This window comes from Triturus cristatus, chromosome 8 (genome assembly GCF_964204655.1).
Source record: "Triturus cristatus chromosome 8, aTriCri1.1, whole genome shotgun sequence".
Lineage (NCBI taxonomy): Eukaryota > Metazoa > Chordata > Amphibia > Caudata > Salamandridae > Triturus > Triturus cristatus.
In genome coordinates, this window is record NC_140591.1 from 668860822 (window position 1) to 669005000 (window position 144179).

General features: G+C 45.2%; 1 long non-coding RNA gene across 1 annotated transcript; it reads left to right on the forward strand.

The window, feature by feature from the left end:
• Positions 1 to 26608: 26608 nt before the first annotated feature.
• On the forward strand, positions 26609 to 85050 carry LOC146802529 (uncharacterized). Its single transcript, XR_014967408.1, has 4 exons — positions 26609 to 26642; positions 49655 to 49739; positions 58898 to 58939; positions 84773 to 85050. It is a non-coding gene; the product is annotated as an uncharacterized LOC146802529 (long non-coding RNA).
• The last annotated feature ends 59129 nt before the right edge of the window (positions 85051 to 144179 follow it).

A 144179-nucleotide genomic window follows, 5' to 3' on the forward strand; every position in this document is an offset into this window, starting at 1 on the left:
CCCATAATGTTATCCGGTGTATACGGGGCAAGCAAAAACGAACAGGGTGCAGAGAAACAATCAACCTGAAATACAAGGGGCTGCGAAAGAGGGCTGCGGGAGAGCGCACCGTCAAACCCTACCGATGTAACCATTGAGCCGGATGGGGGAGCCCCTGGAGCCAAGTACCTAGACAATGCACTACGTGTCGCTCCTGTATCCACTAGGAACTGATCAGTAGAACCTAAAACCTCAGCCGATACATAAGGACCCGTCTGATCGACCGGCACCTCAACTGCTTCAGACCCCCATCCAACGCATTCCTATGCATGCTGAGAATCATGATACCCCGAATGATCGGCGTCCGATACATGATACTGGTGCTGACGATCGAACACATTTGAGCTATCCCGGTGCTGCCCCGCAGTGTCGAAGCGGACATTATCATTAGGATTTCCTCTAAAGTTCGAGAAACCCCCTCTACCTCTCTGGCCACCCGGGGTGTGCCCCTGCCGTGAAGCATGCAACGCTGGGCACTCCCTGGCCCAATGGCCCAACTGCTTACAGTACGCACATTGGTTTCTATTCAAATCAGATCGGCCCGAAGGGGGACCATAAGATCCGCCCCTTCCCCTATTATTAGTATTACCCCGGCGGGGCGGGCCATATACTTGTGCTAACATTACTTTTGTTTTGAGATCTTTCGATTTCTTCTCCTCCTGGCCCTTCGCCTCTTGCTCCTGACGCTCATAATACTGGGCGATGGTCAGAAGGGCCGTCGGTGTCGCGGAGGACCAAGAACTCTCACTCGCTTTTAACCGGGCCGCAACTGCCGGCAGCAGATTAGCCACATATTTGTCCGCGAAAAGGTGGCGGCCTGTGTCGTCGGTAAGCGACTGACCACTAAAGTCATGGAACGTTTCTTCAAAGCGCGTGAAGAAATCCGCCACTGACTCATCAACCTTCTGCTTACATGCCGCCAACATATTCCAATCAATCTTTTTAGGGGGGATTATGGTTTTTAATTTAGCGACAATAGCAGCCGGAAGATCTAGAATATTCTGGGGTGGTTTCTGTGCGGGCTTCCGCTCCCTATCCTCATCCTCAAGGTCAGACCACCGGGCCTTAAAAGCAACTATATCATCCACCTTTCGGACAGATCGCCACGTGTCTGGTGGTAGAATAAGGCCAAAGAACAGATCTATATCCGCTAGGGTCATAATGCAAGAGTTCAAGGCCCCCTCAACTTCTTCATAGAAGGCCGCCGGATTCTTGCGGGGGTCAGGCAATGCATTCTTTAATGCCATAACATCGGCCCTATGCCAAGGGGTATAAACCCAGTTATACACAAAATATCCCTTAGCATCGGCGGAGTTAATATCGGAACTAGTCCCCGCTCCTTTAGGAGGAACGTACAAAGGCGCCGCTTCTCGCATTGGTTTAACATGCACAACAACATCCTTATCTGACTGGGAGGTGGATGAATGGCCCCCTGCTGCAACCGAATCCTGCTGCTCCTCCTCAGCTCGGTGACGTGCTTTCTCTCTAAGCGCCAGCACCTCGTCCCGTAAGGCGAACAGTCGTCGAGCCGCCTCTGGAGCCTTAGGGGGAGAAAAAACACCGTCATGTAATGCTTTAACCTCCGAGGTCACCTCTGCAGGCTCAAAAACACCGGAATATTTGTGGAAAGCAGCAATTACGTCGTCAGCAAAATGAGACAAAAAATACACCCTCTCTCTATCTTGCCATGACCCCCAAGTTTGAAATAAGTCCTCTATGGACATCCTGCCCTTGAATGCACGAAAGGAAAGTTTCCGAAGGTCAGCCATGTTCTCGGCCGATAGCATGGACCGCGTGTCTACCTTACCCGAGGCTGGGCCAGAATCCTGCGGCCGTGGAGCAGATGCGCCAACATAAGGGGGCGGAGAGCGATCTAGTAGATAAAAATCATCATCAGGATTATTAAGGACAGGATAAAGCGGCTGGCGAACGACATATTGACCCGAAACTTGGAGCCTACGCTCTTTCTCTTGTTTCTCCGCCTGCTCTTTGTCCTCCCGACTCTTCGCTTCTTCTGCTCGCACATGATCATTCTTTCGTTGCTCTTTATCAAACAGCGCTTTCTCACGTTTCTCTCGCTCACGCACTTCTTTCACCCATAACCGCACACACTCAAACATATCCTGACGAGCACGACGCTTACACAGACACTGTTCCACATACTCAATCTTACGCATATCAAACGATCCATACAACGGCCATCGCAACTCAGGATCCTTCCTGGTATATTTCCTCCACAATGTGCTGTACATTATGGAAGAAAGACCATGTTTCACATACATATCCCTATTAGGAGTCCCCTCTGGGGGGGCTGGAGCAGATTCCTCGAGGTTCAACCGGTTTCCAAAGCAGCAACACCACTTACGGAGTGCGCTAAAAGCAGGCATGCTAAAAATAATGCAAAATATGCAGTACTATCAAATAAAATGGCACTTAATCGTTGCGCCGTTCCAAGTTTACACAGCTCCGGAGAAATTTCTCCACATTACCTGCCTATATGTGTTGCAACGCATATATTTCACAAAGACAAATTCAAAATATGACTAGTCATCACAAATCAAACTCAAATAGCCAACCCAGGCTTCAAAACTCGGAGCAAGTACCGTACAACGGTTCTTACCAATCAAGAGTCCAGGTTCCAACTGCCAAGCTCCACAATCGCCCAAACGGCTCTCACGGCAGGACCGACAGAAGAGGTCTCAGTCGATGACCGGCGCCACCCAGACGGTCAGCTCGGAAGGGAAGGAAGAAAAACCTCGGGATGCCAGGGCTAAGACGCCGCTGGCAGTGATCACGTCCCCGGCCAAACTCCTCACCTTCGTCGCGACCAGTCCTTCGAGCATCCGAGTCGCCGATGAGCCCCACGTGACGGGCGCCAATTGATGAATACAAGCCCCAGCTAGGCCCGCAAGAGACAAGGGTTCGCTCTTCTGTAACGCAATCTACAAGGAAGTTGGCACGGAAACTGCAAAGTACAAAGGCAACGTTTATTAACCCTTAAGGGTGGTCCTACAATCCACACAACACTCTTCAGTATTGCAAGGAGTAGCACAAAAAACTTACATACACAGTCCCCTTATATATACAACAGAGGGGCTCATGAGTGGGTGGATAGCACATAAAGTCGAAGAATATTACCATTTAGGGTCATTCTCGATTCTAAATCAATACATGGGCGGAGCTAACACACTCCTTGAGCCCGCGAAAATACATGGTCAAGCAGAACTAATTATAACAGACGTAGTCAGTTCTGGGCATGCGCCAAATGAACAAGAAGACTATTTATAAACTGTTGCTAGGCAGATTACAAGAGCAACTAACACAGAGGTCGGACTCTCCTCATGGCGAACACGTGGCAGTACGTCAATACAAAATGGAGTCCAGACTTCGGCCAACATACTGAAGAGAACACGATAAAGGGAAACATTAATGTTTTCAGTGAATGCTTAATCACGATCTGCCTTAATTTACAACAGATAGAAATGGCTAATAAAATGTTATCCCCTTGCTAATACCCATATGTGTGCGTATTTATCTAGCAGAAGCAACACTCAGAGCGGTTTATACTCACTGAATAAAGCACAAGTCACAAATACATCACCAAAGCAACATATAACATGCAATATTCTAGTTTTCTACTATTAATATGCGTACCTAAGTTAGTTTACAATTAATATAGCCATGCAAGGTGCAATTCCCACATGTAATTCTTTTGTTAATATAGTTGGTGAGTTATCACTTCAAACAAATTAATAATATTACAATTAATTGATTATTCAGATTAATATAAACATGCAGAGGGGGGGGGTATACAACATTTTGTACTACCCACTCCAGCACTGGCATCGTGGGCCAAGGATGGATTTTGGGACGGGGTGGTGCGTCATGTAACTTAGGAGTGGTGCCCCAGATCATGGTGCAAGCAGCAGTGTCGATGTCAGCTCAGATCCGCATCGTTGGTGAGACCAGGGCTGCGGTGCAAAGTGAGATGCTGCTCTGTGTTCTCCAGGAACGGTGTCCACAGGTCACGGTGCCGGCAGTGGCGTCAGTGATGGTGTTTTGGCATATTTGGGGATACCACAGCAGCGGTGTGAAGCAAGGTGGTGCAGAGTGCGGTACCCACAGGTCACGGTGCAAGCACCAGCTCGTGGCGGTGGCAGGGCGTCGTTGTCTGTGAGACCAGTGTTGCAGTGCGAAGTGCAACAGTGCCCTCTGTGGTGCCTTCAGGGTACAGAGCCAGCAGCAGCGTAGTTGAGAGCATCGGGTTACCTTTTTCCTCTGTAGCAGCTGAAACATCCTGTTCTAGAAGCTGGTACCCAGAAGAAATTGAAGTCTTTGATTTCCCTGAGACTTCCAACAGGAAGCAGGCTCAATATCAAGCCCTTGGAGATACTTAGAATGCAGAAACAGCAGCCCAGTCCTTTCCCTGCCCAAGACAGAAGAAGCAACTGCAGGTCAACCCAGCAAAGCACACAGTAAAGTGGTGGACTCCCCTCACAGCTCCTTTAGCCCTTCTTCTTGGCAGATTCCTTAGTCCAGCAGTAATCTAAAGTTCTGGGTTCAGGTCTCCAAAATTGATAAAACATTTTCCTTTGACGTTGGTACAAACAAAGTTCCTCTGGCAGACATAAACCAGTTCAGCCTTCTTCGGGCCAGGTTCACCAAAGGAGGTGGAGATAGCTTTGTGAGAGGCAGCCACAGTCCATTCAGGTGCAAGCAACAATTCCTCCCACTACTCTAATTGCAGCTAGGTCTATTCAGCCTGGCTTTGAGTCACCCAGGAAAGGCAGAACATACCCCAATCCCCCTTATGTCTTTCTAATGTGAATGCACATGCCCTGCTCCTGTCATTCTACACCCAGACGGGGAATACACAGACAGGCAGAGGTACACAGGATGGTTAGACAATAAAATACCCACTTTCTAAAAGTGTGTTTTTCAAACCTATAATATAAAAATCATCTTTACTAAAAGATGTTTTTTTTAATCCTGAGTTCAGGCATGCTAAACTCTATTTCTCTATCTTGTCCCAATGGAGAGTTAGGCTTGTAAAATGTTACAAGGCAACTCCCATGTTAAGCCTATGGGACAGACAGCCTTTCAATAGTGAAAAACAAAATACACTTTTTTCACTATCAGGAGAAATTTACATTAATTAGGCTGCAGATACTAAAAGCCTGCTGACAAATTTGACGTTGAATAAAATGCTTGAAGTCTACTAACACTTCGTTTCTGCACTACTTTCTATCTCATTTTTTGGGAGTTTACCCATATTAATGAATAACAGGAACTGGGATCCTGCTTCCTGTATTATCTTTTTGAAGAAAAAACTGTCATGGGGACCCTTGGCATCTACAGATTGTACGTATATCTCCATAAGAGTGGCTTCATATTACGTGTGTATTTGAGGAAATGTCAACCCGCCCTGTTTAATGTCTAATTGAAGCACTGAGAGTTTGACTCTCAAGGCCAATATTCCAAATCTAATATTTATTTTAGCGAGCTTCTTCTGTGCTGCTGACAGTTCATTGGCGATCTCATTGATATACAATTAATTTTTAGGATGGTTCGCCATTAAACTCCACACTTTGGCAGAGTGCACAGTTTTTGCTGGATCAATACTCTAGGCGGAGCACGAAGTGGCAAAACTCCATGACCGGGGCGTGGGCGAGATGGTGAGCGGGTGAGACGTGTCCCGCTGCTCTCCCCATTCCCGTCAGCCGCCCGCTATCTTCCCAGCATTGTTGCAGAGCGTTGGACCCCTGGAGGTGCATCACAGATAAGCGAGAACCTCAAGGGGTGCATACCGACAAGCTGCGCCAGAGAGAAAGTCTCCAGCTGCTGAGCGGCTCGGATCCGGTGGCCCAAAATGGCGGTATGGGTGAGGTAGCGGAGGTGCGCACCACCCGGAAGAATCAGAGGCCTCTGAGTTGGGAAAACCGGCGCTTTTGGGCGCTTTCCGCGGTGGGCCTCCGAGGCTCATAGAAGAAGTGTAGTGCTTACCCCCAAGAGCGCGGGGGCGACGGTGAAAGCACAGTGCAGGAGGTTGGCAGCCCGAGCACAGCCTGGCCCACGCAACGCCTTGGCCCGTTCCTGCGCTCCAGACATCATCGCAGACGGCGGCCAGAGGGCCTCTGGGCACTGAAGGTGAGCGGCGCTGAAGGGGTTTTTCCCCATCTGCTCGTGGGGTCTGTTGGGCGGTAAACCTCGTCCCTATGTCGGCAGCCCTAATTGGACTACGGGGGCCCGGTGGCGGGTACAGCACTCTCAGGAACTGAGAGCACGCAGAGCAGCTGAGGCACCAGGAAGCCCCCAATAGTGGATCCACTGGGGGTAGGGAGGCGAGAGGGGGGCCCGGCAGGAACGGAAAGGCCGCAGAGCCTCGTGGTTGGATGGATCAAGCATTGCACGCCATCCCTTGCGGCCTATGCGGGCGATACTTTTGATCTTGGGCGAAGCTGCGAGATACCGCTGGTGGGCCCAGAAGCGATCGTTGACACTGGCGAGCCCCCTACTTGGACTTACTGCGCCCCCTCCACGGTGTCTACAGCGGTGCCTCCTGCGGCAGTGATACTGCTTGGAGGGACATTGGCTTCTGGGAGCCCTCGGCCACGCCACGTGTAGAGCAGTGCCATGGAATCGGCACTACCCTACGACTATTTATACTGCAGGCCAGCGCATCACCAGTATAGGGGTGCACCCAAGCCATTGAGGAGACCTCCAAGGGATATCATTGACGAGGCCTGAGTGCTTCGGAGCTGAGTGGGCTGACTGCCAACGCAGCGGAGGTCTAGACCGGTAGGCAGGCAAGTCAGGGGCCCCGCTTGACTGGAGCGTCAAATATGTCAGCCCTTCCACGAGCTGCTTCAGTTACAGAGTGGTAAACAGCTATACGTGGCTGCTCGGAGAGGGCCAGAAGGCTTGCCATTGAGGCGCTTTGCAGGAGGGCTGCAGCGGTTATAGAAGACAGGGCTGCAGGGACCTCTGCCTATGTACCACTGCCTGAAGCTCTACTTGCCGGCTCGGATCCTGGGGCATATCGCTGCTTCACTGCTTTCCATGCCAGGCCGCAAATCGGACATGTCCCAATCACGCGCCAAGAAAGATAGGACCATGAAAAACATGTTTTCGAAGATCTCAGAGGCGAGCGGAGGGGACGGCAGTGCTCCCCCACCTGCGGCGTGGGACCGCGCCGGATTCCATGGAGGAATCCGTTACATGAGCATTCCTGGCCCAATTATTTGCAACCCTGTGAGAAGATTTATAAGATCTCAGAAAGGAGTTCTCTAATGAGCTTAAGGAAGTAAGACGAGATATGGACGCAATCAGAGAGAGAGTGGCCTCAATGGAAGACATGGAGGACTCGAAGGAGGAGGAGATGGAGCACCTGAAGCAGGTGATGCGCCTTCAAGCCCAACAAATAGACATCCAAGCTCACGCTGAAGATTTGGAAAATCGTTCCCGTGAATGGCGTTCCCTCTAAAGGGAACCTATTCCACTATGTTTTGCAGGAATTGCAGGACTTTCCAATAAAAATTGATAGGGCGCATAGAGTCGGCTTGCAACGAAGGGCCCCGGCACCGCCACCCGATATACTGGCCTTCCTCCCAGACTTTCGACTCAAAGAACTAATTTTGAGGAAAGCCAGGGAAGCGCAAACACCCATCTATGGAGGTCATGACATCGCTGTGAGAAGTTGGCATGGTATATGCTGTCCACTAGTTATAGTGAGCACCCTGTACCAGTCCAAACAACCCCTTATTGGTTCTAGGTTAAAGACAACCTTTATTGAAAGCTGTCTTAGTGGTAGCTATGGAGAGCAGCCTTCAGGCTAAATCTTGAAGGAACGTAAGCATCTTGTTTTACCAGTCTATAATCTCTTGAGTGCCTAAAGGAAAGACAACCACAGCAGGTATATATATAAAATATATGTATTTATTACTAAACACCTGGCTTTTTAACCTTTAGGTTTCTTTTTCCCTTGTTGCCTTGTGCTTTGTCGTTTGTCTGTTGTGTTATTTTACACTGAGCTGCATGTGGAAAGCGCCGGGACACTCCTCGGAGTAGCCGTGCGCTATATAAACACACTATAACATAACATAACATAACATAACACACCCTCCTAGACTCTTTATGAGACTAGAGGTCAAAAACATATAAGTTATACTTCAAATATGACAATAAAATAGCACAAATATACGTCAGGCCCTAGGGGCGAGCCAAACCATATTCTAAAATAGTGGTATAAGAACCACGACTTAACTAGACACAAGGCCTAAAGCCTGTAGAATCGCTGGGACCCCAAGGAACCACTAAAGGTAGTGACACAGAGGACCCACGGGGGCCGTGTGCAGTGCGAGAACACAGCTGCGAGATCCCGTTTGCTTCTATGGGGAAAGTCGCGGTTAGATTTTTAAAGATTAGGGACACTTAGAATGAGTCAGGACAAAACCCTTTTGGGCTTAGGAAGTTCTAGGGCCAACACTCACGGGAGCACCGGAGTACTCTTGTTATCTCACCCAGGGAAGCCGGGTGCATAGGTGTCAAATGGTGCCGGATCGCGTTGTTGATTTCAATGGGAGCTGGCAAAGAAGTGCTGCTGCTGGGAAGATGCGAAGTGTCCTAAGAGATCTAAGTCTGGATCGAAGTCGAGAAGAACCTGAAAGCAGAGGGGACAGAGTCAGCCATCCTGGAGCGGAGACCAAGTACATAGTCCACTATGTCCTGTTTAGGGGGTTTGAGAGGTAACTCCCATCCCTCCTTCACCAGACACAAAGGACTCCTAACAGGATGGCCAAACAAAAGTTCAAAAGGGCTGTAACCAACCCCCTTTTGGGGCACCTCCCTTTAGGCAAACAAAAGGCAGGGAAAAAGGATGTCCCATCTGCGCCTAAGCTTTTCTGGGAGACCTTTGATCATGCCCTTTAAGGTTTTGTTGAATCTTTCAACTAAACTATTGCATTGTGGGTGATAGGGTGTGGTGAATTTGTAATTCCCTCCACACTCCTTCCACATAACAGTTAAGTAACTTGACATAAAGTTTGCATCTCTGTCAGATACTACCTCCTTAGGAAAGCCTACTCTGAGAATACACCCAAGAGAGCTCTTGCCACCATAGGTGCTGTAGTGGTCCTAAGTGGAATTGCCTCTGGGTACCTAGTGGCATGGTCCACCACCACCAGGATAAAACTGTGCCCAGATGCAGTTTGAGGATCCATGTGACCAACAATGTCAATCCCAAACCTCTCAAGGGGAACCCCCACCACAGGTAGTGATATCAGAGGGTTTTTTTCGGTTCCACCTGCCTTGCCAATGGCTTGGCAGGTCACACAGGAGCAACTAAACTCCTTAGTGTCTTCAGACATGTGGGGCCAGTGAAAGTGAGGGACAATCCTGTCCCAAGTCTTGTTCTGGCCCATGTGTCCTGCTAAAGTAATATCATGGGCTAGTGTCAATGGGAAGCCCCTAAACTTCAGAGGTATAACCAACCTCCTGGATTTCTGAGGGGTTCAAGAGAGGGGCAGGTTGTCTGCTCTTGGCTCAGATCAGAACTAGAAGGGCCCCCTGTCCCCAAGAACTCAACCTGGTCAGGTTCAAGCTCCTGGGACAGTTCCTTCTTCAGGCTCAAGATCATCTCCCTCAGAAGATTGATCTGCATTCTGAGTAAGGTGGGAAGGTACTGCCTTAACCCTACTGCTCCTCCTCTTGGGAGGCACCTGGTCCATTCTTTCAGAATCCAGGGCCTGTTCAGTTTTAGACGTTTTGGCCTGTGACCTAGTCACAGCAAAGACATGAGCAGGGATCCCTAACATTTCTGCATTTGTCCTGTGCTCCACTTCATCCCAACCTGAAGTTTCTAGATCATTGCCAAGCAATCACTGTACTGGTAGGTCTGCACTTACCACAACCTTCTTAAAGCCAGTTACCCCTCCCCAGGAGAAGTTAACAACTGCCAGAGAATGGTATTTTCTGACATTGTTAGCATTGGTCACTTGGTACATTTCACCAAGTATAATCTGCCCAGGATATACAAGATCTTTTGTCACCATTGTGACACTTGATCCTGTGTCCCTGAATGCCAAAGCCTCTTTTCCATTTATTAAAGGCTGTGTCTGTATTTTCCCAAGTTACTGGGACTCACAAAGGAGGACATATCCATGCCTCCATCACAGACTAGAACAGCCTGAGTTGGAAATCTGACTAGGCCAGAGTCCATCTCAGAACCCAGGGTCATCCCTACTACACCCTTATTCTGAACATTACCACCACCAATTGTAGCTGTACTAGGGGGAACAGTTGCCTTAGGGGCAATGGTGGCTGGAGTAGGTTCTTTGGACTTGGTGCAGTCACTGGTCCAGTGAGTTTTCTGCTTATAGATTTTGCACCATGGTTTCTTTTGGCCTTTTGCCTTGTTTGACTGTGACTCCCCACCTGAAGAAGATTTGTGGGGCCCTTGTGAAGACTTCTGGTCTTTACCTTTCTCCCCACCCTTATCAGAGTTTTTAGGATCTTGCTTCTTGGGTTCACCACCTTGGTTCTGTACCTTTTGCCTCACCCTGGTTCTGATCCACTTGTCTGCCTTCTTTCCCAATTCTTGGGGAGAGGTCGGATCTGAGTCCACCAGGTACTGGTGCAACAGCTGATTTTGACAGTTATTAAGGATCTGCTCATTCATAATTAAATGGTACAATCCTTGGAAGTCATGCACTTTGCTGCCAAGTAACCAACCCTCCAGAGCCTTAGTAGCACAATCTACAAAGTCTACCCAGTCTTGATTTTGTGCTTTTTAGGAATCCCTGAACTTTAACCTGTATTGTTCAGTGGTTAGGCCAAACCCTTCAATTAATGCATTAACATAACACACCCTCCTAGACTCTTTATGAGACTAGAGGTCAAAAACATATAAGTTATACTTCAAATATGACAATAAAATAGCACAAATATACGTCAGGCCCTAGGGGCGAGCCAAACCATATTCTAAAATAGTGGTATAAGAACCACGACTTAACTAGACACAAGGCCTAAAGCCTGTAGAATCGCTGGGACCCCAAGGAACCACTAAAGGTAGTGACACAGAGGACCCACGGGGGCCGTGTGCAGTGCGAGAACACAGCTGCGAGATCCCGTTTGCTTCTATGGGGAAAGTCGCGGTTAGATTTTTAAAGATTAGGGACACTTAGAATGAGTCAGGACAAAACCCTTTTGGGCTTAGGAAGTTCTAGGGCCAACACTCACGGGAGCACCGGAGTACTCTTGTTATCTCACCCAGGGAAGCCGGGTGCATAGGTGTCAAATGGTGCCGGATCGCGTTGTTGATTTCAATGGGAGCTGGCAAAGAAGTGCTGCTGCTGGGAAGATGCGAAGTGTCCTAAGAGATCTAAGTCTGGATCGAAGTCGAGAAGAACCTGAAAGCAGAGGGGACAGAGTCAGCCATCCTGGAGCGGAGACCAAGTACATAGTCCACTATGTCCTGTTTAGGGGGTTTGAGAGGTAACTCCCATCCCTCCTTCACCAGACACAAAGGACTCCTAACAGGATGGCCAAACAAAAGTTCAAAAGGGCTGTAACCAACCCCCTTTTGGGGCACCTCCCTTTAGGCAAACAAAAGGCAGGGAAAAAGGATGTCCCATCTGCGCCTAAGCTTTTCTGGGAGACCTTTGATCATGCCCTTTAAGGTTTTGTTGAATCTTTCAACTAAACTATTGCATTGTGGGTGATAGGGTGTGGTGAATTTGTAATTCCCTCCACACTCCTTCCACATAACAGTTAAGTAACTTGACATAAAGTTTGCATCTCTGTCAGATACTACCTCCTTAGGAAAGCCTACTCTGAGAATACACCCAAGAGAGCTCTTGCCACCATAGGTGCTGTAGTGGTCCTAAGTGGAATTGCCTCTGGGTACCTAGTGGCATGGTCCACCACCACCAGGATAAAACTGTGCCCAGATGCAGTTTGAGGATCCATGTGACCAACAATGTCAATCCCAAACCTCTCAAGGGGAACCCCCACCACAGGTAGTGATATCAGAGGGTTTTTTTCGGTTCCACCTGCCTTGCCAATGGCTTGGCAGGTCACACAGGAGCAACTAAACTCCTTAGTGTCTTCAGACATGTGGGGCCAGTGAAAGTGAGGGACAATCCTGTCCCAAGTCTTGTTCTGGCCCATGTGTCCTGCTAAAGTAATATCATGGGCTAGTGTCAATGGGAAGCCCCTAAACTTCAGAGGTATAACCAACCTCCTGGATTTCTGAGGGGTTCAAGAGAGGGGCAGGTTGTCTGCTCTTGGCTCAGATCAGAACTAGAAGGGCCCCCTGTCCCCAAGAACTCAACCTGGTCAGGTTCAAGCTCCTGGGACAGTTCCTTCTTCAGGCTCAAGATCATCTCCCTCAGAAGATTGATCTGCATTCTGAGTAAGGTGGGAAGGTACTGCCTTAACCCTACTGCTCCTCCTCTTGGGAGGCACCTGGTCCATTCTTTCAGAATCCAGGGCCTGTTCAGTTTTAGACGTTTTGGCCTGTGACCTAGTCACAGCAAAGACATGAGCAGGGATCCCTAACATTTCTGCATTTGTCCTGTGCTCCACTTCATCCCAACCTGAAGTTTCTAGATCATTGCCAAGCAATCACTGTACTGGTAGGTCTGCACTTACCACAACCTTCTTAAAGCCAGTTACCCCTCCCCAGGAGAAGTTAACAACTGCCAGAGAATGGTATTTTCTGACATTGTTAGCATTGGTCACTTGGTACATTTCACCAAGTATAATCTGCCCAGGATATACAAGATCTTTTGTCACCATTGTGACACTTGATCCTGTGTCCCTGAATGCCAAAGCCTCTTTTCCATTTATTAAAGGCTGTGTCTGTATTTTCCCAAGTTACTGGGACTCACAAAGGAGGACATATCCATGCCTCCATCACAGACTAGAACAGCCTGAGTTGGAAATCTGACTAGGCCAGAGTTCATCTCAGAACCCAGGGTCATCCCTACTACACCCTTATTCTGAACATTACCACCACCAATTGTAGCTGTACTAGGGGGAACAGTTGCCTTAGGGGCAATGGTGGCTGGAGTAGGTTCTTTGGACTTGGTGCAGTCACTGGTCCAGTGAGTTTTCTGCTTATAGATTTTGCACCATGGTTTCTTTTGGCCTTTTGCCTTGTTTGACTGTGACTCTCCACCTGAAGAAGATTTGTGGGGCCCTTGTGAAGACTTCTGGTCTTTACCTTTCTCCCCACCCTTATCAGAGTTTTTAGGATCTTGCTTCTTGGGTTCACCACCTTGGTTCTGTACCTTTTGCCTCACCCTGGTTCTGATCCACTTGTCTGCCTTCTTTCCCAATTCTTGGGGAGAGGTCGGATCTGAGTCCACCAGGTACTGGTGCAACAGCTGATTTTGACAGTTATTAAGGATCTGCTCATTCATAATTAAATGGTACAATCCTTGGAAGTCATGCACTTTGCTGCCAAGTAACCAACCCTCCAGAGCCTTAGTAGCACAATCTACAAAGTCTACCCAGTCTTGATTTTGTGCTTTTTAGGAATCCCTGAACTTTAACCTGTATTGTTCAGTGGTTAGGCCAAACCCTTCAATTAATGCACTTTTCAGACCGCTATAATCATTTGCCTCCTCCTCTCTAACAGTGAGGCGCTTATCTATACCGTTGTCTGTAAAGGAGAGCCATAAGATTGCTGCCTACTGCTCCTGGGGGTCCCTTTGAACTTTACAGGCCCTTTCCAGTGCAGTTATCCATTTGTGGATGTCATCCCCACTCTGGTAGGGTGGGACAATCTTATTTAGGTTTCTATGGTCATTAGACCTCTCCCTATCTCTAGGGATGTTGCTGCCACCATGGGACTCGAGTCCCAACTTTTTTCTAACTCTGTAGAGCTATAGGGCCTCCTTATCAAGGGCTACCTGCTTCTTTCTGATTTTGAGCTGAGCTTCCTCATTCTTAAGCAGTCTGTCCCTCCTCTCCTGAGAGGTTTCCCTCCTAGGAGAAGAGATGGAGGTCCCTATAGATGAACCAGAATGGTTAGACTCCACTGATGGAGATCTAGACCTTCTAGGCCCACCGCCAACTCTTCCTGGAAGGACAAAGAGGGGGCCAGTGTGGCCCTGCCCCTCATCTTCCAGGGGAACTGGGTTTTCCAGGTCAAGATCATTGTCATCTTCCTGGTCAGCATTAGAGATAAGGTCATGGGGTATTTCACCCCTAGGCCCCTCCTCATGTGCTGTTCCACCCACTCTGGCTACCCCTTCAGACCCTGTAGGTCTTCTGAGATCATCCAGCCTGAGTACCTCTATGAGATGCTGGGTGGTTGGACGTTTGCTTGTCCTCAGTTTCCTAGCTGTGCATAATGCTCTCAGTTCCATGAATGGGAGGTTATCATACTTGGAAACTAAAAGCCTTGAAGACATTACTAGTAAGGTGTGGTGTATTGCACTACCTACTCTAGTTTGGCCTACTAAACTCTCTTGAGTTGTAGAAAGGGTGTGCTGAGCCCTTAACACACAACTCTAAGTTCAGTAGAACTTACTGTATTCTAAAGTTAGTATTATCAGTCCCTAGGGTACCTTTAGTGATTTTCAGTTAGTCACTCAATTGAGATTATCTGGTAAAACAAAAGCAAGCTGGAATCCCACCGCTGCCACCAATGTGAGAAATTGGCCTAGTATGTGCTGTCCACTAGTTATAGTGGGCATCCTGTACCAGTCCAAACAACCTCTTATTTGTTATAGGTTAAAGACAACCTTTATTGAAAGTTATCCTAGTGGTAGCTATGGAGAGCAGCCTTCAGGCTAAGTCTTGAAGGAATGTAAAGCAGCTTGTTTTACCAGTCTATAATCTCTTGAGTGCCTAAATGAAAGACAACCACACCAGGTATATATATATTAAATGTATGTATTTATTACTAAACACATCCTCCTAGACTATTTATGAGAATAGAGGTCAAAAACACATAAGTTACACTTCAATTATGACAGTAAAATAGCACAAATACACGTCAGGCCCTAGGGGCAAGCCAAACCATATAATAAAATAGTGGTATAAGTACCACGACTTAACTAGAAACAAGGCATAGAGCCTGTAGAAGGAACCACCCAAGGTAGTGACACAGGAGACCAACTAGGGCCGTGTGCAGTGTGAGAACACAGCCGCAAGCTCCCGTTAGCTTCTATGGGGAAAGTCGCGGTTAGATTTTTAAAGATTAGGGACACCTAGAAATGAGTCAGGACCAAACCCTTTTGAACTTAGGAAGTTCTAGGGCCAACACCCACGGGAGCACCGGAGTACTCGTGTTACCTCACCCAGGGAAGCCGGGTGCATAGGTGTCAAATGGTGTCGGGTCGCGTCGTTGATTTCAATGGGAGCTGGCAAAGAAGTGCTGCTGCCGGGAAGATGCAAATTGTCCGAAGAGATCCAAGCCTGGATCAAAGTCAAGAAGAACCTGAAAGCAGAGAAGACAGAGTCTGGGTCACTTGCCAGTGACCAGGAAGGCGATTGGCAGATGCCCACAGATGTCGGGTGAGTTCAGGTGAAGAAGGTGAAGCTTGACTCTTCAGTCACGAGGACCAGGAGGTGTCGAGGACCTGCAGCACTCGACAAAGAATGTCGAGTGCTGCAGCATCAGTGCCTGGATTGGACACAACAAGCCTTGGCAACAGCAACCCATGCAGAAAGGAGAAATATGCTTTGGTGCAGACCAGCAAGGTCTAAGGGACTCATCACTTGGTAGGGAGTCAGGTCACATCTGGAGCAACCAGGGGGGCCCAAGGAAAGTCAAAGTTACCCCCTCAGGGACCCTCCAGTTGACGGACCAGGGATCGCAAAGGGACCTCAAGATGAAACACAAAATGGCGGCCCACGGGTCACTCGGGGTGACTAGACCAATCCTCTGTGCATTCTGTGCTCGAGGTAGGGGCTACAAGTCAGCCCAAGAACGACTTCAAGAGATGTCGAGAGGTTAATGCACTTGCAAAAGTGTACCGTGACCAGTAGTTCTTGTTCCACGCTACTCATGAGGGCTGTGGGTCTCCGCTTTGCTGGGGACTCGGGTCAGCCTCTGAGATGTCTGGAATTCCTCTTCCTGGGCTACAAATACTTTTGGGTCCGGCGGGAGCTTCAGAGATGCAGACAGGCAAAATGCTTTGTTGGTGCCTGCCAAGCAGGGGAGTCACTCCTTGACCCCAAGGGAGATTTCTTCAGTCCTCTAGTCTTGAGTAGAGCATCGAAGTTCCAGGATTCAGCTTCAGAGTTTCCTACAGGGATATCTAAAGTTCTGGTTACAGAGGTTCCTTACTTATACCTAAGGAAGTGGTTGGACTAGCTCTAGGGACCCACCTATGGGAAGGTTTGGAAAGAGGGGTGGCTCCATCCATTTCCTTTCTCCAGTTTTGCACCAGAGCAGGGTCTGAAAGCCCCTGAACCGGTTTTATCTGGACTATCCACAGGGACACCAAATGTGCCCCCAGTGCAGGACTTCAAAGCACATAGAGAGTGCTTCCACCCAGCCCCAATACACATAAGCCTGTCTGGGAGGTGGTTACACCTCCCTGTGACAGGAAACCTATTGTCCAGACCTCCCCTGCCGGAGTTTCGGTCAGCAGCAGGAGGCCAGACCCGTGTCTGCGGCTGCAGCATCTATTTTGTGATGCCAGGGCTCTATTTAATTTCTTCCGGGTATACCAGTACTGTCCTGTCTCTCCCTCTAGAAGGGTGGGATCATAACCTCACATCCAGAACTGATGTGGGGGTATGATTCCAGGGTGTTTGACACCAAACACGACGTGTTTCCGTACAGCCAGTCCAAATTTAGCATTAACCATTTTAGATATAATGCACTTAAGAGTATATGGTCAGGCTGCACCACTGACAAACCCAGAGAAGGGATTCAGAAGGCTTCAGAAGGGCTCGGCTCATGCCTGGGCACCCTCTCACATATAACCAAGCACCCTGCCTGCCATAGGGGTGACTGATAGGTTACCATGTGCAGTGATAGATGAGGTATAGTGAACTTATATCTCAGTAAGGGGTGCATGCACCACCTTACCCAGGCTGCAGTAGCAGAGCTGTGGTGTCATTTTGCACGGCTTTCCAGGGGTGGCATAACACATGCTTCAGCCCCTGGTTGACCTCTGGGGTACCTATGCCCTGGGTACATAGTATACCATATACTAGGGACTCCCAAGGGTACCCCAGAATCCAATATGGAGTGTACCTAAAGTACATGCAATCAATTTACAGAGGAAGCAGCTAGGCTGGGGCCCTGAATAGCAGAGTCCCAGCCAGACCAGCAAAAAGTGGGGGTAAACATGTGAAGCAGATCTACTCTCCTACAATCGCTGTATACCAAGACCTGGCGGCCATCACGCTGCAAAAGCGCAGAGCCTTCCGACCAGTTACAACACACCTGCGTTGTCAAGGTGTCCCTTACTCATGGGGGCACCCATTTCGCATTATCTTCAAGTGGGATGGCCGGCTGCGGCAAATCACGTCGCTACGGAAAGCCTGTGTGGTCCTGGGTATTGAGGTCCCTCAAGCAGACGAGGCCGACGATGGTGGAAAGAGAGATCAACGAGAGCGATGGCAGCGTGTTGGACATCGAGGGAGTCTGAAAGCCTCCTCTAGACAGGACTCTGTGATCATCGGTCAGGAGCGCCAGGCAGTGTTGGCCTCATTGACTGCTGAACTCACTCCCTGGGATGAACAGCAATCTACTTGTTGGGTCAGCTAAATGTTCTAAAGCTTGCTGGGGGTGGCGGGGGGCCGGGGACGGGGGGAAAGTTGATGGTCATAAGATGCTCCTAACAAACCAAGGAGACGCAGAGGTACACCGCGACTGCTGGACAGGTGTTTGGGGTTCCTATAGTTCTGTTTGTTGGGATTAGGGTGGGGAGGGAGGAGGGTCCGGTACACACAAAGCTTTCACCTAAGGGGTCCTTGACGCTCTGGGAAATACTTCATTTACACTCCTACGTAGATCTTATTCAATCAGCTTTAAGGGAGGGGGGCTTAGGCTTACTGGAAAGACCGATCCACTCTAAGGGCCGTAGCAAATCACCCCACGTCCATCTCTTATGGCCACGGAGGAGGTGAGGATACTCATGATTAATGTGAAAGGGCCTAACAACCCAGTTAAACGGAGGGCGATCCTTTCATACCTGGAAAATGCGGAGGTAGATATCTGGCTCCTGCAGGAGATGCACCTCCTTGCGACAGATTGCTACCGCATGAGATCAACGGCGTTACCACAGCAATATTTCTCCTCTGCAGGAGTGAAAAAGGTGGGAGTGGCCCTGCTCCTATCTAAACGCTGTAGGGGGGTGGTACAGGAGAAAGTAGCAGAATTGAAGGGAAGATTGCTGGCATATACCATACAATTTGGCTCCAGGTCCATAGTGATATGCTCCCTCTATGCCCCCCAACTCCGGGCAGGAACGCTTTCTTCGAACAGCCCTGACAGACGTTGTGGCCCCACAAAATTGCATGACCTTGGGGGGGACTTGAATTTGGTGATGGATGCGACCAGGGATCGCTCCCAGGCCTCCTCCTGGTACAAAGGAGAATTGTCCGGGGAAGGGAAGCAGTGGCTGCAGGAATTGGGTTTTGTGGACATATGGAGGGAGATGCACCCGACCTCGACCCAATACACTTTCTTCTCCCATGCACAAACGTCCTATGCCCGCATTGATTACTTTCTAGGGACAAGTTAGGTCACCAGGGCAGTCACGGCGGTGCATATAGATCCTATGGCCCTTTCAGATCCCGAGGCACTAACTGTACACGTATCATTGCCGTCCAACCCCCGCCCGGCTGGCTGTTGGAGACTTATAGAAAGTATGCTTCACAAGACTACAGTGGTCCGACAGCTAACCATAAGTATCCAGGAATACTTTGCCATCAACACTATGCCCGACGTATCATTAGTGACATTATGGGAAGCAATGAAGACAGTAGTGCAGGGGGAGCTTATAGCATTGTCAGCGGCCGAAAATAAGGAATTGAGAGCTAGTTTGGCAGCCCAAATGCACAAACGGGAAAGAGTACATAGCAGGACAGGCGTGCCCCGGTCTGAAAGCAGCTAAAAGCAGCCAGGGCGCAGCTGGCTGGAATAGACCTGGATAGGCCCAAGTATGCCGCAGTCAGGCTGAAGCACACTTACTACGTTGGGGGGATCGTACGGGCCGTCTCTTAGCCAATAGGTTGCGAGCCCAGAGACAGAAAACTAAGGTTTCTTCACTGAGAGAGACAGAACAGAGGGAGGTCACTGATGACCAGGAGCTTGCCCACACTTTTAGGAAATTCTACGAAAGCTTACACACAGCAGATACCACCTCAGAATCCGCTGCCTTGTACTATCTACAATCTATTACTTTGTCCACGCTCACCCCTGATCAGGCATCAGCTCTGTATGCTCCTCTCCGAGTTGAGGAGGTGATTACAGCAATTTCACGCCTTGAGCTGCTCAAGGCCCCCACCCCGGAAGGCTTCTCCCCGCTTTTCTACAAGAAATTTTGCCACATCTTAGCCCCGGTTCTGACAACGTTGTTCAACTTCTTTGGGAGTGCAAGCCCGATCCCCGCATCCATGCTGGCAGCGGCCATAGTGGTGTTGCCCAAGCCAGGTAAAGATAGACAATGCTGCTGTTTATATCGCCCCATATCTTTACTAAACGTTGACTTTAAACTTTTTACAGGAATCCTTGCTGCTCGACTGGGCACCTGTATGCTGAGCCTGATGGAGCCCGACCAGGCTGGATTTATTCAATCCCGTCAGAGCGTGGACAACACCAAGAGGGTACTCCATCTCATAGACAAGGCCCACCAGACGCACATGGAGACAATACTATTAACGGTCGATGCTGAAAAAGCATTTGACCAAGTGGATTGGGGGTTCAATGTCCAAGGTAGGCTTGGGTGAGAAATTCAGAGAGTGGGTAAGTTGTTGCTACACCCGCCCTATGGCCTCTATTTGAGTGAATGGTGTTTCTTCCCGCTCATTCGCCATTCAGAGGTGCACAAGGCATGGTTGTCCGCTGTCCCCCTTGCTCTTTGCCCTCTACATTGAGCCTTTGGCACAGAGGGTCAGGGATAACCCCAACATAAAGGAGATACCGTTTGGAGGTGCGACTCATCCTATTAGCCTCTATGCTGATGACGGTATCGCGGCATTGACGGAACACAGAGATCACCTCCCTGCTTTTTTAAAGGAGCTGCACGCATTCGGTCTTGTGTTGGGTTATCGGGTCAATGTGGGGAAATCCCTGATACTGAACTTGAATCCATCACCTCAGGCCCTCGACCCTGAGGAGGGATGGCTCTCAGGAATCTGGATGGTGGAGTCTATGCCTTACTTGGGTCTGAAACTGGCAGCGTCTGTGAGCCAAACAACTCACCTATACCACGCTAGGCTGACACAGCAAGTGAAAAAAGATCTGGACGCTTGGAGTAAACATTGCCTCTCGCTGCTGGGAAGAATAGCAGCAGTTAAAATGTCCCTTCTACCTAAAGTACTCTACTTGTACCAGACCTTGCCGGCGCTGCCTCACCCAGGGGTGATTGCTTCGCTTCAGCGAGAAATTAATCAGTTTGTCTGGGCCGGAAAGAAACCTAGGATGAGTAAAGGGCTGGGATATATGAGACCCGATGCAGGTGGGCTGGAAATACCAGATCTCCTTAGCTACTATAAAGCTGCGCAACTGTGGTATTTGGTTGAATGGGCAAGGCCATAATCGGAAAAAAGATGGCTCTTTCAAGACAAGGCATTGACGGGGATCCCTCTATGGAAGGTCCCCTTTTTAAAGAAAGCCCAATGACCTAGAGGCTTGATGGGGTCACCAATTATGAAATCGGTGATGTCAGTCTGGGATGGAGTGGCAACAGCAAAGAAGCTGACTACATTCCCATCTCCCCTGACACCTCTCTTTGGCAACCCCGAATTCTCCCCCGGGATATCTGATAAGGCCTTTTCAGCGTGGAGAGATACCTCATGCTGCACGGTGGGCCATCTTTTTGACTTAAAGGGCAAACTCCCTTTCACTCAACTGAAACTTGAATACGGGATTCCAGAATCAGAAAGAATGAGGTACTTGCAAATTAGGCGTTGGGTACTTCAAAAGGAGATCAAAGAACAGGGGTCCCGTTGATTGACCAAATACGAAAAATGGCTGATTACCTAAACCTCAGACAAAGGGCTAATAACCAACATGTATGATATGCTTCGACAGTGCCCGCAATCGCAGGCCACCCCGAGTCAAAGAAGGTGGGAGAGAGAGTTGGGCCGGGCACTCACGCAGAAAGACTGGGCAGGGATCTATTACAGGGCGAAGCATACAGCGCGTAACGTGGCCAGCATAGAAACCGCCATGAAAATAGTTACCTATTGGTATCTCACGCCAGCCCGTTTGCACAGAGGCAACCCACAAAGGAGCCCCAAATGCTGGAGAGGTTGCGATAATGAGGGCACACTGTTGCACATATTGTGGGACTGCCCGTTGCTGGCCGATTATTGGTCTAACATTTTGGATATCATAGATGAGCTGTTCGATAGGCAGATCCCAAGGCTCCCGGTTTATATTATCTTAGGCCTCCCCAACCCCATCACATTCCCACTTAAAAGTATGAGAGGCCGCCAAATGGGGCTAGCGTTGGGGGCAGCATTGCAAAATATACTGTCACACTGGGGTTCCTCCACTCTCCCCACACATCTAGGGTGGCTGCACAGGCTCTGGTATATTTTGGGGATGGAACGAATTTCAGCCACTCTACAAAACACCACAGATTCCTTCCAGAAAGTTTGACGACCTTTCCTAACACTGCTCTCGTCTGAGTTCAATTAAATAACCCAGCCCGAAGTGTTGCACCTTTCAGATCTAGGGAATGAACAAGCAATGTTCCTGGTTGCTTAATGTATGCTGTTACTACTATGGATTGTGGACTTATTGCTGGAGTCACAGAGTTCACCGGACCGGGGAGGGGTTTCTGTTTTTGGGTTGAAAAGAGGCAGAGTGTGTATTATGGACTTCCACTTTATGAAGAGCACTGGTTCGGCTTACAATATACGCTGTATGGTTAAGATACTTCCTGTGGATACCAGACTGCAGGTGGCCTGTACATTCTTTAGCAGTGCATTGCTCATGTCTCTGTGTTGAGTTCATATTTTTGAAAAAGCTAATAAGCACATTTAAACTTAAAACTCCATGACCTCCCCCAACAAAGCGAAGTTCACTTCCCACTTCTACTGGTTAGCAGTGGCGAAGTGTTCAGACTACGAAAGCAACAAAAATGGTTTCAGAAAAGAGGAGGGGGAAGGTAAAATGTTTGGGGATGACCCAGCAGAGAGGGTCAAGACCAACAGAAGCATTCCTATTTTTCTATGGAATGCTAAATCAGGATACAATATGCTGTGGTAGCAATAATTGTCTCAAAGGTATTTTGTTAGGTACTTCATTGAGGTTTCAGAACTGTTTGGGGAAGGCTCTCCATGTACAAACCTCGAGAGAAAAGTAATGAAGTGCGAAGAAACCCCTCTTTTCCTCATTGAAGGCCATCAGTCCCACATGTTGTTCAACCTGTTTATTACATGGCTGACACTGGTGGCCTTTGGTGTACAGTATTAACTATGTTCACATCCTCAACAACACATGTGAAGGGTGTTAGGACAAAATATCAAATAAAAAGTACCAGTAAACAAAGCCTTTGTGTCCTGAATATAGGGATGCCCAAAATATCATGGACAGAAATATCAGAGATAAGAATACCCTTTGAATTGTTATTTTTAATATCGCTGTGAAAAATATAACTTTTTAAATTATCGTTGTGCATAATATCATATTTATCGTTATTTTGTTATTTATTTTAATGATTTAATAAGCATTATATGCACATTTTTGCCTTCTATATTATTAATTGATTTAATTTAGTAATTTCTAATGTTTGTACATTTTATTATGCTGTAGGAGTGGGATGATGGGTTTATAAGCATGGGGAGATTTGTAAAATATGTTTGTTCAAATTCTTTTGTACAATTTACAGTATGAGTATATTTAATAACATTTCTATTAATTTAACTTAATTTGGAAATGTTATCTTTAGAATGTTATATTTTATGGGAAAATATTTGATGAAATGTTTTTAAGATTTTTGGTTTGTAATTTTGATTTCTTATTTTTGTATATGTTCATAATTTTGATAAACTTGATATATTAATTACTAAGGAGCTGCGTATGATTGCAGAAGTCCAAAGACCGACATACTTGCTGTGTCATACCAACCACAGCCACTTCGGCAGTCCGACCACCCAATTATGACCATGGCAGTCGGGACCACCACAAGACTGCCGCCATTGTCAGGATCCTAGATCCTGCTGTAGCAGAGGTGGGGAAAGCCCCGTGGATGTGAGGCGGTGCTGATACCTGCACCACCGTCCCAATAACGACCTGCCTTTTCTCTGACCTTTTCATAGCGGAGAACCCTCCATGAAAAGGTTGGCGGAAAGGCAATGAAGAGGCTCCAAACAGGAAACTATGGCGATTTTGCCCGTTGGGCAAAGTTCATGGGAGCACATGATGTGCCCCCCATTCATTGCACGGTTGTGCATGCACTGTGTGCCATGCACGACATAGTGCATGTTACGCAGTGCACCCGATGTGCAAGTGGCGCTGCCATGATGGCGGCATATGCTTCAGCCTCTCTATGAACCAAAGCATGCCGCCTCCGAGTTACTGCTGTCACAACAATGCCAGCCTAGGGGTGTAATCATAATACGGCAGTCAGTATGCCGCTGGCTTGGTAGCTTTCTCCCAACCTCAGCAACAGCAGTCTGGTGGTTATACCGCCAGACTCATAATCAGGCCATAAAATATTATTTTTCTTTACATTATGTTAACACTATTTTCAAAGTTCATTAAAACATTAGAATTGTACTGTGATTTTCTTTAGTATATTTCAGTTACATATTTTCATATATGGTTTAATGTTGCACTTTGTTTACTCATTTTATTATGTAGTAATTTATATATTTCTATATTTTAATATTTCCCTTTGGTTTTGGAAAGAATAGTTATAAAATAAATTGTTATTTATAACTTTCTATATTACGTATAGTCACATTGTAATTGTTTCATTAGATATTCAATTTTAATCCTAAAGTTTTTATATTTGATTTTAAATAGTGATGATTTTAAAGTTTCCTTGTTTCATTTTGTTAACAAGTGTGTTGTAGAAAATTCAAAGAATTATACATTCGGGGTAATATGATGGCGATCTTCCTGCAGCCGGTGGCAATTGAATCCAGCCCGCTCCTTGAGCCTGCCGGCAAGTCAGCACCGGCTTGTAATCCCAAAGGGCAGGCCTTTCCACCCATGGGATTACGATGCACGGTTTCTGCCATGGTTTCCATGCCAGCCTGTCTGACATGGAAACCATGTTGGAAAGCATGTTTAGGGGCCTCTAGCAGAGCCCACTTGGGTGCGCGTCCTCCGGTTGGGGGCCTGTTGATCCCTGCACCTCGTGACAGGCACCTTAAGGTGCCTGCCACGAGGGTGCAGAGATGAATGACACCTCCAATTTCCCTATGGGAGCCTGCATTATGGCCGGTTTAGGGCCGTAATGCATGCTCCCATAGGGAAATGTAGGAATGAGACCGAACAGTGTTTAGTTGCATCCTAATTGGGTGGTCGGGACCATCTCCAACAATCTGCACTCAGGCCTTGATTGCGAGTATGGCTGTCCCAAGACTGCCATATCAGATTTAGAGGTCCAACCGCTGCCTTCTCGCTGGTCTGACTGCCTGATTACTACAATGGCATTGTGGCTAGGGGCACATGTTGTCCTCCCCAATACCTGCACTGTCGTGCGTTCACTGTGTGCCATGTAACAATGTGCGCACGACAGTGCAGGTGCTGCAGTGAGCCAGCATTGCCTTCAGGCTCACTCTGTGGACCACCATTGCTTTTGTCCTCTTGTTTAATTGTATTGTGTGTTAGGCCTAGCTAGGGTTTAGTTGTAGTGATATTTTAGATAATTCATGTTATATTTTGCGTTTATGATAATTGTATTGGCATGTTTATGTTGTATTTGAAAATAGCATTTTGCAAGGGTTGGTATAGTATGCTTTCACAGGTTTATCGATCAGAAGTCATCTCATGGACCTATAGTTTTTATGTCTATTTTTTAAGGATATTAATTTGGTTTCTAGTAAGCCGATTTTATTATATTTAATATCCTTTGATTTTTTAGGTTTCCTGTAGCTGTTATCATTCACTTTGTCCGGTTTTTTTATGGTTCCTCATGTCTTTGGGTTACCTCGATGGATTACCTTGAACTGTTCCTTTTTGCATTTTTTTGTGTGTTTTTGGAGTTTATATTTGCTTCTTGGTGGGTTGTATTTTGACAACATGGGCATGGACAAAGATCTACAGCTACAGAACTGAGAGTTTAATGTTATCTATTCAGGGTGGGAATTGTTATCTTTTTTGCAATGTGTATCTGCTGTAAGTATAATGTGTTATGCTACATTTCTATGTGTTGGATTTACTTGGTTCAGTTTTGTGTTTAGTTCTAGTGCTGTGATTTGTGGTTGCTGATGTGCTGACCTTTAATGCTTTCTTAAAAGTAATTATTATTTCTATTTTATTTCTATGTTTTTGACTGATGTGTAAAAATATTTGTTTAATACTGAGCAAAATATTATTACGTTATGGTGGTGTTTAACTAGGCTTGTTGATTAGCATGAAGGGAGCTAGGTTTTTTATAAAAGGAATTTTGATGCTGATTCTAAGTAGTGTACTCCTTTTGTTGTTAATAACATTTCTAACTTTATATTGAAGTATGTTATTCATCCTACTGGTTTGTTTACTGATTTTAGGTATAATTTGGGTTAGTGATTGCTCAAATATTTGTTGTTGGTAGCTCTGTTATTTTTGCAGTGCTTTCATAAATTTGCAGACTGTAGGATTCATTCTCCCTAGTGTGGCTTGGAAGTCATTGTGCATTGTGCTGTTTGGGCTGGGCACGACGTCATTTAGCACGCAACGTGAAAATTTGACGTTAAAAAATGTTTTTGGATGAACTCATTTCAAGTCAATTAAGGTGTGCAACCCGCACAAATATGATGTTTATGAAAGATATGCCCGATCGTGTTAGCACCCACGAAGACCAGAGTAACAAAAGGAACAGTTTGAAATAAAGTGGCCATCCTCATGCAAGGCGGAACAACTACGTTCACAAAGCAAGTTTATTTTATGGTGTCAGAAGAATGTGGAAAATTGTAGTAATGAATATTGGACAGAGCGCATGTTTCATTTAAATTGTTAGCAGTTGTTTAAGGTTTACAGTGGCACAACATAACTTTATTGAGGAATGTCATCAACTAGTTTATCGATCTAGAACTTCTTAATACGACCAAAGAAAAGCATTATGGGTGTTGTAGTGTCTCTGGAAGTTTGGGTGTTTGAAAGGGACGCAGGTGATAATTACGTGGAGATTTGGGGGAGGGCTGCTGTAGAGGAGGGGCAAAAGTCGAATTTAAAAGCAAGGAGGTTGGAAAGGGTAAGGAAAGATTTTTCCTGTGATGGTGTAAGGAGGACGTCTGTTTGTTAGCAGGTATAAGATGAGGATTAAAGGGCGAAGGAGACTATGGGAGACGCTGAAATAAGGGGAAAGGGAATGGAAGTTTGATGTAGGAGGCGGGATGGATTGATGCCGGTCGGGGTTTGTGGATGGATAACAGGGTAGGTGAAGTAAGATATGGAAAGGGATGGGTGAGAAGGGAGGGTTTTGTTTGAATGTTGAGAAAAGAAGAGAGGAGAATATCGAGGGTTGAAGCAGTCGGGTTTAAAATAGAGTAATTATTCACCGAGTGAAAGGAAGTTTGAGGCATTAACGGCAGAGCGAGCTGTTTGTCAGAGACACCAGGGGCGATTCTGTTTAGTAATGTAAACAACGTAAGTAATGAATTGGTGAGACTAAGAAAAAAGTTTTTTTTAAACATGAGTTGTTCTAAACATGAGCTTTGTTTGTACATGTGATTTTCGTGTGCATATCTATGGATGGAACACTATAGTATGTTTAATTATGATTTACAGTTTTACCTGACGAAGGGCCCAAGAGGCCCGAAATGCATTGGACTTCAATAAACTGCTATTGATGAATTTGGCTTCAGTCATGTTTTTGAAGAGAGGTTCGGATGGCCCAGCAAAAGCATTAGAAACTTGGGAAATGGCATTTCCTTGCATGCGGATGTGAATTATCGCAAGCGAAAGCGTGTATTATTAATGGAGTGATAATTGACATGTTAAAAGTCTGAAAAAAGGAAATTGGTGAAAAAATGTCTGCACATGCAATCGGCTGTGCAAATGGTTAGGGGCAGAAAGTGGTCCCAATATGTTGTCACTCTTTCCTTATTTACCATACATCAATATTACAGGTGACTTCCCAAGATCCTCTTCGGGTCACACCATCTGGTCAGGCCACATCCTCATAGGTACTTTTCCACTGGAGAGCGATGCTCCTGAGCGATGGCGAGATGACCTTGATTCCCAGGCTCTCTTCGGTGAGAAATTAGAACAGTTCTCCATATCAGTATCAACGTTCAATGTATCCCCTTCTCTCTTTGCCTAACTCCCAAAATACATTATTCTGGCTAAAAGTGAATCTTTTTCCACCTGCAACATAAGTGTGAGAAAGAATAAGACCCAACGTTGACATGAAATGCAATTATTAACTCTAATTTGAGAGCTCCCAGGGAAAATGCATTTCAGGCCTACAAAATTCAGCCAACATAGGAGAAATAGAATATGAACATCTCAAAGTCATATAGAAATTGAGTCATATCCATTTAATAATTTCACCTACATATAAATGGCATGATTAATAAGCACATTCAATAATGAAATGATTGTCAGTTCTGCAACAGGAGCATTTCAGTTATTGTTCTCTGCAAGTTACTTTAATTTTCCATGTTACTTCTTCATGTATTCTATATTTTGGCCTAGGCTGTTCATATTCATGTTCTCACGTTATAAGATCCTAACACTTAGGTTAACTTGACAAATGGTTATATGCGCGTGCAGTCTACACATGCGATTATAATGCACCTCTACAATTAAAAAATGATTTTGCGCTACATCATTTGCATTGCAGCACGTTGTTCAACACAGTCAGATATAGTTGTAGTCATGTTCTAAAAAAGTGGACACCTGTTGAAGGTTAATTAAATGATTCCTAAAAATGACAAGCACCCCTTCTAAATTGTTTCTTTCCTTTGCAAGAATAGAGCACTGCCTGCATGTATATATATATCCTCACCGCTTCCTTCCTCAATAGCTGACAGTCAAGTGCTTAGAATTTTGCATTGTGCTTAGACTTTTTTAACATGTATGGCTCTCAGCCTGGTCGCCACATGCTTAATAGGTTTTTTTTACATTTTTAAAAAGAGGTACAAGAAATTGCTCATTAGCTACATGTATAAGAACTATTGTTAAATTGCATTGTTTTTGTATGGAATAGAAATCAAGCTAAGGCATACTAGAAGGAGCTATTAAAGTTGCCTTCTTAAATACAAACACACTCACAGGAACTTGGTCAACTATGTACTGCTATTAAGAAACCAACATCCAGTTTACAACAGGTTAAGTGCCAAGGACATAGCCACATACACACTCCTCATAAATGAGCCCCAATATTTCTCACTGAACCCACCTGATTGGGATTTGATCAGTACTAGTTGAAATCAGCAGTGTTGCGTCACGCAGCTCCAAATGATTTCACCTGCACATACCTCCATGCTTTTGTGGTCAGTCATTAGCAGCACTTCTTGTGCCTCATCGTTTCAGCGATGCTACTGCATCTTGTCTGGTGTCCCTAATTGTGTGGTGTGTCCTGGTTTAACTATCCACGACTGGCAGTTATATAGTAGTGGTTCAAGCGATGTCAGAAAAAAACACTATGTAAAATGTTGATCAGCAAGTGCCTATGATAGAGTATACTTGGCCCTTTTAATTGAAACTAGCAATGCAAGCTCCATGACCTTGTAGGACCTATAGCCAAATATGATTCTTTCATTCCATCACTTGTATCAAAACCAAGCAATGCATCAGAGTAAAATAAATTGCATTTCTGTGGGTGATAAAGATCACGAATGTTGCTACAAACCAAGGGGCATATTTATGGGCCCCTTTTCATCTCTCTTGGACTACGCAACGTGGTGTAGGCATGATACAACTTAAAATGAGATTTACGTAGCCTGCAAGGCCACCTTGGGTTGGCCCGAATGGCTTCATAAATCTCTAGGAATATAACGCTGCCCGAATTGCAGCTTTGCATTATTCTGGATCAGGGAGGTTATTTCATGGGTGTTGCGTGGGTGTTCCCAAGCTACCTACCAGTGGTAGACCTGGGAAAGTGCCAAAAACCTACGAGTCCCCAGGTGAGGCATAGCGAGAAGAAATACCTTCATTTCTCATCTGCAGCACACAAAGAAAGAGGAAAAATTCTCAGGGGACTGTTTTTGTGCAAGTACGTGCCCCTCTCTGGATAAAAACAATCCTCCTTACAACACAGCACCCAAGGGTGCTACTTTAGTGCTAGGCAGCCAAAAGGGTGCAAGCACAGGGTAAAAGGCGGGAGGTATGCACTATAATGACATAAATAGAGCACATTCCTGGTCTTTCCCTATCACGCTGGGCAGCTTAGCAAGGTGTCTTGCTTCTCTGCACGACGTGACTTGACCATAATTATGGCCCCAAGAGACTAGCCAGAAAAATAAATTACCCCCACTTAGCGAGTAAATTAAGCAATCCCAACCAATCCTATGAATCCATGTAAATTGCATTCCTGGGGAAAATTCACACAAAATTATGCAACATGATGCATATTTTAGCATGCTTTTAAGGGAATTTGGCAAAAAAACTACACATAAGCCAGTATTGAACTTTTGTTCTCATTCATTTTTTTCCTCCTTTCCTTCTTTGATCGTTCCTTCAATGCTTCTTTCATTCGTTTTTTCATCATCTTTTTTTGTGTTTTTTACTCTTTCTGTCCATATTTCTTTCCTTCTTACTATTTTTCTCTCATTCCATGTCCTTTTTAGATTTCTTTTCTCCTTAATCCCCCGTTATTTTTATCATGCTCCTTTCATTCCTTCGTACTTTCCCTGCTTCTTTTCTTTTGTTATTCCTTCCATTCGATTCTTTTTTATGTTCGATCCTTCAACTGTGCACTGTTTCATTTCACATTTGTTCTTTATTATTTCATTATATTTCTCAGCTTTGCTTCTTTCTCTGCTTCCACATTTTCTTTTCAATTTCTTTATTCTTTCACTTCTTTCCATCCTTAAATCTTTCTTTTTTTACCCTTCTTTCGCTTCTTTTACACCTTCCTTCCTTATTCTCCATGTTGTAGTATACCTTCTTTCCTTCATGCTTCCAATTTTCTTCTTTGTTTCTTTCATTCTTTGCATTGAACTTTCTTTCCTTTGTGCTGTCTCACTCCATTTGCCTCTAACTGTTTTATTTTTTTGGCCTTTTAATATTTTGTTTCTTTATTGTATTAGGCTGTTGTGAGTTTTCTTTGGGCCCACTCAACAGCTGTGTAGTTTAGGTATATTCAACCGGAATGTATTAATTTCTCATTCTGATGTGCAAAGACCTGCGAGATAGAGATGCAAGTTAAGAAGGGCCATTGAAAGTAAAGATGGGCCATAAAACAATGTAATCTGCTTCCATAGCACCCCTGTTTAAGTTGGCATAGGTTTACTACGTCGTTGCTACAAACATATCTATGTTGCTTTATTATCTGGAGTGAAGGCTAGCCAGAAATTCGTTCCTCTTCCAACATTTCAGGGTTCAGGGTAGTGCTGTTAAAGCACATTTCAATCAAACTGATTCCAGGAAATACCAACACAATGGCAGTCTCTGGAATGTGGTAGAAAGGCAATATTGCCAGGACTTTAGGACTAAAAACCAATAAAACGTCTCTAATATCCCAAATACATCATAAGACAAAAGGTTCATAGGATCCTTTAACTAAGACCCACACAAGAATAAAGTATAAAGAGCAGATCCAGACAGCAGAAAAGGATTATTGCATACTAGCAGAACTGGTGGCTGCTGAAAATGTTTTGCACACTAAGATTTAGAATGAGACCAAACAGCCAGGACAGCCCACTTGCTAATATCATCTGAATGTGTCATAAATCCCAAAGCCCTTCCTAGACCAAACCTTCTCCTCATTTATTAAATGAAAGTGAGCTGGCAACTCATCCCTTGCTGCAGTCCGAGCCCAAACATGCACCCACCAGGAACATGGCGCCACCCAGGGGAAATCAAGGCCCATGGGCTGATGAGTTGAAGGGTACGCAAGATCATCCCTAGTGAGGTTCTGGAAATAAATCACTGCCTTGTGGTTGAGGAAGTGTGAACAGAGGAGCTGACTGGACTGAGCTCCAACAGCATTTGTATGTGAATTTAGTGTGGAAAATAGCAAAAGACTGGGGTTGTCTGAAATCTTGAGGTACCCATCTCGAGTTGGTGGAGGTTTGAGGTGAGACATGATCGAGTGCAGGAGTGGTTTGAAACACAAGCTTATCAGTGTTTAATCATTGACTGTGTAGAATGCAGGATGACCAAAATCAGGAGGCAGGGCTGTTTTTGTAATGTATAAGGAAACTGTTACCTATTGAAGCTTAGACTTGTTGATCTGATCCGTCAGTTGGGTGGAGATTGCTTTCCCAATATTTTTTTAATGAATGGTAGAGGGTTGGTTATTGAGAGGATTACCTGAGTCTATCAAAGGTTGATTCAAAAGGGGGCGGGGGGGCTGTCTTCTTTCTGACCTCATCATTGAAGGTACCTTGTCTATCAAAGGCATTGACAATGTTGAGGAAGTATATAATGGCACTCCTATGATGATATTTCAATACAAAGGTTGGTAGAATGTCATCATCAAAGGAGGTGACTTTGAGAGAATGTCGGTAAGTTCATCCTTAAGAGAAAGTTAAAAGCTAGCCACATAGGAAGGAGTTGTGGAAGATTGGAGGCAAGTTTGATGTCTGCTTCAAGTATTTCTGCATTCATGTATGCAGCATTTATATAGCGCAAACCTAGCTATAAGGTAGTGGTGTGCTTTGCATTGTCCATTGCAATGACACGGTCATGGTGTGATTGGAGGATTACCTGTTTTCTAAGAATGAGAGCTGTTAATACATCACAATGAAGTCTCTTTAAAGAGATGTATTTTCATCTTGTCAGATCCTATTTTGTTCATTGTGTCAGTGAAGAAATGATTTATAGTCACACATTTGTTGAATAATTTAGAGATTGGATTGTCTGGTAACAGGTTGAAGCAATGTTTGACAGCCCTAAAGATTGCTTTACTTCTCATAGTTGGTTCCTTGATGGTAGACTTGTGAAAGGCAACTTTAACAGTGTGAATTTATGTTGTGAGTGTATTGAGCTGGGAGAGTCCCTTGGGTACCTTGATCAATCGTGAATGCTTTCTTTGCTTTTTTAAATAATTGTCTTGTAGCTTCTTCTCTAAAATATGTTAGGTGTGCCACAGTGCCAACGTTTTTATTTTTCAGGGTCATGTTTTCAGTGGAGCACTGTATTCTGTAATGTTCTTCATTGCTTTGTTGAATATGTATAAACGTGAGTTGAGATCTGATCTGGGATGATGGGAGTTTGAGAGTTTTCGGAGTTCATTTTGGCGGGCCTTCCTCAAATGTCTTTGAAGGAGTGGTGTCAGACCTGACAGTCCTTTGGTGATCCTGACCCAAAGGTTTTGCTTTCTCCCCTCCTATTCGCTGACATTCATTTTTGTTGGCTTTGGGACTCTGTGCCCTTTACCACTGCTAACAAGTGCTAAAGTGCTTTTGCACCCTCCTCTAAACATGGTAAAATTGGATTACACCAAATTTGATTTTTAATTTACTTAAACGTCCCTAATAAAGTGGTACAACATGTACCCAGGACCTATACATTAAACGCTACTAGTGGGCCTGCAGCACTTATTGTGCCACTCACTTAAGAAGCCCTTCAAAACCTGTCCCAGATCTACCATTGCAGTTTTGTGTGGCCAATTTGACCTGGCAAAATAAACCTTTTGCCAGGCCTAAACCTCCCTTTTAAATATATACAAGTCACCCCTAGGATAGGCCACATCTAGCCCAGAGGGCAGGATATATATATATTTTTTTAAGTGGGACATGTAATCAAGGTTTTACTTGTTCTGAACTACATTAGTCTTATACGATTTCAACGCCTATATCTCTATATGATACACCGGATTACGTTATTACATTTAATAAGTGAAGACTTTTGGTGGGAAAAGGTAGAAATTTCACATTCAGTTTAAAAATAATTGTATTTTGAAATTCTTTTTAATGGTAAAGTTGGATTTTACATCACAACTCGCATGACCGTGATTAGCATGGCAGTTGGCCTTTGTGTATTCCTCCCAGACTGTGAGACAAAGGGGGACTAGGGGTTGGCAGGATGTGCGGAACAGAGCTCTTCCCTGCCCCAATTACATTTCAAGGAAGCTGCTGTAGCACACTCACAAAGAACTTCACACAAGTCTTTGTCACCATAGACCTCTTGAAGCCTGGGCAGGAAGGTGGAAATTCCAGAAACATCTGTTGGGGGGGGGGGGGAGTTTCTTCCACTTTTAAGCTGGCAACAGGGATAAACATAGGACCCTTAGGCCTACTCTTCAGTTTATTCCTGGACCTGCAGAGGACTCCCAGAAGGACTATCTTGTACTTTAGGGGACTGCATTGCTGCTTAAGGCCTGCTTTGTACTCAGAGGACAGCCCAGCTGCCACCAGAAAACTACCCTGCTGCTTGAAGCCTGCCTCAAACCCTCGAAGGACTGTTCTGCTGCTTGAAGCCTGTCTTGCTGCTTGATGCAAGTAGTACCAGAGTGACTCCAAAGGCTAGATGGCAGGCCTCCTGCTCTGAGATACAGGGACATGAAATGCTCCAACAACTTGGAACATGCACATGGACCCTGTCTGAAGTTAGTCCCGCCCTTCAATGGTGTCCAGGTGTTAAGGATACCCAAACCACCAAAAGCCAAAACTTGGGACTTAAAATAATTTTCATCAAAACTGGGGCCTACCTGTTGGCCGATCAGCCCAGGGTGCTTTGTCGGGTAGCCTGACTTTGCGGTACTTCCCACTACATTCTTTATCACTTAAGGTTTAGACAAGTGTTCACATGAAACTCAAATGAAGGAATTAAAATCAGACAGTAAAAATAGCCGTTAAGATTCAATATATGAAGAAATGAGACCAGCATGTAGACCATACTTCAAATTCATCTGAATTCAATTTAAGTTTGAAAAATATTAAATATTTTCAGCCAAAGAGGGAAGATATTGTAACAAGTACGCAATACCACAAGTGCAAAAAAACAATAACTGAAAGCCATATCAAATATGTATTTCTAAAACGTACAATGACACTGTGGAAATAGCACAGTGTTATTTCAAACAATGGTCTATATGTAAGGACATTGACACCATTTCGATCCTATGGAAAGGTAAAAGGGTCTGATCAGGACTGTCGATGACCTCAAGAACTTATAGTAAGGAATAGAGTTAGCGCTGCAAATGAAACATATCATTCCAAAGTAGTGGAAAGGTCTAAAATACATACTGGCAACTGTGAGAGATAAGCAGAAAGCAGTTCCTGTCTGAAACAATTAGCAGCTGGTTAAGCGAAAGTGTATCTCAATGTGAACTCCTATGGCTAATTCAGGAAACATGGTAAGGAGATATTCAGGTAAGTGTGCTGGATGACTACATAGTGGAGGAGAAGTGCAGAAGGACTTACCAAGCTGAGCAGCGAGCAGTGTTCAGGAGCACCTGTGCTATTTATTAGAGACTGCGGGGCAGATTTACAAGCCCCTTGCGTCATTTTTGCATTGCCGTTGCGTCACTTTTTGTGACGCAGTAGCAGCGTAAAAATGAGGCCCATTTACAATGTGACGCATCTAGGGAGATGCGTCACGTTGTAAAGCCCTGCGCCACATTATACCTACGGCAGGTATAATGTATGCAGGGCGGGAGTTCCAACTCAAAAAAGCTGTGTAGAAGTGAAACAGAGAAATCTACAAGATTTCACTGTGCCAATTCTAGGATGCCACTGCGTCAAATTCTTACGCCTGCTTGAAGCAGGCATAAGGAGTGACGCAGCACAATGAGGATAGGCCTCCCCCTGCATTGCTGGAGTTGCGCCGTGCGTGCAACACAACTCCAGCAATGCGTGAATTTTGCGTCAACAGATGCGTCTGAATTCCGGACGCATCTGTCAATCCTTGCGCCATGGTGCGCGGTATTCTAAATACAGCGCATCCATAGTGGTGCAAGGGTTTCTCAGGGTGGCGCAGAGAAAGTGACGCATCTTTACAGATGCGTTACTTTCTAGTAAATCTGCCCCCGCAAGTATTTGAAATTTCAATCAAAAAGTGAGAAAGAAAACTCATGATGCTCACGGGGACTGTACCTGAAAATGTATGATGAATGGGCAAGTTAAGGAAAAAATAGTCCTAATTTGGGAAAATACAACATGACGGGTAGTACACAATTACCCAGGAGTAGAGCTACTACTCTACATGCATGGAGCCCCCAAGGGGAACAGATTTAGGAACTTCCAATAGAAGTTGGAAAGCGGCAAAGCAATGAGAACTGTGTGACAGGAGAGTCACTCGTAGTTAACCGTCAGTGTCTTCATGCTGCGAGACACTGTGTTCAGACTACAGATATGGCGGAGCCACCATAACGAGGCTTGGGTCATGCCACATCCTAGTGGAAAGGGGGCATGGTCACAGCATGAGAGGAGAGGCAGAGATTGTCTCAGGGGAGGCTCTGAGCAGTGCAAACGTGGGTAAAACCTGTCTAATGGAATTGCAGGAGTGAGACGGGAGTACCATGAGTAATACAGCGAGTCACAATAATACACAATACAATGTTTTAATAAACAGCAATGTCAGAAGGCCAACGCATTGTTGGAGAGGTAGAGAACATGATAACAGGATATAAGAATAGGGAATCAGTGAAAGAAGAGCAAAAATGAGACAAAAGACAGCCATAGTTGGTTACTGACCAGCAACGTTGAATACCAATGCTCTGTAGTGACATAGTGAGGGCTAATTAATTAAAAAACAAGGTGACAGAGATAAGATCAGTGATAAACACAGCAACAATGAGATTTACATGAAATACATAAATGATTGTATGCTCAATGAGGAGTTACATTCGGGCAAAGAAAAATAAAGATCAGCTGGAAGTCTCTTTAGGTAGGCAACATAGGCCAAACGATAGTTGTGTATTGTGTGGTGCTGTGGTACAAAGAAACCAGATCAGGGTAGATCTTTCGATTGCCTGGAGGTGGTAAAGACCACTCCACGGGGTGAAGCTGTAAGTAAATGAGTCTTAGGGGTTCAGGAATGAGTCATTAATTCATAAGTGAAAATATTTTGCGCCACTCCTCTATGGAGTTAAGTCAGTTTTTTATGGAATCACTTTTGCCAATCCATTTTCAATCCAGTGGTTGTAAGATATATGGTGTGTCCCCACCTCTTGGTGATGGTCGAGCCTTTTCAAAGACTTGCCATTTCACATTGCCAGCAGTGTGATGATGTTCCAAAACGTGTTGTACCAATGAGATGATTCCGTTGCCACATCAAGAGCAGATCCTATGTTGGCCAATCCTGCGGCCTCATTTATGAAAAGTGACGCATAGCAGCATGAAAACAGCGATGCGTCACTTTTCATTGTGCCCTCCTTGCGACATGCTGAATGCCTCATATTTACAGTATGATGCATCATGTCGCAAGGAGGTACAGATACGTCAGTATTTCTGACGTATCTTTAGGCGCATAAATGACGCATTGCTGGAGTGTGTCACAAAAGTGACGCAACTCCATCAATGGGTCATTTCACATGGGCAAGTCCCATTTAAAATGTACCTGCCTCACTCTTATGCCTGCTGTGTGGCAGGCGTAAGATATTGACGCATTTGCGTCCTAGAAGTGACGTCGTGAAATCTCATAGATTTCACTGCGTCACTTCCACGAGGCTTACTTGCGGCAAAACGCCCATCCTGCATATATTATACCTGACGCAGGTATAATGTGGCGCAGGGGTTTACAAAGTGACACAACTACCTAGATGCGTCACTTTGTAAATATGACGCAATATGGCGCACATTTTTACCCTGCTGGTGCGTCACCGGCGGCGTAAAAGTGATGCAAGGGCTCATAAATAAGCCCCCTGGCCTTTACTTATTAGGATATCTGTCCAATGTAAATCAAAAACAGGGGCACAGTTTGCAGAGGATTACATTACTAGAAGCACAAATAGTATAGTGCTGTAAGGAGATTTCTGTGTTGCCATGTCTGAGTGCTCTAGTGTTTTTAGTGAACTGACACACTGTGCAGTTGCCACATTTAAAATGAACCTTTTTGATTCTAGTCCCTAGGAAGATAGGGTAGTTTCTTTTGATTTTAGTGGATGAGAGTTGCATTGAACAAAATATGAAAATAATTGTAGCTCATTGAAGCCTTACATATTTTTGAGAATCGACCAGTGTTTCTTGATTACCTTGACACTTTTGTTGGTGTCAGGGCAGAACCTGGTAACACAGGCAGTTTTATCAATAAAAGATCTCTGTGTTGGTTGCAGAATGACTTATCTAGGGCTATAAAATGCCCTTTCCATGAATGTCTTAATCAAACATTACAGATACCCCCTTTCTGAGAGTTTTTGCTTAGTATAGAACCTTCTTTGAAGAAGTCTCGTTACACTGTACAGTTCCTATGGAGCTTCAGGAATTGGCCAATGGAAGGCCATCTCTGAGTGTTCATGGATGGAAATTTGTGTACTTTGAAAGAGGGTTATGCTCTGTTGATTTCCTGTTAAGGTAGATGATGATGTGGTTTCCTTTGTATTTAATTCTAAGATCTAGGAAGAGTAGGCTACTAGAGTCACTGTTTTACGTGCATTTGAAATGAGGCTGGGTTCTGTTGCTCAAATATGAATTTACCTTGAAAGAATAAAACACAAGAGGTGTTTGGCTAAACAAGAACAGTTGGTTTAATTAAACGCAGCGGCCGGGAGAGCATGCAACAGAGTCGGGATCCAAAGACTGTCTCAAAGCACATTGGTTTCAGCTGTCTTTTTATACGTTACATCAAGCGTCATAAAGCAATTAGTACAATCCTTTGAAAACAGAAATCTGGGCCTAGTCATGGGGCCATAAATATGGTAATTGATTAGAAGTGCAGATAGGTTTTGACCTTGCATAGACACAATGTGGGACCAATTGGTACGTGTCCAGATGACAAGCATGGGGAGCGGGTGATCACTGCGCGTAGTGTGCATGCTGTGTTCTGAATGGCTGAGTGTTCCTAACATTCTTGATGTGGCAACTAACTTTATGTTTTTTTGAGAATGTGTGCCCCTTTGGCCAAAAGTGTTTTATTGGGGCCAATCTTCTGAGACCATTGTGGTGTCGCTGCCTATCTGTGGGATCGATCTGGGTTTTACTGCCCGCCTGTTTTTCTAAGGTTTCATGTCACCCCACCTTTGATCTGTCAATCAGTTGCTTCAGGCCTAGGTCCCACGGCCTGCCTATTCACGTTTTTATGACTCAGGGATGATGGGGAGGTCATATCCGGTAGATTAGACAACAGCAATGCGAGTTTGTTTCTCTACGCACATACATCATGATATTTATCAACATTGTATTTATCAATATTAACAGTGCTACTTATGAAATGCTTCAAGATGTCAGTGCAACCTATTGAGATCATGAAGATATCATAGATGTATCTCTTCCAGAAATGCATGTTGCTGGAAAATGGATTACGATCAGAGGTGACAAATTCAGTTTTAAATTGGTTGACTTAATTTGAGTGCTGCATAAATACTTAACACATTGCATCTAAATTGAGCCTAATTGCTCTTTTGCCAAGCTACCAGAGGGGTAAGTGTAGGATAATTGAGTTACTCTTGTAGTTCACCCTGATGGTGCTGTGGTTTCTACTTGAGAAGGGTTAACACCCCTTTTAACCAAAAACCCAAATTCCTGCAAGTGGCAGGTTAATTCTCCTATCTGGTTGACATCTATCCATAGGTTTAAAATTGAAGCAGTGATACGATAATTGAAAAGGCATCTATTTAATGAAGTGATGTTGGATAAATGCTGTGGATTAAGGTGGGATGGGTATGTTGAACAGATTCAGGGGTTATAAGGTCCAAAATTTGTTCAGTGAAGTGTGTGTTGGTCTGTATGGATCAGATTACAGAAGGAGGACTGAAACACAGAAAGAGTGAGCAGGTTAAGAAGGTAAGAAACTTGAATTATCTGGGTACTAAATAGTCATAGAAGGTGCAGGCCATGTACATTTGTTGATTGTTATGTTTCCTTCTCCTGTCTTGTTTATGTGATCTGTGTGTTGGAAGCTGCAGGTCACATGTATGTGTGTGCACTCCCAGTGCACCCTGTTTCCTTGCAGATTAATGCAACAAAATGTTGTTGCGTGATGACGGGAGGGTTGTCTTGTAAATAAGATGGTCATGAAACTTTTATTAGCGAGCATTTGCTTGTGTAAGTGTGTGCATTTATGAATATCAGATGCTTTCAGTTTATCTTGAGGCGTGGAGTGAAAATAACATCTTCAAGTTGCAAACCATACAATTTAAAAAAACTACAGGGTTTATGTGAGACCTGGCACATTTTGGCATGTTTCCCCCTTTTTGCTCTTTGACCTCCTGGTTTTGACTCTGATTTTGCTAGTTTAGTGTCTCTAAGCACTTTCTCACTGTTGTTCATTGTTCAAGTGCAAGTACTCCCGTTGTAAATTGTGTTATGGATTGGTGTTTCCATGATTGGCATATTTGATTTTCTAGTAAGTCCCTAGTACCATGCACTGGGAGTGCCAGGGCCTGTAAATCAAACGATACTAGTGGGCCTGCAGCACTGATTGTGCCACCCACAGACATAGCCCTGTAAAGGTAACTCAGGCCTGCCACTGTAAAGTCTGCACGCAGTTTGTAACTGCCATGTCGACCTGGCAAGTGCACCCTTTGCCAGGCCCTAATCCTTCCTTTTCTTACATATACGTCACTCCTAAGGCAGGCCCAAGGTAGCCCTGTGGGCAGAGTGCTGTGTGTGTTTAAGGTAGGACGTATACTAAGGTGTGTGGCATGTCCTGGTAATGAATTAAAGTGTATTTCGTTTTTCACTATGGAACGGCTATCTGTCCCATTGGGTAAAATAGGACTTTCACTTATAACATCTTATAAGTATAAGTATAACTTCTCATTGGGACACGATAGGGAAATGGAGTTTAGTATACCTGGACACAGAATGTAAAAATGCATCTCTTAGTAAAGATGATTTTTTTTTCTGTTTGAAAATACCACTTTTAGAAAGTATGTATTTTCTTGCTTAGCCATCCTGTGTTTCTCTGCTGAGGTTGTGGATTGACTGTCTGGCTTTGGAGTAGTAAGGGCTGGGGATGTGCATTCTCTTCAGACAGCCACTGGGGAGGGTTGAGGTGTGTCCTGCCTTTCCTGGATGAGTCAGGGCTGGGCTGGATAGAAATGAAATGCATTTAGAGTAGTGGGAGGAGATTTCCTTGCAACTGATTGGGCCTGGTCTGCTGTAGACAATGCTGTCTCCACCTCCTGCTGGGAAGCTCGGCCAGAGAGGACCATACTGGTTTGGACTAAGCACAGACACTCTCTGCCTGAGATTACAAATGAATTTTGACTAGAAATATAAGGGCCCAGACACCAGAACTTTAGAACTCTTTTGGACCACGAAGACTGCCAAGAAGAAGAGCTGGAGAAGCTGTGAGGAGGAACTACCACTTTGCTGATTGCTTTGCTGTGCTGACCTGTAGTGGCAGTTTCTGTCTTGGGCAGTGAAAGGACTGGATTGAACTTTCTGCAACTTCTTTTTGTGAGTTTCTCCAAGGGCTTGAGGTAGAGCTTTCCCCCTGTTCAAGAAGTCTCAGGAACAGTAAACACTTCAAGTTCATCTGTTACCAGCACTGGGGACTGTGTATTTTGTGCTGCAACAGAAGAAAAAACAACCTGATGCCGTCAACGACACCGTTGCTGAAGCAGCACTTTCCACCCCAACCCTGTTCTTACCGATGACGCCACTCAACGTGGCCACCGAGCCGCTGCTTGCACCACGACCAGTGGGCACTGCACTCTGCACCACCTTGCTTCATGATGCCTCTGTGGCATCCCTGATGACACAGCTCCACGCCAACATCAAAGCCACTGCTTTCACCATGGTTCGAGGGCACCGCTCGTAAGTTACACAATGCACCGTCCTCACCGCACCCCAGCCTTGGCCTATCGACTGCAGTGCCATTGAATCCAGTTTGTCAGCTGACGACAGAGCTTCAGCAACAACGCCACAGCTGTATGTACTGTGACCCGCCAGCAAAGCGACGAGCACCGCATCACTTTGCACTGCAGCCCTTCTCTCACCGATGTTGCTGGACGACCGTCACCAAACTGCTGCCTGCACCGTGACCCAAAGGCACCGCACCCCACACTGCTGCACTTCGTACCACAGCCCTGGCGCCTGCTGATGCTGGCACTTCCGACTTCAACTGCAAGGAGTTTGATCTGCAATTTGTGTGACTTCAAGGGCCTGACGACTCCTGCACCGACCACCGGAAGTGACGCCTACGGATGCCAGCACTTCGGGGCTAATCGAGAGGTCGACAATGCCCTGAATTTATAAAAGGTTCTGTTTTGCGGGTCTTCCCGACACCATAGCTGTCCCGCAACACCATGGTCAGCCAGAACTGTATGGATTTGTTGTTCACGACGCCTTGATAACCCCAGACAGAGAATTGACTTCAAGGAACTGGGACCTTCTCAGAAGGCCACTGCATCTCGCACTACCCATTGCCAAGCCAGCGCAGCTAATGTCAATACCAACACAAGTAATAACCATCACCCTGCAACAAGTGTGACAAGTTAAACTATTAGAGGCCACCTAAATATATAGCAAAGACCTGAACAGCTGGTATTATCAGTTTTCAATGTATATTGAAATGTTAAAGAATGTTGATGTCCTCACCTTTCTTTCTTTAACTTTATTTCGCATTTCAAAATATAGAATGCATAAAAGTACATGTGACAAAATTAATTCCATACATATGAAACTTTAAAAGTTAGTGCAATATAATCCAAAACAGTAATCAGATCAATTACAATGTTATACAATTATATAAAAGGAGGGTTCATTATTAATAAAGACCATATAAGTCATAATATACCACTATTGCCATTTAAAAACATAGCTGCCAAATCATTTCAATTTAAAATCTGACACATAATTTATATTTTTATGTTCAGTGCGTGTTTACAGCATAGGGAGTCCTTTTAAAGCAGTCATCACACGCATCCCTTTTTCAGTTATTCGTATATTTGCGACTTCACGCAATTTTTAAAACTGCCAAAAGATAAGAGGCAATTGCATTCCATACAAATGGGGTTTCTAGATTTTGAAGAACCAGTAATGTCTCCTTAAAATATCGCAGATTAAATTTCCGGACCAACGGCATAATACATTTCTTCCGTTCAGCGGTTTAAAAAAAATGATGTGTGCAAAATAGTTTGTTTAGACTTCCCATCACAGGGGCAGAGGAAAAGATGGCTTATTGAGTATACGTTCAGAAGGATAACCCAGTATAAGCGGCATATAGTTCAGACAAAATCTCATCAAAATAAAATGATGCCGGGAATTCTCTACAAAGGAAAGGTATGGCAAATAGCCACGTTGTGCTCTTGGTAAGGCTTGATATATCAAAACTGTACTTTTCCCTTTATGACACCCCCATCTGTCCCTGTTACATTTCTCCATGAAGATTTCTTTCAACTTACTTTTAGGGAAGCTTTTGCTTAATGTTGGTGTTGTATACAGATCCCCCAAATCCTGCGAAATAAAAGATTCTTTAACATAAGATATCCATGGAATTTATTGGGAGGCAAGATAGCGACCGAGTGGTAGTCGGTCATAGGTGACCTCCTCTGTGATGGCGAGTCAAAGTAAAGTAAAGCCCAGATGCAGGATACCTAAATGGCGTACTACCAGACCGGAATTACTGTCACAAAGAATTCATTGGGGATGGAGCAGACAGTGCAGTACTTACCAGGGATTAGACGAGGGGCTTTGGTGCTGGCACGTATCGCGGAGCAGCTGATCACAGGCTTCCGCGGTCTGGAGCAGGAATTTGCGCGGATTCAGCGCTGGAGTGGCGGAGGTCGTCCGATCTTTGATAAGGACACGGTCGTCATGGCTCCAAAGACGGGTGCAAAGGACAAAGGAGGACCCGTGCAATCGGCCCCGGTCAAGCAACCACAGCAATCCCAGTAGCAACAGAGCCAGACAGATTTAGCACCGGCGCCCTCCATGGTGGCTCAGGGACGCCGGCCGCGAGTACGCCCGGAGAATGCTCTGGATGGGAAGGGGAGGGCTGTGGGCGCGCAGCCCCAGCCCCACCGGCCCACCTCAATTATCGACTTGTTCTGGGGCACAGGGAGCAGTTCAGCCTCCGGTCTTCCAAAGGAGCAGCTCATCGAGATTGTCTCGGCTAAGGAGGACGGACTCAATGAACTAAATGTGATGGGTAAGCCGCCGCTGGGCCATGGGGAAATACCTGAACCAGGGGAAATAGAGGCGCAGGTACAGGTACATGCTAATATGCTGGCTCCTACAGATAAAGAGAATATGCTGGAGTCAGGGCTAACTTGTGGCATAATGCATACTGACTCATTAGGTGAAATGGCAAGTGAAACGTCAAATCAACAAGAGGAAGGTTCTGGGCATCACCAAAGGCTACAAATCATAAGGGGGATTGAAAGTGATCTTAAAGGTCCCCTCAAGCCTCGCAGGGCACTGCAGGCGGGTAAGGAGAAGGATATTGATTCGGAAGCAAATGAAGCAAATTACTTTTTCTCACTCTCCGATGTCACTTGGTCCGGTTTAGGCTCAGGCCACGGGACAAATTCAGAGTCAAGCGAGGAAGATAGCATTTCGGGTACGGATGTTAGGGGTCGGACTACATCCATCAGGAAAACATACCCTCGGTCTGGGAGAGCGGGGAACTCCAAACAAACGGATCTTAGATGGGATTACTCTACGGGAGATCAATTGGTGGGGGTTAGTAATCAGCTCAATTCAGAAATAGCCCTAGAAGAGCCTCCGGCACCCTCTCCCACCCTAGAGTCCATACTGCAGTGTGTAATGGCACATAGGGAAGAAGCCCGATTAGAAAGCAAGCGCTCACAGAACGCTAACCGGAAACTTCAGTGTGCGGTTAGAAAAATTGCAAAAACCTGTAATGATATAAGTGCTCGGATGACGGAGTTGGAAACAAGGACGGCTGCACTGGAAGAAGATATAGCGGGCTCAAGAGGTCTAACTATAGCGCACGAGGAAAAACTTACTGACATTCAGTGGAAATTAGAGGAACGGGATAATCTACAAAGAAGGAATAATATACGCTTTCTTGGAATTCCGGAGGGGAAGGAAGGGCCTGATGCACGCCTCTTCATGGTCCAGCTTTTGGAGAAGTCTTTTCCTGAGCTGGCAGGATGGAACTCGGCACAAGAAGTGCAAAGAGCACATCGAGTCCCCTTTAATATTCGACAGCCAGCTTGCCCAGACGCCAAACCTCGGGCGCTTCTGGTGTATTTCGGGAACTTTTTGCTGAGACAGAATGTGTTTGAGAAGGCAAGACTAGAAGCACAGCGGGTGGCTGATGGATTTGCCTTTTTCACTAGGCCATATTTCTGCCACGTGACAGTGGAGCGACGATGGCGTCTACGGCAATTGATTTCCCAGTTCCAAGAGAAGGGGGCGCAGGCCTTTCTTCTCAACCCGGCTCGACTGAAAGTCATTTGGAAAGATCAAACCCGGTTTTTTATATCTGAAATTAAGGCTAAGGAATTCTTGAACACCGGGGGGTGAATTATTCTATTTGTCTGATTTTGTCTCTTCTCTCTCATAGCGAACATTAATGCCCAGAGTTTTGATTAAGCTATTTTTTTCTTCAAATGGTTTTAAGATTATCTGGATAATCATACAGATATAGCAACTTTATTAAGTTTGAAGAATCTGAGTAAAAATGTTTAGAAACTAGGGTAAAAGTACTGCTTTTTTGGTTTCTGAAAAGCTGATGGCTTGTCCCGGTCTAGGAAGGACACATAGATGAGATTAAAGTATAAAATGTTTTGGTATGCCGTCACGAGGGAATGGGTCACCGCTCATCACATACAGACCTAGAGAGGTCTGCTGCCATACATAGCAGGAAGGGGGGATGGGTGGGTAGGGAATAGGGTGCAGGGAGGGGGGCAGGGGTGGGTAAGTGGGGTAAAAAGCAGAAATTCCAGGAAAGCAAGGTAGGTAGACAGAAGACAAGATGTACCAGTGGCAGTGGCAGTAGTTACATTCGAAGGAGGCCAAAAGAGTGGCTGAAAGGGCACTACAGGTATCAAGGAAGTCGCAAAAGGAGGGAAAAGGAAAAACATAATAATATGGGTAGGCTGACTATATCCACAATTAATATTGGTGGATTAAATGATAGAGGTAAAAGAAATAGGGCTGGGGAGATGTTGCGAGTACTAGGGGCCCACATTATATGTCAGCAAGAGACTCACATTCCCTGGCAGAAAAGAGGGATTAATATTATACCGGGGTATTCTCAGGTTATTTGCTCATCTCAGTCCACCAATACGAGAGGAGTGACTATACATGTTTCTCAGCGACTTTTACCTATTGAACAAGTTAGGTTGGATAAATGGGGGTGGTGGGACATTGCCTTCATACCAAACCAATGTACTATCTGCACAGTGTATAGCTCCAATATCGACGATGCAGATTTATGGTCAAAGTTGGAGATTGAATTAGAGGCCTGGCCTACACCTTTAATTATATGTGGGGACTTGAATATTCATGTAGACACCGGGGGATGGGGAAAGGGAGGGTATACAGGGAGGAAACCTCAGGTTTTTAAAGCTTTAAATGCTCTTATTGACAGCCATGGGCTGTTAGATATGTGGTCTTGTAAAAAAATAGGGGACCCAGGTTTTACTTACTTTTCATACCCACACAGGAAATATGTCAGACTTGATTATTTTCTGGCCTCAGTCTCTCTCATCGAGGGAGCACATATCAAAAGACTCCCTAAAGTTCTGTCGGACCATAACCCACTAGTAATGAGTATTGAGGTCTCGGCATATACAAAGGGCTTTTCAAAGTGGATATTCGATAAAAAATTATTAGCTACAGAAGGATTCATAGAGCATATCAGGGTGTGGACCACACAGTTTTTCGATATCATTAGATATAGTCATCTAGAGAAATTTTTGGGACGCATATAAGGCAGGGCTTAGGGGTGAAATAACAAGCTTCGGGATATTTCATCTGAAACAACAGAGAGATTAAATACGTGCTCTTACAGAGGAATTGAGTTTGAATGAGAGACAACATATGGAAGCCATAGTACATAAACAGATAGAGGTACAAACTAGCCTAGAGTTATAGGTAATTAGGATTAAGGCCAAAATTAATGGAATTTACAATAAAAAAGGGGCGGAAAGATTTCAAACGGCAACACAGGATAATTATGAGTATGGGGAAATGATGGGGAAACACTTGGCACTGCGCATTAAACAAAGGGCGGCGGCAAACAATATTATACGATTAAGAGGGAAAGATGGAACGATGGCTACAGATATATCGGGGATATTAAAAGTTCTTACTGATTTTTATCAGGATCTTTACAGCTCCAGGGACCCGATACTAGATGGAATAGGGATAGCAACGGGGAATGAGGATTCCCAGCTGTTGGAGCTTGAGGTAGATAGTTTGTTGAATAAGGTCTTGGAGGCTTTAAGGATGATGGCCCCAGGCAAGGCATCGGGCCCGGATGGGATCCCAATGGAAATATATAGAGCTCTACAGACAGAGCTGACCCCTCTATTGTTGGATTTGTTCCTATCAGTACAACAGAAGGGGGTTCCACCACAATCTTGGCAGGAAACGAACATTGTGATATTTCTGAAGAAGAGAAAGAAGCCGGAAGACCCCGCCGCATACAGGCCAATATCTTTAATTAATACAGATGAGAAATTGTACTCCAAGATATTGGCTCTAAGATTGTCTAAGATAATTGGGACCCTAGTGAGTCCTTGGCAACACGGCTTCATTCCCGGCAGAAGTACCACGGACCATGTCCGAAGGGTTATTTCGTTATTTGACATTGCTGAAGCCACAGGGACACAGATGTCTTTGATATTGTTGGGTGTGCAAAAAGCATTTGACCAAGTAGAATGGGCATACCTGTGGCAAAATTTAAGATCTAAGGGATTTGGCCCACAAATATTAACTGCCATTCAGGCGATGTACTTTAATGCACATGCAAAAATACAGCTAATGGGAAAGGAGTCGGGTAGGGTTAAGATCACTCGGGGGACAAGGCAGGGCTGCCCGTGCTCCCCTATTCTATTTGCCCTCTACATAGACCCTCTTTTTAGATCTATATTGGATGATCATGCAATCAAACCAATAGTGACCCTGGATTATAATACTAAAGTACTATCCTATGCAGACGACATCGCGGTCGTTACCCCAGACCCGTTAGGTCCTATAAATAAGATTGAGAGGCTTGCAGTAGAATTTGGGAAACAATCAGGCTATAGCCTAAACACTGACAAAACACATATTGTATGTACAAGAAATACACAATTTCAGGATTTACGTCGGATAGAGTCAGCCACTTATTTAGGGATAGCTATCACAGCGGAGGTTGGTACAATATAGGAAATAAACTCGATGCCTCTTATTAAAAAAATGAAGGAGGATTTGAAGAGATTGGATAACCTACATTTATCTATTATTGGCAGAGCAAATGTCATCAAAATGACGATGTTTCCTAAGGTGTTTTATCTATTTCAGTGTATACCTTTGGAGCTGGAAAACATGATATTTAAACAGGCAGAGGGGATGTTTAGTCAATTTCTATGGGGATATGGGAAAATCAGAAGATCATTAAAATCTATGACTTTACCGCAACATCGGGGGGGGGGGGAGCTGGCAGTCCCTAATCTTGTATATTATTTCTGGGCAGTAATGCTGCAACATATGAGTATTTTATTCAGGCCACGGACTTGGGATCAGGCCAGGGTAGTGGAGGTTGATAATGATACTCTACCATCTATTTATGAACTAGCAATTGGCAAACTAGCATCAGGGTTAGCCTTAAGGCAGCTGGAAGGCAGCTACTATAAAAATCACGTTTTAAGATTATAAGAGCTGCCTGGAATATATGGCGGAAGATTGGTAAAAACATGGAAATACCCAGAATTCAAAGATATATATTGCTGTGGCGGTCCTCGGCCGTCCCGGCGCTATTTTATGACAATATAGGTAGAGCATGGGAAAAGGCAGGGATAAAAAATATAGGAGATATCACCGACCTGAATGGGATGGCCTCATTTGGGGATCTTCGGGAACGATATGGGATAGATTCTAGCACTATTTTTAAATACATACAAGTCAGGGAGATTATAATTAAATTGGCCTTGCAACCTATTAACCTGGCTCGAATCCCACTACTAGAATATTTAACAAAAAACAATATCGAGTACAGGATGTGTATACAATATTGATGGAGGCCACAACGGATGATATCTCTAAAGTAGAAAGTGCATGGGCGGTTAAATTAGACAATCCGGATGCAGACATCAGTAGATTACTTGAATTGTCTAAAAAAAACTTTTTGACTGCTAATCTTAAAGCCCAAACTTTTAAAACGGTGTTTAGACTCTATTTTACTCCGGCTAAACTCTGGGCATGGGGGAAAAGGGATAATAATAAGTGCCCCAGGTGTGATCAGGGCCCAGCCGATATAACTCATATGTTTGCTGATTGTTGTAAATTGGATGGTTTGAAGGAAGGTATCGAACGGTTTTTATGTAAAAATCTGGGGCGAGCAGTATCTTTAACTTCAACCATGTTGATACTTGGATTTGATGAAAGACTACAGATAGAACATCGGCAAGTTTACTTATGTTTTATGGTGACAGCTATCTATCGCATATTGATTGCCACTATGTGGAAGGATGTAGATCCGCCAACCTATCAGGCTTGGTACGCTAGACTTTACCATATATTTAATTTAGAGATGGCTTTGTATAAATGTAAAGGGAGGAGCGGAAGGGCAAGGGCCCGAAAGATTTGGGGGCCACTGATAGAATAGTAGCCTAATGTGAAGGGGAATTTGTGGATACTTATTCTGATTTCTGTCCGCTCTCAGTACATGCCCTCCTACCCTTGTTGCTGTGTTGCTTTCTCTTTCTTTTGTTTTTTTGTTTTTTTTTCCTGTCTTGAACGAAGCTTGATTTATTTGAAAATTGTATGCATTGGTATGTAAGATATAAAAATATGTAACCATTGCTTCATGGATAAATTTAAAAAAAAAAAAAAAGATATCCATGGAATTTTAAGAACATAATCTAACTTCATCACATCTTTTAAAATAATGTGGTTTAACGGTACTGTTTTGCGTTTCCAGATTGATAACCACAGTAAGAGCTGAGCCATTTTGATAGTGTCACAAATAAAAGGGAGATAAATTCTGAAGGTTGAACATGCCTCAGGTACGGACAGTAATCTTTTCACAAATGTATCTTCCATCTTTTGTAGTCCCCCCACAACTACTGTCCCCCAAATCGCTTGCCCCTTATGTACCTATCGATTTTGCTTTTGCAAGATAAACTTTAGCCATTTCTTGTATAGGTTTGGCTCCCAGTTTTTTAGAAAATCTGAACATTCCAGCTATACTCCTACCTAGATGGTTTATTCTGTCTTGATTCATCTCTTTCCATCACAATTTGGAATCGAAAAGTACGCCAAGATAACTGAAATGATCAACTTTTTCAATCTTATTCCCACCTAGATAGAAACTAGGCGGCTTATTTAGAGTTCCTCCTATGGTCAAAATTAAGGTTTTCTTTTTGTTAGCCTTCAGGTCTAAATTGGACATGAAGGTCGTATATTGTTCTATAAGTGATTGAAGAGCCAGTGGGGCGCGAACCAATAAAACAGCGTCATCCGCATATAATAGGATCGGAAGGGTGGTTTCCTGTACTTTTGGAACATCATTAATCTTTTCCATTAGGGCTTTGTTCAGATTGTTCGTATGAAGAGTGAATAAGAAAGGGGCCAGTACACACCCCTGTCTGAGTCCTTTCTCTATCTTAAAAGATTTAGTACACTCCCCTTCGATCCCATATCAAACTGAAGCTGTTGCATCGGTGTAGAGTTGTCTTATGAAATCTATCATCGATTTCTCTACACCCATCGTCTCCATAATTGACCACAATATGCTGTGTGAAACACAATCAAATGTGGCAGACAAGTCCATAAATGCCATGTTGAGATGGTGTGTCTTTGCAATTGTATATTTTGCCGCTATTAGGCTCAGGTTCAGATATGGGTCAAGGGTTCCCCTCTCCTTCCTAAAACCTTACTGAACTTCCGCCAAAGGTTTTGTTTCATCTGCCCGTTCTCAAGCCTATTTAGTAAAACCCAACCCATACGTTTTGCATTACTATCTATCAATGATATAGTATGGTAATTAGCCGGGTTAGAAGGACTGGGCCCGATTCACAGAACTAACTTAAGACAAAATCCTAAACTTACTACCATTTTGGTATTCACAGAAGGCACTTACTCATTTTGGTATTCACATAAGGCATTTACTCATTTAAGTATTCACAGAAGTTAGGAGTCCTAACTTTAGGACTCCTAAATGGCTTCTGTGAATACCGAAAGTCTTATAGTTAGGATTTTTCTCAGTTTAGGAGTAGTAAAGTTAGGAGTCCTAACTTATGAATTGGTTTTCATTTCATGTTTATATTGTCCTCACCCTTTTAGTTACAATTTCCATTTATTTGTCTATGACCTTTCATCCTTTATAGCTTATGTCTATTATTTACTACTATGTTTAAATTGTGTAAATTTCTATTTTGTATGTAAGGTAAGGAGATGTGCTATATTATGGTTAACATTGTACAGCTCTCCCCGTGCTTCCGTGCTCGTGACATGTCATCCATGTTATTGATGTCATCTGTTGCAGGATTCGATTAGGCGGCGGTTGGGATTTGAGTTTGCCTGACCTGCTGGTTGGTGAACTGTTTTGTCTCGCTTCAATAAAGCTACATGTATCCATTGAGCAGAGGATTGCTTCAGTACATTCACCACAGCCATCATCACTGCATAGGTAGCCAATGACATGGGGCCGAAAATAGCAACCTGCCAAATTAATATTCCTAGGCAGCTCATTTTGCCACCCCTCCCTTGAATAGGCATTTGTTGCATCGCATAATTACCAACAGGTGGACCCACTATTTGCGGCCTGTCTTGATTTTTCATTTCACATTGGCTACCTGCATGAACTCGGATGTTTTCTCATTCTCGTTAATGTCTTTGCGTGTCCTGAACCCACTTGAAAGGTCAAAGGTTTACCATTTTTTTACATTCCCTAATTTTAAAATGCATCAGCACTTCAACCCCCACATCTTTGAAACAATGTCCCTGCGTAACAAATGCTATTCTTAACTTTGTTCCTAAGATCAGATTTAAAAAAAAAACTACATAGCTCCAAGTGGAGTACAAGTAATTAACACGGAGTTTTTCTGGAAGGAAGAACATTAGCAATGGAGCTTCAGCGAGATTCTTTGAGTCCTGTCATAACAAATGCTCAAAAATACCTCCTCGCTGTAGACGGAAGCCTTTAAACCAAGGCCTAGTAATTCTGCCCTTCGTGGAGGCTGACGACACATTTGTAATTGCTTCCGCCGAGAGTTGTCTCGTCCAATGATTGAAGGTGACAGAAACGCACTGCCAGGAGAATGACGTGAAGATCAATGTGGCCAAATCAAAGATCAGCCCCTTTCACACATGCTGACTTCTCCCGCTCCCAATAAATGACTAATGCCATAATTGATGTGCCTGACAGCTGCGCATGCATCATTATTTCATTGAATGAGTCTGGGAACACTCCCACAGGCTAATAAAAGAAAACGTAGGATGATGAATGAATTGCCCTTGCTGGTCCAATTAGATGCGGCCTCATTTAGACATTTGTATCATCATCGCTGGGAATTGCCCAGTGGAATGATTCCACTAACATCCAGGCTTACATCCTCGGTAACAGATGAATACGGCCACATCTGAATGAATGTGTTGCACATATGCGTCTTTAGCACACGTGCAGGTGTCACGCTCTGCAGTGCAAGGACAACACCTTAGTATAATGCAATACATGTTGCCTGGGTCCATTTTCTAACGATAATGGAATATATACCAATCAAGGCTCAGCAGATTACCCAAGAGAGAGTTGGAAATCTTCCAAACCTTTCTCTGGGAAATAGTATCACTGCAGGCGTTCTGGCAGGGTATATTTTCTTTAAAAGCCAGGATAAGAATTATAAAGTTTACAAAGTGAAAATTGTTTGCATAACAGTTAGTAAAGCAATAAAACAGATTTTGGTAGCGTGAAGCCAGGGGCACAGACCAGAATATACAACGACACATGGGTAATCATGCTCCCATGATGGAAGTCTTGTAAAAAAATAGATGGACTGTCCTGACAAGGGGGTCATGACCTGATGAGCAAGCACTATAAATCCTGCTTTGAAACGGGTGGTGGGGTTGCGCTCTGATAGGGAGGCTCAATGCTCGGTATCTGAAGTTTATATACTGTTATCAACATTCTCTATAGCTTGGGTGCCTAGGAAATGTAGATTCGCCTTAAAGATGTGTAAGGAACATCACACAATGGCACATGTATGCCACGCATAATCATTATGCACTGCTCCTTAACGGTGGCACCTTGGTCAGATAACCAAGCAAGGGAGGAAACAGAAAAAAGAGAGAATAGCACGTGTCCACACTTTTGTGCAAATATATTTGAAGATGAAGAACTGCAGGCGCTCGAACTGCATTTGTAAAAGGATAAACACGCCAACCAGTAGCTAGCAAGTAGCAACCAGTAGACAGTGGGTTCCTACTACTAAGACCCGGTACAACTATTCATCAACTAGAGCGATTTCAAATTCACTGCTTTCCATCACTAAATAATGACCGACTCCAAATGATGCAGGCTAGGGGCCCCATTTACTGAGATTCGATGCAGTGCAGCCCACAGTTGCTGCACTGTGCTGCATCAAAGGGAAAGAGTGGCTCAATGCCATCTAAACAAAGATATTAAAGTCTCTCTCTCTCTCTCTCTCTCTCCCTGCGCTGGTGCACTTCTGGGTGCTTTGCACCATGCACACAGCCTTGCCCCATCATGCAACGGTGAGTGGAGGATTTCTTATGTTTGTGCCATAAGGGTGCCCCTTCAGTATAACATACTATGATTAGACATCATTTTAAAAAAAGTGTTTTAACTCTGTATGTGTGTCGTACATTTCAGCAGACATGCAAACTCAGAAACGGTTTGGTAAAAGAAACCATTTTTCACGTTATGGCTGCCTTGAAGCGGTGAAATGTTTGACATAAATCCTTGCCTATCTTTTTAGTAGGTAGGGATTTGTGTAAAAAATCGTGGGCAGGTGCATAGGAATGCTAATGTGCACCCAGCGGATGCCCCCTTATAGCAAAGTAGTGCAAGTTTAACACTGAAAAGTAAACACTAAAATAACCTTTATGTCCCTTTATGTCACTTTTGTGATGCAAACCCACTGCCAAGTATTAGTAAATATAGACTTAGATGTTCTAGGCCTTCTACAGTATGGGTATTTGCTCAGAGTACTCAGTTGGAAGAATTCACCTGAAAATCTAGATTATATAATGCCCTGCTACTTCGACATGGGCTGATGCATAATCAACACTAAGATATATAGCATCAGCACACATATATGCCACTGAATGCTGTGTGCCATTGTCACCACACTGGAGACCTTGAGTGTTCCCATGACAAACGATGAGTCTTCTAAACTTGGTATGCATGACAAGATGCAAGGAATAAGCCGACGGCAGGGTCAAAACTGATAACCTGCCGATCCCTTGCTGCAGACATCAGTGGCACCAGAGTGGCAATCAATAATATAGCAACCCTGCTGCACTGGCAGGAGCAGGCGAACTGAAAGGACACCCTGTAATTTTCAAAAGAGACACACCTGCTTCGTAGAATGTTCAGCAACCATCACCCTTCCTTGAATCACAATAATCCTTCGAAAAGGCCCACAGGGTGAAGGCAACCCCTCTCCAAACTCATCACACAATGGGGGATATTCGCAATACGTGTGATAATCATTGCAAAATTAGCTTACCGCAACTTTGCACATCGCAGTCCATCGCGGGAAAATAACACCGCAGTAACGTGGTATTCTCAACCCGGCAGTATAATGCAATAGGCTCACGATAACGCGGCAAATGTCCGCGATAAATTCAACGCGGCGCCGCAAAAATGCGAAACACGAACGCAAAAAAAGCTGCGATGAGGCCAATAGCGATACAAAACCCAGCGAAAACCAGCGACAAGCCTGCAATTCCCACCCGTCATGCGCAAAAATGCACTATAAAAGCAGAACAAGAAAAACACACCGAAAACAAGATCAACTACGTAGCAACATGGATGCACCGGGACCGAGTGCCCAGGTGTACACGAACCCCACAAGCCCCACAGACCACCAGCAAGGAACCTCGAGCTTGGGGAAGGCCAAGGAGAAGAGGAAGAGGAAGACGGGGTACAGTCCGCATGACAACCGGATCGTCGTCACGGAGGTGACAGAACACTAACGACAACTGTCCGTCACCTCCGCCGTGTCATTGGCAACACAGATGGAAAAATAGCATCCCATCGTGAATGCAGTCGGAGTGTCGATGAGGCCAAGATGCGCTGGCATGATGTGAAAAGTCAAACCAAACAGAAACCCGATGCCAACAGGAAGGCAGCTACGGCGAATGGAGGTGGGAGTCCTGCGCCACAGGAGGAGCTGGAGCAAATGGCGGCCACAGTCATCCGTGTTTAGACGGTGCAAGGAGTCTGGAGTTCGGACACAACTCGACATGACCTGACACAACATCAACAGGGTGACTAATGATCCAGCGAGTTACCAACCTCAGGTACTCAAACACCATATACTTACCCTGGGCCCATAAACACACATTCACATAGGCTAGTAAATACCGCTGGGGGTCAATTTTTATTAATGCTTTTATAAGGTTACTTAATGTCAGATTTAACCAATCTTTCACTGATCAAAAAGTTATGTCCTCTGGTCAATGGACCTATTAGTTGGAACTAGTTGATGGTGAAATGACATAGAATTTATATTTCTTACTATTTTGAAATAACCACTGACTCAGGAGAAGTTTTTAAATGTTTATCTAGTTAATTTACGTGAGCCAAAACAAGAATACCGTACGAACTCCGTCTCTCCAAGGAGGAAAAGTCAATGAATAAACTCATCAGTCACCTATATTAGAATGACGTATCACAATGATAGTACTTCAGAAAGGAGAGGATAGAGAGAGCAGTACATTGACATACTACCAGAAGTATATTTACCTAGGATGGTGTGGAAACCAACCCCTTGGCCATGGAGCTGGAAGGGTTCCCTGGGAAAGATCAGGTGACAAGGACTTCAGGACAGGTTTCAGGACAGGATTCAGGACAGGATAGATGACCTTTTCTAGATCCGACGCCTGCGTCGCACCCCTCTCTGACACTATCTTCCTCCTCGATTCTTCCGCGATCTTCTTCTAATTCTTTTCCTTATTTACCTCCTCGATTCTTCCGCGATCTTCTTCTAATTTAATTAGGTTTAGGCTCTAAGTTCTGCAATTCGATTCACCTTCAGCTCTCGGACAGCATCCGGGTCGCTCAGCATTCTGGTCTTGCTGCAATTCTAATTTAACTAACTAAACTACCTCAATTATACATTTCTTTGCAATTGTACCACCTATTAATGTTTCAACTTTATGACACTCCTAATTCTGATTGGACAGGCAATGGGGCATGATCATCACACCATGCTAAGTTTTAATAATTTTCTTTGGTTCTTTGTTTAATGTTCCCGCCCCTTAATTCTTATTCTCAAGCTTTGTTTCCCACCCGTATTCACATCTTTATCAGACAAATGTATACATTTGATATTTGTTTCCATTCAGCTTTCAGGATGTCCATCAGGTTCCCAGACCATGTAGCAATGATGGCCTTGGACAGGTTTCAAGTACTGCCACACGGCTTCTCGGCTTCTTATTACTGCACCTGCGTGAGGAGTCACATTCTGTACAAACTTTGGTATCGCTCGGAGGCCCAAATACGAACTAGTAGAGAGGTCAAAAGAAAACATTTTAAATTCAAAATAAAATGATTTCACTGTATACCACCTATCTCTACTCTAACCCCATCTACTTATACAAGCTCTCCCCACATTAGAACTTAGTAAATAGCATGCTTTAGTTTCGGCAAAGTAGATGCCTAACATGTGAGTTTACAAGCGGCCATTTTGATAGCGTTTGAGCAGGTGCAGGAAATTCTCTCCAAGCAAAGACTTGTCATACTGCGTAGATGCAGTTGACGCATGCGCAGTACAGTTTCCTGCGTTAGCAGTCATTTTAAGTTTCACTCGGGTTACTTGTTAGTAAAACACATAAGCAAGCGTCATTCTAGCTAAAATATGGAATGTGTTGTGTATATTGGTTTACACAAAACTTCAATTAATATAATATTACGAGTTATATGAGAGGATTGCTTCCGAACAAGTCTCTTTTATACGAGTCTTTGCTCCATCAGTAACAAACAGGGACTGGGGGGGGACGGGCACAATGGCACACATGCACAACGACGTGTAGCACACCCACAATTACCCTGAGTCATGTCCCTGATCCCCGTGGCACACTGCAGCACACATACAAAGAACAACTATCCCCCCGTCCACCTAAAGAGGTCCCCCACACATCACCAATTCCACAACACTCACATGCACCCGTGTGAACACAGCAAAGATGCGTATTTGTGAGCCACACTGATAATGCAAGTGACACTACATGACGAGCAGCATGGCTGGAGTACAAACACCATGACATTGAGCACGCCATGATATTGAGGTGGCTGAGTGTGGACCACATTTGGAACGGAGCAGGTCACACTCTGACACATCCACGTGCACCTACAACCCATGTCGTCGAAAACACATATGCAGACAAACAATGCACAAGAGTGCAAAAACTGTCCAAGAGCCGAAATGACCCAAATCGCCAACATCACACACCTTAAAAGCACAAAAGTCAAAGGCACACCGCCTCCAAGGGATAAGGGGCAGCAAAATCACAGCTGCAGGGGCGAATCTCCCACAATGCAGCACACACACATAGCAATAACAGCACATTCACATTGATGAAAATGTGGTACACAGTGCAACACTTACATTGCAGAACGGAGGACACAACTGGGTCTGCTTGTGAGTAGAAAAGGGCCAATCACATCTTACATAGCAGGAAAATGTGAGATGAAAATGTGCATGTACAACCTCACCTACGTCATGTAGTCCAAATGTCCAGTGTCCCGCATCAAATTGTCCGCCCCTTCCAAACAGTCACAATATACATTGCCATGCAGTCTGTATGTAAATTTGAACAATGCATAAAAATACATGCCAACACAATGTCAACAAGCGTCTCCCCTTCACATTGCAGAGGGACAAACAACACCTCCAGCAGAGCAGACCAGACAACTCAACAGTCGTGCTCAAGAAGATCTCCACATTTCCGACACCGATATCCTACAACTATACAAGGACATCTTAGGCAAATGACCTCCAGGAGCAGGGCAGCCCAGCTGCATCAAGGATAGCTCCGCCCCTGCACAGACCACACAGCTGGATGCACCCACCACCACAGCTGGCTCCCAGCAGCCCACCAAAACACACATCGCATTCCAAGGCCAGGTGTCAGACTGCCAGAAGGGGGTTGCCAAATAGGTGCGGGTGGGGTTCTACCTCATGGAAGCTAGACTAGATCACATACGTGGGTGTCTAAGTCCCATCAGGGACCACCTAAACTCCACGACGGAGACAGACGCTGCGACAGTGACACATGCCTTTGCACATTTCCAGCACTGAGCCACGCCCAGAGCCACGGGATAATCATCCACCCCCCGCGCTGGACTGGTGTACACAGGCCCAGTTTACTCCTCTCAAGTATTGAGTGGGGGACGACAAAGCCACATGTGCAAGGTCTCACCTGCTGCCTGCAGTGACATGGCTGCATCTGCAGTACACGGCACAATGTTATGTTGTAGGGCCCGGGGCCCTAATGCATACATCATGATCACACGGACATACTCAGATAGTTCATTGAACTGGCTACGGGCAAGTGCTGTCAGAATCAGTACCTGAGCTTGTGTCTCCGCAAGAGGGTTGAACTTGGCTGCTATGGGGATCTTTGCCCAACCCCCAACTCCTCAATGAACTTGATAAGATTTCTGCCCACAGAGAAGAGGGGGAAAGGGGAATTGGAAGAAAAGAGAGACTGCCACTGCGGTGCTGCTTCTTCCATATTTTCATTAACTGACCTCCTAGCACCTGAAACCACAAAGCAAAAGATTAAACTGTTTACACAACTCAAAACATAATAATATAACTTCTCATTATTCACTCCTGACTCTAAGTATTCTAAGTAGTACTCAGTGGATGTGCCTCTCTCTTATTGTAGACACTTTATGTTTGTAAATTCCTGCCTTGTAAGTTGATATAGACTTCACTACTTATTCTTCTTTTGTCCTTCTGTCAACCACTAGATGAATCCAGATGGAGCGGAAGACTTGCTGAATAAAAAGGTGGTAAGTACATATATATATATATGTATTTATATCTATTTGAGAATGGATTTAGTAGCAAGCTCTGTTAGTAGTTGAATAAATGTAGTAGTGTGGCATTGTGAAGAATTAATGCGCACTTTAGATTTTGTTGTAGTAGAATTAGTTCAATTATAAAGTCTCAAGCAATTAATTGTTACTTAGTATAAAGATAGAGTCTCTGGCAAAATGCTGAGAAGAATGCTTCCTTTTCTTTCTTTTTCTCTCAGAATGAAACTGTACTCAGTTAGTGTTCTGCCAATTAATTAAATATTCACAGCTCTGACACTTTCTCCTGAAGGTTTGCATATAATGTCTCTGTAAATTCAGGCTTGAGAGATTCTAAGAGACTAAAAATCTCTAGATGCCCCGTGAAATACCTTGTTTCTTCTCCTAGGAAGTCAAACAGATAGGGAAAAACTGCTTACAGACCTCAGCAACTCTGTACTGAAAGTGGAATTCAATTATGCGAGAGACGGACAAATGCACAAATAAATCCTGACTAGAAATGTGAAGGATCCAAAAACGAACGCTGCTTTACCCTACGAAGCGACGGTTGAAGTGTGAAGCAGATTAGGAGCGCGAGCACAAAACTGCTGTCACTCCGAGAATCTGCAGGAACACTAGAAGGCTAACCTAATTGCTGGGAGCGTCCGCCATCTTGAATTTCCACCAAAATTGCGGAGAAAGAATTAAATCTCGGCTGATGGAAATCGTTTAGCAACAAGTTGACTCCACATAACCGGAGCTGGTTTGGCGGCAAACACACGCTTAACCTTAGAAATGGGCAGAGAACCTGAGAATGATTGTCCAGTCCTGTCACGTGCACCCGCACCTTTTATTGCCAGGGTCACATGTACAGTGACGCCTGTGCTGGATGTGTGTGGGGTGAGTGTAAGCCAGCCCTCATGGAGTCGATGGTGCTGGCAACAACTTGAACAGTGATCAGAATTAAAATAGAAACAGAAAACACAAGCATAACAGAAACAACTGTGAAGCATCGTGGTGGTAGCCGGAGAAAGTACAGTGTTCACCCAATATACAACCACAATGGTCCATGAGGTGTGGTGCACTGAGTCAGTGGAACCTGAAGAGCTGAACAGGGTATCAAGCTGATGATGGCACCCACGACAGGTGTGAGCAACTCTGATAGTCTGGCAGTAAGACACCTCTGACTCTGGCACCTGTTGTTTGGACTTGGTCCTGGCGGCGTGTGCATCCTGCGGTGATGCGACGTCCGGGCAGGTTACGACTCGATTTAATGTGTGAGCCCAGGTGGACCACAGTTGAGGCCAGAGGCAGCGGACAGTGCAGGGCCACAGACACATGGCCTAATGTGCCCCAGGCCATCGACACAGAGGCCATCCAATATATTCATTTAGAAAGGGTCCATGACTTGAGATGCTCAGAGTTAGTGACCCCAGATGCACTGCGGCTGGCACAGGCACATCGCCACGGGACGATGACTTGTGGCGCAGTGAGATAGGGCCACGCGAGCTGAGTGGGTCCTCGTCGATGTCCAAGGTGAATGTGGTGGAGGTTTGAGGGGGACAGTGGAAGGTGTCCTCCAGGGAATGATGCAGAGGGCAGAAGCCATCCGGAAGCGGGAAATGGAGGAGTGGAATGCTACAACCTCGTTTTTGCCACAAAGTCAGTATCACCGACATGATGATGAAGACAACCCCCAGTCCATAGACTCAGTTGCCACCAAAGTTCAACCAGAGAGTGTCCATAGATGTCGGGGAACAGGCTTAGTGCACCGGAGCTGAAAGGGGATGCAGTCTGCGATGAGGCCAGTACAATGAGATAAAGTCTGCCATAAATAAATCGAAACTGAGTTCCCAATGTGTGACCTACTCGTCCGCAGTGTAGGCCCGAGGCAGCGGTCAGCAGGGGCAATCAGCCATGTCTCGTTGGCTCGCGAGTTGCAGAGTTAGTGACACTAGAGCAGTTGTTGGCAATGTTCGATCACCCCCGTGACGAGGATCCTTTTTTCCTCAGGACTGCACCACGTCTTCCTCTTGCTCCTGTCCTTGCGTACAATGATATGGAGTCTGCCATACACAGACCAAAGTGACAAAAACAGTAACCTACAACAACGAAATGACATGGGACCTCCGATCCTTCACCAACTGCAACACGACAGGGGTGGTATACCTGATCACCTGCGTCTGCAACCTTCACTATGTGGGGATGACCACAAGGAAGGTAAATACCAGGATAATCGAACACCGGAGCAATTTTAGGTGTAAACGCAATGACACCAAAATGACCACCCATTTTTTGGAAAAACAGCACACACCTAATGACCTCAATTGGGTCATTCTGGAACACGTAAGCAATCACCAAAACATTGAGAAAAAACTACACGAGAAAGAACAGCGATGGGTTTTCAAGCTACGTTCCGATAGCCATGGTTTGAACGATGATATACCCTGGGGACAATTCACATGACATTGATACCCATTGCAATGGCCTGAAACTGTATCACTTGGACCATCATGGTCCTTCTCACATTTTTTCTCACTACTTGTGAACTGTGTAATTTTGATTTTTTTGGACATCCAACCCCTGCCAGATCTCGTTTTGACATATACTCCCGATTGTCATTATAATTTTATCCCACGATAAATTTTATTTCTTAGCAGCCTATAAATGGATGTGAGGGTAATTAATTTTTCTTACACCCATCTCGCCATGGCTGCCCTCTCTTTTTTCGCATACTCTTCTGGCATGTCAAAGTTTTTCTTTCATGAGACTTTTCATTCATGAGACTCTCCATCCTTTTGTAAATTAATATTTACGTTCAGTCTCACCTAACTCAGAGTCTTTTCAGAAACCGTCATGTTATCCACTTATATATTCTGTGGAAACTGTCCCAATCCAATATGGCCGCCCCCGGAGGATCTCCGAGTACGAGCCCTTCTTCGCTTTCAACTTCATTATTTCTACATAAACAACACCAATCCGGAGAGACGCCAGAATGCGGTCCAGTAGGTGTTGGCCCATGTAGGTGTTCAGAAGCGTGGCTGTCCATGTACAAGTAAGTGAGCTCTCTGGGATAGCCTTTCCACCCCACCCGCTTTACGGAGAACATCCATTTTTTCCGTTTCTCTCTCCAAAAAGGGCGAACTACGACCACGAAGCACGCCACAGCTTTAACGGCAACCTTTACATTTTTTCTTTAGATGTGCAAGATCGCCACTCCCCCTCCGTTGACCATGAGGCATATTATTGTCTTTTAAAAAGTATGTAATGCCTATTTATGTCATTTATATGTTTGTGTATGTGTGTTTTATGTTGTGTCAGACACGTTAGTTTTATATGGATATTGTGTAAAATCACAATCACTTTTCAGCACAAAAACGCCGGCATGGAGATAGCGAATTAACGTTCCTCTCTTTCCTTCCTTTTTATAAAAACCCACAACGAGGCACATCAGAGACTGAAGTGATTGAACACTTGGGTGTAGTGTGCTCACAAATATTATGGATAACAGTACTTATGAACAACTTTTCTCCAATTAATATTTGTCTTATTACATCCCACAGATTTTGCCTGACGTACATTACGTATGTATCATATGTTACGCATGCCTTACAGTTGCAGCGTCTCACATTTTGCACCTTATTTAGGTTAACTAGGAGTGGCACTGTCTCACTGGGCTGGTCCCGGTGTTGTCCTGAAGAAGAGCTGGGGAAGCTCGAAACTAGTTGACCAGACCATATGCTAGGCACACCTATTCATTATAACTAGGGGCCTTAGCATCTCACCCCATTTTTAACTTTTTCAGCTTAGAGCATCAATAAAGTTTATTTGGCCCACTAGCTGATTAATTTTAAATTCCACTCCACTCTTTCACTTGCACTACACATAGTCTGATTTTTCAGTGCTCCTACGTAATTCGCAAGTCGCAGCACGCCTCAGTCCGTAGAGGACTGGGAGGACCCCAATGATGAAGCATGTCACCGTGGGGAAACCCTGGTGAGTGAGGGGACTCAAGAAAAGGACAATCTTTTCCTTTTTCTATAATTGGTGTATTTCAGAATCAAGTCGTTTTCTGACACCTTCCATCCCCCTAGGTTAGGTTCTTTTACTTGACTAGTTCAGGTTGTTCTTTGATACATATACTGCTGGAGGGTGAACCTAACCATCAACCTCTAATTCCCCCCTTTTTTTGATAACCATTATTTACAGCGTACAGCTGTGGGAAACCTACCCCCTTAATTTTTAACTAACCACTGTCTGACGTCCCTTCACACATACTTTTTCAATAGAAGTCAACATGACAGAAAGAACAGGCCTCACCTACTCACAAGATGAGGTAGATAGAATCATAGCATCCATGCTTCCCCTGGATGGGACCAGTACCAGGGACACCAACGAAGCCAGTCAATGCTGGGATGAATTGACAGAATTGAAGCGAGAACAAATTAAAACATTGATTCATGGAATTATGATGACAGAATATGTAAGAGCCAACATTGCCCCACGTGGCTTGATAGTCAGGAATGAACCCTTTATTTTCCAAAATGACAAACTCTTTAAAAAGGATTGGTCGTTAATATCCTGGCACTGTACCAGAGACTGGCTTGTGCTAATTATAAAAACTGCAGCACGCCTCTCTGAGGAAATGAAAATTGGCATCCATGATTTGGAGGTCCGTTTAAAAACATTTCAAAGCACAGCTGAACTAAAAAAACGACTTGAGGAACTTAACAAGACCATGACGGAGTTTGAAATAAGCCTCAAAGACACAAAATACGTCAAATTACAAAAAGACCAGAAGAATTTCTCTCTAGAAAAAGTGTATCCTTACACTAGAGATGATTATATCCCCACCAATCGCAATCCAGGCTACAACACGGATAGCGATGGCTCCGATACAGGCTCAGATATTTCAGATTCTGGCAGGAACTATAACTTTACCAACAGGAACAGACGATCAAGAGGAGGACGTCAAAGAAATAGAGGCGGACCAAGATTTGGTTGGCCTTCATACCAAAACATGCCACCATACGCCCCCCCACCACCACATTTCTTCTATGGACCTCCTCCGTTTCACCAATCTTATCCACAACAACCCTACCCATACTGGGATGGACCACAGAACCAGGATCAGAGTCAGTCTTTTTTAGGGAGAGGCAAGACTCCTTTAAGAGGAAAAAACAGACGAGGCCAACAAGTACAATGGGCCCAGCCTTTGGAGACAGAGAGGAGCCACACACGGAGCATGGGACCACCGAACATGCCCTCGACGAGCAACAACCCAGCCTAGTAGTGAACCTGTCAAGAGTAACTCTTACTACTATTCAGAAAACTGTTTTAGAAAAAGGATTAGGTTTTGTACCTACAGCCTCACTGGATGAATTCAGACTTGTCTGTGAATTAAAAGAGTTTATTCGCAAGATCAAACTGGAAATCTACTTTAAAGATAAGGAACCTAGTACCAATATCCCTACGGATACACGACTACATAAAAAATCCAATTTCACTCCCCCAGCAAACAACCTTCCTGTCGAATTACTAGCATTCGAAAAAGCGGTGTTGAAGGAGGTCACGGAATTGGACCCAAAAACAATCAAAGTATTTCATAATACTAGCAAAGCTGAGCAAGAGGCTATACACCAACTTTCAAACAACAAAGACCTAACTATAAAACCAGCTGATAAGGGTGGGGCAATAGTTCTACAAAACACCCCTGACTATCAAAAAGAATGCCTACGGCTGTTGGCAGATGAACGCAATTATCTGGTAATATACCAAGACCCCACAGAACGTCTACGGATTGAGATTGCCAGACTGGTGGAGGAATCCTTGGCAAATGAGTGGATAAGTAAAAAAGAAGCGGATTTCCTGGTAAACAAAAAACCCATAATCCCTTATTTTTACACAATTCCCAAAATACACAAGTCAATGGAGGCGCCCCCTGGTAGACCAATAGTATCAGGCATAGGTTCCATTTTGGAACCTTTATCTAAGTTTGCAGACGCATTCTTAAGACCCTTGGTCCAAGCCACTGAAACATACCTACAGGACACGAAGGCAGTCCTTAGTTTAATCAAGGACCTTGAGTTCAATCCTACAACCAGTATACTGATCAGTTTAGATGTGGAGAGCCTCTACACTAGTCTCCCACACCAAGACACCTTGGACATCCTGGAGGAGCTACTCTTTCTAAGCAACTGGGACTACCATACACCCAGACATGTGGTTCTCGAATGTTGTCGCCTGGCTTTGACTGAAATTTTTTTCCAATTCAATGACACTTTGTACAAACAAACCCACGGTACCAGCATGGGAAGTACATTCGCACCGAGCTTAGCAGGACTCTACGTATACCACCTTGAGAAACAAAAGATTCTCCATCAGCACAACCCACACATCAACCATAATAAATTATGGAAAAGGTATATAGATGATGTGCTCTTGATTTGGGAGGGGAACGAAGAAGAAGCAGAGTTCTTCCTGATCTGGCTAAACCAACAAGATCCTTTTTTGAAATTCACTTTCACTATGAGTAAGTCCAGTCTGGTCTTTCTTGATTTAAACATATTAGCACATGAAGGACATGTAATCACTACTACACATTTCAAACCCACAGCAAGGAATTGCTTACTAGTCTATGACAGCTTCCACCCCAGGAGTCTGAAAGACAACCTTCCTTTCGGACAATTTTTGCGCCTGAGACGCAACTGTACTACACGTCAAGACTACAACATTCAAGCCAATGACTTGTCTCAAAAACTGTTACGACGGCAATATCCACAATATCTTGTATCCAGAGCACAAAAAAGAGCTTTAAACAACAGAGAGGCACTACTGGAAGATAAACCTGAGAACAGACAACCAGATCGCAAACGACAAATTTGTATTACCACCTTCAATATTGCATCTAATCAATTAACCAAAATAATAAAAAAAATTGGCGGACCCTGAACAGTGGAGGTTTAGACTTACAAAAACCTATGTTCAGCCATCGGAAAGCTAAGAATCTGAGGGACTTTTTAGTCCACACTCGCCCCAACCCCACAAGAACCATGGGCCCTTTACGTTTGTTACATCCACTACCTCAGGGCCATTACCCATGCAGTAACTGCAGTGTATGTCATTTAACAAAGTGACAAAAACAGTAACCTACAACAACGGAATGACATGGGACCTCCGATCCTTCACCAACTGCAACACAACAGGGGTGGTATACCTGATCACCTGCGTCTGCAACCTTCACTATGTGGGGATGACCACAAGGAAGGTAAATACCAGGATAATCGAACACCGGAGCAATTTTAGGTGTAAACGCAATAACACCAAAATGACCACCCATTTTTTGGAAAAACAGCACACACCTAATGACCTCAATTGGGTCATTCTGGAACACGTAAGCAATCACCAAAACATTGAGAAAAAACTACACGAGAAAGAACAACGATGGGTTTTCAAGCTACGTTCCGATAGCCATGGTTTGAACGATGATATACCCTGGGGACAATTCACATGACATTGATACCCATTGCAATGGCCTGAAACTGTATCACTTGGACCATCATGGTCCTTCTCACATTTTTTCTCACTACTTGTGAACTGTGTAATTTTGATTTTTTTGGACATCCAACCCCTGCCAGATCTCGTTTTGACATATACTCCCGATTGTCATTATAATTTTATCCCACGATAAATTTTATTTCTTAGCAGCCTATAAATGGATGTGAGGGTAATTAATTTTTCTTACACCCATCTCGCCATGGCTGCCCTCTCTTTTTTCGCATACTCTGCTGGCATGTCAAAGTTTTTCTTTCATGAGACTTTTCATTCATGAGACTCTCCATCCTTTTGTAAATTAATATTTACGTTCAGTCTCACCTAACTCAGAGTCTTTTCAGAAACCGTCATGTTATCCACTTATATATTCTGTGGAAACTGTCCCAATCCAATATGGCCACCCCCGGAGGATCTCCGAGTACGAGCCCTTCTTCGCTTTCAACTTCATTATTTCTACATAAACAACACCAATCCGGAGACACGCCAGAATGCGGTCCGGTAGGTGTTGGCCCATGTAGGTGTTCAGAAGCGTGGCTGTCCATGTACAAGTAAGTGAGCTCTCTGGGATAGCCTTTCCACCCCATCCGCTTTACGTAGAACATCCATTTTTTCCGTTTCTCTCTCCAAAAAGGGCGAACTACTACCACGAAGCACGCCACAGCTTTAACGTCAACCTTTACTGTTTTTCTTTAGATGTGCAAGATCGCCACTCCCCCTCCGTTGACCATGAGGCATATTATTGTCTTTTAAAAAGTATGTAATGCATATTTATGTCATTTATATGTTTGTGTATGTGTGTTTTATGTTGTGTCAGACACGTTAGTTTTATATGGATATTGTGTAAAATCACAATCACTTTTCAGCACAAAAACGCCGGCATGGAGATAGCGAATTAACGTTCCTCTCTTTCCTTCCTTTTTATAAAAACCCACAACGAGGCACATCAGAGACTGAAGTGATTGAACACTTGGGTGTAGTGTGCTCACAATTATTATGGATAACAGTACTTATGAACAACTTTTCTCCAATTAATATTTGTCTTATTACATCCCACAGATTTTGCCTGACGTACATTACGTATGTATCATATGTTACGCATGCCTTACAGTTGCAGCGTCTCACATTTTGCACCTTATTTAGGTTAACTAGGAGTGGCACTGTCTCACTGGGCTGGTCCCGGTGTTGTCCTGAAGAAGAGCTGGGGAAGCTCGAAACTAGTTGACCAGACCATATGCTAGGCACACCTATTCAATATAACTAGGGGCCTTAGCATATCACCCCATTTTTAACTTTTTCAGCTTAGAGCATCAATAAATTTTATTTGGCCCACTAGCTGATTAATTTTAAATTCCACTCCACTCTTTCACTTGCACTACACATAGTCTGATTTTTTAGTGCTCCTACGTAATTCGCAAGTCGCAGCACGCCTCAGTCCGTAGAGGACTGGGAGGACCCCAATGATGAAGCATGTCACCGTGGGGAAACCCTGGTGAGTGAGGGGACTCAAGAAAAGGACAATCTTTTCCTTTTTCTATAATTGGTGTATTTCAGAATCAAGTCGTTTTCTGACACCTTCCATCCCCCTAGGTTAGGTTCTTTTACTTGACTAGTTCAGGTTGTTCTTTGATACATACACAGATCAAGACACAGTTCCAACTGTGTGACCTACGTGACCGATGTTTAGGCCGGAGGCAGCGGTCAGCGCAGGCAAACCGCTGTTCGGCAAGCTCCTCCTGGAACTCTGACATACAACGTTGAAATGGCATGTGGGGGTGACTTCGGGTTGACGGAGGTAGAAGCAACAGAGCTGAACAGATGCATCCACTGTCCACTACACTCCATACACCAGCATTGCATGTAGACATGGATATGTCTGTGGTCTGCATACTACAGTCTGTCCAGCACATCTCCGCCACACTTGGCATTGTGTACATTCTCATTCATGGGTCACTTGCCTCCTTCGCACATGCCTGGTTCCCACCTCTTCATACGTTCCGCTATTGTGCGGCTAGGTGCAATGCAGTTGATGGCTCTTGTATAGGGCTAACCAAGGTTAACACAGTACATTGTGCTGTCGTGTCTGGTGGCTGGGCATGTTATTCTGCATGTTGTATGTGATTTTGCGATGTGTGCATTGCCAGAGTTGTGAGTTGCATGATTGTGTATTTAGGGTGTGTGGTATGTTCATGTGGTACTTGCCAATGACAAGTGCATTCCCATGGGTGCCATCCTGGAAGCGCTGGCTGATATTGGACTGTTGGAATATGAGGGAATCATGCACACTGTCTGGGTAGTTGGATATCAATCAATCAATCAATCAATCAATCAAACACTTGTATAGCGCGCTACTCACCCGGAAGGGTCTCAAGGCGCTTGGGGGAGGGGTCTGCTACTGCTCGAACAGCCAGGTCTTGAGTTGTCTCCTCAAGGCGAGGTGGTCTTGGGTCAGCCGAAGGTGGATGGGGAGGGAGTTCCATGTCTTGGCCGCCAGGTAGGAGAAGGATCTTCCTCCGGTGGTGGCCCTTCGGATGCGTGGTACGGCGGCGAGGGCGAGGCTAGCAGACCGTAGCTGGCGGGTGGGCGTGTGGAAGGTCAGGCGGTCATTGAGGTACTTTGGGCCCAGGTCGTGAAGAGACTTGTGTGCGTGGGTGAGGAGCCTGAAGGTGATCCTCTTGTTGACGGGGAGCCAGTGCAGGTCCCTCAGGTGGCTGGAGATGTGGCTGCGTCGAGGGATGTCCAGGATGAGTCGGGCGGAGGCGTTCTGGATGCGTTGGAGTCTATTCTGTAGCTTGGCTGTGGTTCCAGCGTAGAGGGTGTTTCCGTAGTCCAGTCGGCTGGTGACGAGGGCCTGGGTGACCGTCTTCCTGGTTTTGGTCGGGATCCATCGGAAGATTTTGCGGAGCATGCAGAGGGTGTGAAAGCATGAAGAGGAGACGGCCTTGACTTGTCTGGTCATCGAGAGGGAGGAGTCCAGGATGAAGCCCAGGTTGCGTGCGTGGTCTGTTGGCTTGGGGGCGGTGCCCAGGGCTGGGGGCCACCAGGAGTCGTCCCAGGCGGAGGGTGATGGTCCCAAGATGAGGACTTCCGTCTTGTCTGAGTTCAGTTTCAGGCGGCTGTTCTTCATCCACTCGGCGACGTCTTTCATCCCTTCGTGGAGGCTGGTTCTGGCGGTGTCGGGGTCTCTGGTGAGGGAGAGGATCAGCTGGGTGTCGTCGGCGTAGGAGATGATGTTGAGGTTGTGTTGGCGTGCGATGATCGCGAGGGGTCTCATGTAGACGTTGAAGAGGGTGGGGCTGAGTGATGATCCCTGCGGGATGCCGCAGATGACTTCGATATGACATTGGTGAAGGATCACCGGTGGTCCACCATAGCCTGCACATCTATGGTATGCGTCTGCTTTCTGTTGCGGTAATTGTGTGCAGTGTCGGCAGGGTGCACAAGTAGGAGATGTGTGCAGTCGATTGCCCACAACACGTGCGGGAATCCAGCTATGGCGTATGGTCTATGCTTGGTCTCCAGCTGTTCCTGTGCTTTATGGGGGACGTATAGGTACTGGGGTACCAAGCTGATGATGGCATCCAGGGCAGGTGTGAGGAACTTGGATGGGGCTGGCTGTGGGACTCCTCCATCTCTGGCGGATGTTGGTTGTGAGGTACCAGAGACCAACAGGTGCAGCACAGCCAGCAGCTTTGTCTGAGGTGGGATGTTGGTCGCCCGCTGTGTCGGTACCGTCAGCCTGTGGGCAATGATGGTCTGGATGCCGAGGATGGTTGTCCTTTTGAGCCTGTAGTGGGCATTGACATTGTCTGGTGTTGGGTCTGTGATGCAGGTGCATTTCCAGAAGGCCCGCTGTCTTTGTCTGCGCTGCCTCTGTGGTGTACCGGGGGGAGGGGGTGGGAGCGTCCAGGGAGGGTGGACCTGAGGGTTGTGGCAGTGGGTGTTGTTGCCCTATTGGGGCTCTGGGAACCAGGATCAGTGGCACCATGGCATCAGTTGTTCTTCATGTGTGGCAGTGGTCTGGGCTCCCTTTGATGGTGCAGGTTGTCTTCCGACTTTACACGAGGTCAGAGCAGGTGTTAATTACCTGCTGCTAATGCACCTTATTGCATGTTTTGGGATCTTATCGCCGATCAGGCTGGTCATTGAGAATGTTGAGGTGTGGTGTTGTCGTGGATTTTTGCTCGGGAACGCCTACTCTGCATCTCATTAGCAATAGTTGCCGGGGTCATCCGTGGCGATGTTTTTTTAGGCTACTATTGCTGGAAAACTGGTGATATCAGCTGTTTGCACCAGCTTGTGAATGGGGCGATAAATTTATCGCGACTTTGGCTGCGATATGGTGCCGATAACTCAGCGATAGGTCCTTGAGAATATGCCCCAGTATGTGTTGATTTCTCATGGTTGGTCTTGAGGACAGTAATGGAGAAAGTATATTAGGTGATTCGCTGGAGTTAAAGAGTAGTAACAGACGATTTGTGGTTGTTATGACCCTAGCAGAAGTTGTTGGTGACAACATCTAATCTTATTTACACATCAATAGTTTTGTGATGTGCTGGTAGCTGGCTGGTTCCTCCTCTTCTTCTCACCATATTCCTCACTCACTCACAGAAACAGAAAACATCGTCTGTTGTCAGGCAGGATTAAATGCAGTCTTCAAAGTAACACTTCCCTTTTATTTTGTAGGTAATAGAATCCTATCTTCAGCAGATTAAACATACATTTAAATACGTTTCCTGTTCATTTGTGTGGTTGTTTAGTTGTTTGATAAACATATTCTGCCATACCTAGAGGGGTCAGTTAGGAAGTTCGAAATATAATTATTAAGCACAATGTGTGACATTTTCAGAAAGTAGAGAATGATTTGAGTGGAACGTTTCTGAAAACATTATTTTTCTGAAAACAGTCTCATGCCAGCATCTCAGATGATTTCCATTGTGAGGTATACCCTCTTAAAAGTTACAGGAGATTTCAGCACAATATAATTCACAGAAATATGACAAACTTGTCTGCTGTTTCCTCTTTTATAAAACATATATTTAAGCTAGGTTAGTTTATCTGTTTCCTGTCTTCTAGCAGTGGTGGCTGGTCGAATTTAAAAGCTGAGGGGTGTAAGATCAAATAACAAGTGCCGTCATGCGACGGAAGGGAGCAAGCTTGACGTTTCTCAGGGTGGGTTTGTGAGGTTCTCCCACGAGAACATTTGTAAAAAATAATGTATATTGACGCAACTGCCATTTTTGTTCCTATGATGAATGGAGAAAAAATGCAGGTTCAATTTCTGGTTGGCAACGCAAGGCACGCAGTGCTAATAACTTCATTACCACATATGAGAGCGCCTTCAAATACATGAGGTCAAAATGTGCACTGTATAAAAAAGGTTTCTTTATTTGAAAAAGTGCACATCCTGAGGTATCATGTTTCAAGGCACCCTAATGACCATTAGCACACATGGAAAGCCCTGCACCACATTATACCTGTGTCAGGTATAATGTATGCAGACTGGGCTTTCCCATGCGGGAAAGCCTTGTAGAAGTGATGCAGTGAAATCTACAAGATTTCACGATGCCGCTTCTTGGACGGCACTACGTCAAAACCGTGACGCAGTGTATTAAGTGTAGACCTACCCCCAAGCATTGCTGAAGTTGCGTCATGCTCGTGAAACAACTTCAGAAATGCGTGACTTTTGCTCTGACAGATGCATCAGAATTTCTGACGTATCGGTCAATCCTTGCCACATGGTGCGCCGTATTGTAAATACGATGCATCCATGGTGGCGCAAGGGTTTCTTTGCCCAGCGCAGGGAAACTGACGCATCTCTACTTTAACACAGATATGTGTCAGTTTCTTGTAAATAAGCCCCGAAGTAAATATTTTGTTCAATATCACCAAGCTGTGTTCTTGGTTCACTAAATTAATGCTGTTAGTCGACCTGCAGCTCAAACACCATAGTGCACTACATGTGCACTACATAAATAAAACATTACCCACCACAAAGCTCTGGTTGGAAACATGCAAAGAATGTGATTTACTAATAGTGTTGGCTGAAAAAATGGCAACGAATGTTTTGTACAATGCACTTTTAAAACCTTGATGAAAAGCTTGCTTAAAAGCAATTTTCGCCCGCACATTGAATGTAGCGAGATACAAAGGTTGAATGTTGAACATTTCAGTTTGAAAACAAAAATACATTTGTTTCTGCGCTCTGTGAACAATTTTCTTTGGGTGCAATTTTATGTAGAACAAACTCGACCTGAAGGTATTGGAGCACTGTATAAGCACAGTTACATTACATAAGGACACATTCATCTTTCTGCGGGCAGGGGGAGATTAAGTGATTTGCCCAGAACCACAGGTTCACCAATGCTGACACTCGAAACCAGTACCAGATTTCCAAAGTCAGCAGCTCTAACAGTTATGCCACATTCCCTCCAAACTTACAGTTGAAACTCGCAGTGTAGTTCTGAAATGAATGCTAGACCAGTTTGTGAGACCTGGCATCCTTTGTGTGGCTTTGCCTTTTAACCTCCAGTTTTTGACTGTTCTGCTTTAGGAATCTGGGCACTTTACCACAGCTAATCAGTGATAAAGTGCATGTGCACCTTACTTAAAACATGGTAACATTGGTTTATCTACAACTGGCAGTTTTGATTTGCTTGTAAGTCTTTAGTAAAGTGCACCGTAGTTGCCCAGGGCCTGTAAATCAAATACTGCTAGTGGAAAGCAGCACTAATTATGCCACCCATTTAAGTAGCCCTTTAAACATGTTCTAGGCCTGGCACTGCAGACCCTGTATGTGCAGTTTAAAACAACCATGTCAACCAGGCAAGTTAACTTACTTGACTGGTCCAGACCCTTCTATTTATTACATATAGTTCACGCCTAAAGAAGGCTCTGGGTAGCCTATGGGCAGGGTGCAGTTTATATAACAAGTCGGACATGTACATTTAAGTTTCTATATGTCCTGAAATTTGTGTTTCACTACTGCATGGATTATAGCTCCCGTAAAATAACATTGGGATTAGCTTATTCCATTTTTTAAGTGCAATTTTCAAATGGGAAGACATAACTGATTAAGTTTGGTAGCTCTGAAATTAAATGAAAATAACATTTATAGAGCGCAACAAATTACCCAGGGCTATCAAGGTGCTGAGCGGATACTAAAGATAGGAAGATCCCGAGAAACCAAAGTTATTTCCTGAAAAGCCAGGTTTTCAGAGGTTTCCTGAAATCCAGAAGATTTGTCTTGAGTTTAAGTTCTATTGGAAGAGAGTTCCATAGCCTTGAAGTGCATACAATGAAGCCTCTCCCTCCCCAGTTAGCTTTTTTAAGTCTGGGGACTACGAGATTGCCACGTGTGGATAAGCATATGGGGCGTGTCAGATTATATCGTTGAAAGCGTTGTATCAAGTAGTCAGTGCAGACAGCTTTTTGAGCACTGAAGGCAATGCAAAGTGCCTAAAAACTGAATGTGTTTATCTACGGGGAGCCAGTGTAATTGGATTAGTGCTTGGGAAGCTAATTCATGTTTCCCCAATAGTAATCGAGCTGCGGCATTTTCTAGTGTTTGCAGTTTGTGAAGAAAACACTTTTGGATATTAATAAAGAGGGCGTTGCCATAATCTACTTTGGAAGACATGAGCATAGAACTACTCTCTTCTGCAGGATTAAAGGAATATAAGGCAACACTTTCCTTAGAGTTTTCAAGATGAAGAAACCTGAGGAGGTGATGTGATTTATTTGTCCTTCAAACGTTTTTTACCTTGTCACTAGGGCTAGGCAAAGTCCCTAGTTCTTGGGGCCACCAGTTGCTTGACCAAAAAGAAGGATTGTTGCCAAACAGCAGGACCTAAGTTTTTGAGGAATTTAGTCTAAGACAATTGCTGCTCATCCATTTCCCAATATGAAGCATGCAGTTATGGAACTGAGCTGCCATGGCTCCAGGGTTGTCAGTAACGGATGCAGCAATCTGCATATCATCCATGTTGGAAACTAAGGAGAAGCCAAATGATCTAATTAGGACTGCAAGTGGTGTGACATAAAGATTGAACAAGGTGGGTCTCAAAGATAAGCCCTGGGGGACCCCTCAATGCAGTGAAAAGGCTGGTGAAGTGAATTCACCAAGGGAGACCGTCTGGATGCGGTCAGCCAGGAATGAACAAATAAACTTAAATGTGTTACCTTTGATCCTAATTGAATCAAGGCAATCAAGTAGAAGAGTGTGGTTGACCGTATCAAATGCGGCTGAAAGATCCAAAAGGATAAAAGCCACATTACCTCCGCTGTATGTTGTCTGCCTGATTTCTTCCGTAGCTGTGATCAATGCTAGTTCGGTACTATGGGGACTACAGAAACCAAACTGTGTAGAGTCCAGACAGTTTGTTTTATCTAGGAAGGTGCTCAGTTCATTGTTGCCAATTTTTTTGATCAGTTTGGTGGGGAATGGAAGTCGAGTGATTGGTCGATAGTTGTTGTGGTCACCCATGTCTAAGTTTGTCTTTTTTAATAATGGCAGGATAGAGCCTACCTTCCAGTCTTCAGGATAATAACCTGCTTTAAATAGATTGTTAAATATGACCGTGAGGTGAGTAGCTGTCACCTCAGGGACCAAGTGAATAAGTCTGGCTGGACAAGGGTCATGATTAGAACCTGATTTAATCAGCATCAGTGTCCTTAGCATCTGGTCCGTGGCCAAAGGCCCAAAGTAGGATAGTGTGTTGATGTTAAAAGCACCCATCGGGACATGTTATTTAGATCGTCAGTTTGACTAGTGCCTAAGAAGGAATCATAATTAGATTTAACATTGTCTTGAAAGTGAAGTGCTCACTTATTACAGAATTGTTGGTTTATTTTTGGGTTCTTAGAATCAGGGAGTTTTGACTGTTGCAAATAGTTATTCTGAGGAGTTTACGGCTCCTTCTATTTTTTCTGCAAACTAGATCTTTTTTGCTGTTAGTATCATCTTTTTGTATGTCTGCAGCTAAGTATTACAGAACTCTTTATCAACTGACTTGTAATCAAGTCTCCATCTACGTTCTGCTCTCCTACATTCCTGTCTTATCCATCTGATATCGTTGTTGAACTAAGGTTCAGAAGGATTAGACTCATGGCTATGTGATTTTTTTACAAGGGCTAGCTGAGTTAGTGATACATCCAGCCATTGATGGTAGTTGCAAGCCGCTGTATCCAAATCAGGGCAGAACGTGGGTATGGACTGAATAAGGGATGCGTTTGGCTGCCCAACATCAATGACACTCTATGGGCGCCTTGTAAAACTCCCAATGTGCAGGCATTTTGTTCCTGCCTCTGGTAGCCCATTTATCTCAAACATGATTGCATTGTGATCTGACCATAACAGGGGAAGAGAAAATATCAAGTGGAGCCTAGAGCTATCCATGAAAATGCTGAGCTAAAATTGGACCCGCTTTGTGTGAGGATCCCTTAACAATTTGTTTTAAACCTGCCCCAGCCATGTGATCTAGAAAATTCCTGGAATCTGGATCAAGAGAATTTTCCATATGGAAATTTAAATTACCTAGAATGGTAAAATCAACTGCTTCTACATTATATTCTATGAGATTGCCAATGGATTGGATAAAAGCTGTTCTGGAACCGGGCGGTCGATAAATAAGAAGTCCATTAAAAGAATAGTGGTTGTTTATTTCAATTTTAAAATGTATTTCTTTGCAGAGAGGCCCATTAGAAAGAGCAGGAAAAATGGTTTTAAAATGTTCTCTAAATATAACAGCAAGGCCTCCACCCTTTTTTTGAGGGTGGTTATGTCTAAATATCCTAAAGCCTGTACGTAATGCAGATAATAGGTCCGGATCAGATGTAGAATCTGCTCAGGTTTCAGTGACAAAGGCTAGTTCGATGTTCTGGTTTTCCATAAACTCCGCGAATTCTAGTGCATGCTTACCTAGGATCTAGCAATAATAAGTGTGCAGCTGCAACTAGTTTTTGTTTGTTTAAGGGGTGGCTTTACTGAGTTAACTCAAAAAGAACAATTGATGGACAGAATGCAGAACAATATCATAAATTCACCCCAGTACAGAGATCAGATTTGATTTGATTTGATTTGTTTGAATATTTATAAAGCGCACGAATGCCCATGGCCGTCTTGGTGCTAGGAAGATGCAGAGACATGGAGAGCTACCGAATCTATGAACTAGCCAACGTTGAATAACCAAGTTTTTATCTCTTTCCTGAATGAAAGCAAAGATGGGCTGTTCTTGATTGCTATTGGAAGCATATTCCACGCCCTAGCTGCGTGCAGTAGAAAGCTTCTTCCCCCCCACCTGACCTGTTTGTATTTTGGCACCTGTATAAGCTTTGATCTCAAGGTTCTAGATGGCTCATACCGTTTTAGACGGTTTTTAAAAAACTGCGAGCCCATCCCATGCAAGGCTTTGTAGGTCAGACACAATGCCTTAAACTTTATTCTTTTTCCTATTGGAAGCTAGTGGAGGGATTTTAATCTGTGTGTAATAGGTTCAGACCTGGGAACGTCCATCACCAGCCTGGCTGCTGCGTTTTGGAGTCGTTGCAGTTTAGCCAGATGCTGGACCTGTATCCCTGCATATAGAGCGTTCCCGTAGTCCAGCCTTGATAATGCCAGGGTTGTTACAACTGTTTTACAGGAATTGTGGGTAATGAACGGCAAGAGTTTCCTTATCATTTTCAGAATGAACCAGATGTTAGATGCTAATTTGTTTGACTGGGCATCGTAAGATAGTTTGTTGTCCAGAAGGACTCCTAGATGTTTTACCTTATTGAATGGGGATGGGCAATTACCTAAACTATCTGGCCACCAATCCCGGGACCAGATTTCTATGTCTGTTCCCAGTAGCATGACTTCGCTTTTATCTCCATTCAGCTTTAGGCGATTGCTTTGCATCCATTGGTTAACCTGTTCCATGCATATTTTAAACCTATCTGCTGATGCTTTGGTGTTGTTTGCGATTGACACCACAATTTGGGTGTCGTCGGCATAGGAGACAGGTAGGAAGCCACAGTTCCTTGTTATTGCCGCGAGAGGTGCCACGTATAAGTTGAATAGAGTGGGACTTAGCGAGGACCCCTGGGGTACACCACACAGCGAGTTAAATGGTTTTGATTTAGCCTCTCCCAGCTCCACTGTAAACGTTCTGTCAGACAGGTAAGAGGCCAGCAGTGTTCGGGCTGACGCATGGACTCCTGATTCTGTTCGTCGGGTCAGGAGCGTATCATGGTTTACCGTGTCAAAGGCCGTCGAGAGATCCAAAAGGATCAAGGCGGTCTTTCCTCCGGCATCCAGTACGCTCCTGAGCTCTTCAGTTGCCATGAGTAGGGCAGTCTCCATTCCATGTCCCTCTCGGAAACCAAATTGCAAGTGGTCTAGGGCGTTTGTCTCCGAGAGAAATTGAGACAGCTGTATATTCAGTAGTTTCTCCAGTACTTTGGCGGTGAACGGGATTCTCGCAATGGGTCGGTAATTACAGGGTTCCTGTGGGTCTAAGCTTGGTTTCTTCAGCAATGGCAGCACTGAGGCTGTTTTCCATGCCTCTGGGAAGTGGCCGGAACTGATTATTCCTGTAAATAGCAAACCCAATTGCTCACTCGGTAGTTCAGGAAATAAGTGCATCACCTTTGGTGGACAAGGGTCCGTTAGACCCCCGGATTTAGTTAATCTAACCACCTGAAGAATCTGCTCTACTGATGGTGGCCGGAAGTGAAATAGAGGGTTCTCATTGGGTGGAAGTATTTCCTCATTAGGTTCTATGATGGACCGTATGGGCAGAGGTTTGGCTGTCATCTTAAAGGAATCATATACTGCGGTAACTTTATCTACAAAAAATTGTCCCAAGTTATTGCAAAATTCGGAGCTTAATGCTGTCTGTTCGATGCTATCTATTTTCGTTGGATTTTTTATTGTGGAGAAGAGTTCTTTGCTAGAATTCTGTGCCTCCTTTATTTTTTGTGTGAAGTATTTGCTTTTTTCTTCTAGTATTAATTTTTTGTAGATGACCAGGGAGGTTTTATAGTCATCTTTCAACCGATGATCGTAGTTGATCCTCCATCCCTTTTCTAGTTTTCTGCATTTTTGCTTTTGTGCCTTAAGTGAGACCGAATACCATGGTTGGGAAGGGGTTTTTCTCCTAGAGGTATCTTTTTTCTGAGGGACTGCTATTTTAATGGCTGAAATTATCCAGCTCGAAATTTGATTTGCGGCTAAATTACTGTCTTGTTCTAATTTAGGAATTGACAGTGCGAGATGCTCCTTTAAGATGTGTGAGTCAGTCTTTGACCAGTTGAAGTACATGGCGCGCCTGGGAGGCGGTGCAGATATAGCCGCTTCCCTTTCCACATTTATAGCGAATGTTATTGCCTTGTGGTCTGACCAGGGCACCTGTAGGATTTCAGTTATCTTAAGGTCTTTATTGGAGGTAAAGATCCCATCAAGTGTGTGCCTTGCCTTGTGCGTGTTATGCCTGACAATCTGTTCCATGGCTAGATTGGACAGTGTGTCTATCAATGTCATTGTGTTAGTATCAGAGCATTTTTCTAGGTGCATGTTGAAATCGACCAGAACGGTAAAGTCTGAGTTCTTCACGCTTGATTCCAGAAAAGGGCTCAGTAATTTTAGCAGTGGTGTTTTGGCCCTAGGGGGTCTGTAGATCAGGAGGCCTTTGAACGTATAATTGTTAATAATGTTTATCTGGAAGAGTAGGGTCTCACAGTCTGGGTTGCTGCCCTGTTCTGAGCCCTTGGCCCTCAGTTCATTTCTATTAATGATAGCAAGTCCCCCCCCCGTTTCCCATTTCTATCCGCCCTGATTATTGAGTATCCTTCCGGAGTAGCTAGTGCAAGGTCGATGGAGGAGGCATCGTCAGCCCATGTCTCGGTAATGAAGATGAGGTCGAGGTCTTGGGTTTCTATTAGTTCTGCCATTTCTGAGTTGTGTTTGACTAGTGACCGAGAGTTGATTAACCCGGCCTTGATGGTCTTGTTGTTAGACCTGACCGGATGAGTCTGAAGTGAGTCAGGGTGGCTGGGGCAGAGCTACGATCAGCTTGCGGGAGAATCTGGATGTGCAAATGAGCAAGTGAGTGCAAATATGCAATGGTGACAATAATCGATTAACTTATTTTTAAAAGCATAAAAAACGTAAAAATGGGAGTAAAACGTCGTGCTCACGAGCATAGATTAAATGCAGCCTTCTCGTCTTGGCCGAGCCGCGTGGTCTCTAAAATCAGACCCGCGACCGCTCTAACCAAGCCTTAAATGTGCAAGTGGCGGCAAACGACTAGACCGCTCTGCGCGCCGGAAATGCCCCCAGCCCGGAAGTGAGTCACTCTGTCCCTCTCAGCACCCTCCGTTCAATCGGCACTTGCCGTGACGGACCGGGGTGGCTGGGGCAGAGCTACGATCAGCTTGCGGGAGAGTCTGGATGTGCAAATGAGCAAGTGAGTGCAATTATGCAATGGTGACAATAATCGATTAACTTTCTTTAAAAGCATAAAAACTTAAAACTGGCAGCAAAATGCCATGCTCACGAGCATAGATTAAATGCAGCCTTCTCGTGTTGGCCGAGCCGCGTGGTCTCTAACATCAGACCCGCGACCGCTCTAACCATGCCTTAAATGTGCAAGTGGCGGTGAACGACTAGACCGCTCTGCACGCCGGAAATGCCCCCAGCCCGGAAGTGAGTCACTCTGTCCCACTCAGCAACCTCCGTTCAATCGGCACTTGCCGTGATGGACCGGGGTGGCTGGGGCAGAGCTACGATCAGCTTGTGGGAGAGGCTGGATGTGCAAATGAGCAAGTGAGTGCAAATATGCAATGGTGACAATAATCAATTAACTTTCTTTTAAAAGCATAAAAACTTCAAACTGGCAGTAAAACGCCGTGCTCACGAGCATAGATTAAATGCAACCTTTTCGTCTTGGCCAAGCCGCGTGGTCTCTAACATCCATTGTTTTTTTGCTCACCATGCCTTTCCAGTTTGGCCCCAGCCATATGCAAAACAGTCTGACCCTGTGCCCAATGGGAACAGTCCAGCCGAACTACCAGGCCAGGTCCTCCCTGAACTGGAAACAAGCATCCTAGGACCGGTTTTGGGCTTTCAGCCCTCATCAGCCAGGATGGCTTGACTCCAGTGGCATGGAAAGCACGTGACCCACATCTGGCATACCCGTCCCACTCGGGGTGACATATGCAAAAAGAACAATTGATGGACAGAATGCAGAACAATGTCATACATTCACCCCAGTACAGAGATCTGGATCAAAATCCATCGTTTTTTTGTCCACCATGCCATTCCAGTTTGGACCCAGCCATATGTAAATCAGTCTTGACCCTGCGCCCAATGGGAACAGTCCAGCCCGAACTGCTAGGCCAGGTCCTCCCTGAACTGGAAACAAGCATCCTAGGACCGGTTTCAGGCTTTCAGTCCTCATCAGCCAGGATAGCTTGACTCCAGTGGCATTGAGAGCACGGGACCCACGTCTGGGCATACCCGTCCCACTCGGGGTGACAAATGAAAAAAGAACAATTGATGGACAGAATGCAGACCAATGTAATACATTCACCCCACTACAGAGATCTGGGCCTAAATCTATCGAGGACCTGGCCTGGCAGTTTGGTCTGGACTGTTCCCATGGGGCACAGGGTCAAGACTGATTTGCATATGGCTGGGTCCAAATTGGGGTGGCACAGTTGGCAACAGAATGATGGGTTTAACGCAGATCTTTTGACTGGGGGAGAATGTTTGCATTGCCAGCACTCCGTCCATCATTTGTTTGCTATAACACTTTTCGCCCTAAGCTGGATGGGTATGCCCAGACGTGGGTCCCTTGCTCACTGTGGCACTGGATTCAAGCTAGCCTGGCTGAAGAAGAGTGACATACCCTGAAACCGGTCCCAGGATGGTTGGTTCCGGTCCAGGGAGGACCTGGCCTGGCAGTTTGGTCTGGACTGTTCCCATGGGGCACAGGGTCAAGACTGATTTGCATATGGCTCGGTCCAAACTGGGGTGATGCAGTGGGCAAAAGAACAATGGATTTAACCCAGATCCTTTGACTGGGGGATAATGTTTGCATTGTCAGCATTCCATCCATCATTTGTTTGCTGTAACACTTTTCACCCTAAGTGGGATGGGTATGCCCAGTCGTGGGTCCCTTGCTCATTATGCCACTGGATTCATGCTAGCTTGGCTGAAGAAGGGTGACAGGATGCTTGTGTCCGGTCCAGGGAGGACCTGCCCTGACAGTTTGGTCTGGACTGTTCCCATGAGGCAGAGGTTCAAGACTGATTTGCATATGGCTGGGTCCAATCTGGGGTGGCGTAGTGGGCAAAAGAACAATGGATTTAATCCAGATCTTTTGATTGGGGGAGAATGTTTGCATTGTCAGCATTCCGTCCATCATTTGTGTGCGATAACACTTTGCGCCCTAAGTGGGATGGGTATGCCCAGACGTGGGTCCCTTGCTCACTGTGCCACTGGATTCAAGCTAGTCTGGTTGAAGAAGGGTGACAAACCCTAAAACTGGTCCCAGGATGCTTGTTTCCGGTGCAGGGAGGGCCTGGCATGACAGTTCAGTCTGAACTGTTCCCATGGGGCACAGGGTCAAGACTCATTTGCATATGGCTTGGTCCAAACTAGGGTGGCGTAGTGGGCCCAAGAACAATGGAATTTACCCAGATCTTTTGACTGGGAGAGAATGTTTGGATTGTCAGCATTTCATCCATCATTTGTTTGATGTAACACTTTTCGCCCTAAGTGGGAATGGGTATGCCCAGACGGGGGCCTCTTGTTCACTGTGCCACTAGATTCAAGCTAGCCTGGCTGAAGAAGGGTGACATACCCTGAGACTGGTCCCAGGATGCTTGTTTCCAGTCCAGGGAGGACCTGGTCTGGCAGTTCGTTCTGGACTGTTCCCATGGAGCACAGGGTCAAGACTGATTTGCATATGGCTGGGTCCAAACTGGGGTGGCGTAGTGGGCAAAAGAACGATGGATTTAACCCAGATCTTTTGATTGGGGGAGAATGTTTGCATTGTCAGCATTCCGTCCATCATTTGTTTGCTATAACACTTTTCGCCCTAGGTGGGATGGGTATGCCCAGACGTGGGTCCCTTGCTCACTGTGCCACTGGATTCAAGCTAGCCTGGTTGAAGAAGGGTGACAAACCCTAAAACCGGTCCCGGGATGCTTGTTTCCAGTGCAGGGAGGGCCTGGCATGACAGTTCAGTCTGAACTGTTCCCATGGGGCACAGGGTCAAGACTCATTTGCATATGGCTTGCTCCAAACTGGGGTGGCGTAGTGGGCCCAAGAACAATGGAATTTACCCAGATCTTTTGACTGGGAGAGAATGTTTGGATTGTCAGCATTCCGTCCATCATTTGTTTTCTGTAACACTTTTTGCCCTAAGTGGGATGGGTATACCCAGACGTGTGTCCCTTGCTCACTGTGCCACTGGATTCAAGCGAGCCTGGCTGGAGAAGGGTGACATACCCTGAGACCGGTCCCACGATGCTTGTTTCCAGTCCAGGGAGGACCTGGCCTGGCAATTCGGTCTGGACTGTTCCCATGGAGCACAGGGTGAAGACTAATTTGCATATGGCTGGGCCCAAACTGGAGTGGCGTAGTGGGTAAAAGAACGATGGATTTAACCCAGATATTTTGACTGGGGGAGAATGTTTGAATTGTTAGCATTCTGTCGATAATTTGTTTGCTGTAACACTTTTCGCCCTAAGTGGGATGGGCATGCCCAGACGTGGTCCGTTGCTCACTATGCCACTGGATTCAAGCTAGCCTGGCTGAAAAGGGTGACATACCCTGAAACTGGTCTCAGGATGCTTGTTTCAGGTCCAGGGAGGACCTGGCCTGGCAGCTCGGTCTGGACAGTTTCCATGGGGCACTGGATCAAGACTGATTTGCATATGGCTGGGTCCAAACTGTGGTGGAGCAGTGAGCAAAAGAACGGTGGATTTAACCTAGATGTTTTGACTGGGGGAGAATGTTTGCATTGTTGGCATTCCGTCCATCATTTGTTTGCTATAACACTTTTCGCCCAAAGTGGGATGGGTATGCCCAGATGTGGTCCCTTGCTCACTGTGCCACTGGATTCAAGCTAGCCTGGCTGATGAAGGTGACATACGCTGAAACCGGTCCCAGGATACTTCTTTCCGGTCCAGGGAGGACCTGGCCTCGCAGTTCGGTCTGGACTGTTCCCATGGGGCACAGGGTCAAGACTGATTTGCATATGGCTGGGTCCAAACTGGGGTGGCGTAGTGGGCAAAAGAGCAATGGATTCAACCCAGATCTTTTGACTCGGGGAGAATGTTTGCATTGTCAGCATTACGTCCATCATTTGTTTGCTGTAAAACAAATAAGAGCAGCAATATTAAGTGCATTGGTGTTTAAATGAGGAGCACAACCTACTAGTGTAAGTGTATGTTGTGCGCCCGGAGCTGCATCCGACTAAAAGCTCCCCCAACCGGAAGTGAAAAAAAGAGCTGGACCATCATTCGCACAAGATGATGGTCAGCAAAGGAGCAACCATAGTAAAGACAATAGAAGGACTCTCTCTGCTCAAACGGGGACCCTGGCGGACCTGAGAGTCACTAGTAGCAAGAGTGAAGAGCAATTTTCTGAGCGGGAGTAAGAGGCGAGAGAATTGGCCTTGTTAGCAGGTGAGAGCGATCCTTTTAAAAATAAATTTAAAAGAAGTTGATAAAACTAAACCGAATAAGAGCAGCAATATAAAGTTTAGTTGTGTTTAAAAGAGGAGCACAACTTACTAGTGTAAATATCGCTGCATGCCCGGTGCTGCATCTGATTAAAAGCCCTCCAGAGCCAGAAGTGAAAAAATAGCTGGACCGTCACTCGCACCAGATGGCGACCACTAAAGGAACAACAAGAGTAAAGACAATAGAACAACTCTCTCCATTCAAACGGGGACCGCAGTGGACCGGAGATTGGATAGCAACAAGAGTGATGAGCACTTTTCTGAGAGGGAGTAAGAGGCAAGAGCATCGACCTCGTTAGCCTGTGAGAACGGTCATTTTAAAATATGGAATCTTAATTTAAAATCCTAAGTTATGGTAAGTCTGATTTTGCATTACATTTAAAAAAAAATCACTTTTAGAACATTGTCCATAAGGGACTTCACTGATGTTAAAAAGTGGCATTCATCAGGTAATTATTAGGAACAACCCCGAGGTTTAGGTACTCTTGTTATATGGTTAGTTCACCAAAAGGGAGGCCCCTAAATATTCCATGTCCTTTTTTTGTAGACTACACCATCCCATTCAAATACGCAGCCCTGATGAGAGCCCCTGGAGTTGACAAGGGTTTCGAAAGGCGTCGGCATTTTGGAATCACATTGAGGAAGAGCCATATGGTAGCTATTTACAGTTTGAGGGAATCATAAAGTCAATTTAACCCCGACTATTTTCATTAATGTTCCCAATGTTGGGCATCCTCCTTCTATGATGAAAAGAATTGTAATTTGAAGGGTTGGCCCCCTTTCGTGAATTAAGATTGGTGTATCAAATGTTGTTTTGTTTCAAATGTAGGAATGTTAAATGTATATACATGTTGTTTGGATTTGTATTGTTTATTCCTATTTGAATGAATAGGTGTTTTTCTCATATCAGACTATTTGAAACAAAGAAAAAGATCTATAAAATGAGATATTAAAAGGTTAAATAAATAGCCAGACCTAGTTAGATTGCTTCCAGTGATCTTTGCTTCAATTGTTGAGCAGTTAAATCAATGAGTAGCCGGGTCCACTGCTGTGCAGTACTTTTAGAACTTTGGCATTTTCTTGCCTTAGCCATTTAGTCCCTGTAGCCTGACTCTAGTCACATGACTGGGTGTAGTTGGCAGTTGGGCTTTGTGTATTCCTCCTACACAGCTGCACACAATGAGAGCGTAGGTGCGGCTGAGTGGGTCATCACTGGAAAGATGGGAGGGTGGAGCTGGGCTTAGCATCACTTACATTTATTTGGGTTGTGTCTTGTCCCCACATAAAGGGCTGCATTACCCCTACAGTTAGTCTGGAGCCAGGGCAGAAAAGGCAGAGCATCTTTGCACTTCAAAGGTATGACTCTAGAAGCATATCCCCACTTCAAAGCACAACTGTGTACAAAAGAAGTACCTCAGACACCATCACTTTATTACACTTCTGAATCTGTGTAAACACTACCAGGAAGAAGTGCTACTGAGGCACTGCCACTCTGCTGCACCACCCTCTTCTGGACTCTGTAGTATGTCATAAGCTACTTTGCTGTACTGATCTTTTTACTGCTGCCCATCTTGCCTGGGTGAGAAGAGCTGGACCTGCATCTCTTGAACCCAGAACCCAGATTGACTCCAAGGGTAAGTTGACTGGCCTCCTGATCTGAAGCCTCAAGGACGTAACAGACTTCCAACCACTGCACCTGGACTCTGCCATCTGTGAGTCTACACTGCAATGTAGTGCTATCCCAGTCCTGGACCATTAGAAGGGGGCCTAAGGTGCTTGCTAGTTAAACCAATGCATCTTCTCTGTTAAGCAATGCATCCCTGAGCAGAACCAACTATCCCCTTGGTTGAGTGGCTCATCCCAGACCAAAACTGAAACTTTGCTGCTGCTGCATGGATTGCACCCATCACAAAAGACTCCCATTGCTGCCACAACCCACATCTTGGGACTGATGCTTCGCCTTTAGAACTGCCACTGTGTGACGCTTATCCCCAGCCAGGACTTGACATCTCTTGTTAATGGCAGCTAAGACAATGATGATGAAATTCCGCATCGCAGCTTCACTACTGATTGAAATCAACACATCACCCTTGCTGCGCATCACATCCCTGACACCGCCCTTCTAATTGCAAGCCAGGTTGATGGTATTCTCCACATCGAGGCAGCAGGATGTCTCACCACAGCATCGCCACATCTCGGAACTGATGCATCATATTGATTGCACAAAACATGTTCGATGTGGATTTACTCAACAATCTGCAACCAGGATTTAGGATACTCTGTGTAGCGGGCCTAACTGGGTCCCTCAAGCCAACCCACACTTCATCACGGTTGGTCTGAGCTTGCGACTTTGTCCAGGTTCGGCGCGACCAGATATCTCACTATATTCTCACTCTAAATTTTGAAATGTAATAACTCTAGTTAATTGGTTTTTATCGTTTTGGTCTTGTTTTATTTATTAAACTAAGCTTCATTCTTTTTATATAGATTGGGATCCTTTTTGTGTGTTGTCTTTCAGTGGTTTACTATTTGACGTTTCACACAAATACTTTACTCATTGCCTCTAGTTTAAGCCTGACTACTCTGTGCCTATCTGGCAGATGATAAGCACAGGTTAATTTAGGATTTGCTTGTGCCATACCCTGACTGGGATTAAGGTTGCTGCTTGACATGGGCTCACACCCCAGTCAACCAGTAGCCCAGTTTCTAAAAGTGATTTAACTTAACACGTGTGCACAAGTGTATTTGTCCCAGTAGAAAGGGTCTGCCTGCCTGTCCTGTCTCTCGTGTCAGTGAAAACGAGCAAAAGGAAAGCAGATAGGCATTGAAGGTGTCACCCAGTACAGGTTTTCCTTTGCTATCTTCAGAGAATGCTTTGTGGATGGCAATTGCTCTGAGCAATTATCATTTTGTTCTAAGCGATTACCATCTGCAAAACGTATAAAGTTGTCATCTGGGTGGGTGGAGCATCAACACTCTCAACCAGGAGCCACTGCTGTCATCTAGTAAGATAAGTGTTGACACATTAAGGTCATTTTAGTCTAAACAACCAAGCAATATTGCACTTTCTAGATATTCCAATGGGTTACAAAGTTACAAGATGTTTTGAAATGTTATACTTAAATCAGCCAAAGTGGAATTACACATGAATTGTCTCTCTGGCCTATGGTAAGATCTGTATAATGTTATGGAAATTGATCTGAAATGTCCACTTCCTGCTGCTCCCATGATTCAGAGCATTCTCAGACAATAAAATTAGGGAGGTGTGTGAATTTCTCAGACTTGGAAATTAGTTGTGAGCCGCTTTTTTCAATTGATACTACTCAATTTAGTCCTCTCCTTAGACTCTATGGGTCTTTTTTTTACAAACTCCTATCTAAGGACTTCAGAAGGTACTGTAGTATTGCCAATTTAGGTACTCCCAAATGCTATTGCCTAAATGTTGTATTCCCTAATATCTCCACTTATGCCTTCCTATCTCATATATGGTGATGTCTCCACCACAAGTGAGGAGTACCCTGCACACAGAGGTATACAGCATTGGTTTATTTGTATTAAAAAAATAATCAGAGACATGTAAGACTAAATATAGTGATAACTAACAGAGAACACATTAACAATCAACACTCCTGCAATTGTAAAGAGAGGAAGTGATCAGTGAGGACCCCGTCACAAACATTAACAGTTGAAACTCACTACAGCACCAATCAATCACACACATCGAGCCCACATAAGAAGGTAAGCCACCACCAAAACCCTTTTTTACCATGTGTTTGAATATTTTAGTTTCTTCGCCTCTAATCCTGAGCATTAAATAATTGAGGAGGAGAGTGCATATATACAGACATACAATCAATATTTTTGGAATGTCCAATGAAGAAGTAGTGTCTAGGACTGCTTCTGTCAGCTGTTCTCCTTCACCTAATTTTGATCGGCAATCAGATGCTCTGTTTACCTATAGTCCGCTCCAAGGTCATACCTGCACATTTGAAAATAATAGCAACACTCCATTGCTTGGATTTTGAACCGTTCCAGAAGTTTAGTTGAGACAATAACAGCATCTCACAGGCAAGCCAATAATGATGTATCACAAACCAAAAGCACACGTTTATCCTCATTGACTGTAAGGCATTTGGTGATAAGGGAATTTGATTCTGCTGCCCACTTCCCTTAGGTATCAAGTTCCATTGATTTCACCCATGTGGTACTTTAGCATCCTCTCAATTGGAAACACCATTTCTACGACAGATTCAACTCACCCTCCATCAACATGCAAGTGGTCTGCAATGTCAGTGATTGCTTTACTGATGTATATGTATATACGCTCCTTTTACTGTGCGAACATATAATAGGTACGATTTCTGACTGTCCGTTCTTGAACATAAGAAGGTTACTGGAGAGTTTAATGGCAAGTGATTACTCAGTAAGTTGGTCTAACTAATACTTGGATTGAACGCATACCTAGGTGATGCCAGCACAAACATAGATGGGTCATTTGGATCCTGGTGGTACTCCTTTCCACTAGGGCAACAGAATAATATACTCTGCTGCCCTAGGAAACATAAAGTTCAGCATATTTAGAGCTTTTTGCCTGCCTGGTGCCAACACAGTAGCTCTTCTGTAAGCAACAAATGTTTGCTGAGTGGCTTCCATATATCATCTAGTCTCTCAGCAAGATTTCAATTTTGCAAAAACAAACTGCAAAAGTAGGAGTTTATTTTTGTAAATCAAAAAATCAATGACTCTACTAACCTGGAAGGTTTCTCCCAGGATGTGGAGGTATTTTCTTTCTGTTCGGGACCATTAGAACCGAGCAGAAAAAAAACCCATCAGAATGTAATTCTTCATTAGGGCCCCAAATCCATTGGGGTGTCAGTGAAAGGTTTTCTATGCCGGCGGTGGAAACATGATGTCTGTCTGACTTTAAATAGAGTGGGTGGACCATCAGTTTGGCAGACGCGGTACTACACCACATTTGTGGCAGAGTACCCTATCTACTAAACTCTAAATAAGACCCATAGCCACTTCGACCTATTATAATATACACATGCATTTCAAATAGTGATAAAAATGTTCTTTTTATTTTCATGCAGTAATGGGCATTTGCACTCATGATGTTGTCTATTCATAAAATTACATTATTCTCAAACATCCATATTCTTGAGCACACAACATTTTAGCATTGAATGTGCTCTTTTAAATATCCAAAAGTTGTGTGATGGATAGTATGGTTATATTGTATTTTTGACAATGTATCAATAACTGGTTGTAAAATTGTTCATGGAGATGATGGTTGCTGTTCATGCCCAGTGAGGCTGTTGCCTGCATGTACAGCTGTGCAGTACAGGACCCAGATTAGAATAAGGTTGTGACCTGACGGAGGGTATAAGCAGATTGTTAATTGGGTGTGTGGGTGGGGCGGGCTTTGAAAGTTGGTGTTGTGAAAGGGTAGTATATTTAGGTCCTGAATATGAGTGTAGGTGAAATTAGCACATCTAATAAATAACAATTCCACTAGGTATGGTATTTATTGGGTATGGCAGAAAGCCCTTATAACAAGCTTTTGTGAAATAAAACGCACATTTTTGTGTTTAAAGCACCAAAATCCCCATAATACAGTAAATACAGTACACATCTCCCCTTTTACATTTTGGCAGGTTTCACCTGGACTTTAGATCCCTCATATTCCCAGTCAAATACTTCAAAAGACCACCGGTTTCTTGACACTTGACTCAGACCATGCCTAACCCTTTGAACCATGGCTGGGGGGAACCCTTCACCTCTCTCTTGCAGTGCCAGGGCTTAGCTGCAGTATGCTTGGCAGTATGTCTTCCACCCAATGGCTTCTCCTGTAGGTACAGCCTCTGCTGCAATGTGTCGTTCTTGGATCACCAGTTCATCTCTCTCTGCTTCTTTTCCCCATTCCTCTCCCCTATCTTCCACTCCCCCTTGAAACTTCTCCTGTTCTTCCTTCTGGCCACACTTTCTCTGTCCTTGCTCCACTGATGTTGCCCCTCGCCTCTTTTTCCCAGAACTTAATCTTGACACTGGTTCTATGTCCATTACTTCTTCCTTATGTGGGCCAACCACTCCTGACTGGTCCTAAAACTGATCTTGGCTACTTCTCATCCCTTTCTTTATATTACAACAATATTTTCACAGGAGTGGATACTCCTGGAGACTTCCTAGCATGCTCAATTTACAGACCTATTTTACTGCTTCTAGCTGCTAAGAAGGCCAAACAACATTTTTCAGAGGATTTGACTTTGGAATTATGACTGCAGATTATAGCAGTAATTAGGTAATTATCTTTTGGCTTTCCATTGTTACTTTTTGTTTAACCTAATCCCCCTGGGGGTATTCTCATTCATTATCAATTCTATTCAGGTTCTGCTATTTTGAAGACATCTTAAGACCTGTTATAACCACTCACAATGTCAATGTTCTCATGCCTCATTTTACTTAGTAACTGGGACATAGGAGTATTGTAGAACAATATGTGTGGGGGGTCACCATCACCATCATGCCACATTTAACAACATAGTCAAAATTGGTTATGCTGATGTTACTCTTAATGTTTGAGCTGTTTTGATATTTCCACTTGTAATTCTCTTTTCTGAAATTCTCTCAGTCTTATTTGCCACAGGACAACCATTAATGACATCATAAAATAATTTAATGAATACATACTTTACCTCCACCTAGCTAAATGTAAATCCTCCTGATAAACTTTCCACTAATCTTTTAAGGCTATTACAACATTGGTCCTCATCTCTCCATCTATAATTTGGATATCTATGTAGCAAAAATAAAAACAACAGCAATAAAGTTGTTCCAAACTTTTAGACTTAAATAATACATTGATTTACTCAGACACTCTCTAGCTACGCAATAAAATGCATCAAGAACATTTAAAACTTTGTTCCTGAGCTTGATCTAAAATGTTACCTTAATTACCTTGAAAACCAGATGGTGGGAAAATGTTTGGCTCAGTAAACTCCTGTCCTGAACTGTGTTGGCCATGGCTCATGTATCTCTTAAATACCAGCAGGGGAGATCTGATTAATCAATTTACAAATCTCTTCAGTGATTCTCACTGTTGGAGACTAGGACCTGTTTACAGTGTCCCGCCCCCCACTGTTTGCCCCCATTTTGACTATTAGACGCTGGCCCTGCTAACCCGGCCAGGGCCTGTGCTCTACATAGTAATTACAGTTGATACTGATAATCTATCTGTAAGTCTCTATTATATGGTAGGGCATGTCGATTTAGAGGTCGAGTAGATTTAATGCACTTGCTGTTATTTTAAAAGCCAGGCCTGCCTTGCAGGCTGCTTTTAAAATAAATTCTATGCAAATTTGACTTTAAAATTAAAGGTAATTCTCAGTCTCAAACTACTTTACTTTTACATATAAGTCACCCCTAGGGTCTCCCCCAGGTGCCCAAGGAATAGGTTGCCTTGTATCTATAAGCAGGGACATTATAAAATACTTTTAATATGCCCTGGTGAGGGACAAACTGTCGATTTTGAATTCCCCATTGTAGCACTAACATGGGAATGCTTTATTAAAGTATAATTAATGAAAGAAAGGAGCTGAAAAATATACTTCAAAGTATCATAATGATAGTTAGAATACATCTAACAACTTGCCTTCAGTTATAGAACTTTCTTTTCTGTAAGCTACTACCCAGCCTTCCAGCAGCCCTCTCCTGATTTCCTAGCACCTGCCAGGCTCACCCAAGCTGTCTTAATGAGTTGTGAAGTGGATTGACTATAGAAAAAGGTTTTTATGTGGGAAGAAAACTGCAAGCTGCAGAGCAAACGCCAGGATGGGTGAGGAGTAGCCAAACAGTTTAGGGCAGCACATGCTCACCCCCACATCCTGCACCCCTAGCCAGACAGGAGCTCCAGTAATTAGATTAGCAGAGAGGCTGGAGCGCAAATGTTAGTGGATCTTAGCCACACCACTAGTAAGGCTTAGCCAGATCTGACCACTAGGAGAAAGTTTCTCCATTTTGGATTTTGGAAGAATAGTGCTTTCTGGGTCAAGAATATGCCACACTTTGGAAGAAGGGGTCATACACCTGGATGGCACCCTGCATCCCATTGGTCAAGGGTGCTCCCCTCTTGATGCCCAAGAACTCTGAATAAATATGGGACAGATGCCTGAAATAATCAAAAGAAGAAATACTGCCCTGCTGGAGCCGCCGATCTGCACCCTAAAAGAACTGCGCTCATTAACACTGAACATGCTGCGTACTTTGGAACTGCATCCCTAATGACTTTGCCTATCTTAAAAAAGATTAAGTTTGGACTCCCTGTTGAGCAACAATTATAAAAGAGCACCAAGAGTTCCCTGCCTGACACTACAGAAGAAGAAGGACTGCCCTGCTGGAACCCTGGCCTGCACCCAAAAGATTGAGCTCTGAATGACTGCACCTGCTGCTCATTGGAATTACAGCCCTAAGGACTTCACCTTGCTTCAAAAGTGGACTCCTTGAAAGAGACAGGCTAAAAGAATTCTACCTGCATCACCTCCATGAAGAAGAATGCATCTGGGGTGCATCCAGTGGACTTTTAAGGATTTGGCAGGGTACACTGTGGAAACGTAGTCCCAACATCCCAGGGGCCACTTCAGAGCTTCTGGACCATTAGCTGGTGCTGTGGACCCTTTCCTGCATCAAGAAACACTTCTGGAAGTAAGTGTAACCACGTTACATCATGGACGGCCTGAACTTGTTACTTTATCCCGGTCCACAGCAACATTTTTGTAACCCTTTGAGCGCTATAAGCTTTTACTCGCTAATTTTACTTTTAATCTTTACAAATTCATATCTATGGTTCCCTACATTGGATTTTGTTAGTTTTGGTGTCAATTTACGCATAAAAACATAACCTATGTTTATAAATTGGTGTTGGATTTTTATTGTGTTTTGTGTTTTTAATGTATTGGTGTTTTTAAATGCTTTGCACACTTGGTTCCCAAGTTAAGCCTGCCTGCTTGCTGCCAGCTACCAATGGTTACAAAAAAGAACAATTTATTGAGACCTTGTCTAAACCTTTTTTTGCGTGTGTGGACTTTTTACCAATGGTAAGTCCCTACTTATCCCAACTAATAATCCAGTTTCCCACATTTGATGTGCAGCATTGAGGATACGTACTTGTGTTCAACCTACACCATACATTAATTATGTTAGGATCTCTAAAAATCCAGTAAAATGACAGAATAAAAACAGATTTTTAAAAATTGTTACATTTAGATTAAACTGTTTTTAACCCATTTAAAAACATTCTAAATTGTTCTGTCTCTGATTTGCAAAAGGTTTTGTGACCCGAAACTAGAGATACATTAAAGCTAGGTCTGGCTAACCAGTACAAACTCACAGTAGCTGACCTTAGGGTGCAGTGCAAGGCTAAAGGGCTACCTACTGCTAATTAGATTAGATTAGAAAAGCAGAGATGTTAGTTCCCTTAAGGCCTGGGTAGAATCAGCTCCAGAGAATGAACGGGAGGGGGAAGATGGCACCTCCAACAACCTCCAGGTTGCGAATGATGACAACTCATCCATTTCTTCTAGCACCAGGTTTGTTTTTCAGCTAGTGGAGGAAGGGTAGGCTTCCGCACATAGGAACCAGATCTGTCCCTTGCAGAGAGACAGCTTGAGGATCAGTTAGCATCCATATACTTAAATGAGGAGAAGCTGGAACTAGAAAACAGGAAGTGGGCAAGGTAGGAAGCAAGAAGAAATGGTGGCAGTGAAAATGTAAAAGATACTGAGATGTCCAGGGGTGGGGGGTTTAATCCCAGACTTCCCAAGGGAATAATGACCAAGTATGCAGAGGGAGATGACATTCATAAATGGATGACTGCATTTGAAAGGGCACTTGTGATGAGAGGGATCCGCTCCAAGTATTGGGGTTTAATGCCCACATGCAAAATCCTATGCGATCCACAGGGACGAAATGTAATGCTGGCGGGCATCCTGGGTGGCCACCCAATCAGAATGCTCTCGGTCTATGGGCCTAACATAGATGACCCTGATTTCTTTGTGGAGTTTTGGAGACTAGCGGACACATCAGGACCAGGGGCGATCTTATGGAGAAACTTTAATGTTATTCTTGATCCGACCCTTGCTAGATCAGGGAACACCCGTCGACCCCACCCTAGGGCTGCTGCACAACTACACAGCATCATGGAGGACCACAGGCTTGTGGATGTATGGTGTAATAGGCATGCGCACCTCAGGGAGGGCACTTGTGTTCCCTCGGCTGGTCCCACATGGTCCGGAATTGACTATTGGTTGGTCTTGAAGGAAATACTGGCAGAGGTCTCCAAATCAGCTCACTTAGCAAGATCATTATCTCATCACTCCACAGCACTGCTCAAGCTTGCCCTGACTGGCGTCCCTCGCAGGAAATTCAGCTAGTGACTCCCGGCGGGTGCATTGCGCGACCAGGTCTTTCAATGAAGCGAATTATGCGTCAATAACAGAATATTTTGCGCTGAACAAAGGCACAGTCCTGTTCTCTTCCTCACTCTGGGAGGCATTTAAATCTGTTATCACGGGTGAGTGCATTGCTAAGCAAGCGGGAAAGTTATCATCATTGTGTGGCAACATCCGCCGCCTTGAGCATGAAATCAGTGTGCTGGAACAGGAATTCTTTTTCACTCATCAGCGGGAGACTCTAGGCACTATCAGAGATGAGATGGCTGAGTTTGAAGAGGCAGCCATCAGGGATACACTTTACCTAGGGAAGGAGACTCGTACCTGGCGCAATAGCGAAGGCGACCGGGCTGGTAAAACACTTGTCAGCCTTTTGAGAGACCTTGGACCAGCGATTATATTTGCCGGCTCCATGAACCGAACAGTGACTTGGCAGTGGGCCAGACCGCAGTCCAAGCCAAGAAGCTGTCATTTTATTCTTTTGTATACACTGCCACACAGCACTCCATCCACCCCGACTTGATCTCCTTTTTTGATTCTATTCAGCTGCTCTGGCTAGCTGATGGTCACCCCAATTATCTTGATGAACCCTTCTTTGTGGAGGAAGTGATCAAGGTGATCCGTGCTCCAAAATCCAAAATGGAAACCCGCGATAAGGCTCCGGGTCTGGACAGCCTTACAGCTGCGTTCTAAAAAGAATATGCTCCTCTGCTTGCACTCCATCTTATCAACATGTATGCTGAATCCATGGATTGCGGGGAGCTCCCTCCCACACTCAGGGAGGCTTTTAATCGTCACCATTTTGAAACCTGACAAAAACCCATTCGCCTGTGATTCCTATAGACCCCTGTCTATGATCAACCTGGATAATAAAATTATTGCAAAGCTCATTGCTGGTCGCCTGCTCTTCCTTTTGCCCTTAGTATTATGACCTGATCAGTGTGGTTTTGTCCCCGGATGAGCCACCTCACACAACCTGCACACCTTTTTTGCCACTATGCAGGAGATCAACCCCGAGATGCCTGCGGCAGTGGTTTTCCTTGACGCAACTAAGGCCTTCAACACTCTAGAGTGGCCATATTTGTATGCCCTCCTGAGCTGGCTAGGTCTCAGCTCTAAATTCTTGAAACTGATTGCCCTCTTATATTCCTCTCCGACAGCGTGCCTCTACCTCAACGGCATTGTATCCACCCTCTTCCCTGCATCTCGGGGCACCCGGCAGGGGTGTCCGCTGTCACCTCTGCTTTCTGCTATCGCGATGGAGCCATTGGCTGCTCGGTTGCGGCAGCACCATGTCCATCGAGGTCTTGTGTTCGTGCCCAGGGTGAACCTTGTATCCCTTTGCGCAGACTACATCACCTTATATGTCAAGCTCCCTGCAGTCAATTTAGACCCCTTAATTAGAGAAATTATATGGTTTGGCTGTCTCTCTGGGGTCGCTGGGGGAAATAGATCATTTTCCCGCTTACGGCAACCACGGACTGGTCGGAATACCTCCTAAGCTGGGATAACTGTCCAGTGAAGTACCTCAGGATCTGGCTGAGCCAAATGACGGATGAGCTGTGGCAGTGCAACTACAGAAGTCTAATGGACTGGGTCGAGAACCCGATTGGGTGCTGGAGCTCGCTCCCTCTTTCCCCTGCCGGACGATTGGCCATCGCCAAGATGGTAGTAGTCTCCAAGTTCTTGTATGTATTCACTAATAATATCCCGATCCCTCTCTCTTCGGCTTTTTAACGATGAATGCACTCCAACCTAATCACGCTTACCTGGGTAGGTAAACAGCATAGGATTACATGGGAGATCCTCACTCTGCCCTTCGAGCTGGGAGGTCTGGGGGCACCCAATACGGAGCTCTACTATAACTGTACCCAGGCCCAGTTCAGCTACCACTGTGTTTACTCACCCCGTTAATGGTGTGTGTGGCACACGAGCATGACCGTGCTGCCCCAACACTGCTGAGCATGGTATTAAAACAAGCGGCAGCTCAGACCACGTGCGGTGGTGGACACCATCAGCTGCGCACTTTGGGCTTGGACAGAACTGCGTTGCAGGGCTCGCTTGACAGAGATTTACGCTCCTCCAATTCCCCTGCCGCGCCACCCGGATCTCCCATTTCTTGAAGACTCAGGAGCCTGTAAAAGGCTTGACAGGCTCGGTATCCACACTATGGGGGACTTGTTACCGGCAAAATGTTTGCTGACATGGTAAACACGCTTGCAGCAAAGGGTTGCAGTCTTCTCGACACAATTAAGTACTTCCAGCTCCGTGCGATGCTGAGGACGAGATACAACACATTCTGTATTGGAGGATTTCTTAACTAATCCGTCGCCGCGTAAGTAATTCACTTGTCTGTAAGCTGGCACAAAGAGCACGGCACCTCTCTGTGTACCTGCTGCATGTAGCGGTTGGGACTAACTATTGGGGACCCCCATAGAAGATAAACAATGGGCCTATTGCTGCGCGCTAACCAAGGACTTATCTCCCAACTAAAGATTGAGGCTAATTCATTTTTTTTAGTTCCTTCATCGTATCTACAGAACCCCCACATGGCTGCATTGTGTTGGTCGGAGGGATGATGCGGGTGCGCTCGCTGCTGGGGACCTGAAGCAGATTTTTTGCATTTGTCCTGGTCCTGCCCGGAGATCGCAGGCTTCTGGACATGTATCTTTGATGCACTGGATAAAATGCTTGCATACCGGCTCGAGCGTTCCCTTCTAACTGCGCTCTTAGGTTATGTGCCACATGTTCCAGCCCCTCGCAGGAAGCTAGCGGCTTTGCTCCTGTTACTTTCCAAAATGCAGATTGCCATGTGCTGGGGCAGGAGGCACTAACCCCGCCTGGCCGACTGGTTAGGTGACGCGGGATTCTGCCAAGGCCCGCTGACTAACTATTTGGAGCTCATGCCCATGCCTTCTTGACCTAGAGACATTTGAGAACCACTGCAGGATTATCTCTGAGCTCCCCCACTGGTCCCTGCCGACCCGCCTCATAACACTGTGAATGCATTGAGCCAGACTTCGTCAACCTGTGCACTATCTAAATTGTCTGCTCTTTAGGCACAGTGTCGCCTCCTCCGCGAGGCCAGCACTTTTCGCCCCTCTTCTTCCTCAATTTCACCCTTATGCTTTTGCTTTTTTCTCTTCTTTTCTTTCCCTTTTTTGTCTCAGATCTTTGCTGTGCGACTACAGGGCTCAAATTGCTGGCACAAATTACTTAAGTGTATGTCTGTATGAGTGAGCCAACAATGGACCTATAAGATGCACTGGACTGCCACTCGCTCGTTCTGTGGGGGCTTACTTTATTGTAAAAGTTTGCTGGTTCCTTGTAACCTCTTGTCAACTTCTCAATAAAATCATTTAAAAAAAAAAGGTTTTTGGGGTTCAATCCTTTAAGAAATGGTCCCAGTAGCTGGGAGAGATAGGCTTATGATCCTGCAGGGGAATGAGGCAAATGTTTACTACCACATGAGGAAATATCTAGTCAAGAAATCTGGTCTGACCCCAGGGCAGTACAGGGTGAAGTTCAGGGATACCCAAAAAGTACACACACAGTCCTAGGTGGACTTTGTAGATATCTGAGTGGGGGCACTAGAGGGTTGGATTCAAGGTAACCAGGTTAGTACTTATGAGGGATCGTGCAACTTAATTCTGAAGGAGCACATCCTGACTCATTGTGTACAAGAGAACTTATGCCAGTATCTAGTGGACTATAAGTTGACTGGTCCCAGGGCACTGGAGGAGGCAGTTGATGAATGCATGAGAACCTTTTTTTAGTTCTGTCAGCACTTCGGAGACTCCAAGAAGGGAGGGGTTTAGGCCCACAAAAACCCAAGTAGGGAGGTGGAAAGCTCACCCCAGAGACTCCCTCAGTACGTCAGAAACCTAAACAGGAGAAGGGCAGATCCCACCCTAACTCTAATAAGCAGAGGCAGGGGAACAAAGGGCTGAAAAAGTACATTGACAACAGGGTATGCTTTGACAGTCAGCAGTAAGGTCACGTCAGGGGTAATCATACCTGTTCCAAGAAGGTGGTTAGCACTGGGCTGTCCAGTGTAGTCACAGAGGAAGACTCTTCAGATAAGGAGGTCTTCAAAGCATTGTGCTGGGAGAGAGGTCCAGATGGTAAGCTGGTGATACCTGAGTTTGGGAGTAGGCACTCCCACTTAATTCAGGTGAATGGGATTCCTGCCTTTGGCCGGACAGACACCTGTGCCAGTCACACTATAGTGAGTGATAGGTTGGTGTCCCTAGATAAGTGTGTGCCAGGAGAGACAAAAAGTGTAAGGGTAATTTCAGGTGAGATCACAACCAAACTTGTAACCTATCCTTAGATTGTCTCCCGGGCAGTGACCTCCCAGAGATTGGTCTGATCCCAAGTAGGGTGGTCACCCAAGTCACCCCCCAATCCGAGGATCGTGGGGAGCCAGTCTCTACAGTTAAGAAACTGTGATCCCAACAGAAAGGGAAAAAGAAGAGGAAAGATGAGCCACTCTTAGCATGAGTTTGAGTGAGCCAAGGGTCTTCTGTCCCAATAAGGGAAAAACCCAAAGTTGACACTGGTGAGGCTTCATCTGACCACAAGGCAGCAGTCAACAGAAGGGAGAGTGGAAGGAGGGTATCTGCCACAGGATGTGGTATCCCCCTACTCTAAACATCAAGAGAGGTTCCAGCAACCCACAAGTGCCCCTAAAGCAGCTCAGCCACCTGTCACACTTTAAAGTGTGGTTCAGGATTTGGACAGCTGTCAGTAGCCTCTGTAGGGTGCTGGCCTTCAAGACAGCACTGTACTTGGCATGGGAGGCAGACCCCATGGCCAAAAGCAAAAAAGTAAGTTAGGCCCCCAGACCTTGTTGGTCATGGTAGAGTTTATCAAGTTTTGGGTGACCTCTGTGGGTAAGCTGGGCGTTGCCCTAGGAAAGTCAGGAGTTGGGCACTTCACTATCTAAACTAAAAAGAGAGGAAGAAGATGAAACAGCTGTGATGAAGTTTCAGTTTAAAAGGGGGCCTGTTACTGTAGAGATGCGTCAGCTTCCCCGAGGAAGGGACCTTGGCAGGAGGATGTAAGGCAGGGCAGGCCCTGCAATTGTACAGACTGTTTTTTTGCTTTCTTCCTCACCTGACAGACCAGGGAAACTCTTCCAGGACAGGACTGAGTCTCCTAGGATGTTGGCTGAGGGGAGGGGGGTTGTGTGAGAAACCAAGACATGTTTGCAGTGTCCCCCCACTGTGTACCCCCATTTTGACTACTAGATGCTGGTTTTCTCACTATGCCCTGGGCTCTGCTATCCTAACCCAGGGCCTGTGCACTGATTAAAAGTATATGGCAATTATATATAATTACAATTGGTACTGTCAACCTACCTGTAGGTCCCTAGTATATGGTAGGACATGTAGGTTTGGAGGCCCAAAAGATTTAATGCACTTAAGTGTGCACTACTGTGGTGTCTGCTGTCATTTTTAAAAGATAGTCCTGCCTTGCAGGCTGCTCTTTAAATAAAATGATATGTAAATTCGAATTTGGACTTAAAGGTACTTCCAAAGTCTCAAAATACGTTATCTTTGCATATAAGTAACTCCTAAGATCTACCCTAGGTGCCCCAAGGGCAGGGTGTCTTCTAATTATCAGCAGGGACATTATAAAATATGTTTTAAATGCCCTAGTGAGGGGATAACTGCCAATTTCGTTTCTCCCCTTTGTATGGAAATGGCTAAATTGGCTAACATGGTGATACCTTATTAAATTATAACTATTGGAAGCAACAGAGCTAAAACTACTTGCAACTGTAAGGTCTTTTTATTACTATCACTGAAAATAAGTTAAAGAACTTTTGTTTCTGTAAGCCAAAATCCAGCCTTCCAGGAGCTGTCTCCTGATTGGCCAGCCTCCGCCAAGCTGTCTTTATGAGGTGTGATGGGGCCAGACAAGAGACAAAGGATTTCCTGTGGGAGGAGAACTGCAACCTACAGAGCAAAAGCTAGGATGGGTGTGGAGTAGCCAAACTGGTCTTCAAAGAGAGTATGACAGTTTAGGGCAGAATAGACTCAGCCCCACATCCTGCACCCCCAGTCAGACAGGAGCCCCACTAATTAGATTAGCAAAGGGGCTGGAAAGGGAATATTTGGGAATCTTAGCCGCACCAGAGGGATGGCATAGATAAATCTAATCCTCAATGAGAAAGGTTTTCAATTTTGGATTTTGGAAGATTAGTACTTTCTGGGTCAAGAATATGCCACACTTTGGATGAAGTTGTCACACATCTTCCTGGTACCCTGCATCTCATTGGTTAGGGGATGCCCAGGAACTTTGAATGAATATGGGAGAGCTGGCAAGCAACTCTGATCCCTTTCTGGAATAATGCAGAGGAGAAGGACTGCCCGGCTGGAACCCCTGATCTGCATCCCAAGAGGACTGCACTCATAAGGCTACACCTGCTGCACACTTTGAAACTGCAGCCTTGTGGACTTTGCCTTGTGTAAAAATGATTAAGAACCGACTCCATGAAAGCAACAGGTGCAAAAGAGCTACAACAGTTCCCAGACTGACACTGCAGAAGAAGAAGGACTGCCCTGCTCGATCCTGGCCATGCATCCACAGGATTGCGCTCTGGATGACTGCACCTGCTGCACACTTGGAACTACAGCCTTAAGGAATTTGCCATGCTTTAAAAGTGGAAGGAATGGACTCCTTGAAAGCAACAGGTTTAAAGACCTCCACATGCATCCTCTCCATCAAGAAGAATCCATCTGGAGTGCATCCAATGGACTTTTAAGGATTTTTCACAGTGCATTGCGGGAAACACACCCCCATGTACCATCTCAGAGCTCTTGGACCCATGACTGGTGTTGTGGACCCTTTCCTGCATCAAGAAACACTTTTGGAAGTAAGTGTAAAAGTGTTACTTCATGAGCGGACTGAACTCATAACTTTGTCTTGGTCCAGCGTGACTTTTATTTAACCCTTTGGGCAAAATTTGCTCCTAATCTCAAGGTTTACATTTAATCTTTAAAAATTCATATCTCTGGCTCCCTACATTGGATTTTGTTCGTTTTGGTGGAATTTTACTCATAAAAATATAACCTATTTATACAAATTGTTGTTGGACTTTTCTTGTATGCTAAGTAAAACTTACCTGCTCGTTTGCAGCTACCAAGGGTTGAGCAAGAGAATAATTTATTTAGACCTTCACTGAATCTTTTATTGGCCCTATTACTAGTGTTAATTCCCTATTCATACCTACTAATAATCCACTTCCCAACACTCACACAATGATAGATACCAATATAAATGCCTTATCTTTGTGTGCTAGTCAGTCAATGTAATAGTTGATCATTATGCTTCAGCCTGCCTCTCTAACTTGCACTAGTCTCTCCCCTGAGGCGGAAGCCGGGGGCTTTTACTTAGCGGTTAGCAAATTGTTTTAACTGTTGTCAATATATTGTGAATACCTTGTGAACACCTTGCGGTTTTAAACATTGTGAATTTTTGATGTTTTTAAACATTTTAAAACCTATCTAAACCTTCTATTGCTGCCATTTACCTGATCACCGCCTCGCCTTCACTCCTCGCGCGTTGCTGCTCCCTCGCGCCGGGAAGGAAGGGGCCGGCCATCTTGGGTGAGGGAGGGGTAGCGCTGCAGTTGCTCGCCGCCTCCCGCCCTCCCAGAGCACTTAACTCAGCTGCATTTCGCACAGCGCTGACTTGCACTAGTCTCTCCCCTGAGGCGGAAGCCGGGGGCTTTTACTTAGCGGTTAGCAAATTGTTTTAACTGTTGTCAATATATTGTGAATACCTTGTGAACACCTTGCGGTTTTAAACATTGTGAATTTTTGATGTTTTTAAACATTTTAAAACCTATCTAAACCTTCTATTGCTGCCATTTACCTGATCACCGCCTCGCCTTCACTCCTCGCGCGTTGCTGCTCCCTCGCGCCGGGAAGGAAGGGGCCGGCCATCTTGGGTGAGGGAGGGGTAGCGCTGCAGCTGCTCGCCGCCTCACGCCCTCCTCTCACGTTTAAATGGGACAGACTATTTGTCCGCGCAGCGGGCGAGCGCAGGGGGCGCGCCGAAGGCAAGCCCGTCTGCGCCCGTCCGCGCCAAGTCCGGGCCCGGGGCCATGACTCCTGTCTCATCTCCCTCACATTTGAAACAATCATACGATCGCTCTACTCTTATGAGGCTTCAACCTTCCCCATCCTCAAGCTGCGTCATATATGTCCCCTCACTGCTAAATAACGACGCTCATCACACCTGCTTACACTGTAACACCATGATCAGGATGTACAACACCAAGGTATTAAACTATCAGGAAAAGGATACTGAAGAAGCGACCATTCTTATGGCACTCATTAATGCACGCTCCCTAGTCAAACACAGCCAAGAAATCGCTGACCTCATTCTTGACAATAACCTGGATGTGCTGTACATCACGGAAACCTGGACAGACGATGCCTCAGGCCCCGACCTCGTGGTGGCAGTTCCGCCCGGTTATAAAGTCCATCGACAGGACAGGGTTGGCAAAAAGGGTGGGGGCATAGCGATAATAATTAGAGAGAGGCTAGAAATCCGAACAGCACCCATTCCTGACATCGCTTGTGAAGCTATGTACTTTAACATAAAGCTCACAGCCTTGTATAACTATAAGGGTGTACTTCTATATCGTCCCCCGGGGAACAAAGCAGACTTCCTCGCCAACCTCAGTGTATTAACAGAAGGCATGGCTACAGATGAATCTATCACAATAATGGGTGATATGAATTTTCATCTGGAACAACTGACTGATAGGGACACCGATGCTCTCATCTCAGACCTTGAAATCATGGGACTCAGACAACTAGTCACAGCCCCCACTCACAAAGCAGGACATACGCTGGATGGCATCTTTTCCAATGCAGAGGGCTTACATATATTACATATCTCGCCCATGCCTTGGACGGATCATTATGCCATCTTCAGCAGTCTAAAACTGAAGGAAGTAGTGAAGAATAAGGCTATAGCTCCAACAACCCTTCCCTTTAAAGTCTGGACGAATTTAGACCAGGATAAATTCGCCACACTACTGGAAGAAACTCGCCCTACTCTATCGGATGATCCTACCACCGCTACTAGCCAACTTCACGTCTGGTTCAGTATGGCATCGAATCAACTGATACCTACTAGGCGTTATTCCAGGAACAGGAGCACCCCGACAGCACCTTGGTTCACGGATTAACTACGAGCCCAAAAACAAATATGTAGGAATAAAGAAAGGCAATGGCGCAGAAGTTATGATGCCAAATCCAAGACAATATACAAAGAATCACTGGCCATCTATAAATCCACGATTGCTGCTACCAAAAAAATATATTTCTCGCAGCAAATTGAATCCTCAAAAAATTCTAGTAGACAACTATTCACTTTAACAAAAACACTGTCTGGTAATGCTCCAGATCTACTTCCACCTCCGTCTCAACCACTTTGTGACGCGTTGTCAGAATTTTTTTACTTCAAGGTTAACAATATTTATCAAGCCTTTTCCTCCACAAACACTGGCAGTAAAGCTTCTCCTGTTGACATCAGTCCCAGTAGCTCGTTGTCCAGCTTTAGGACTCTTTCGACTGATCAGATAACCACCATTATGAAATCCATCAAATCAGGCTCGGCCTTGGACCCTTGCCCTCCCGCAATGTTCTCTTTGGCGATGGACACTACCATCCCTGTCATCACACAGGTCTGTAACACCATACTGACCTCCAGGATATACCCCGATTGTCTTAAAAACACGCTGTTCAAACCTTTATTGAAAAAACCCGGTCTTGATACAGCAGAACTCAAGAACTATAGGCCCATTGCTAGTCTTCCTTTCCTAGCTAAGGTGGTAGAAAAGGCAATGAACCAGCAGCTCTCCGAATATCTAGAGACTAATCTTCTCCTGGATGACTCTCAGTACGGCTTCCGCAAATATCACGGCACGGAAACTGCCCTTCTCAAGGCAGCCGATGATATTAGAACCATCCGCGATCAGGGCATGACAGCACTGCTGGTGCTATTGGATCTTTCGGCAGCCTTTGACACGGTCGATCATAAGATCTTGGTCGACCGTGTCGGAAAGAAGGGTATTGATCAGTTGGCAAAAGAGCTGCTCTCGGCCTTCCTAGCCGACAGAACACAGGTGGTGACCCTGGGTCCATATCAGTCTACCAAGCTGTCACTCCCTTGCGGAGTTCCCCAAGGCTCTTCCCTTAGTCCGACACTATTCAATATCTATGTGTCGGACCTTGCAAGTATAATCAAATCAGCTGGGATGAACCTAACCTCCTACGCCGATGATACCCAACTGGTATTGGCCATTAAAGGTAAGGGAACAGAAGTGGCAGAACACTTTCAAAATACCATGAGCCTGATAGGAGAGTGGATGGCAGGCAATTGCCTAAAACTTAATTCCGATAAAACGGAGGTGGTCATCTTTGGATCCCTCTCACCGACTTGGTCCACTCTCTGGTGGCCCCCTGAGTTTGGCACTCTACCTAACCCAACTACCAAGGTCAGGAATCTGGGAATCATCTTCGATGATCACCTCAACTTTATGGCACATGCTAATAAAGTTGCAGCTACTGCCCATTACAAACTGAAGATGATTAAAAAAATCATGCCATTTCTTCCAGATGATGCTGCCAAAACTCTGGTTACCTCTCTGGTCCTCCCTTCTTTGGACTACTGTAACTCACTTTTTCTCAACAGTCAATCCAGAGTTACAAAAAAACTCCAAACCATACAGAACGCGGCAGCACGTCTCCTGACAAGAACACCCAAGTTCGCGCACATCTCGGATACCATCAGGACACTCCACTGGCTAACTATTAAGAACAGGATCACATTCAAATCCCTTTGTATAATTTATAAAATCCTACACGATCAAGGTCCACACTATTTGAAAGACCAACTTAAACTGTACATACCCACTAGACAACTCAGATCCATGACCCTCAATAGGCTGGTGGTCCCTCGTTCTAAAACTGTCTCATGGGGTGATCGCCGCTTCATAGTAGCAGCACCCAAGATCTGGAACACGCTGCCTCAGCAAATCAGATCCAGCACATCTTTAACTCAGTTCCGTAAGAGCCTGAAAACATGGCTCTTTAATCAGTGAACCCCCTTGATCCCTCTTGCTTAGGAGAGTCAGATGCTTAGTCTAGCGCCGAGACGCCTACGGGTAATTGTTAGCGCTCTACAAATGTCAAAAAATAAATAAATAAATTATACCCCCCCTCAACCCAGGAAGCATTATTTTCTATAAAAAACTAAGTGATCGTACTCCATTTCAACTATCTTCCTTTGATCATTTCATATAGTGAGATTAGCTTTTTTAAAGCAGGACTTTGGAGTTATCACACTTATCTCAAAAACATAGGGGCATTATATCAATGTCTGGCGATAACTATCGCCAACGCCAGTTCGCGGGAGTTTTGTTATCGCCGTCTATCCCTGAAATTGTTTGACTTGTTAACGACGTATTACCAACACGTCGATAACAGGCGATAGTTCCAGGGAACGGCGGTGAAAATTCCCGCTAACTTCTGCGTGATGGCGATAGTCATTTAGGCGATACTTAGCGATCGCCGCATTAGCGGCAGGAAAACCCGTGCTAAATCGGCGATAATGGGCTTGACAACATACCTCTCAATTCCCTCACTTGGCTAGAGCACCTCCAGAGATGGAATTGTAACTGCCCTTCACTAAAATATTCTGAAGTGACCAGGCTCTCACATATTCATCCGCAAAATTATTCCAATGCATTCAAGGACAGACTCCCTTGCAAATTGCCAAATGTCAAAATATCTGTGTAATTTAATTATAGGCACGATTTGACAATCAATTCCTGGGGCTGAGCATCATTAGTAAAAGGGCGGGGTACATCATTAGTAAATTGCGCCTTTTGGGCTCGAGGGAGCATGCATTATCATTTGCGGATTGAAATGCAGCTTCGTGAGTGTTTTTTATAAAAAAAAAAAAAGTTCTGTATGTCAAGAGGTTGGTTTCACAGTCTGCAGCACGTGCCCGCACTAGTGAAAACATCAGTAGCAGCAAATCACCCCTATATCAGCTATCCCAACTCTATCACTGTAGTAACTAACAGGACGTCATACATTGCGGTTAGGAGGTAAACCCACAGTACCATGCACCTTTGCAGCGCTTAAGAAAATTACAAATGAATATCTACTTACATCGCCCACCTGCTGCTCTCAGCCCATTGATGCATGAAGACCCCCCCAGGAAACTTTAGATCTGCATATATAACATCCCCCGCCATGTCAAGCGCTGATGGACGAGTTCTGGGGAAAGGGGGCTGCGATGCATCGAGTCTCAGCTCCTGAAGTCACAGAAATGAGCGACTTTGGTGCACAGCTCTTAGTGACAGGGGACGAATGAAGCCCCTGATGTAGATTCAATAGCACTCCCTCAGTGAATCTACTCACACGTCTGTGACTGACTGCAGTAGTGCATTTGAGGGCTGCAGGGAGTGAAAACCATGATGCCAGTGCAGATATTAAATTCTTACTTTATTTTAACATTTGTACACAGTGCATGCCCATGCAGGATCGGAGCACTCTGCATTAAAACACCGCCTACATAATCGCAAACAATGAAAGAAGCTGTGCTGAAATTCATACAAACTTCAATAAGATGTAGAACTAATTAGTCTGAACATATTTGGAATGATGAGACATTTGTAAAGGAACACAGCACTTCAAACATCCGAGACTTTTAATCTCATCTTGAAAACAACCATAACATCTAAACCTAAACCTCTTTGTAACTGGGTTCATAGCCCGGGTTCATAGTTATTTCTGGCTGTAGCATAATAGATTCATACATTTCATCAATCACATTCTATAAAATGGGCAGTTTCACAGTGAGATCTTGTGATTAGCTGGCACGCTGTGGGTTTGCTTGAGAAATGACAGCTTGGTAAAACATCTGGGTGCATGGCTAGTCGACCCTTCTCCTTCTGCTATGATCTTAATTACTTGTCATGAAATAGAAGCTGAACTGCTGAGTTCCCTGCCCTGTGTGTGAGCCAGAGTAATACTTTTCACAGTGCTTAATTTGTAAAAGAATAAGTGCCTGGGGTCCTGCCAGGAGGCCTCTGCAGCTTGCACCACACATTGCCCCTGTCATGGAGCCAATGTTAGTAACAACACAACTACTTGCCAGCACACTCCTAGAAGTGTGACAATTCAAACTATTTCAGGCCCCCAAAGTGATAAGAATAGTTTGGGCAGTAGGTAATAGTCATTTCTAATGTATATTAAATATACAAATTGACCATTGTTGTGGTCATCTATAAATTAAAAAGACAGCACCACTTTTTGGTAGACTGTCGTGATCCCCAGGTGTTGTCCCATGCTGAAGGGGTGGTTCCAAGGAGGAGGACTCCTGTCTTCTCGGCGCTGATCTACAGGCAGTTGTTGGTCATCCAGACTGAGACGTCGTGCATTCCTTTCTGAAAGTTGAGTCTGGTAGTGGTGGGGTCTTTGGTGAGGGAGAGGATGAGCTGGGTGTCATCAGCGTAGGATACGATGTTGAGGCCGTGTTGTCTGACGATGGTGGTGAGGGGGCCATGTAGATGTTGAAGAGGGTCTGGCTCAAAGATGACCCCTGTGGTACTCCACAGGTGATTTACGTGGGATCGGAGGGGAAGGGTGGCAGTCTGATCCTTTGTCTTCTTCCGGGAGGAATGATCAGATCTAGTCAAAGGCTGTTCCTTGTATGCCAGCGTTGTGTTGTCTGGTGACTAGTGTGCGGTGGGAGACAGTGTCGTAGTCCGCTGAAGGGTCGAATAGGATGAGGGATGAGGAGAGGCATTGGTCCAGGAGGGTGCGGATGTAGTCTGTGGTGGCGAGTAGGGCTATCTCAGTGCTGTGGTTGATGTGAGGGGGTCAGGGGTCAGTGGGGGCCCCCGAGTGGATGCTTTTCATGGTTGAGGCGGTGTATTCGGCTGTGACCGACGTCCAGGTGGAGATGGTGGGCTGGCTGGTGTGTCGGGGTCGCGGCTGTGGCATCTGGTGGATGGTCGTCGAAGTTGTTGTAGAGTTTTTTAATCTGGAGGTGGAAGTAGGTTCCACGCTTATCGCAGCGGTCCTGGGACGGGGTGATGTCTGTGGCTTTGCTGCGTAGGTTAGTGAATTCATGAATGACCTTGAAGAGTTGCTTAGAGTTGGTGGAGTTGTTGAGGATTTGGTTGTGGTAGTCCATTATGGCGTCCTTGTTGGTGGTGTAGATTTAGGGTGTCTTGGTGTTTCTCCAGTTCTTCTCCAGGCATCTGCAGGTGAGTCTTGCTTCTTGGAGATCGATGGTGAACCAGGTGCACTGATTGTCGGGCTTGTGTAGCGGGGCGAGCTTGTATGGGCAGTTGGAGATCCAAGTGTGGAGTTCTCTGGCTGCAATGCTGGCATCGGCTGTGTTGGAGGTGGTGGTTAAGGTCTGGCGGCAGTGGAGGAAGGAGAACTTGCTATGGGTCGTGTTTGGTGAGGCCTGTTGTCAGTCTCTGAGTTTTCTATAGTTGTGTGCGTGGAGGGTGGCTGAGATGTAGCAGTGGCTGGCTCGAGGTCCAGGGTTCCTGGAGCTGGTCACGGTCGGGTAACGGATGGACGCAGACGGGCTTGCCTAATGCGCGCCTTCAGCGCACCAGTGGCGCGTGTCTGTTGTGCGACCGCGCAGCGGCCGCCATTCAGTAGGGGAGGAGGTAGGAACGATCCTCTGGGATGCGGAAATGGGCGAGGACAGGGGTGCGGGCCGCAGGGGCAGCAGCGGCAGGATGCGGGAAGTGCGAGCTTGGAGAAGCCAAAAAAACAGATTTAATAGGGAAAAACAAGGGATAACTAACTGATGTAATCATGCTATGTATCCTCAGGGAGTGGGAGGGTGGGTAGGACTGCTCCAAACACAGGGCATGGGCGGATGGGCATGGGCAGATTGGCATGCCTACTCAAGTGTGCAATGACTGCTTGGTCGGCCCACTCAGGCTGCCCAAAGCAGTCATATGCACTTCCCTGTTCGCAATGCAGGCTGCATTAGAGCCTGCATGGAGAACATGCCCATCCCTCCGGCCCCTGGTTGCATGACTTGTCCCGTTGCCAATTACAAATCCCACTGACGCATCGCAGCGTTGTGATTGACTCAGGGAAGGGAGCCTGGCTGCCTACTTCTTTTTCCTTGAAGCAGATGCAGGAGAGCAAGAGCTACGAAGACATGGGACACGGCTTCGAGGTGAGACTTCCCTCAATAAACTTTTTCCAACCCCCCCGCTCACACAAACATCCCCGCGTCTACACACTATCCAGTGTTCTTTCCGGCGTTTACCACCTCACAGCTGTACAGCCTCACCGCACTTCTCAATGGAAGCCGCTGTGCGCCCATGCACAGCGGGCGTACCACTCGTGTGCCAAAGGCACATACGTGGTTGCGACGCATGCCATGACATCGCATTGCATTCCAATTGCAACAGTAGAGTAGGTGTTGCACAGCGGAGACATAAAGATCACTGTTCCCACTTCAGTGAGTGCAACCTAAAACTAACCTTTGCACCACAAACCCACCCGTGAAGCCTGGAGTTCCTATTTGAGCCCCCACAACACACCCAAAAATCTCATTTGAGACAAATGCACACCCCATTTTTCATGATTTACCCCAAAAAACACCCCGTTTTTTATATTTTACCACAAAACACACCCCATTTTTGATATTTTACCCCAGAACACACCCCATTTTTCAAAATTTACCCCAGAAAACACCCTATTTTTAATATTTTACCACAAAACACACCCCAATTTTAAATTTTTACATCCGAAACCCATACCCACCCGAAAAACTTTACATTACCCCATTACTGACCTAACAAAGCATTGTATTCAAATGCACCTGAGTTGTCAGAGTTGGGTTGCTAACGATGAACTGCCTGCGTTGTAATGGTTGTCTCCTGTGCCAAAGGCAACCATAGGCTATGCCGTTTGCATCCGTCTGCCCCTGGACCATGCTCAGCACCAAGGAGCATTCCTCTTGGACACTCCACAGATATGGTCATCAACCCTGGACAACACCTCGCCTGCCAGGACCAACCTCTGCTCCAGACCGGACATCACCATTGCCATCACTGACGGCTGCAAGGTGCACCCTGACCGTCAGGGAGGTGGCATTGCCATCACCTACAGAGGCACACTCCGACTGACCACGCACTCTAATGTCCCAAGGGTGACCATGGACTACGTGAACTCCAAGATTCGGACCAGCCCTAAGAACATCCTCTGCGGCACCCTCATGTGCAGGCCCCCCGGACCATGGCCCCCCATTCTCCAATACCATTGTAGACCTCATTGCACCCCAGGGTCTCCCATCCACCGACGACATCCTACTCGTTGAACTCAAGTTCCACCTGGACAACCCCAGTGACCAGGACACCACCCCCTCATGGGGAAGGTCCCCTACATCAGACGCAAGCAGCAAGCCACCGCAACAAGCCACTTAGCAGGATACAGGTCGAGCACATCACCTCGCCAGCGTGGACTTCAACTGCAGCCACAACACTACACTCTCCTGGACCGACCGTCATTGGTATCATCACGTCTTCACCTTGCCCACCGAACGCCACTGCCATCATCTCACCCCTTCTCAGCTAGATCAGGGCCACTGAATAACATCTCAACTCCTTCTGCACCAACACTCCACCAATGCTTCCAAACGATGACACTGCAGCGCGCAACCACCACCGATGGAACTCCAACAGCGCCAACATTCGGGCACCACTCATGAACATCACTGCGTCAGTACCTTCGAACTGCCTGATGGCAGGCGTGTGGGTGAGGCAGTGCCACAGGGATAGGCTGGCCCCATGCATTGCTAGAGTTGCATCATGGTTGTGACACAACTGCAGCAATGCGTGACTTTAGCGCAGGCAGATACGTCAGGATTCCTGACGTATCTGTCATTACTTGCGTCATGGAGCACTGTCCAGTGATTACAGCACATCCATACTGTCACAAGAAGGGCGTAGTGAGAAGTGTTGCAACGCTGTCTTGTTGCAGCACTTTTCATGACTGTGGCACAGGAATGCGCGCTATCTTATTGATTGTGCGCATTACTGCACTGTAGTTTTGTCGCCGGGCAGCGCTGCAACATTGCTTGCAGCGCTGGCCAGCGCCAATACCTGCAGAGAAATGGGCCCAAGTTTTATCACCATTTTTAAGACCAGTAATTTTCTGGTCTTAAGTAACTGGCTCTAATACAGTTAGAGCCAGTTTTTTTACTTCAGAATTTCAAGGTGCCTCTTGATAATAAGGAGTAGTGGTGTTTGTGTGCCTTTTTGCATGGGAACGCCTGCTTTGCATGTCATTAGCGATAAATATTGCTGACATGCTTAGCGATAAAAGTCGTGCTACTGCCAGTTTTTCTTTTTTTTTTTTTGCAGAGTTTTATATAGCGCGAACTTGACCCGAATCGGGTATCAGAGCGCGTTACAGAGCACCAGTTATGTTACATGAGGACACACATTCATTTTTTTGGTTAGGCACGGGGAGATTACGTGATGTTCAGCGTCATTGCCGAGACTCAAACCCAGTTCCCCAGATTCGAGGTGGACCGCCCTAGCCGTTAGGCCAACTCCTCTCCCCGTTAGCTGCAGCTTGCTAATACAGTGATATAAATATTGCCGCTTTACCGGCAAAAAAGTGCTGCTATAGCGGCGATAAGCCCTTGATAATATGCCCCATATTTGTTTGGATAACCCCTTAATAATGCCTCTTTGCTTCTATTGGTCGGTGCCTATTTAGAGGTGGTCTAAGGCTTTAAAAGTACGACCTACCTTACATGTTCCCCATGAATAAATACGATTAAATTCAAATTCAGTAGCTTTATACCTATACTGAAAGAATTAAAAAAAAAAAAAAACAACATTCATTCTCACTAAAAATATTTAGATTTTCTAATTAAATGTAAGAGATTGCTTAGGTATCCAGCGCTTGAGCTGTCCAAGAAAGTTTTGTGATGTTTATACTTTCCCCGGATCATGATTCCGTTTAGTTTTTGAACAATGTGTAAAAATATTAAGTATTATGACATTCTATTTGCTCCTGGGCATTGCATTTGTGGTGGACGTCGTTCTTCAATATCACCGCCGTACTGTATTTGCAAGCTACTTTATGAAAAGAAATATAAAATGAATGCTTCACTAGAGTGAAGTAAACTAAAACAGAAAAGGAATGCCACCTACTTTGCTTTTTATTGGGCTTTGAACATGATTGGTTTTAGTAAATTGCTGTGTACTGCAGTGAGCTAGAGGCAAACAGGTATTTGAGACTCTGACAGGGAAAATCAATGTCTGGACAAAAACTGCTGCGAATGAACGAAATAACTCTGGAACTGGAACAAAGGTCTTAAATTCAGAGAAGTGTCAGTTATAAGGAATATAAAACCAACAAGGCGCAGGGGACGTTGTGCGGTGGAGCCAGCAGCAACAAGCTCCAAGCTGAGACCTTGCTAGTGTGTTGCTATGCTCCGAAGGAGGGCGACGTCTTTCTTCGGCGGGCCGTGGTGCGTCATAACACCTCCGGCCGGAAGCCATCACTGCCTCTGCCAGAACCGCAGCAATAAAAGTATGTGCACCAGTCCTGTCGGATCTATTCAAGACAGAGTGCGAGGCAGAGGTTACCACAATGACTTTGAAGCTAGTTTGTAGATGTGAAGTAATTGCAGGTAACTCAATGAACATAAGTATTTGCTGGACGACAAAATATACTAAACTGTATATGTGGAGAGATATAACAAATTAATTTTGATTATTTGATCTCACTTGTCCTGAAATTAATAGTACACTTATGCTACATGTTGGCCTAGTCGAATGTTTTTCGGTCTTCGTCGAATGTGAGCTATACACATCTACATTTATTACAACTGCAGCTGTAAGAATGGGCTACTATTTGTGTGTCAGTTATTTAATACAATACGATTTGTTTTCTTAATAACACATTTTATTCGGTTTTCCCGATGCAATCTGGGCCTTAGCCCTACAAATACCTGTAGAAAATAATATGGGTCAGGAGTACCAAAGCATTTAAACTACTGCAAAGCCTGTGAAACCTGCAGGTTAAACAACATGAACACAGTGCAGACTGTTCTAGATCCCAGTGACTGTATAAAGGTTATATTTGTACAGACAGACTATTACATAGTATGGAATAATTCCTTCAGCGGTCACTTGTGCGAGTGGCGATTCCTATATATCCGAATTTTGATGCGATTCTTTAGTCATTGTTCCTACAGTAAGGTAATGACTCAGATATGCAGGTTCAGGAGCAAATAGAATGTCATAATCATGTTCTCCTCAAAGGAATATGTTCTAATGGGATCTTTCTTAAAAATTGGGTTACTGGTTGACTGGGTTTTGAGCCCTGGTCAAGCAGCAACCACAGTCCTAGTCAGAGTAGGCTTGAGCAAACCCCAAAATAACCTGTTCCCAACCCCCTAGTAGTCTGACACAGACAGTCAGGCTTCACTTAGAGGCAATGATTAAAGTATTTGTGCAACACTTCAAACAGTAGAGCAGTGAAAACACCACACAAAAAGATCTCACACTAGTTTAGTAAAATAGAGTTTAATTTAATAAATAAAACTAGGCCAAAATGCCAAACATCGAATCAGAAAAACTGGAGTTATGAATGTTAAATAAGAAACTGCAATATAGTGCCTAAAAACCTAAAGCACCAACTTCGGCTATTTGATCATGCTGGACCGATTCAAAGTCAAAAGTTTAGATCAACCACCACGAAGCGTGGATCGGAAACAGTTGCGTATTAGCATTGCGGAATTTTTACATTCTCAATACTCCAATTCATGTTGGAGAGGGTTAAAGGGAGCAAGAAGAGTGTTGCAGGTGATGGTCAGCTTGCTGCGAAAATCAGTCAGTGCTTCGCGGATGAGCAGGCTTGAGCTTTACATTAGTGGTCCCTCGGGGCTGTAGATGCTGCTGTGCGAAGAGACTGGCTGACGGTGGCTCACACTGATTTTCGGTATGAGTGGCATTGTTTTGGTGCGCACGCAGGGCCGGACTGGCCGTAGCGGGCACCGGGCAATCCCCTGGTGCGCCGCAGAGGTGGGGGCCGGTTTTGGGCCCCTGGGGGCCGTTTTCATTACAGGGCCATTTTCGGCCCTGTAACAAAATCGGCCGAAAACCGGCCCTGGCAAAGAGCTCGGCGCCCCCCCCCAAGAGGAGGGGGGCCGGCCAAGCACTTTGCCAGGGCCGGTTGTGGTTCCCAGTCCGGCCCTGTGCGCACGGACCCATTACTGATCCCGAAGAAGCCAAAAGCTTCAATTGACGAGCAGGTGAGCCACAATAAATGTCCAGGATCTGAGAGCCACCACTTGGGGGTCAAGAACTCACTGAAGACGTGTCCAGAAGCTGTTGCGGAGCCTTGCATGTCCAAAAGGATCAGATTAGGAGACCAGCTACCTCGCCCTTTGTGTCACTCTGGTGTTCTGGGTTGAAGATGGAGTTACAGGTCCAGATCTTCTTCCTCAGACAAGAGGGAAGCAGGCAGCAGGTCAGCATAGCAGGGTAGCAGTTCTTTCAGAGCAGCAGTCTTGTAGCAGCACAACAGTCGTTTTCCTGGCAGAGTACCCACAGGTCCAGGAGTGTATTGAAGTGGTAGAGTCTGAGGTCCTTCTTTTATACACCATTGTGCCTTTGAAGTGGGGAGAAGCTTCTACAGGCATGCTTTGGAGTACACATATGTCCTGCCTTCCCTGCTCTGGCTTCAAACTAACTACAGGGGTATGCAGCCTTTTGTGTGGAGACAGCACACAGCCTATTCCAGCGTAAGTGGAACTGTGCTCAGCTCCTCCCTCCCATCCTGCCTGTGATGGTCCATTCAATTACATTTAAGCTTCAATTGTGGATGGTATCCAAGAGGAATACTCAAAGTCCAACTGTCAACTACTCCTAGTCATATGACCCAGAGACAGGCTGAAGCACCAAATTGCTAAGGCAAGAAAATGTCAACTTTCTAAAAGTGGTATTTTCTGAATTTTACTTTAAAATACAACTACACCATAAGCTAGTATTTTAAATTGGGATTCCAGAGACACCAAACATGTACTGGTTATCTCTTCCCATTTGGAAATGACTCTTCTAAAATGTATTAAGTCAACTCCAATATAATACTGTGGGAGGGATAGGCTTTACAGTTGTGAAAAACTCAAAAGTACATGTTCAGCTTTTCAAGTACACTGCACCCTGCCTTTGGGGATGTCTAGGGCCTTCCATAAGGGTGACAAAGTATATATAAAAATATGTATTTATTATATAGTACTCTCTAACACATAGAAATGTCTCCTACCCAGAGATATGCACAATGCACACAATACTTCAGCAAAGAAACACAGTAAATAGCACAAAATACACAGTGGCCCCACGGGGAAACCAAACCATATACTAATAAAGTTGTATAAAAACCAAGACTTAAGTCAATGCAGTGTCAAGAGGACGTAGAAGTGCTAGGACCCCAAGGAACCACCTGAGGTGAGTAGATCAGCACCCCACGGAGAGCGTGTACCATGTGGGAACACGACTGTGTGCTCCGTACAACTCATACATGTGAAGTGGTGTCGTAAACGGCCATCAAACCCAAAGCAGGACTTCAGGAAAGTACCGCTGTTGAAGAAGGAGAAAGTGTCCGGTGGTATCCAAGGATGGATTATTTTTTTTTTCTTTTTAAAAAAAAATATATATTTTAATTGAAGTTTTTCAATTACATTCAGCAGTCGTAGGGTAAGACCAGATGGCTTTCTTACATTGTTCCATGAATAACTGGCCCCTACTGTTCGTCTGGTTAAGAGAGAAAGAGAAGAGAGAAGGAAAAGGGAGGAAAAGGGGCAGAAAGTTTAGTGTAGATAGGAAAGGGACAGGTCAGTAGGCAGAATAAAATGCTTGGCAGACCGTTAGCGGTATCTATACTAGCTATGTACAGATGACCGCCAACAAAAGGAACAAGCTGGGTTGCTCATGGTGCCAAAGAGTCGCCGTATGTTGTGTTTGGGCTTGGAATTTATTATTGGTTAGCCCTCAGGTTAAGTGTTTATGGAGCTTCATAAGAGTCTAGGTAAGTGTTCAGGTTTCCCCACATCCCCCTAGTTGACGCTTTCCATGGCGAGTATTGAAGTGCCAGGTTGTGTGCTCTCCTGAGGTGTGTGATCCAGTTGATCCACCCTTTGTAGCTAGCCATTTTAACCGCTGCTGTTATTAATAGGTCCATTAGGTCCCTGTCCTTCCCAACTCTCAAGTCTGTGCGTAGAAAAGCCAAAGTGAGGGAGGCGAAATCCCTCACTATTTTGCAGACAAACACGTTGTATATGAAATCGAAGACTTTCCCCCAGAAAACCTCGAGTGTTGGGCAGTTGAAAACTATGTGGGCCAAGTCCCCATTTTCCTTGTTGCAGTTCCAGCATAGCGGGTCGTCTCTAAGGCTTAATTTGTGCAGACGTGCGGGGGTCCAGAAAGCCTTGTGTAATAACCAAAATTTGGTTTGTGCTAGAACTGGGGTGATCTTGTTGTGCGAGGACGAGGCCCACAGAGCTGCCCATTCCTGTTCATTTAGTGGTATGACTGCGTGTTTATTCCAGTAGGCTAATGTTTTCCCATTCATTTTGGTGGACTTGGGGCGCAGGAGCTTGTAGAGGTGTGAGATGTGGTGATCCGTTTTATTAATGTCTAAGAAGAACTGGAAGATTGAGGGTTGGGCGGGATCCAGTTTCCTCTTTGATAGGGCAGTTCTTATTTTCAGGAGCTTATAAAGGTCGATGTCTTCTATGTGGAAGCTTGCTTTCAGCTCAGAGAAAGGGATTGGGTAATTCCCCTTTTCGAGTTGGTGTGGGTAGTGAATTCCTTTCGCTATCCATGTGTCAAAATGAAAGCTTTTCCCTTTTTATCTAAGCTTGCTATTCGCCCACAGTGATTCTGATTTAGAGCCTTTGATGGTAGTGTGCATTTTTTTATCTACTCTAAGGAGTGCGATTTTGGTGTTTTTAAAGATGGGGTTGGACGAGTCGGGATAAGAGTTGGCCGTCAGTAGGGCCAGAGGGCTCAGGTTGTTCAGTATGGCTTTCTCTACCTGCAGCCATACTGGTGTGTACTCCGTCTCTGGGAAAACCCAGTATATTCCTTGCTTTGCTAGATTGGCTGTTTGAAACACTCTAAAGTCTGGTAAGTTTACCCCCCCTAGATTTTTTTCCAGTCTCTGTTTCTTGATGCTAATCCTTGCCTTCTTCCCGCGCCACAAGAATTTGGTGATAGCGATATCGATTTTCCAGTGGAAATCGTCTGTAAGAAACCATGGCAGCATGCTTGATATGTAGTTAATCATCAGGGTGATCATCAATTTGATGGTCTCTATTCTACCCCACCAGGTTTTGAATTTGGGTGACCAGGAGTCTAGGAGGTTTTTTATTTTTTCAAGTAAAGTCTTCTCATTATGGGCCTCATGTAGGTAAATAAATTTTACCGGTTCTTAAATACCGAGCCGGACCGAATCGGTAAATTAGAATCGGAAAGTTATATGTAGGTAAAAATTCGGTAACAGTTACCGATTCGGTAACATTCGGTAATCACGAATCGGAATTCACCGAATCGGTAAATACCGAGGTGGTATTTACCGAATCGGAAAATACCGAGGTGGTATTTACCGAATCGGAAAATACCGAATCGGTATGTACGGATTCGGTAAATAAAATCACATGACTTGACGAAACAGCTAATCCTGTGCAACGACAGCCCACCCAACCAGGAAGTGCCCACACCCAGGCAGGTGTACATAATTAGCCGAAGTGGCCACACCCAGGCAGGTGTACATAATTAGCTGACCCTGGAGAGGCTTGGAGTGCAGAGGAGAGGCAGGGAGCCGTTGCATGTGCGAGCGGGTAAACGAACAGCATGTCCAGCCAGAGAACACAGAGAGACGGAGGGGAAAGGAGGAGGAAGCTGAAATTTAGCCCCAAGGAACTCCAGGTGCTGGTGGAGGAGGTGGTGAAGCAGCACCAGAAGCTGTTTGGAAGGCAATCCCTGCAAGTGCCTGAGGCTGAAAAGCGCAACATATGGCTGGCCATCCAGGCGCAGGTCAATGCTGTGGGAGTGACCCACAGGGACATTGAGGTCCTCAAAATGCGCTGGTATGACCTGAGGATTGTAACCAAGAGGAAGATGGGCGACATCCAGAAGGAGGCCAGCCAGACCGGAGGTGGAACCAACAGGGCACCTGCCCTCACCGAACTGGAGGAGCTGGTGGCGGCCACAATCGAGCAGGAGAGCGTCGTGGGTCTTGGGGACGCCGACAGCTCTGCCAGAGCCGCAACACACCAAGGTAAGACGAAAGCACAGCAATGTAGCCCCCCCTACCCCTATCCCACATCCCCCATTGTGAAACGAGAATCACACTGCAGTCCACACGTGTCAGTGCAGACAGGCAATGCATTCCGGGAGATGTAGTCAGGGCAACACTAACCATGACGTAAATGTTACAGGGCAACAAGGCATGTCACACACTCGAGGCACAAGGAGACAGAGGACATATTGGAATGTGAAATGATTTATTGTGACGCTTGCAATGCAGCCCTTCGGGGACACTGAGCCAATGTTGTATTTCTGTCCACAGATGTGACATCATGCAGGACAGGGCATGCTGCAGGAGAGACGGCACACCGGCCACAAATATCACCTCTAGCCAGCACAAGTTCAGACCAGGGAGCAGGCCCACTGGCAGCCGCACCACCAACACAGCCAGCCTCGCCGCACCCAGAGCCAGCATCACCTCACCGAGAGCCAGCATCACCACAACCAGAGCCAGCATCGCCACTCATGTTCGAATCACCGGCCACATCTCCGCTTGCAGGTGTGAGAATGAGGAGGCGTCCAGCAGCCAGGCTACGAGCCTTAGACACCTCGTCAGACGACAGCATGGGCCCAGAAGACCGCACCGGGCCCCAGGAAGGGAGCCATGCCACTGTGCCCCACACCTCACAGGCAGCACAGACGGGAGCAAGAGGGCGCCGCAGGTCGCGTGTCCAGAGTCCACCAGCACCCACTGACGGCCATGGTGTCTTCTTGGGGCTCGAGGGCCAAATGTTGAAGCAACAGCGCCTGCAATCAAAGGCAGTTATGTCAGTCCAGAGGCAAATGCGGGTGATGAAGACAACATTAGTCAACATGGACAATAACATTAGCGGCATGGCTGCGGGCATTCGGGACATGTCCCAGTCAATCCAGCAGTTGTGCAGCAAATTAGATGCTGACATCGAAGCACGGCGCCGGGAACGCCAGAGAAGGGACACTACCAGCAGGGCACTCAACCGTCTGGCAACTGCGACTTCTCTACTGTGCCGGCGCTCTGTGACGATGCAGGAGGGCCTAACACAGTGCTGCAGCGACCTGTCTCGGGGGATGGTGCAGGTGACAAGTGCACTAGGGGTGCTATTGACTAGTCAGGCGTCGACAACTGCTGCAGGGGATGCTGCGGAGAGCATCGACACCAGCAGCAGCATCACACCCCCCGTCCCAGAAGCACGCAGGAGCAGCAGGCGGCTTGGGGTTGGCTCTAGTGAGGATGCACAGGCCGTGCAATCCACCACTGCAGCGCGTATGCGCAAACATTGATGTAGCCCTGCTTAGCCACTTCCCATTGGGTGACGTAACCCTGGACATACTCCTTGTATAGATGGTATATTGCCAGATTGGCCTGTTCATGTGTTCATGGCGTGGTGCCACATTAAAACTACGTCATGACTTCTCACAACTCGCTGTGTCCCCTCACTTACTCAGAAATAGTTGCATGTGATCTCTGCCCGTCTCTCTCTCCCATCGATTGCAGTTGGCACTCTAGCTGCGTTGCCCTCTGGCTGGCCTGACTCATCCTCGTTGTCCTCAAAATATGTCAGTTCCACATCTGTCCCTTTTTTCGTGGCAAGGTTGTGCAGCATTGCACAAGTGGCAATAATCTTGCAGCAGGTGATGGGTTTGTACTGGCGTGCGCCTCCGCTCTTGTGCAGGCAGCGGAACCTGCTCTTCAGTAGTCCAAACGTGCGCTCCACCACATTGCGTGTTGTTTTGTGTGCCACGTTGTATCGTCTCTCACTCTGGGTTGCTGGGTGTAGGTAGGGAGTGAGGATGAATGAACGGCATGCATATGCACTGTCGCCTGGATGAGTAAAAGGGAACCATCAGTAACATGCCTCTATACACTATGATTTGCAGGTTTCAAGGGGCGTCACTGTTACTTACCTAGCAGGTATCCCTCTCCGAATTCTCCGGCACTCAGTCGTGTGTAGATCCCACTATTCTGGAAGATGTAAGAGTCGTGGATGCTCCCAGGAAACTTTGCAACAATATCTGTGATGATGTTCCCTGCATCACAGATCACCTGCACATTGATGGAGTGGGTGGACTTCCTGTTCCTGTAGATGTGCTCTGTGTCAGCTGGTGGACAGATTGGGATGTGTGTACCATCAATACAGCCGATGACATGGGGGAACTGTGCCATGTGATAAAAGTCTGTTTTTGTTTTCTGCAGTGCAGCCTGTGTGTTTGGGAAGCTTATGTAGTGGTGCATTCTCTGCATCATGGCATCCAGGAACTTCCTGAAGAAACGTGACAGGCAACTCTGGGATACCCCACCCACCGCAGCTATCACCACCTGATAACTGCCGGATGCCAACAGATGTAGGCTGCAGAGCACCTGCACATGTGGGGGTATGGCGTGCGCCCTTCTTATTGGATGGTCCAGGAGTGGGTGTAGGTCCCTGATTAAGTCCATGATGGTTTCGGGGTGTAGCCTGTACCTCTCATGTATCTCTGCATCAGTCAGCTGGAATAGTGTGATGCGCTGTCTGTGGATTTGTTCCTCCCGTCGCCACACCCTCAGTCCTGCTGCCTGTAGACGTAGGCGCCTTGCAATGACGTACATAGCGGCCATGTTGTCCACGCTGTTGCATTTTGGGATTGCTTATGTGCACTGTTGATGGTTACCACCTGCTTTCAATCCGTGTTAATTACCGACTCTTATTTACCGATTTTCCTGGATTTCTTAATTACCGAGTGCTCCTACATGTCATTTTAATTTTTACCACTTCATATTTACCACTTCATATTTACCGATTCGTTAAGTATGTATTCGGTAAATCTGATTCGGTATTTTAGAATTCTGTAAATATGATTCGGTATTTACCGCCTCATATTTACCGAAAAGTGGTTTTTGGACTCCTACATCTCACTTGTCTGAATACCGGTCGGTAACGGCATATTTACCGAATATCGGCCATTACCGACCGGTATTTGGCTACCTACATGAGGCCCTATATCTTAAGGCGTTGATTAAGTCGCTATCAATGTGTATCCCCAGGTATTTGATGTGTCCCGTTTGCCAGGCTAGGCCTTAGTCCCCAAGGACATCTCTATTACAGTGAATGTTAAGTGGTTTACACTCAGATTTGTCCTTGTTTAGTTTGTAGCCTGATAGTTTTGAGTATTCTGTTATCGTAGCCAGTAGCGCTTTTATTGAGGACTTCGGCTGTTCTGTTACTATCAGAATGTCGCCTGCGTAGGCTGCTAGTTTAACTGCGACTCCCTTGATGTTCACCCCTTTTATGTCGGCGATAAGTTTTATGTCCTGGATGAGGGGCTCCAGGGGTAGCAGGAAAAGCGCCGGTGAAAGTGGGCATCCCTGTCTGGTTCCTTGTTCTCGTGAGAAGGGGTCAGAGAGTTTGCCATTCACAATGATACAGGCTGTCGGGGTCTGGTATAGGGCCATAGCCATCCGTATGTATTCGTCCCCCAGGTTGAAAGCGCGCATGCATTGCTCTAGGAAAGCGCAGGACACTCTACCAAAGGCCTTCTCAGCATCCAGTGCTATGTCTGCTGCTGGCTCTGGCTTGGCGGCCACTTGTTCGAGTATATGGCAGAGGAGACGGGTGTTATCGCTAGACATGCGGTTGCGTAGGAAACCGACCTGGGAGTTGCTTATAAGTTTGGGGAGGACTGAATTTAGTCTGACTGCTAGAATTTTGGCGTAGATTTTACACATTGATGAGGGATATGGGCCTCTAGTTTTTTGGTAATTGGGGGTCTTTACCCTCCTTCGGGATTACTATTATGTTAGTCTCTGTCATGGATTGGGGCATAGCCCCTTTTGATGCGGCCTGGTTAAAGTCCCTCTTCATGGTTGGGTTTAGTTGTTTTAAGAAATCTGCTGTGTAGCCGTCTGGGCCTGGGGCCTTATTTTTTTTGAGTTTTGACTGCCCTTTCGATTTCTGGGCAGCTGATTTCCTGACCTAGCTTGCTTGAGTCTTCCGTGCTTCGTTTCAGAAGGCCCAATCTCTCTAAGTATGCTGTGCATTTTGCTAGATTGAGGTTCTGGTTAATCTTATAGAGTTCTGAGTAGAACTCTTGGAACACCTTGAGGATATCCTTGTGCCTTGTGTGGGTCTTTTTGTTTGAGTCCGTGATGGATGAGACTGCAAACTGGTTGTGTTTATGCTTTAGGTAGCCGGCGAGGAGTTTCCTCGCTCTGTTTGATTCACATAAGTTGAAGGCTCTGATCTTATTGAACCATAGCCCTGCTCTCTCGCTGAGGATTTTATTATATTCATATTTGCTCTGTGTTAGCTTCGCTAATATGTTGTCCTCCTTTGTGGTCCTTATATATGTTCTAACTCTAGACTTTTTATCTCTTGCTCCAGTTGGGTTAGTCTCTGGTTCGTGTTCTTGTTCATTTTTGACTTGATGCCTATTAGTGTACCCCTTACTGTTGCTTTTAGGGCCTCCCAAAGTCAGCTAGTGGCAGTGTCGGGGGTGTCATTATGGCATCCTCAATTCTTTTTTTATTCTCTGAGTCTGTTAAGATTGCACTGTTAAAATGCCATCTCCTGGGGACCGGTTCATTGTGGCTCCCGTTTAGATTTAGGCTGATGCATGAGTGGTCTGAGACTAGTCTTGGCGCTATTTTTGAGTGTTCTATTAGGTGTGTGTGTGAACCCGAGATAAGTATGTAATCTATTCTGGTGTAGGAGTTGTGTGGGTTGGAGTAAAAGGTGTAGTCTCTGGTATCTGGGTGCTGTAATCACCATAGGTCTTTCAGGTTGAACTTGGCACAGATATTCCGAAGTGCGGTCTGCGAGTTGGAGGGCTGGTAGCGGCAGGACGATTGTCTGTCTATTATGTGGTCTAGTGGAATGTTGAAATCCCCCCCATTATTGTGAATTCGTCCTGGGGGAAGGTGTTAAGGGTGTCTGACACCTCTGCCCAGAATGTCGGATCGTCTATATTGGAGCCGTATATATTTGCCACATGGAAGCGTTCTTCTCCCCTTCTCAGGTGCATTATTAGAAGTCTACCCTCCTTGTTGTGGGAGTGCGACTCTATTGTTATGTTTGATTTTTGGGAGATTAGGATCAGGACCCCTCGCTTCTTTTTGTCTGCTGGCGAGCATGCCATTTGCGCAATCCAGTTACCTCTGACTAAGCTAGCGTCAGCTCCGGATAGTTTGGTTTCTTGTAATAGTACGATGTCGCTTTTGGCTTTTGCTAGGTAATCTACTATTTTCCGGCATTTGATCGGGTGGTTCAGGCCCTTAACATTGAGGGATACTATAGTTAGGTCGGTTGGCATAATGAGTGTGTTATTCCGAGCCATATTCCATATTGTGGTATTGCGTTTCTATGTGCCCCCATTCAATTGATGCATTCCCTGTCCATGTTTCTCTCCCTGGGTCTGGTCCCCCGTTGTCTCTGTGAGGGTGTTGTTCCTTGTGTGATTTCCTGTAGGCGATGTCTACTGACGTTTGTGGAGGTGAAGGTGTGAAGTAAAGAAAAGAAAGGAAAGTATAGAGGTCAGAAAACCGAGAGGTCTTATAGCGGACCTCTCCCCCTCCCCTGTCTCCCCGGGTCCCTCCCGCCCTTCCCCCCATAGGTACTCGTATGTAGGATATGCGACGACAGGATCGCCGTTCCGCCTCCTGGAGAGATTGTCGACGGGTATGTGGTATTTAAACTCCAAGCTGCATTTTCCTTACAGTGCACATGTCCGAAGAAACGAGCAGCAAAGTTGTCGGAGAGGGTACTGTCAAGTAGTTCAAAACACCGAAAGGGATACTTGCTGGTTTTCCTAGGTGCCTGTGGTTGTCTATTTCTACAGAGTTCCACCTTGTTGCGTCCATGAAGTAGTCACTAGTGACGGTACTTTACTGAGGTAGATATCTGTTTTCCGAAGGCCGGTAATGTTCCTGCTTTTTTTTTTTTTTAGGTAGCTTCTGGTTGTTGTGAGGTAGTTATGGGGAAGATATAGGTATGGGTTTTCACAGCTCCCTATTGAGGTCGCACTGTTAGGGCTAATTGATCCCGGTATTCGGTTCCGGTCCTCTCTTAGTCGAGCCAGGTTGTGAGGTATCCATGTTCGGGGTTGCTGGTCCATCTAAGTAGCTCGCCAAGTCTTTGGGCTCAGTAAAGAAATGCTGCTTGCCTTTATCTATTATTTTAAATTTCGTAGGGGCCACAAATGAGAATTGGATATTTTTACTCCTGAGATTTTGTCGAAGGGCAAGAAAGGCCTTTCTGGTGTCGACAGTAGGTTTGGAGTAATCTTGCGTGAGGATGATTTTGTGGCCTTTCCAAACGATTTGGTGGTTTTTCTGGGCATAGTTAAAAATGTCCTCGGTGTGTTGCAACCTTAGAGGTTTACATATGATAGGCCAAGCTATTTGGTGTGATGGCGATTTGAAAGCTGGAATTCTGTAAGCCTTATCCAGTTCGAACTGGCGTGTGAATTTTAGGTTGGTGAGCTCTGGGATCAGGTCTTCAAGGAATGCAGGACAGGACCCTGACATGTCTTCTGCCCCTTCCGGCATCCCGAGTATGCGGATGTTCCCTCTGCGGTTCCTATCCTCCATCTCCGCTGTCTGCTTTTGCAGTGTGTCTGCGATCCTTGTTAAAGTCTTTACCTCCTTGCTCGTGTTCTGATTATAGTCTTCCACGATGCTTATCCTTTGTTCCGCTGTAGTGAGTCTAATATTGACTGAGTTCAGGTCGGCCCTGACTGCTGCGATCTCCAGTTGGAACATGTCTGTTGTTAGCTTTGTGGATTTTGCTAGGTCTTGCATTTCCGCCAGCTTCTTAAGAATCATTTCCAAGGTCCTACTTATGTCCGGCTTTTGTTTGATTGGTGAGTCGGATGATGCTGGCTCCCCATTGCTTTTCTTTAGCTGCTGCTGGTGTAGCCTTGACTCTCTCTCTACCATGTTTTTTTGGGGGGTTTTTGGATTGAGGGGTTTCAGTTACGTTACGCAGTTCCTCTAATGATGTTCTCTCACACTTGAATTGCCGCTGTTATCTCTTTCTCAACCGCTTTTACCAGACTTATAGTTACTATGTGCTTGAGCTCTTCACCCCTTCCCTCCCTGTGGTTCTGCTCGGGGTGCTTCTCCTCTGTGCAGCTCCGCTTTGGCACTGCTAGTAGTGTATTGATCTCAAGGCTTTTTGCGCAGGGTGACTGTGTGGTCTCTTAGTGGATCTGGTGACTCCGAGCCGATGAGGAGGTTTGGTGTATTCGCTAAGGACTGTCGCAGTACTTGGGGCTGTTCCTAAGCTGCATCTGGCCCCTCCGCACGCACTCTGACACAGGCCAGCTTGAGATCTGCACAAGGTATTCCTCGATAGGCTCTCCCCCTCACTTAACCACTCCTCGTTTGCGTCCCTCGCTTTGTTGGGGTCAAGGCTGTTGATGCATCCAGTTACTATTCATTTAGTTTACGAAATCTGTGGCAGAGCAGTAGTTTGTCCCTATTCCCTTGCGGGTCTAATTTGGAGACTTGTGCAACAGTAGACCAGCGCTAGCCTAGCCACAATCCTGCCTTGAATCCTCTGGACGCTTTTCCACCGATCACTATTTCCTGCCTCCCAGTGCTTTGCTTCTAGCGCTTTCCTTTTGTGGGCGCCTTTTTCCTCTTCGTTATTTTGCGCTCCTCTCTGTGATCGTGTGTGCAATTGGAGATGCTCCTGACCTAGGCTCTTCTTTCGGTTGTTGTTAAAATTGATATTCTTCAATGATTAGTCGTCAGTTCCCCCATACGCTTTGCTGTACACTCGCTATACACTCATTCCTTAGTGCTCCTGGGGGGGAGGGGCTAGAGCGTTTCCCCTGCCGGCCGCTGTGCTGGAGTTTTCCGGGCTTTCTTGATTCTTCTGCCACAGTCCATTGCTCCCTCCGCTGCGCTTTTCTCCCCGCACTACCTGCTTTTAGGAATTGCAGCTTTACCTTGTGGTCACACTTTCGGGTTCACAGGATTGCGGGCGCTGCTATCTGTGTGGGGTTTCTTGTTGCTTCCCTGCTAGTTGCCGCGCCGGAGTTTTCCAGCTCTCTTGTCGCTCAGGCCGCTATTCCGCTATTCCCCCCTCGCAGCACTTTGTTCGCCGCTGCGCTTTGCTCCTTGCACTTCATTCACATGTGCCGGGTGGGGGGGGTGCTACGGTACTGGAGTTTTTTTTTCAGGCTCTCCTTTCTCTACCGCCCCCGGCCGCTGCTCACTCCCCACTGCATTTGTTTCCCCACTGCGCTTAGCTCCCCTCGCTTACTTCATGTTGCTAGCGCACCTTTCGTTGGTTCCGTAGAGTTGCGGGCGCCATTTTGGGAGCACTGCTGTTACGCTGGCAACAGTTTTGCTTTCAAAACTCCTTATATGGGCTAAGCGTATGTCGGCGCCAATTGCCCTCTCTGGCACACCATAGTTTAAGTTTCATTAGTTCCTTCCCCCGGCTTTGGCAGTTTATTAATTAAAATCCCCTCCAAACGGTACGGTTAATTCCGCTACCTCTTGGTGCAGATTAGTTGCGATTAGGCTTACAGGGGCGCTATGCTCAGCCGCTCGTCTCACCATTGCATCCGGTCCTTATTCTACCCCGACGGCTGTCTGCATGCACTCCTGTGCGCTTAAGCTCGCTATATGTGGCAAGTATTGCCGCGGTACTAACCGGCATGCGGGGGATTGTAGCTTCGGGCCACGTTCTTGTTCTGGCAATGTTCAGCTTCACTTCATTGCCGATCGCGATGCCGCCATCTTGCATCTAGCTTTTTTTTCCACCCTGTGTTTGCTTGGTTCTCGAATTCTTCCTATTCCAGGTGTCCAGCTCAAGCGAGGAGGGTCCCTCCGTCTTCTTGCCGCTTTCGGATGTTCTGATCTCCGTTCATGTGCCTGTTCAGTCTCCTTCTTGCCGAGTAGTATCGCTTTGCTTTCTCCGTTTGGAGAAGCAGTTGGATCAGGCAGCCATTAGCACTGCCGTCCAAGCCAGGTCCAAGGATGGATTCTTAATGAGAGGTACCTGCAAGCAGAGAGGATAGGGTCTGTGTCACTCAGTGGTGAACAGGTGACTTGGAAGATGAATGCCCTCCAATATCGGGTGTTACAGGATGGATAATGATTATCTTGACTCTGCAGCTGTGAGGACCAGGTGATGCTGAGGAGGACCAGGAGCTGTGAACGAGCTGTCCCATGAAAGATGTCGAGTGCTGAGGGGGTCAGTGTCTGACGGGAGCAACCACATGACTTTGCAAAGGCAAGCCACGCAGGAATGAAAGAGGGATCAACGTCTAGGCCAGCAAGATCCAGGGGTCTCACCAAAGGCAGGAGAGTCAGGGATGACCCGCGCAATAGGGGGAGCCCAAAAGAAACAAGTGCGACCCTCAAGTGGACCCACAGGCCATAGGTACTGGAGTTGTGAGAGGGCCTCAAGCAGCTCACCAAAAGGTGCAGGCCACAATGCACATGATGTGGTGTGGCTGGAGATTCTGGTCACTGGAGATGCTCGGGTTGGGGCTACTTGGAGCCTGAAGAAGCCGACAAGCCTTTGCAACTGCTAGTTGGATGCGGTGCACAGGGCTTCAGTTATTGCAGGCCTCAGGAGCAATGAAACCACCACCTGTGTTGCAGAGCCCACGGAGTCCGGAGGAGCTCAAGATCTGTAGACCAGTTGACTTAGTTGCGATGCCTGCAAAGCCGAGGAATGACACCTTCACTCCAAGGGAGATTTCTTCAGGTGTCTTTGATGCTTCACACACCTTGGAAGATTCCTGTATGATGCAGAGGCACAGACAAAGCAGCAGACTTAAAGGGAGACGATGTTAGGACCAAATGAAGTCCAGCGAAGTCCAGAGTGCCCAGACGGTAGACGTGCAGTGGTGTCTGATCTAAATCTAATCCCATGACGAATCTGGGGACCTACACCCAGGTAAGCCCTTAAGTACCCTAGGGAAAGGGTTGGGAAGAGTCTGGACAGGGGGAAGGTTATTCCCATATCCTTTGTCTAGTTTCGGGCCAGCACAAGAGGCAACGGCTCCCAGAACTGGTTTGAACTGGACTATGCACAAGAACACATAATGTGCCCCTCATGCAGACTGAGTGGCATTGGCAAGCGCACCCACCCCATCGCTGTGAGAAGATAGCCTGGTATATGCTGTCCACTAGTTATAGTGTTACAGCAAATAAATGATGGAAGGAATGCTGACAATGCAAACATTCTTCCCCAGTCAAAAGATCTGGGTTAAACCCATTATTCTTTTGCCCACTAAACCCTGGGGTGGAAGGGGTGAAACCCTGAAACCGGTCCTAGAATGCTTGTTTCTAGTCCAGGGAGAACCTGGCTTGGCAGTCCGGGCTGGACTGTTCCCATGAAGCACAGGGTCAAGAATGGTTTGCATATGGCTGCGTTCAAACTGGAATGGCATGGTGAGCAAAAAAACGATGGATTTAGGCACAGATCTCTGCACTGGGGTGAATGTATGACATTGTTCTGCATTCTGTCCATCAACTGTTGTTTTTGCACTAGTGGGCACCCTGCACCAGTCCAGACAACCCCTTATTGATGATAGGTTAAAGACAACCTTTATTGAAAGCTATCCTAGTGGTAGCTATTGAGAGCAGCCTTCAGGCTAAGTCTTGAAGGAATGTAAAGCAGCTTGTTTTACCAGTCTATAATCTCTTGAGTGGCTAAATGAAAGGAGACCACACCAGGTATATATACAAAATATATGTATTTATTCCTAAACACACCCTACTAGTCTCTTTATAAGGCTAGAGGTAAAAGCACATAAGTTACACTTCAAAATATTACAGTAAAGTAGCACAATGCACGTTAGGCCCTAGGGGCGGACCAAACCATATACTAAAATAGAGGTATAAGAACCACGTCTTAACTAGACACAAGACCTAGAGCCTGTAGAATCGCTGGGACCCCAAGGAACCACCCAAGGTAGTGGCACAGGGGACCCACGGGGGCCGTGTGCAGTGTGAGAACACAGCCGCGAGCTCTCGTTAGCTTCAATGGGGAAATTCGCGGTTAGATTTTTAGAGTTAAATGACACTTAGGAATGGACTAGGACCAAACCCTTTTGGATTTAGACAGTTCTAGGGTCAACACCCACGGAAGCACCGGAGTACTCGAGTTACCTCACCCAGGGAAGCCGGGTACATAGGTGTCAAATGGTTTCGGGTCGCTTCGTCATTTTCAATGGGAGCTGGCGAAGAAGTGCTGCTGCCGGGAAGATGCGAAGTGTCTGAAGAGATCCAAGCCTGGATCGGAGATGTGCAGAACCTGAAAGCAGAGGGGACAGAGCCTGGGTCACTTGCCAGTGACCAGGAGCACAATAGATGAATGCAGTGGCGTGGCTAGGGGGGGCGGTGGGGGCGGTCCGCCCGAGGCGGCACTATCTTGGGGGCGGACAAAGGCATTCAGGCTTGCTTTCATGGACGTTCGGGGACAGGCAGAGAAGGAATAGGACTCGGGCAATGTCCTCTTCTTTGAAGAAACAGTTCACAACCTCTTTCCTTCTTTCATTTAGTTGCTTCCCTGTGAAATGGATCCAAAAAAGAAAAACACTCTTGCGGGAAATGCCCTTTTTTCTGACATTTTTCTATTCCAAAGTGCAGCAGGATGGAGAGAAATAGAAGGTTTTAAATATTAAAAATAAATACATAACTAAATAAAGCAAGACAGAGTGGTTGCAAAGTGGCCAGATTGGTTGTATTCACATCCAAATACATCAGGCTCACTTTACCGACTTTGCAGTGAAGCGCTACTTTTGTTTTCTCGTCTTTCTTTGAACAGCATTGTTGTCCCCAGGTGGGGAAGTGCGCCATTCCTGGAGGTACTGCATTGCCTGGTTGATGGGTGGATTGGAAAACAAAATGCGTACCATGGCTCTGTTTATGGATGTGGTCTTTTTAAACTATACTGCTTACGTTTATTAAGGATATAAGCAATGGACATTGAAACGGTTCCCTTCAGGGCCCTGTAGTCATGTCCTTAACTTTTCAGGTAAAACCACTCGCTGATTTCTGAATAGTGAGTGAGAGATCGTTAAGGTAACCATGTTGTTTCTGCTTACATTTCACATGCTTTACTTAATCTTGCATTCCCTATGAGTGTTTGCTTTTACTTTTTTTTTTTAGGCAGCATATTACTCTTATCAAGTGCATAATTTGAATTGAGCCACATCCAAGTGTTTATAGCGGGCACAATTAGGTTGTAACTGAAGGCAGTGAGAGTTTCTCTCAGTGGGGCAGTATGGTGTTCAGTGGGGGAGAGGATGTGGCACTATGGCCAGAGCTGTCAAATTTGGAACTGGGGAACTGGGTTCAGCCTTCATGACCAGTCCACCAGACCACTCTACTGAGGGAGCATATTCCCTTGCTAGACCTTACAAGGCCCCACTAGACCTTAGAAGGCTTGATGTCTTAGCACAAGCAGGTGTACCCTAGTGGTGTCAATTGTGAGTTAACCTTGAAGGCCTGTCCACCACAATCCATACTGAAGTTCATCTGCAGTCTTGCGGGCAGGCCTACGAAGCAGCACACCCTAGAGCAACAGTGATCCAGTCACTGTGACTCTGTCACTGAGGTCACATGAACCTTGAGCAGGTTAGGGCGGTGCGAACGGTGTGACCGCACTGGGTACCTATTTCGGGTGGGTGCGTAGTGTTTGCAAGTATATTATGGTTTAAAAAAAACTTGCTGCCTCCTTCCTGGCCTCCAGCAATTTTCAGAAACAATAAAAATGTCATGATAACTTCGGTGATTAATGTTCTTCCTAGAGAGAGATCCGAGTTTTGTCTAGTGGAAGGGTTGACTCCTGGAAAGGTAGCACAGAGGGTTAATGTGCCTGCTGCAAAGAACATGTACCATGCAGATCACAAAGTGCACTGCTTTAATGGGGGGACCATGATGAATGGTCATTTAATGTCAGCTGTAGATGATGGATCCCTGAACAGTGTCATGTATGTGCATGTTTGCATTGTGCTGAGGGGATTACCAGGTAATTGTTCACGCAGCTCTCTGATGGATGTCACATGCGGTTTTTCTGAGTCCCCAGATAGATCATGCAGTCTGTGTGTTCTCTTTTGTACTGCCAGTCACCGGTGTATTCAACTGTGTAGCCTTGGACCGTGTCATGTATGTGCTTGTAACTTGCATGATCGAGGTAACTATTAGCGGCGATACTACGTGTCTCTCGGTCCTCTTTCAAGTGCTTGCCGTCCTTTTTCCCCAGCAACCCCCGCCCCAGGGGCGGCAATCTGAGGGATAGCCCCGGGCGCCACAAGCTCTAGCTACGCCCCACCGATGTCGGGTGTTTCAGGTGAAGAAGGTGAAGCTTGACTCTTCAGCCACGAGGACCAGGAGGTGTCGAGGACAACCAGGAGCTGGGTTCAAGCTGTCCCACAAGGGATGTTGAGTGCTGCAGCATTGGTGCCCGGTTTGGACACAACAAGCCTTGGCAACAGCAACCCATGCAGAAAGGAGAAAGATGCTTCGGTGCGGACCAGCAAGGTCCGAGGGACTCCCCTAGCTAGGAGGAGTGAGACCACATCTGGAGCAACCAGGGGAGCCCAAATAAAGTCAGAGTTACCTTCACAGGGACCCACCAGTCGATGGACCAGGGATCGCGAAAAGACCTCAAGCGGGAATGCAAAGAGTGGGCTCACGGAACACTTGTGGGGTATAGGCCCACAATCTTCAGTGCAAAAGGTGCTCGGGGTCTGGTCTACAAGTAACTAAATGCACAGCCTTGAGAGCTGTCGGGAAACTGGTGCACTTACAAATGTGCCCGTGTCCAGGGGTTCCGGTTCCACTGTACCCATGAGGGCTACAGGTCTCAGCTTTGCTGGGGACTCGGTTTGGCCTCTGGGAAGTCTGGAAATCCATATCTAGTGTCACAAAGACTTTGGCCCCCAGTGGAAGCTTCGAAGAAGCAGACCGGACAGATGCGTCTTTGGTGCCTGCCAAGCAGGGGAGTAATTCCTTTACTCCTAGGGAGATTCTTCACTCATCTGGCGTTGGCCAGATTGTCAAAGTTCCAGGATTCAGTTTCAGAGTTTCGTCCAGGGATATCTAAAGTTCTGGTTACAGAGGTTCCTTCTTTATGCCCAAGGAAGGGGTTGGACTCACTCAGGGGACCCACCTATGGGAGGGTTTGGAAAGAGGGGTGGCTACATACATTTCCTTTGTCCAGTTTCGCACCAGAGCAGGGGCTGGTAGCCCCTGCAACTGGTTACAGCTGGACTATGCACAGGGACACCAAATGTGCCCCCAGTGCAGGACTTCAAAGTGCTCCTGGAGTGCTCCCACCCAGACCTAATCCACTAAGGCCTGTCTGGGAGGTTGTAACACCTCCCTGTGACAGGAAACCTATTGTCCAGGCCTTCCCTGCTGGAGTTTACCCAGGCTGCAGTAGTGGACCTGTGGTGTCATTTTGGAGGGCTTCCCAGGGGTGGCATAATACATGCTTCAGCCCCTGGTAGGCCTCTGGGGTACCTATGCCCTGGGTACATAGAATACCGTATACTACGGACTCATAAGGGCACCTCAGAATCCAATCTGTGGTGTACCTAAGGTACTAGGATTCAATTTATAGAGGAAGCAGCTAGGCGGGGTCCTGAATAGCAGGGCCCCAGCCAGACTAAAGTCGAAAAACAGTGTTACAGAAGCAAAAAGTGTGGGTAACCATAAGAAGCAGATCCTTCTCTCCTACAATCTCAATACACTAAATCCTGTCTAGGATAGGATGCCTATTGTTCTGCCTTCCCCTGCTCGAGCTTGGCTCAGCAGCAGGAGGGCAGAATCGTGTCTCTGGGTGACAGCAATAATTTTGTGCTGTCCGGGTCAAGAAGGCTGATACCAGGAACACTTAGATGGTATTTGCGTTATTACACGGTGCCACTCTATATAGTATATGGCTGCTTCACTGACAACCTGGGAGAATGGGCTCCGTAGGCTGCAGGGGTGTCCTGCTCATGCAGGGGCACCCTCTCACTTAGAACCAAGCACCCTGCCTTCAGGTCTGCAAAGGCCTGCTCTATGAGTGACATAGGTTTTAAGTGCAGGGACCCTAGATATAGGAAACCTATATCTTTAGTAAGTGGCGCTAGCACCAGCGTACACAGGCAGCAATGGCAGGCCTGTAGTTCCATTTTGAATGGTCTCTCATGGGTGGCATAATACATGCTTCAGCTCAAGGGAGACCTCTGGAGTACCTATGCCCAGGGTACCTTAGTATCATATACAAGGGACTTATAAGGGTACCCCAACATCCAATTTGGCATGCACCTAGGTACTGAACACAACAGTTTTAGGGAAAAAGCAGATGGATTGGGATCCTGATTAGCAGGATCCCTGTCACAGTAGTCAAAATACAGCTTAGCACCAGGCAAAAAGGGGGGGGGGGTAACCATAGAAACAGAACATACTTTCCTACATCTAGGAACACTTTTAAGCAATTGTTGTTCCATTGAAGTGAATCAGGCACATTCTTCTGCGTCAGCCTCAATAAAGGTTTGGGCACTTGCAAAAAAGCTGGGTATCCACTGTCTACCATTCACAGGAACATTCTGACATCTCTATGTATTCTAGGTGGGATCATTTTTACAGTGGTCACAATTCTCTCTTGTGACACCATTCTCATTCCTTTTTCAATGAGATGTCATAAATATAGAACCGTTTTCTGCCAGTATTGCAATTTGCTTGTGGACTCTTTGTGTCTGTTCTCAGCCAAAAGGTTCAGAAGAGAATGTTTGTTTTGTTTACAAGCGTCTTGTGTACACATAAATGATCAACGTGCAGAATAAAAAACTGAATTGTATGGCATTTGTAAAGTCTCAAGATACTTTTTCAAGGTCTGATTAGAGATCAAACGGCTCTCGTATACTCTTGTGGAACTCGGCACAGTGCCAAAACTCTATCTCTGAATATAAATATAAAGTTAATTAATTGTCCACATTCAATGGGATAGACAAAAGGCCTGGCAGAGATCCATGACAGTAAGCCACTGCACATCACAGGGAATCTAAAATAGTATTGTAACTTGATTCGGTTCCATGGTTCATGAGATTGTTAATTTTCCGAAGAGCCTGTATAGTTCTATACTTGCTGTTGTACTTCTGTAAACCCATAATCAACACATTGCAAAGAATTTCAACACTTTCCCTAAAAATCCCTTGTTTTGACAAATCAGGAGGTAAATTCTCTGCCATTCTTACAGGATACAATCCTGCAGCTGTTTCATGTCTGGCCTTTTACATTTGAAATATTCATCATGTGTATGGAATTCAACAGCATACTGTGTGCAATAAATTGTGCAATTTAACTTGCACAAAATATCCCTTTCTAAAGCGTTCACAGTACTTGAGTCACACACAAAAAAATTGGTGAAATTCCTCAAAGAGGTGATTTTATAGTAACCTTCTTTGAAACAGGGTTAGTTATTTGCTTATTTGTGACTCCTATACATTGGATTTTTTTTCGCGAGAGGGGTCGCTCTGGGACTTCCGCTGTAATAACAGTGGAATAAGTAGCACCTGTGTCGAAGAAAAATGACACTTGGTGGCCATCAACCACTCCTTCTACAATGGTTCACCTTGGTCTACCTCCAAGACTGCACCAAGTACACATTATTCCTCCTCCTCAGGAGAACTGTTGAAATGGGTGCTGAGTTTGAAACGGATGAGAATTTGATGTTGATACTTGATTCATATTGAATCTCGGATTACCCATATTTGTGGGGCCATTGGAGCTTGTGGAACCTGCATCAGAAAGACTTATGATTGTGTTGACATCTGCATTCCCCGGACTGGAACCCAAACTGGGAAATTTTGCATTCATGTTTGGATGATGCCTTGCATTTGCCCATCAATACTTACTTGGTTAGGATTCTTTCTACACTCCCTCTTCCAGTGCCCGAGAAAATTGTGACAAAGAGTCAATTTCTTCAATATTGCAATATCTACCCTTGAATTTGGATCATTCAGAACAGCTCAACTGCTACCCTGACAGGTACCCACTCCACCTTCGGCCATCTGTCCTTCATTCTTTAAAACCGACATCCTGCATTCCACCAAAACTACCTACATACAACTAATTCCGAAACCCCTGCTGAGTCGGCTTAGTCTGGACCAAGATGAATTTCTCCTTAAGCCTTTTCTGCTTAATCTCTTGTTCCTTACTACTGTATTTTGCATGCCTTAGGATCCCATCTGAACGCCTGATTCACAAAGGGCCTCTGTACTCATGGCAGAGTCCCCAATGTCATGGGGGAGTCCCTGCACTTGGGGCAAAATCTCAGCAATAAGAATTCTCATTGTGGGGATTCCAACCCGAGTGCGAAGATGGCCCCACAACTGTGTGGTCTCCGACATGAGGGAGAAGGCCTTTTGTGAATCAGGTCTTAAGTATTTTGTCTGGCAACAAATCAAAATCAGATTTTTGGTTACAATCAAAGAACGAACTGTGAGACGAAACTCCCCATACCTCCAATTTGGGGATTTTCTTGTCCTGTGTACTGTTTAAACACATACAACAATCATTCATAATGTACATGAACCAATTATTTAGCTTCTTGAGTAGTCCTATTTGCCTTCAACCAATCATTGTACTTTGTCATCACCACAGGTGAAGGTGCATGAGCACATGCATCTCTTGGAGGTTCTGTATTTGGCCATTGCACATCTATCATACATTTAGCCCATAGAACACTTGGTACCACAATATCAAAGAAGGTGTTCAAATCTGACCACAAAACCTTTGAAATGCTCACAATTCTGTCACCCTGTGTATACCACTGAGCAAATTTCTCTCTCAATTGTAGAAAGCTGTTTGGGAATGTTGGAAGATCACCTCTAATCCATGGTGCATGTACATACCTTCCACCTTGTAGCTCCCTCATATGAAAGGTTAGAGCCTCAACTTCATCTGGGGGTATTGGTGGGGGTTTACCATTTGCTTCTGTAGTAGCTGATTGTTTATTTTTCTTTCCTTGTTTCTTTGCTCACTTGCTCTCTAATCTGTTAAAATTGCTCCATTTTTGAGTGCACTTCACCAATTTAGCAATTTGCAATCTCATTCCTCATTACCGCTTAGTTACAATAGCTTTGTCATCTAATTGTGCCCTGAAGCTTTTCTGAAAAGGAATGCTTTTAGTAAGGTCTACCTCATATTTATCTTTCAGCTATGTCAATTGATTGCCTGTGACAGTTGCACATCTAGTGATCTCCTTGCTCTGGTTTATCAGTTTATTTTCCTGACAATGATTCAAATGTGAAATATCTATACATCCCCAAATTTTCTCTTCCAGTTCAACCTTCAATTTTGGTACATCTAAGGGCTTTGCCGTCTTCTGGCTAGTAGTTGGTCTCTCTGTATTTCCTGTTCCTCTATTTTAAGGAGTTTTCTCAAACCATAGGGGGAAATATCCATCATCAAATGGCCCTGTCTCTCCCTGTACAATCAGTTTTGTAAAAACAATTATTTTCTCTTCTCTTAATGATTGAACATTTTATTTTATGATGAGGTTCAGACAACCATTTGTGAATTATGCAACTCCAGCTTAAAGGGGGAGCAGGGTCTACCCACAATCACTTGCAGTGCTGATTTACCTTGTTGCTTCACAGTAAGAATATCACTTGGGGTGTCCGTGGCCGTCACCTCCTCCTTGCATACTCTTCCTGCAGGGACACCTCCAGTACCACCATTTCAGCGATCAAGCCAGAATTATTTTCATAGCAGAGCTCCAGATCTTTCAGAAGATCTTAAAATCTTCTCAGGTGAAGTCCCCCCACCTGAATTGGAAGCTGGCTGTTAGCGACACTAGTCCTAAACATCAGATGTTTCTCCAGCATCCTGTAGGGCTCCACCTACATTAGTCAGAAAGAAAGAACCATAACTTGGGGGTCGTAGTCCCATTTATAAACTATGTTTGCAAATAGAGTTTGTGTATAATTTGGGCATATCTCTTTGACTGGATCAATGTGGTTCTAACGTTGTGAGTGTTCGACTCCAACAGTTCAGCCACAAACTTTGTCTTTAGGTGATGACAAGGAGGAGGGTGTGGTACTGACAATATCCACTTTGAGAAGCCATTTGACAAATCTTCATGAAACCTTAAAAAAAATGTTCATCCACCTTGAGAATTATGAGTGTGATCCATCATGCAGGGGGCCCAGTAAAAAGGGAGTCCCAAAGCATAATTCCCCCATGCAATTCGCATGGATTTTGGAACAGCACTATAGTCAAACCAGCTGAACGGAATTACATTTAATCTGGCGGAAAGCTAGGTCTTTACCCAGAAAGTGTGCTTTTTGTGATTTGGTGTAAATTTGTGGTTTTCGGAAATTAAGGTGCAGCATATCTGTAAATCTTGACCGTTAGGCTGAAATTCGAAAATGTCTTCTGATTGACTGAGGGGACTTTTTCAGAGAGAGTCCTCTGATTGGCTGTATATTTATATATATTGTCAACTATTTTAAGTCATTCAATTACAATTAACATTATTTCCTATGGGGTTATACTTAAAGGGCCAGATGTATCAAGCTACATTGTGATCGCAAACGTAATTTATCTGTGTGCAATGTAGGAATGAAAAACCTACTCGCAAAGTAAGGAATCGCAAAAGTCGATATTTTGCGCAAGCAGTTAGAAAATCGCAATCTGCGATTTCCTAATTGCTATTCTAGTAGCCATTGCAAATTGCGGCATTGCTGTAAGGAATTGCAAATTACCATCAACTTCAAGTTGGTGGTAATTTGCGATTACCTTGAAAAATGCAAGTGCGATGTGGCACACATACATGCCCTTAGGGCATCCATGTGTGCCACATGTGCACATATGTACATTGCAGGGGTTCAACAGGGTGTCCTTTAGGAACCCTTGCACCCTTGAAATTGCGCACCAATTCCCATTCATTCCTATGGGCCTCTTGGCCCATAGGAATTAAAGGAAAGGGATTCCTTAATTGCGCATCGCAATTTGTGATGCGCAATTAAGGAATATTTAGGAATCGCAAAAATCATTGCGATTACTTCCTACATAGCATTTTGCGAGTCCTTAATAGCAATTCTCTAACAATCGCTATTAAGGACTCGCAAACTTTTACAATGATACATCTGCCCCTAAGTCCCTACCTCCATTATTTTCTATGGGAGCGTGTTACAGTATCAGTGTTCAGCTATGTTTATGTCTGGACAAAAGTGGGATTTACTGCAAAAGTGCATTTTGTGAATGCTGAAAAGTAGTACATTTACTTAAAAGTGTGAACTTACTCAAAGGTGTAAGTTACCTTTGTGCATCAGGCCCCATGTCTCTAATACTGGATGTGACCTATACCTGTAGGTTGCACTGTAAAATCCCCCTTTACCAGACTTCATAACTTTTTTTTAAAGCAGCCTATTATCCTTAAAGGAACTAGTGGTGCTCTACAAAATAAATAGTGTATGAAAACTTTGCGGGGAGCAGGCAGTGGTTCCCTGGACCGCTGCCTCATTCCCTCAACTCACCTGGGACCATTCTCAAAGAAGAAGGATGTGAATCAGTTGTCAACTCATTAGCGGTCCCTCCCTAATTGTGATTCGGTATGGGTTGTTATACTCTTTTTGAGAGTCGAAAAACGACTTTTCTCTTAAAGGAAATGGGTTTAATGCAAACCTAAAAGCCATTTTGCATTTGCAAACTTTGCAAAATGGCTATGGCCATCAGGGCCGCAAATCATTTGCAAGATTGGTTGCAAGCTCTGGAAAAATCAAACTGTAATTCATTAAACATTTAAAGAATGAACAAACATATTCAATAGACATAGGTGCACCAGTTTCATGTTAGAGCACAAAGTGAGATATATGCAGCTGCGTGTCTTAAATAATGTTATATTAGGCATTGTGAGGAAAGGTCAGACGTTGGTATGGCTTGATATATGAGGCCCATTATTTCATAGACAAAATCAATATGCAACACAAGGGCACACATGGTTGGATGCTTACTTACACCATAGTTCATTTGCCTGCTAATTAGCAAGTCATACCTTTTAATGATGACACATACACCAAATTAATTGATAATCAATAGACCCAGTTTATGATTAATATGATGTACAGTTGCGCCATACAGATAGTAAGATGTAATTAGGTAGAGTCACTAATGACTACACGATAATGTAATATTTTCTATGTAAAATAAAGTAATATGATTTATATACATGCACAAGTGTAATTAGGTGCAATGATGTTCATTGCAGCAAAATAAATTGTTATTTTATTTAATCCAAATATAAAATATACAATTAGATGCTTAGAAAAGGACAAGCACTGTCCAACCTGTGAAGAGGACACAAAATCAAAAGGCGTGCTTTCAGAATTGTAAATTGTTCATATTCCTCATATTGTTCTTAAACATTTTTCCTATGTGCTTGAGAATGCTAGTGTCTCTGATTTAGCTTTTAACACCACTACTTAACACATGCAAAATTCAATTCAAGGGTACTAATATATACGCAACCAGAGACAAATTTAAATAAAATGCAGATTCATTTGCATTGGACATGGGAAGTTTCAATTAGCACTGCATCCTTGGGAGAAGGTTTATACATTTTATTTTTGTCATGATTGAATAAAAAGATTAGTGGTTTTGAATTGATCAACATGCTTTGATTTGAATTGATCAGCAGGTTAACTGTACATTGCCAGCTGAAATTATAAATGTCAGCTTTGGCTAGGTGTATTGTATTGTGCTGTATTACAGAACCTCTATGCCAGTATTTTAACTATTTAAAATAATGTGTTTTAATTTTACAATACACTTCCTATGGATTTTATTTTTAGTCCCTACCTCCATTAGTTTCTATGAGATAGTGTTACAATACCATTTGTTGACCATTGGTGGTATTGGACTTGCTTCAAAAGAGCAGTTTGTGCTAGTAAACTTATTAAAAAATTTAAAATTATTTAAAAGTGCAGTTTGTGAATCAGGGTCTCATTGTTTTAAAACGAAACACATTTTTCAAAAGTACAAAAAAAGGAATATAATTTTGTGAGTAAATTGGCTCACCATAGACCCTTGTGTGAATGTTGCCTTATTCTCCAGCATCCCTTTGTAGGAAATTTAATTAAACCAAACATTCAGAAATCTTGAACAATACAATTCTGAAACTTTGAAGAATCAGATTTTGTTAAGTTAATTCATCCTTTCAATGGATAGAGTTCATATGTTCATCATGCAATGGCAAATAAAATATTTATTTTTGCATGTTCTTTTTTCGAATAGAATTAACACAGGCCACAGTTTAAAGATATTGGAAATGCATCAGGCTCAGAAAACAAGCAATATGGAAAGATAACAATGGTTTCATTGTCCAACAGCATGTTTTTAAAGTGAGGAGGATTTGTACATTTTTTAAAGGAAATTGTTCACATATTCTCAAATGCACTTTACCCTACAACTCTGCTTTCGATATGAGGTCTGGATAGATATGGTGGTTTCTGTTCTTGTGAAATAGTATCATTCACTTGCAATGATTATTTTTGATTTGCTTTACTGCTGAACACAACAACCAAGTGGATTACTTGGGAAGACATGAATCCAAAATACACCAAATTGCTCCAATCATGACCAAGGAACCTTACAGTCCACCTGTGCCATCAATATTTATTTATACATTTACCACATGCGATTTATTACATCACGTGCTATTACAACGCGGCCGTTACAACGACCGCATTGTTAGTACACGGTGCATATACATCGCAAGTCTTTACAACGACCTCCACTATGGGGCGCGCTGGACTTAGGAATAGTATTATTTACTATTCCTACTCCAGTTTGCGCAACAGTAGGGAAGGTGTTGGAATTCATTTCCAATACCTCAGCGCCCCCTAGTGGAATTTGTTGTAAAGACTTGCAATGTAAATGCTTCGAGTACTAACAACGCGGTTGTTGTAACGACCGCGTTGTAAAGGTATCGCAGTGTAATGACAGAGTTGTAAAGGTTGTTTCCCCTTTGTTAACATTGCATGCATATATTTGTTAAACACTATTTGATTGATAAATGGTTGTGAATTTGCTAGAATTTGTATTTCAAAAGCAGATTTGTTTTCCACTAAAGTGAAACAGCTGTGTTGAATGTGTCTCTAGCTACTAGGTGAGTTGACTGGTATGAGATGATAGCTCTTCAGCACAAGACAGCCTGTCAGGTTACTTCTTTTTACCAAGGTAGGTCATAAGAGCACATCCTTCTGTAGAGTCCTGTGTGAAGAGAGTAGGAGGGAAAAATCGACTCCAGTCTTTATTTCACGTGCTAGTTCTTACATACTCTATGTCCTCTACCAGTAGCACTGGGGTGGTGAGCATTATTGGATTTTCAAATAAAGTGGACTTAGAATGATGAGCTCAGCTCAAAAAACCCACCAACATGCAAAATACTTATTTGTGTTGTTTTTCACTTGCCCAAGGGATGCCAGGAATAGGAGCATCTTTACTTGTGGCAATATCAATTGCTTACCTAAATACTTTCATCTGATGATCAAGAGGCCTTTATCACAATTCAATGTCATTTTTTATTTATCATCTCTAAACTGCCGAAATAAAAAAATCCATTGCAGTGCAAATGAGAACTAATTTAGACCTCCCAGCTAAGTGCAAGCTTTAAACAAGGCCCTGTATTTTGGTGGCGGTTTAAAATGCATATTTTCTTTGCATACTTTTCTTAATGTAGTTATAAGAAATAATTCTAAATACTCCTGTGGCTTCATTATGAGAGCTCCATTGATGCAGTTCCACAAATAATTATATTTCAGATTAGGGCAGAATTGAGTACCAATATACTCAATATTTGGGGCAAATTTTTCATCCTGTTTCGTCACTACTAAGGTGAAATTCTCAGCCCATGTCTGGCTAGAATATATGATTCTAAGAAGGCAGCTTGGAAGTGCAGTTGGGGAGTTCAGATTGTGGCTCAATGTTTTTTTTTTGAGTGTTCTGGAGCACAGTGGATGCTTGTGGTCTGGCATATTGTGGATATAACTGGGATGCCAGTGGGCTAGAATGAGGCGCACACATGATAATTGGGAATAAAGTGATCAATTGCTGGCTACGGTTTGATCAGTGTATTCGTGCTAACTGGTGTTCTGGAAGCTACACTGAGGTTGGGAGGTGGAATTGGAGTATACGGAGTGTACAGCATTTGTTTTCACAGTGCCTTAGATGAGCAGCAGTGGCTCATGCAGGTATGAGCGGTTGAGCGGTGGGGCTGGTGGGGTGGGGATTTCGACAGACGAAGAGTAGGGAAAATGAAATTTTTATTTATTTTCCCTCGTGGTCATCTCCTGTTGACTAGATGGTGTACCAGGGAGCAATATGGTAAAGAATTGGGCTGCTGGGTATCTAGTGTCGTCCTGGGAACAATATTACAATACAGACACAGAACACAAATTACCACAAAAATTCCACTTAGCAAATTGTCATGAATTAATACTACCTCATATGCAGCCTCATTCCAGCCATTGTGGCAAAGACGTACAAAAAAGCAGATGAACATATTGCTCCTAAATTGTAAATTCGCATACAAAGGGCCATATGTGGATAAAACGTGTTTTGCGATTCTCAAATTGCGATTTTTAAGGAATCGCAATTAGAGAATCGCAAAACACGATGTAGGTAGGATTAGCAAAATATTTTGCGAATGCCACCTATTCCTTATTTGCGAATCGCAAATTGAGATTCGCAAATTAGGAATATCTTGCCATTCATTCCTATGGGCTAGAAGGCCCATAGGAATGAATAGGAAGACATTCTCAATTTGCGATTCTCAATTAGAGAATCGCAAATTGAGAATGCAATTTCAAGGTTGCAAGGGTGTCAAAAGGACACCCTTTTGCATCCCTGAAATAAACATGTGTGCACATGTGGCGCACATACATGCGCCTAGGGCAAGTATGCGCGCCACATGGCACTCTGAAAAATGCAAAAAAGTGCATTTTTCAAAGAAATCGCAAATTACCACCAACCTGAAGTTGGTGGTAATTTGCGATTCCTTAAGCCAAAATCGCACAACTTGGGTGCTTTCTACATTGCATTTAAGGAATCGCAATTTGGGATTCCTTAAATGCATTCGCAAAATAAGGAATCGCAAATTTTACGATTCCTTATTTTGCGT